Below are 134,241 nucleotides of genomic sequence, written 5' to 3'. Positions count from 1 at the left end.
TAATTCGCGCGATGTGGTTATCGTATCGCGAGAGCTGATATGGATATGACGAATCGGAAAGCAACACCAGAATTAAGCTAAAATTGAATCAGTCAGACAGACGATAGAGGTAAGTAATTTTATCTGACATATCATATGCTCACGACTATATCTCAATTGGGGTAGCCAGAGGAACAACCATCGCAAAATGAAGTACTGACACCTCACCGAGCTTTCTCCTAGACAAAGTGAAAGATCGTGAGCCGTATCGTCAATTGAAACTAATTGTATTCGTATTGTAATTTTATTTGAGCTTATGATAAACAATTCCAGGGAGTTTCCTGGCGGAACACAGCTAGAATAACCACTAATTACTAATCTGTACTGTACTTATGCTCCACAATAAAAGGTAGGTATATTTAATTTAAATTCCAGGGTCCTCTTCAATCTTTAAAAGCCACGTACGGCCATTGTCACATTTAACAGGTTATATTCTTACAAAATATTTATTTTTATTCGTGCTACGTTAAATAAGTTTATGTGCGTCAAATCAACTAAATAAATATTTTCACCATTCAAATTCATACCTACGTAATATCAAAAACTCCGTATCTCACAAAGGAAATGTGAATATTTTGCCACCAGCGGGTTTTTGCAATTGGAAATAGATGTTTCGCTGTGACGTCATATTATCAGTTCTGTTGAGCCCCGATATTCGCAGTCGTCGGTCCCCAAATCTCTCAGTAAGTGAGATCGTGTTCCCCACATGACCGGATTAGACTAAGCTCTGAGAACTGTTTTTTCCCCGCGATTCATTCGAGAAGTGCTCACGAAATAAATAAAGTGAACTGGCAATTTGGGACAGGATAAAGCTGTAGTAAAAAAAATGATTTGTTGAAGATAATGTCGGCCCGGATAATAATAACGTAGGTGAGCCGCAAGAGGAAGGATTTTCGCCGGATTTTGAATATTAAGCGCCGGCAAGTACGAAACGATATTAGATATTATTATACCTATAGATGATAAGAATGATGTATTGCCGACGTATTATTTAATTGAAGGGGATAATCACATCATTTACAATATACTACATTCTTTATTTTCCTGTAACCTTCTCTTAAAGAAATAATGTTTGCAATTACATACAACAGCAGTAAAAGTAAAGTGGGTGGTACTTACACAATGGAATTTGACGAGAAATTACTTAGAGAAAGAAAAGAAATTTGTTTTCTTTTTATCCTTTGAGTATTTCGCCCTTAAAGCTGAGATAAGTCATCAAATTATGCGAACGCTATGTTGTTTACAAATTGTTTTTGAAGCGAGTCACGTTCATTCAGAGGTAGGCGCAAAAATTGGACCAATTTAAATAATGCTCAGTGCTTTGTTATGCTCTGCCTTGTTACTAGAGTCGCCGTGACAGAACCATATTTTACCGACAGATGTGCCCGTACCTGCTACCGGGTTAATAATTCAAACGAGATTTAATTTGTCTCCTGCATCATCTGCAGTACGGAGTATTATCTGCAGAAGCTATATTGGATTATTAAATCTCACTCCCACCTGTCAAGCTCATTGCACTGTAGTTTAAGATCTAACTAGTTCACGAAATAAATATAATTTGTAAACTTCTATCTATAATATACGTCCCACTACTGGGCACTGGCCTCCCCTCAATCAACTGGAGAGGGCATGGAGCATACTCCACCATGCTGCAAAAAAGCGTTGCGCAGCTGCGCTATCAAAATATTCGTAATTCGATCAAAATATCGAATTGATTACTGGAAAAAATGAATTCAACATGCCAAAGTTTAATTTACACAGCGGGTTCACAGATAAATATATATTTTTTAATTTATTTAACAGTTTATTGTACACAGCACAGGATATTAAAATATTTCAATAACTTTAGTAGGTACGATAAAATGTTTTTCAGCACTACACCGAATAACTTATAATATTCCCTGTGCTCTGGCCCGAGGTCCACCTCTATACTTGTTTTGTATGTATTAGGTGAGACGGTGAGTGAAATGGAGAAACTTTTTGATTGAATGTTTCTTAAGACTTCGTAGCTTTTTTACAGGTAGGCATGAAAGTATAATTTTATTGACCCTTGCGTAAATGAATTTGTTGCCAAGAATTTAGCGAAGATTTTGTAAACGGTATTTTAATTAAAGATTTGAATAACGGTTTTCTTTTTTATATTACATGACAAAGTTTATAAAGCTTTCCGATTTCGTCTGCTTGGACTTCGGTTATCAAATATAGCCTAGCATACACGAAACAATGAAGGTTTCAACTGGTGAAAATAATTATGGTAATTTTCAAAATCGGTTCAGTACACACAAACAAACTCACAAATTTTGCATAGTGAAGATACGCATAAGACCACACACACACACACTCACACACACATATCATACTTCACATCCCACACACATCACATCACACACACACATCACATCACACACACACACACACACATCACATCATGTTTGAGGTGGAGGTATTAGGTATAGGTTCATCATGTTTATCTTAAAACTCGTTTTTTGTTACTATTTGTGGGTCTGCCTACACCAGCAGTGAATACAGGCGTGAGTTTATATATATGTTAAAAATATATACTTACCACACAACCTATTGAGTTTGTCAATCGAATTTGTGAATTGTTATCAAATTCCGGTTTCGTCGCTAAATGCAAGGCTCGTTTAAAGATAAATTGAATTTTGGGTTTGATTGTACAAACAATCGTTTCATGTCCAACATTGTTTTACGAGTATTTTGAAGGCTAAAGGTATAAGAGCGGTACAATCGTTTTGGTTCTTAGAAATGACGGGTTATTGGTTTAAATAATTAAGTAACGGAACAACCAGCGAAAAGGTTTGTACTCACGCTTTGCTCTTGTTTTTTTTTTAATTCCCTGAGATAGGTATTACTTAGTTCTAATTTTGTCGTTATGTTTATCGTACTCAAAGCAGAAAATAGAAGTACCTATTTAAATACATACATACATTCACACCAGTAATTCTCGGAATCCGCCATGACCACAAAACATAACATAAAACTCCTTTCCAAGACTATAAAAAAAGTTTAGTTGACATACCGCCATGCGCCATCGCGCGCGTATTTTCGCAGGAACTTTAAAATTATGTTATACTTACTTAAAAAGTATCATTGAATAGTATCAGCAGCTTCCTAGAGTAGTATTTTATTATTGCGATTCGAGTATGGAGTAAAAACGATACGCAATTTGAGCACATTGTTTCTTGGCTAGGAGAAAAATGAATAAACATGAATCTCAGAAACTGAAAATTCGGGACTCCATTCAATTAGTGACTCAACAAAACATGTTGTGTTGTAAGAGGTTACAATTACAAGGTTCGTATAGTGTAGAGCGACCTCGGTGAGGGAACACGCCTCACTAAATCCCTTTGATGGAAAATGTATGTTGTGGGTGGACGGCCGTTACTCTACAATTAATTTCAGCTAAATCTCGCGCGTTGAATTATTCATAGCTCAACGGTCGCCCAAAGAAATAAGAAACATCACGAATCATGTTTCCGGAAAGTGATTTTCTTTGCGATACACAGACTGTTTCGACATTTTGTTAACCGGGTTTCGTTAAATAAAAGAGTTTTAGAGACAATATTTTTGCTGAAGGTACCATTTTTATTCCTTTATCTACACTACACTTATATCATATTCCTTTCCAAGAATATGGAAAAGTAAGTATAGTAACATTGTGTAACGGAATTTTCGACTTTTTCTTTTCCCAGATTATAAAGAGAAAAGCCGCTTTAAGATGTGACTTTATCTTTTCACGTAAAAAAGTTTACACCTTATCAGCGGTGTATATTTTATGGCTATTGGAAATGGTAAATGAATTTTTGTTTTTCGAAGAAATTGTATAGTGAAAGGTCTCCAATATGTCTGGGATGTTAAGCAGTATGGAATATTCTCAGTTTTGCCCTTAGTGGGTTGGTAACCTAGTTCGTAATATTTAAGTCGTATCCTGTCTAACGTGAAGGCCAAGGGGATAATGGACTAACACCCAAACAGGGATTACGGGCGTTATTTGTTTTTAACTTTGTCCAATCTCGTACGAGCTTTATTAGGTTTATGAAAGATTTTAATTTGAGATATATCTGTGTACCTACCTTTTATTAACGCGTGCGAAGATAAATTTACTTTGGGCACAGGTTTGGGTCTCTAATAAATAGGGGTAGATATTTCAAAGGCATTCTTGTATCACAATAACATACCACGCTACACTTGGTTCTTTGGTGTTTGTTGAACGATAATTTTACGGCGCCTATTGTTGAATATGTGTTTGTAGTACGTGGACAATTTAAGCTTTATGAACATATATGTTATACCGGGAGCGGGAGGCGGGAATTTTTATCTTGCTCGAGTTTGTATATACCTCTTTACATAGAAATCACGGCGCGATGAGATTGCTAGCCGCCTAAGCGAAGGTTTGGTATATCACTTCTATATCTACTTTAGTTGATCGCTTTCAATAGATATACAAACTTAAACTACGTTTCCCAAGTTACATTAATATATAATGCGACCGAACTTGAACACGACACCACAGAAACTCGTATTAGCACAATGCAAGTACAAATTTAATTGTTCGCATAGGAATTAGGTGATCAAGCGTCGCTGTGGAATTAGAATCCGGATCACGAGTTAGCGAATATTACCATTCCATTATGCGGATGTTCTAGGACCGTTGGAGGTAATTAACGGGTTGCAAGTGTACCAGAGGACCTTTGATATCCGAAGGCTCTGCACGGGTTGAGCTGTCGCGCGCGGTGCGATATATATGACGAGTTTCTACAAATAGACGCTGTAAATACTGTCTACTTTACTACGGTCTAAACCTGCGCTGATTGGGGATACGAGCTGATACAATACAATACAAATATACTTTATTGTACCAACTAAAAAGAAATAATTACAAAAGACTCTTAACTAGGTACACAAATATATGTAATATATACGTATAGGTTAAAATAGGCAAATGGCGGCCTTATCGCTTAAAGCGATTTCTTCCAGGAAACCATAAGGCGAGGAAAAATGTAAAAATTGCAATTGTAAGATTAGCCATCTCTATGATTAAAGTACTCTTAAAGGCTGTTACTCGGAGAGGCAAATAGGTACCTACAATGCCACGTCGTAGGTAAAATTATAATCCGGTGCGCGGAAGTATTATCTTTCCATTATTCGGGGACCCGACGTGGACGTTCGATGTGGGTAATTAGTGAATGTCAAATATAGATACTTAAACTTCGTTGAGCCCCACAAACGGCATTTTGATTAGTTTTTGAATAACGTACCAACACGAAGGTTGTTAAGCCAACCCGGTTTTTGTGATGGTTACCAAACTTTAACAACATATTTCGCCACTGATATAGGAACTTCGAAATATATTCGTATTAGAACCGTGATGGTCTTTCTTTCATGTGAGCTGTCCAGAGGATGTAATATACGACCCTGACGACCCGATTACTCTGGCCATAGAAGCGGCTTCTATACCGCCCCGCCTCGCCAACGTGGTCGACGTTTTCGCCCTATCATGATACTCTTCTCTTAGATGACGCCCTGAACCGAGGTTTGCGTCGACCTACGCACCCCAGACTAGCCAGTCTTAAATTTCGTCTTCGTGAGAGACCTTAGCGCCAAGTAGCTAGTGCCATCAGAGCAAATCTACAATAGGTAAAAAAAATATTATATCGCATGGACAGTAGGAGGATCCGGTGGTGTAATGGTTAACAAGCTCGTCCAGGTTCAAGACCCGACCGAGTTAGAATTATTTTCGATTTAAATTTACTGTTTGTATAAAAACAAAAATCATTCACTAACTACGTTAGACAATCAGGCATCAATTCAATTTTGAGCCGCCAATGACTTCTAACTTGGCTCATGTAATGTCTTCATATCTAGGAACTTTTTGCATTAAATAAAGGAAAAAAGAAAGGAAAACATGAAACAGTTGGACTAGGGCCGTGTGCTGGGAGGTTTTCTGGCCACGTCTTTCCCTCAGCGTTACAGATTCCGATGTGATAGTAGTTTTACAGCTAGTTACAAAATATGTAATTTAATTTTTGACGTTCAAAAAGCGCTGATTATGTAATCCAATTTTGACAATAAATATTTTTGAATTAAGTAATTACTATTTACCAAAGATATTTTGGAGGTATTATTCGATATTACATTAGTCAGATCACGGAATGAGGCAAGTATTATCATTCCATACGTACGTTCGAGGTAATTAGCGAATAGCACGTGTTCGACATACTCCTCTCAAATGACACTTTGATTAGTATCAAGATTATGCATGTAGTTTCAGTTGTTGGTGGTGATATTGTACGTGCGAGAATTGCTTGTTTAATATCCTTGTATGGTTAGCTCTCTATATTGAACTACCGAACCGACCCGGCTACACCAAGGTACAACAATAAAGCCTTCTAGGCAAAATGCACGTCATAATAGTGCAAACCTCAAGCTAATTCATTCAGTGGGTCTCAAGATCCAATATAAAATGGGCAAACTTTAAACTAAGTAACTCGTATGTAAATAAAATATTAAGTATTAACTATTCAATTAAAAAGTTTCAACAGAAAGAGATTTATTTTATTATTTTTTTAAAGAGTTGGAGTTGTCTTCGATCATTATATTAGGCTGTTGTGCACGTGTGAATAAAAGAAGAAAACGTCTTTAATGATACATCTGCTTTCACACAATGAAAAAATATAAGTTAAAAAAAATAAAACTATGGAAAAAATACGCTCTAAAAAGCATGACCGCGGCTATTTCCTAAACATCACGATTCGGAAGAATTTTTGAAAAACATACCTGTTTTCTTGTTTCATACTTTTTAGAGCGTAATTTTTCCGTAATCGGGTTTTATTTTTGAAACTTATATTTCTATTTATATTATTTTGGGGTCTTATTTATTAACATAACGTGCTTCCGATACATGTTTTATGAAAGAGTTGGATAAAATCCAACCGGAACATGTCTGCGCGGTCATGTTATCAATTCCACATTTGTACTTAATTATCAAGTGAATACTAGGAAACCTGCAAATAAAACCTGGTAATATGTATATATTTGAAATGTGAAAATTCAGCGCTTTCATTGGATATCCAACACGCTACCATACGAAAAATATATTTTTTTCATCCTCACTTTATGTTCTCTAGAGGACGCCACATTGAATTTAGCGTAACGCACAGCCTATAACCACCACCGGACATTCAAGACGCTTCTAGTGACATCTCATTCTCAATTCAGACAGGCGGTTTAGAAGTTAGGTTGGAATAGACGTGCATACATACATATTATAAACATACATAGCGGTCAAACACATAACACTTTTGTTTCGCCGCTGTCGGGTAAAATACGATTATTTTTATCACGAGTTTGATTGAGACAGTATGTGGTAAGTCTTTTTAGAAATCGCGTATCATTCTTTGTATCTTACCCAAATATATGAACCGCGGCGGCTCCTATGAGATTGAAAAAAAAAATACTTTTATTTTTTTATCAGAATAAAGATTATATATTGTGTGCAAAGAGAAATTGAGTAATATGAGATTCGAACTACCGATGGAAGCTTATATCGGATTTACCCGATGGAATGAACGTTAGCCAAATAGTATTATCTAGGCCTGAAATACGTGCCAATACAGTTACGAGGCATTGTTGTTTTTATTAAAAATGATGAATAGTCTAAAACAATAGCTTGAAGCACAGTTCTGGTTGCGAACAGTCACGTGAATATAAACCCTACCCCAATAAATATAAAATTTACGACGATCCTTTCAATAATACCCGGGAATTGCGACCGTTATATCTACTGCTTATTATGTAACTGTTGTGGTACTGGGACCTTAATGGTTGATACTTCAGTAGTTATTTTACAGCCACGAAGATAATGTGTGGTTGGAGACTACTAAATAAATGTTATGCTCAAATTAAGGTACCTGAATAATAGTAAAAACATATGGTAGGTAGCTGCGCAGTACATAAACTTACTGTGGAGACTTTAAAATAGTGTCTATATTTCCACTAGCTTCATTTCTTATTATTTGTTCTAAAGTAGATAAGCGCCTGAATGTATTTTTTTCGTCTTTGCTCGTGATCTCCGGCAGGCGTTTGTGTTCAGCTCTTGGTGTCGAGTTTACTTACAGAGATTTTTTTTTAACTTTAAACAAAGATGTCGCGCTATGGACAAAGACGTTATTCAACTTTGCTTTATTCGTTAAAAACTCTTTTACTTATTATACCTGGTTTTTCCAATTTTACTTTATAAAAAGTCTCATAAACAACTTAACATCAAAACTCTTTTTACTTTAATTTGTTAAATGAGAATGCGACATGGTTGTAAAGTATGTACCATATCCATTTGTGTGATAAACGCTTCTTATTTTCGGCCAAATACAGGTAGTGCCTGGTGAGTGCTTTAGGAGGGACGTGTGCCATACGTCATATCACACAAAAATAAACCCTCGCTCCGATTCTGATAATACTTATCTTATAATTTTAGCATGGCACTGTCGACCCCGTACCTCGGCTATTGACGCATGTCAAAGTCAACAGTCAAAGGTCTCTACGCAGCTTGACAACTCTAATATCACAGTAGGCTTTAAATCCAGATGTCAACTGTAGTAAAATATGTGATGGCCATTGACCTTTCTGCCGGAAACATTATTTATGAGCTTTTGGTTACAAAAATAGGTATTATTGTTTTTTAAATACAGACTATTTTTGGATACGTTGTATAAACTTGAGGAACAAATATTAGGAATTGTCAAGCACCAACAAATAAAAAAAACATTTGTATACGTTGAAATGAATGATTCGCTATTAAGGCGCCAAAATAAATAAATGTAACGATAGGACTTATAAGAAAAATACATGTTGTCTCGTTTAATTTTAAAACATAATGTGATCGGTAGCAGCCTCCGTGGTCTTGTGGTTAGAGCGTTAGGCTCACGATCTGGAGGTCCGGGTTCGATTTCCGATGGGGACATTGTCGAAATCACTTTGTGAGACTGTCCTTTGTTTGGTAAGGACTTTTTAGGCTTGAATCCTACGAAGTAGCTTGAATCACCTGATTGTCCGAAAAAGTGAAATGATTACGTGCTTCGGAGGGCACGTTAAGCCGTTGGTCTCGGCTATTAGCAGTAGAAAAACACCTTCACCAACCCGCATTGGAACAGCGTGGTGGAGTATGTTCCATACCCCCTCCGGTTGATTGAGGGGAGGCCTGTGCCCAGCAGTGGAACGTATATAGGCTATGTATGTATGTATGTTTGTGATCTGTAAAGAATAACAGCTTTATGATAATAATATATAATTTTGCTCAACCATGAATATACCCATTTCTTACCAGAATTTTCGTAATATATGATTTACTTAAGGGATTTTTACGACTTCCTTACAATGTACAATTAATTCTACTGGCGGACAACAAAACAGCAATTTATATTCGATTATGAGGAAACTAGAGAGCATTAGCTTTCCTTTATTTTCCCATGAGATAATTGTAGTCAAAGATTTTCTTCTTTAATACCTCTCTATTTATTCACAACAACTACAACACAACACCACAACAACAACAACAACACAACCACACACTCAACAACAACTCGGGGTGGGGGGGGATTGTTTGACGATTAGACACGTAAGGTCTGGAATTGTTAATTTGTAATTATGCTGTCAATATGTATGCATATTGTTGTCAAAATATTCACGCGCCCTTAAAATATTCAGTTCTCTATTTATTTGTATTTGGGTATAAATCATATTACCATAATCTCCAAAGAACACATAACAACAAAAAAAGGAAAAGATGTAACAAAAAGTGGGCTTATCTCTAACCAAGATCTCTTCCAGCCAACCCTTTAATAGGCGATTTTATACGGGAAAACACAGAGTGTAAAAAAAAATTAACTTATTTTCACATACCTACATATTAAGACCAGATAACATTTAAAACTGAAAATATACGTATAAAAATGTATAAATATACTATTAAATAAATATATATATATATAATATCAGGTTTGGATAGATAAATAATGACGGCCGCTCTCGAGTATCAAACTTAATTTCCAGTATCCTTGATGTCACTTCGTCCCGCGAACACATACATAAATATATTCGTTCAAATGCATACAAAGTTTATACAATATATTCTATGTACTTAATATAAGGTTTATACTACAAACCAACCCGGTCAACCTATCAGGACAAGCAGAAACAAATCATCGAAGTCATGCATATAATTTTAGTTTAGAACAGACGATAGCTTCATAGTAGCTACATTAGTCTCAGTGTTTGCAGCCCTGAAAGCCCTTATATTTTATGGTTCCCGTAACTAACGATCCGTTCTCTACCTTTTACTGCACTTCACAAACTAATAATGGTTCTTGATGAAGTTTCGCTTGTAAAAATAACGTTGGCCTTGTCAGAGACGCATTACCCAGGATTAATGGACTATTATGAGTGTTTGCTTCACTTTGTCACAAAATGTGGCTATTATAGTGCGGCAGGGCCGGCGGTTAGCCCTTAATGTAAAGAGCGCTTAATAGTAGTGCCTTGGGTCGTCCTGATTGCCAAAGTAATATAACTCAATACGCTTCTATGCTGGAGTGGGAGCGAATAAGGAACAGAACGCGTTAGGCTGTTCATTTTTTCAGACACGTGTTAAAAAATGAGAGTTTGTGATGAATCGTAAACAATGGGCTGATCGATCGTATATCTACAAACGATACTAGGTACATCTTCGGAGTAGTAGCAAAGCAGGTGCAAGTTATTTTTACTCTACTCATCCTATTACAGATTACAGACGTGAATTTATGTATGCATGTATGTAAAGCTAACACTCAAAAACTCATCTATTTCATACCCATTTTTGTTTGAAAGTTTACAGTTTTATTTCATTAGGCACCAATATTCAGACCATGTATTTAATTGTTCCATACGTATTAAATTGTCCCCGCTCTGTGAATCATCCGAATCGAATATGCGACCTGAATACGCGTGTACCAACCATAACGTACGTATGCAAGTGTATGAACGATGTCATATGAAAACCGCGACCGCCGGCCGGAGGGTCGGAAATGTGCCTATACTTTTGTATTCAAAATACATTTTAATTTATATGAAAAAAGTTACACGTGTAACGTAATGGGACTTTGTGACCGTCAGCAGCATTTTGATATTCATACAATATTTATTTATTTGTACACAATAATGACAGACAAAAGGAATATACAAATAAAACAAACACAGTACAGGTAAGCTTATCTCTAACAAAGAGATACCAATTATAACAATATTCTTATTTTTATTGATAATATTCTTGGTATCGGTAAACCTTTCTATGTGCATAAGTTTGTAACGGTTTACTATTTCTGTGGCTGTGTGTTTATTTTTGTGGGCAGGACACATAGCGAGGAGAACCGATGGCCGCTGGGGCGGAAAGGTTCTAGAATGGCGACCACGTGTCGCATGACGATCTGGTGAAGGTCGCGGGAAGCCGCTGGATGCGGGCAGCGCAGGACCAAACGTCGTGGAGATCCTTGGGGGAGGCCTATGCCCAGCAGTGGGCGTCGTACGGCTGATGACGATGATGATGACTATTTCTGGTACAGATATGTTTGACGCATGATTGCATTAATATAGATAATATTGTCACATAGAGATTTAAGGACATCTTTCAAAGAATGTATGACTACATTTGTCATTTCTATTTTAAGGATATCTTCTTTCATTATGTAATAGTATTAATCTTATGCCAAAAGACCCGTGATGACAAATTTTGAATTAAATACATTTGAAACGCGGCGCGGCGTAATCGATAATGATGACTAGAGAATACCCTGTCACCTAGTTATGCGGGACTAATTCCTTAGTTATTAATTGTAACTATGCTGGTACATTTGCATTGCTAATGTTTACTCCTCACTATTGAATCGACCTCAGTCCTAAATACGCTTGTTCCAATCATTACTGTCTCAAACACGCCCAAGTTTATTGTTGAGCCAACAATGTAGATATTTAGAACGCTTTGAATAAATCCGTCAATTATATAGTTAAGACGTTACATATATAAACATAAGTATAAGCGGTAGGTAAGGTGTAACTTTGTGGGCGTGAAATGTTTGGGAATTACGACGAATGTTATGGTTATGAACAATATAAGAATACAGCCAGCTGTGTTTTATAGTATAGTACTGATAGTTAAAGTTTGTTTATGTTATTTAACATTATTATTATAATATATTTAGACGTTTCCACCGCGTCTTTGTAAAGTAGCATAATCCATTTGGTCTTTTATGCTGAACATAGCTTCATCTAGTTGGGTGCTCTACGCTACATAAATACACTATATTATTTTCGTATCCTTTCCTTATTCTAAACATCTACATCAACACATTTTCCACGTCATTAGCTATTTATTATATTGATGGTTTTCTTCTTTATTTCTCTTTGCGCCTTTTCTATCTTGCTTTTTATGTTAGGTACCTAATTTACTTCGACCAATATATCAAACTGTAATGTGGTTACTATCTCCAATCTACCATCACATTTTTTTCGTACTATCTATTCTATGTTATTACTGAAACTACCTGTGTCATACCGCATACATAATGCATGGAAGGAAACACCAAGACATTATGCGTTATGTGAACCGCACTCTGTACCAATCACAGATAGCGGGCTGCGAGAAAACATTTTTCCTTTTCCCCCCAAGGACCATAATCCCAATATATTATATTAACAGTTACATATACGACCCCGCCGTAAGGGCAACAATCCTTTTCCTATCTGTATACTTTATCGTAACGACATTGGTTGCTGAGCGGGGACCAATGACAATGTGACCACTAGATGGTGCAAACATACAAATTACTTGATCAAGCATCCTTTTACGAGTGTGTTTACGTTGCATAATTATGTTGAAAGAGAATGGAAAATATTAGATTTGAATGTCTCTTTCCGTTGGCGTTCGCCAGCAATTTTTATTGCAGCGTGCGATATTCCATTGGGAGGCGCCTGTCCAGGGCTATAAGTCTACCGCTCGGGTTCCATATATCGGAGAGAAATTTATATTAATGCGGGCCCAGTGCGGAATAAATCGGCCGGCTTTATATACGAGTGAGCACAGCGGTCTAGCTAGGTAGGTAGGATATATGTATGTACGTTTTACATCGTCTCGTTTTTATTAAAGATTACATTGAAATGCCTAGAAATAATAGGTATTTCAGAAATTTTTAGCTGCCAAACTATATTCGAGTAACGTTTTGGGTTTCCGGAATAGCATATTTCACATACTTTTTTGTTTTGTGTCCACATCGTGCAGGTTTTCGATATATATCTAGATTTTTGCCCTTTTAAGAGTGCGGGCTAGTATTCGATATCACGCAAACATCGATTTCAGTGTAACTCAATAGCTTATAGACTTTGGCGGCTCATTAGTAGCCCTGACATCAGGGTCAGTCGGTCATCCACCTTACAACTCACACGATAGAAGATTGAACATTACTCTACTAATTATCCCAGTTAGCTCAGCATCTCAAGAAAAATCAGCACGAGTTGACGACAGATTTTGTACCCATGTGGTCCAGTGGTTGAGCGTTGGGCTCAGGATTCGGAGGTCCCGGGTTCAAATCCCGGTGGGGACATATCACAAAAATCACCTTGTGATCCCTAGTTTAGTTAGGACATTACAGGCTGATCACTTGATTGTTCAAAAAATAAGATGTTCCGTGCTTCGGAAGGCACGTTAAGCCCAACGGCTTAACCGGGACCAACGTCCCGGTTACTACTTACTGATGTAAGTAAGTAGTCGTTACACGAGGCATGTCAGGGGCCTTTGGCGGCTCAATAATAACCCTGACACCAGGGTTGATGAAGTTGGTTATTCACCTCACAACCCACACGATATAAGAGAAGATTATATTATAAAGTGTAGTTTGCACAATAAAATGTTTAGGCAAGTATTGAATTGTAGGTGATCATTGCTGTACTACTCTCACTTTGATGCATTATTTTCCAGGGCTAAAATAAAACACATTGTTACGTTATAATATATCTATATTCAGGATCTTAACAGTTTAATTTGTAACTAATATATAATAATAATTAAATTAAAAATCTACATGTACAAAATTTTATTATATACACGAATTTCCATGCATATACACTAAACTAGTTGGTAAGTAGGTACAATATCTCGTTATTTGAGAAATTTACATTAAACATTATAATGAATTGAACATTCGAGACTAAATGAGGAAACATTTAGAGTTTTATAAATTCATCTTCGTAGATATTACAAATTGTTGAAGGGCGTTCAAAAAACTCGAATTGGAAGTACTCATTACTTGGTTGAATATTCTGATGATAAAATTGACTATATTACTATAACGAATGAACGTTTGAGGATTACGTATTCCTACCGCGGACAATCGTACGGGCTCTGAGGGTTAGCGGAAGCCCGGACTCCCAAAGCGATGTCCTCTAAATCTTGGACTCTTCCCGGCTGCAATCTCATTGTCCTCGGGGGCGCACAATACAATCGAGGTGGCTTGCTATTGGCAATTCGCCACCTAAACTATATTTAACGCTACTACAAAAAAGTTTATTTACACACACATCGACACAAACATTTGGCACAAAGAGGCGTTTCACGCACACACACGGCCCTCTGACTCCACTACAGGTTCTGAGCAAATATAGGTATGCAGAGTTATCTACAGAAATATTATTTCATATTCTCCACTACTAATCCCCATTTACAATATTGGTAAGTTCTTATCCTACTTATTTACATCTCACAATCAGTCGTAATAATTAATATTTTGGCAGACCATACGATACATTAGTTACATATTTTAAAAGCCTGATGAAAAATTGTGTGAATCAGATTCACTTCACTGACATCACGTTTGTGTGTATATGTTTCTTTCAATAATAAATACGAGTACACATAACTGTTCGATTGCAAACAAAGAACAGATACTTTCTCCTCAGGCTTTCAAAGAACTACGTTTCTTACAAATCTTATTAGACAATGAACAAACTGTCGGTTGGCACTGCACTGTATACGTCCTAAATAGGCCGGACTAAAAAGCTGCTAAAATATCATGCAATATGTAAAACTCTTACAAATTCTGAAACACGAATTTAAACTCACTTTTACATTCTCCGATAAAGTAATTTTAGCTATGATAAATCATATTTCACAACCTGTTACTGATGTCTGGTAAAATGATATTCTACACGATGTGGATGAAACAATGGGACGAACTGTTTGTATTCAGGGTTTTTGAGGTTATTAATTTAGAGAAGATATATTGTCAAGAAAGTCTGTAGGTTTCTAGAAGAGTTTAGAAGTTGCTGTCGTAGTCGGAGCGCCGGCGCGAGTAGTGGGAGCGAGGGACGGGGTACTCTCCCGTATACCCATACACTTGGGAGCCGCCACCCGTCTGCCCGTACAACTGCGACCCGCCGCCGCCGCCGTACCTGCCGATAGAACCATGTGTCAACAACAACGTAACACTATGCTAACAAATCATTAGCGTCATATCAGCCACATTCACTTCGGTCAACCTTAGTCGTGTGCAAGCAGCAATTTCCTAAGGTATTTTCGTTGTCCTCCTTTGTGTGATGATATTTTGTCCCAATCTATATGACAACTTATTGTCGTGTCGTTTAAACAGAAAATAAAAGCACAGTGTATCGGAACTTGTAACGATCTAATGTTATGTAAACATTGATTAAATTATGTGGAATATAAACATTACATAAAATTTTATTCTGTTTGTGGCTTTTTCACTTCAATATTCCTAGCTATGAAAATAACGATTGGTCACATGCATATATTTAATTTTACGAATCTTTCGGTCGAATTGAATTACAAATTCAATATTCGAATATAAACACATTTATTGTGTTTAGTTTCGATTTTACGTATTTTCGCAGTTCCTTCCAGTCTCGCACTGAGTTTGGGAATAAGGAAATGAACATCATTTTTCTTTTAATCCACCATACTCCTTTTTTCAAACTTACCCGTAAGCATTGCCAGATGTGCCGTAAATCTGTGAGCCTCGGCCAGAGTCGGGCGTGTAGTGCTGCATATACTTCTGCATCTGCGGGGTCCACTCCGACCGCCACGAGTCACCCGGGTTCGGGTACGCCAGTTGCTCGATGAACGCAGTTGACATACGCTGTCAGAGAAACATAACCTTATTATTATCTATTACTTCCATGATTATTAGCAACCCGACTAAGTTAGAGACATAAGTAACATATTTTAAACTAGCGACTCGATCTCTCATCACCTGGGTAATTTTTTTCCCTATCTTATCAGTGTTCTAAGAGAAATGTAGATCATGACAATATATCCATTCCGGGGTTTTCGATTTTAGCTCGAACATAGGACGATTGGACATGCATCTTTGCCTTATTGTTCATAAGTACCAAAGATTTTGCTTCTAATTTACGTTGATAAATATAATTCAGACTATTCTCTACAGACTAGTTTTTCAACGTACCTTTCCAGAGGGAAGATAGGGTAGGTCCCTTTCCTTCATCTGATGCATATCTTCAAAGCCCCCCATGTGGCTCTTGTCCAACTCACGAAGCATATCCTCACTAAGCGGTATCGGCTGTTTGGCTTTGGCACTTTTTTGACGATTCACCAGCTGAAGAAATTGCAACATTAGTATTTGCTGATCACCCGTTATAATTATAATTATTAAAAGCTAAAGGTTACATACCACAGTGACGCCGAAAATGACGACGAACAAAAGTGACGCCATAGCTATGACAATTACTGCGATACCCCATTGAGGCAAGAAGGACTCTTCTTCCGGTTCAACTGCCGTTGGTTGCTCACGCTTGGGTAATACTGTAATAATACAATACAATATAATACAAATCATATTATTATAATCCTTAATATACTTCACCGAGGTTTTGTTAGAACAACGTGATAGATGGTTTATTTCAATTTAAGTAAACATTTTAAGTGATTTTATAAACAACATACCTATAAATTCAGTATACGCAGGATCCATAACAAACTTCCCGATCTCCAGTTTCCCAGCAGACTTGTCAATAGTCTTTGTCATTTTCTCATTACTTTTCTTCATCCTTTCTTCGTCAGGCTGATCACCCAACATTACATCAGGATCAAAATCTTCATTAGGAGCCTCTGTTATTGTCTCAACTACAGAGCCGGGTCTTGCTTCATGCAGAGATTTGTGGAATATTTTCTTTAATTCCAGTGTGTCGACTTTTTCTTCGATATCATTCAACTCGATGAAGTAGTCGACAAGCACAGATCCCTGACTAAACCCGTCAATTCGGATGCCTTTATACCATTTCTTTAAAAGATCCGATTTTGAATATACGGAATTGAGCTGAAAAATAAATATGCATTTGGTTTTAAACTTGATTACAAGTAAGCAAATTAAAATAGAAATTAAACTTATTATAAGCGCTTTTAAAAGTAAACGTGACAATAATGTCTTTACCTCCTCTTTCACATCGGCAGCGAGCCTCTGCCATTCCTCTGTGTGATGATCCAGCAGTTCTGGTACCCAATGGACTCCTACAACCAAATAATGATCATGATTAATGAGAGTACGCAATTTATTAGGTAGGTAACCAAAGAATTGCATATTTAAATTTATTACATATTCAGTAGTCAACATTTATACACAATAGTTTCATTTGCTTTGCTTATTTAACTACTTGCCTGCAACGATCTTGATAGTAGCAGCGATGTCACACTCCCGTTTGCATATGCCAGGAGTGGTCGGCGGTGGTGGAATAGTCGTTGTAGTCGTCGTGGTCGTCGTGCGGCGTGTTGTGGCCTCTGTGCTCACTTCAGTTTCGACACTAGGTATTGTCACACTCTTGTTTAGATACTTCTCTATCGAGAAAGGCGTGGTTGAAGATGATGGCCAACCAGTGAATTCTGTCGATGCTCTGAAAATGTTATTTACTGGTAAGAATGTGTTATTTATTTAAAATATAAAACAGAAAAATATCGTAGAAGTAACATCACATTATTTACCTCGTAGGCCAACCTTTCTGTATTTTTGGTGTGACGGGAGGAGGGCCGTTACCCGTACTTGGTTTAGGTGTCGTTTTCCTTGCACCTTTGTTTCCAGGTCTCGACGGGAAAACTAGTTTGATTCCACCAGGAGCTTTTGTAGTAGAACTAGGAGGAGCCGGCTCGTCTTCGGTGTCATTTAATTTAAATCCTGGTGGTAAAAGGCTTGAGATGTCAGCTACTTTGAATTTGTTAACTAATTCAGCACTGTTTTCATTGCTATCCTTTCCCGTATCATTAAGTTTGAACCCAGGTGGTAAGAATGCCGTTATATCTACTGGTGCAGCATTTAATGGTAACTTCGGTACTAGTTTAGGTTTTTCTGTAGTAGATGTGTTCAGTTTGAAACCCTTGGGTAAAAATGCAGATATATCAACTTTTTCTACCTTGTCTAAAATACTTGGTTTTGTGCTCGACTTTGTCTCACGGTCCTCTGTTTCTGTTGGTTTGAAGCCAGGAGGCAAGAATTTGCTGAGGTCGTCTTTTTGGAACTTCTTGAACAAATCTTCTGGTGCCCTCTCTTTAGGTTTATATTCTTTTGGTAGCAGAGATTTATCGTCTAAGAGTATGACTCTATTTTTGGAAGTAATTCCTGAAGATCGTCCTTGTGTTCCGTTTATAACAGATTCCTCGGTAGACGAAGTCGGAGCGGGTGTTGTTGTTGTAGTGGTGGTAGTAGTTGTTGTTGTGGTTGTGCTGGTACGTTTATCTTTGAATGAGAGCCTAGATTTGTATCCTGGAGGCAGGAATCCCACCGGCAACTCATCCATGACAGTAACCAGAGATGGCTTCTTTCTCGGTTTTGGAGTAGTTGATGTCGTCACACGGGGAGTAAACTTCTTTATAAGAACTGGAAGAGGATCTGGTGCTGATTTTTCTGTTACTGATGGAGTTTGGGTACTTTTTAACGTAAATACATTTAACGAACCCTGTGTAGTAGTTGTCGGTGTTGTACTAGATGTTGTAGTACTTTGCTCTGTGGTGGTTTCAGTGATTAGTTCAATATTCTTGTTCTCATTGTTCAAAGATCCTGATAACACATCACTAGATAATTCAGACTGAATACTATCTAATTTATCATTAATATTTTCTGTAGATGAAGAACTGTTGATAATTTCACTAGTTTCATGCATGGGGTCTCGGGTTACAGTTTCTTCGTCTTCTTCTGTTTCGTCGTCTGCTAAAACTTGTTTCTTTTCATCCTGTTCTACAGTTGGAAAAGGTAAAAATCGGGCGCCAGAAACACTGCGGCTTGTTTGTACTGACGCAACGACGCGCCAGTTTTCAGTCGTGACAGGAAGAGAAGTGTCATTATCTTGATTTTGTTCTGATGAAGATTCTGGCGTAGCACCTAATTTTGTCGTACTAGGGGCAAATGTAACATCCGGTATAGATATAGTTCCATTAACAACACTCTTGGTAGTGACAACAGATACAACTTCTTGGCCAAGAATAGAAGGAGTTTCTATTGAAGTCACGTCTTCGTCAGAAATAGAGATATCAGCACTATCGGATGTACTAGTTGTAGGTTCATTGCCACTTACTTGTTCTGTTTGATCGATGACAGTGCTATCTACAAAATCTTTGAAGTTATCATCTTTCACTTGGCTGGCATTGGCAGTTTTCATTGTTAACACATCGAATGATTTAGTGATATTACGTTTTGGTTCTTCCGTAGGTTTTTCTAGTTCATCTGTAGCATCGTATTCATCATAAATATCCGGTGCATGCTCCGTTGAGTCCGGTGCACGGGTAGTATGTTGAACTTCCGAACTTTCTGTCTCATCATAATATTCGTACTCTTCAACTTCTTCTACTTCCTCACTGTGGTTGTTTTCTTGTGAGTTATTGGTTTCATACTGAGGTGCGGCTGTTGAAGTTGTGCTCGTTGTTGTAGTTGACTTCTTTGTTGTAGTTTGAACTACAACTGTCTTTGGTAAATTATCGGTGTTCATAGAACTTGCGTCAGGCTTACTATCATCACTGGATTCTGCCTTATTACTGGCATTAGATTTCACAACTTCTACGTCGAATGATCCTTCTGTATTCTTCATAAGTTCTCTGAAGGAGCTTATATCGCTTATATCATCTTCCAGTAGCGGTTCCAAATCAAGTAAAGCTTTATTTTCGGTAGAAGTTGGATTAGTTTTTTGTGGTTTAATGTTGTTGTTGCCTTCAGATAATCTATTTGGCGTATTTTGGAAGTAAGTCTTTTCATCAGTGGCCGGAGGATCATGATGATTTAATCGCGAGCTACCCGGTCTAATATTCAGTCTTTGTTTATTTACAAGTTTATTAGGATTGTAGGTGGTAACTCTGTGATGATCGAAAATATCTTGATTGTCATCATCAATATCCTCATCATGTGCAATGTGACCACTTTGCCCGTTGCTTTTTAAGCTATTACTATCGAATGGTATATTTTTAAATCTATTGTTTTGTAAATAATCAATATCGGGGTTATTAATAGTAATTTGGCCTAAGAAAGTTTCTGGCTTTGATGGATCATTCTGATAAGCAACGGAATGAATTTGCGACGTATCAGGCCTCTTTGTCGATGCTGGATGTACCATCTGGAAGTTATAGGGTAAAGCTGGCCTAAATCTTTGTCTTTGTGGGCCATTGAATTCTGGCTGATTTATGTAGTACGGTGTTCCAGCTTGACTCCTGCCTGTTGGCAGCTGGAACGGTGAAGGGTTTTGATTGTAGTTGGGGCTCGGGAACCTCACGTGGCCCTCATTGTAGAGAGGTTGTTGAGAGGGTGCCGGCACTCTGAAGTTGTCGCCGTGCTCGAAGTATGTCGATGGGCGACTGTTTGGAAATAGGGGTGGTTGAACTTGAGCAAAACTTCTTTCCACCGGTGTGTAGTAAAAGTCGTTTTCATCTGAAAAGATACAAAAATAAAAAACTCAAACAAAGGAATTTATACGGCTCATTCTAAAACAAAGTAAGTATTCAAATGAATTTAAAATTGCAATAGAATAAAACATTTTGCATTGCCGCTGGGTAATCGTCAGGAAATGTAAAGAATGCAGTGAATGTTACCGTTGAATGCAGAATTGGTGAAGGACCGCGTTGTGAATATTTTATTTCGGTCTTACAAAGTGAGGTGCAAATATTTTCCGCGATTTCTGTTTCTCGCAAGAGGAAACAAGAATCCATTGATACATACGAGCAAAAAGAGAGACATTCCTCGCATAGACTATTACAGCTCGTTGCATAAAATTAAATCGCGGCCATTTAGAGCGTGAAGTGTTTCTAGTGTAAAATTATATGCACATGTTTTCGTGTTACGTCAATTTTGCATTACACACAGCTTTTTATGTGTTGAAAACTAAGTTACTTATATTTGCTGCAATTATCGATTATTGTCGTTTTATAAAGATGCTGTTACTACACAAAAATATCCTATTTTGGCCCTAGCTTTGTGCACTTTATAAAGACATCAAAGGTAAGAAATGACTTACGATTTAATCTAATAAGTAAGTAATCCAAAGGATGGGTAGGTTTAGTATAGTAATCCAATTAATCAAACTAAAAAAGAGTTACCTAGACGTTATAAAAGTATGTTAGTATCTTTTGGCCGAAAGATATTACTTATAGTGTGCCTATGTTTCCTACGGTAGCCCAGTTGGAGGAACGCTCGACGCTGAGAGGTCGCCGGTTCGAAGTCCAGCACAGACCTAAACCAATGATTTTGCCAATGCTAGGAAGATGATGATGTTACCTACGTTAGGAAACATAAAAAGATAAAGATTTTTATTGAGATATTTTTAGCTACGATTTTGTTAGCGAAATATTAATTACAACTTTAGGAAATAGGTATAAGTTCTCGTGGAATACATCATTTTGGAAATGAAACGCATTTTATTTTGTTTGTATGTAAATTCTCCTGTGAAACATAATGTCTATTTCTAACTATCAACCCTGATGAACTTCGTAGAAATACGGTTTGCGTTCGGAGAATAATTTACTTACCGCGAATTTAATATTATCTCCAACATTTGAATATTAAAAAAGTTATAAATCATTTGTATACAAAGAAAGTGTTTTCTATATTAAAAATCTCCTGAAATTTCACGTTTATTACATATTAATACATGTTGTTTATGTATTAAGTTTCGAAAGGTCGTTGAATACACATCATAATCGATTTATGGCATTTAGTATACCTAACGGAAGCTTTAATTTCGCTATGTATATGATAATTGTTCAGTAGGTATATGATAATTAATGAAATTTGTCATCAAAAACACGAAAGATTGCCTGATTGTCTGATACTTCACAAGAACCCTTTTTGCGATTTTTATTTCGATATGAGTAATATCGAAATAAGAAATAATCTTCTTTTGAGGTTGCGTATCATCAGACGAGATAATCTCAAAGAAATTACTTTCTTGCTGATCATGTCCCTAATTAAAAATGGCGGCAGACTCGTCAGAGCTCGAGTGTGGGTATCACAAGTATCATTGGAAATCAATACACATACATGTTAGAAATTTCTAAAGTACCTATTCGAAGACTGTCACAATATTACGCCGAATTTTGATTGAAAAATAATTGAGTTTTGGGCTAACTTTACATATACCAGACAGATTGGCATTCGACCACGGCTATCTCCCAAACATGACTATTCAGAAGAATTTTATTCCTATTTTCTTGTTTCATACTGTGTTTAGAGCGTGATTTTACCGAAAACGGGTTTATTTTTTTAACTTATATTTTAGGGCATATTTATTATGATAACGTACGTTTGGAGACAAAACCTATCTGGAACATGTCTGACCAGTTATAATTATTATCCATTAAAAAGGTAATAATATGTACGTATTCGAAATGTGAAAATTAATCACTTTCATTTGATACCCAACACACCATAACAATTTTATTTCGTCCTCAGTTTATGTCCTCTAGAGGGCGCCACATTGAGCTTAGCGTGACGTCAACTGACGTCACATAGCCTATGACCACCGGATAACCAAAACGCTTTAGAGACACCTCATTTGTTAAGTTCTGACAGGTGGTTTAGAAGTTAGGTTGGAACAGACGCATATACGAACACACACATATACATACATTCATAGCGGTCAAACACATAACTCTCCTTTTTGTTCACCCGCAGTCTGATAAAAAAAGAATGGATTGTTTTCATTCTTTGAATGAGATTGCCAATATAAAAACAAGTGAGTTCGCTACATACATTGCATACTTTACGTTTTTGCGTTGTTTGTCTTCAAACCCCATTCGATATTTCACTGGATTTGAATCTCAATCAGACTGGCTACGGAAAAATCTGATGCAAATGAAAACGAACGCTCCCCTTGAAACATACACGTTTAATTTTCTTTCTAACGGGTTTGTCACGGAAAATGGAGAAAAAGACGCGCACAGACTACGTGAGCAATATTTTGTGGACAAAATTGTTTATTCGATTCCCCCCGACCTGTCACACCGTTGGTAAATGGCTAAACGAAATCTGTAGGGGATTATTCTGAATGAATGATGATTGATTGTCAGCTTTTTGGGATAAGAAAATAAGTTAATTTAAATTGTTTAGATGTAAAAACCGTGGCGAAATTGCCCTACACAGTATCGATCCACTCTACGAAAACGCAGCTTGGGATAAGTAATACAGACCGCTCATTGTTCAATCCTTTTACGGTTGCCATGCGCATTCTTAGGTGTTCTATTTCCCCTCTTCCGCTCTGACGAATGAAGCTGGATACTTTATTTCCTTGGCCGAGTATATTTTTTCTGATTAAGTGGGTTGGCTTCAAGACCGCGTTAGATTTCCCCCGGGCTCTGGCTTCATCGCACAGTGTCAATGTGACGCGGTTGATCCCGGGAATAAATAAACCTAGCTAGTTTTCCTTGCCTTCTTCACGGTTAATTTCAGTTATTGATATTTTATACGAACGAAAAAATCTGACGAATACAATGCCTGAGTGTTTGGCGATAACTGACAATACAATATGGTTTTTAGTATGTTTAGTCAAGCAAGCAAATGTATATTATTGAATTCGCAAGTCGCAAATCCATAATCCTAAGAGTAAATATTTATAAACCAATAGAAATAATAAAACGTACGTACAAAGTTGAGGAGCTCGGTGGCGCAGCGGTAAACGCGCTCGGTCTGCGATTGTTGAAGTTAAGCAACTTTCGCAGAGGCCGGTCATAGGAAGGGTGACCACAAAAAAAAAAGTTTTCATCTCGAGCTTTTCCGTGCTTCGGAAGGCACGTTAAGTCGTTGGTCCCGGCTGCATTAGCAGTCGTTAATAACCACCAATCCGCACCCGATCTCTCTATCCATTCATAGGGAAGGCCCGTGCCCCAGCAGTGGGGACGTTAATGGGCTGGTGATGATAACGTACAAAGTAATACAATGAAGTTAGGCACAATGGTAGCAGAGCACCTAAATCACGTGCAACAAGCTGGTCGTGAGCTTAGTTCCAAACATGTGTTGAAAAAACCGGGACCAGCAATAAGTTGTAATTAATATTAGGGGTTGAGAACAGATGCCGTAAATCGCAGGTAATTAGCCGGGCGCGGGCGGAGGGCGGCCTTGCGCCTGATGTGTGAGTGCGGCTTAAAAGCTCTTTGTAATACCACCCGGTTGTTTTGAAGCGTCGTTAAGCGAAAAACATTTCCACCGAAAAACATCGGCCAAATACGTGAGTGAGAGCATTTTTGCCGAATCATTTTTCACGTAATCCTGCACTGTGCTGAAATACGGCCTTGATTTTGCCCCGCGTAGATTAGGCGAACTTGTTGTGTATTTGGAAATAAGCAGCTTTTCTTCTCATCTCATTTAATGTAACGCCCTTGTAATGTGTTTGGCTGACACTGGATTTAAAAGGAAAAACAAGAATGGAAATCGCAAACAAATTCCGACTTTTTGTTAGAATAAATCTCGTCGTATCATTGTAATACGTAGGTCGCTTATGTATGTAGGTCGGTCATGTAGAAGAGACACCCTTGACAAAGAGATGTGAGGAAAAATATTACGAGTTTATTTATCCTGGACTATGCTGCTGTGGTAAACTTTAGCGTGAACAACTTTTAAGTACAATGCGTCAAAGACATTTCTATTCTAACAAATTCTGTTCATTTCCACAAGTCCGATTTTTATTGTTATTCCTTCACCATTTAATTTATGTAGTAAGATTGTGGAATGCACTCCCTCTTACAGTAAGCCACAGCCCGGCCATTGACATTTTCAAACGAAGAGTTATTGATATCTTATTTATTTATTATTTTATCTATATTTGTATACCTACGTACCTACACAAATATACGTTCACGTAAGTATGTATTGCTTGTATCTATAAGTATTTTCTATTTCTGTCTTTTTTAATTATCTTGCTACCTGTCCACCCTCTAGTTTAAGTTTATCTCTTTCCCGGTCTTCTGGAAGGAATTTCTACTAGAAGTAAGCAGAACAATCAGTTTTGTGTTAGTCTAATTGTCTTCATATCCTACAAAAATCTGTTAAATATAAAATCTTGTTATTTTCACTTCTCTTCAATAGATTTATATCACGTACACACCTTCGAGTCGAGTGGATCACTCTTTACCTTTTACCGTTCAATCTCGAGGGTACTAACCTTCCAGTGGTTATCCATCACACCGACCGCTACCACTTTTTGCTTGAGATGAGATTTTTGCAAAAAGACTATTTGATTTCGTGACTCTAGTGAATTGTACAGGGACCATGGCTTTATTCAAAAGGTTTGACATTCATTTTACTGCGGTGCATGAATGTTCGAAGATTGTACAGTATTTTGAACATAATAAGACACTATCCACGATTTCTCGTGTTTACAATCAACCAGAATCAATTAAAATCGTATTTAGCATTAACTTTGATGTTTTTTGTAATACATTTGCACGTATCTAATTTAAGTAAAAAATATAAATTAAACATGAGAGCGACTCTGTTGAAGGAGTGGTGTTGTAAACATTGCATGCCAAACAATATTTACATAAACATTATATTGTACAAGACTGTGTTGATCGAAGTTACATTATCAATTAATTCATTATTGTCGTTTGAGACTCATATTAACACTATTTACACTAAAAAACGTGTGTGCGTGGTGTGTTTATTTTAAAAAACGTGGTACTCGATCGGAATGGAATATAATTTCGGAAATAAACTAATACCAAGTGGTATTAGTATTTGGTATTAGAACGGAATAATTCGTTAGTACTCTAGATATAAGTCACAATACTGACAAGATGCTTTATAATAGTTACTTAGCTAGCTTAGAATCTATACCACTTGAGACATATTCATATTCTTTAGACTAATTCAAACAATAAGGATTGTATTTTTGAAGGAATATCTCAAAGGCATGGATAAGGACACTGCGGGCGAAGGATAACTTAATAAAGTTTACAACTATACCCAAATTGAGGTAGTCAGAGTTAAATCCATCGTAAGATGAACTAAGTACCCACACCTAAACGAACTTTCTGTTATCGTATCGGCGGAGGATCATTTACATAATTGGACTTTTAATAGTATTACATTTTCTTACCGATAGCTAGCACTCGCTAATAAAAATCCTACCTACAGTTTCAGAAAATTTTCGTACCAATTTATGTACTTACCTAAAAAGTGCTCTATAAGCGAAAGCCATCAGTTTTGCTTCTAACCGTCCCGGCGTGGCTGTCCGATCCTCTTTCATCCGTAATTACGGTGGGCCCTCACGTACGCTCTCCAAACGTTTGAATAAGACATACCCGCCGCGATATCACAGCCCACCTCACCTAATTCACAGTATATTGCCGAAGCCCAAAGTAAACCTATAATATTACATCGCCTAATGAACATTGGGAAGTTATAGGTCTGCCTTCTGTATTATATTATAACTTTAGCTAATTAAATAGTCTTCAAAATCTTTATGTGTTTATTAAACTTGACTCATCATCTCCCTAGCATTATCCTGTTTTTCACAGGGTCCGCTTACCTATCCGGAAGATTTGACAGGTTCGGATTTTTACAGAAGCGACTGCCTGTCTTCCAACCAGTGAAAATGCATTTCTCGCGAATGTGAGTTTCCTCACAATGTTTTTCCTTCACAGCTGAGCACGTGATTATCATTTGTGACCCAAACATGAATTTGAAAAGAAATACGACAATCATTGGTTTAGGCCTGTCCTGGATTCGAACCTGTGACCTCAAAGTTAGAGGCAAGCGTTCTACCAACTGGGCTACCACAGCTCTAACGCGGCTCGGCTAATTTGTTAAACTTGACTAAACCGTGAAATGTGACCTTGTAGTAGATTTGTCGAAGATGGCATTTACGGTACCTCGATGTTAGCTTTAAAGGCTTGGTAAGAAAAGGGTAGGGAAGGGGAGGGTGTTTTAAGGGTAGCCCTGGTGCGCTTATTTGATTACGCCGGAGACAAGCGACCTGATGCAAGTATCGGTGTAGTATTATAACATAAGCTCACGACTATATCCCAATTGGGGTAGTCAGATGTACATCCATCGCAGGTTGAACTAGGTATCCACATCTCACCGAGCTTTGTGTTATGCCAGCGTGATAGGTGGGGAGCCGTATCGCCGTCTATAACGGTCGAGCCAAATGTAGTAATATTGTTTGTTATGTATATAACTATCTAACGCATACTTGTATCCGTGACAGCCTTGTTCGGTTATAGTCACGGGAATCTAGCCTTGGGCTCAAAATCACTGCATTCGACTTTATGAGATTGAATCATAGATGATAATTGATGTCACGTGGTTTCCAGAATTGGTGCCCGTTTATTGGCAATAGGCATGCCCTCTGTTGCATGGGACTTAAACATGACGAGAAGTGGGTGTACATACTATAAATCTCTGCTACCTCTTCAGGGATATAGGCGTGAAGCAGTGTTCTATTATAATTGTCTAGTCTAAAGTGTTTAACTAAAATTGTGAGCGTAATTTCCTCATCAGAGCCAAATGTGATCAAAGTTTTGGCTTCCATTCTGGCGGAGCTAACTTTCCTAAAGATACAACTGTCTTGTCCTCTAGGACACACAAACATGAACATACACGTTTGCGTGTTTCTTAATCCTTGTAGACCCGAGAGCATTAAGTAAATTGGTATGGCTTAACTTGATGTTTTGTTAAATGCGTCACCTCATTCACAATAAGTAGCGTTCTTTCTCGAAGTTAATTGAAAAGTTTTTGTAAGCTTTCTTCGTGGTATTACTTAAAAGCTACGTTATAAATATTTTGCTATTAATTTGTACTCCCTCCATATTTCTGAAGCCCTAGATTAAAAGTATTCTGTTACGTCAACTAATTAAGAGAGGTAAGAGAACGAATGAACCTAAATTGTCTACGGCAGCAGCTCAGAGAAAATTAATGTAAAATAACATTCTCTAGTGTTTTATTTGTTTTATTGCATATACTACAAAAATAAAAATAAATATTACTAAGAACAATTCCTCTGTCGTTTCTTACGACATCCCGGGCAGACCGCGTTCTGTTTTTGATTCGCCATCCAGCACAGAAAAACTAATACTGAATAGTAATTATCCTTTGAATAAACCCTTTTAGTCGTTTGACTGCAATACGACAACTAGGAGTCAACAGACGACAATCCGAAGGCTTGCCGCAAGCTGGGCTATTCGCGACTAAGCCTGTGAATAATAAACAAGGCGCCAAGTCGCCACACGTGGGTGGCAGGCACCAGAGACGTACTAGGGAATTGAGGCCCCCCGGACGGTGAGCATAGCATAGAATAAGGAATAATACTACGTATACAACGGCAACTTTCCGCTTCTCACCAGAGGCCTGTTTAATCAAACTTACAATTGTAAATTACAACGACAATTTGATGTTCATTACGTAGCTAATATGAAATTGCAAAATATTCGTGATCACACACTCCGCAATGTACATCAAATTGTCATTGTAATTTACAATTGTACGTTTTATTAAATAGGCCCCAGGCGTCTGAGCTAGGTTTGTCTCACGCCCCTTGGTCTTTACTTTAGTCTTCAATGGTATGGGCGTCAGACGTCACACACACGCGTATACGATAACGTCACTATGTAGTGTCTGTGTAAAACGAGATTTTTTGTATGAAGTGTCTGGGGCGACCTAATAGGTCCCGACATATACTAAGTACGTTAACTCACGCCCAAGGCATCTTGCAACCATTTTAAAGTCGTAAGGCTGAATGTCCTTTTAAAGTCCAAACCCCATTGGTTAATTATTGTGTCTGGAAATCTCGGCCTTACGAGTTTAAATACCAAGTCCTAAGATGGAATGTCATCAAAAGTATTGTGACAGCTGATCAGCCAATATACATTTTCATCATGTTGGACATAATTCCTCAGTCGGTTGTACGTGATACCACGTCGCTGAACACGTTCCTTTTTTTTTTATTCACTCCCGATCTAGCATTGAAGGAAGAAGGAACCAACCTATCCAATGCTCTATACCTACAATACAAGAGAACATAAGGTTAGAAATTAGTACTTAGGACATATCATTTACAGTTGGCTAAGGAGTCCCCTGACCTTGGATTTGACCTCAATACGCCACTGGCTTGCACCCTCCCACCTCTAAGTCCTGTCGTCTTTTGTTTGTCTAACTCGATATGAGCTTGCCTGCATAATAGATTAGGAAAGTTCTCTCTAATTATTATTGTTACGGAGACTATTATATTCTAGATTTGTATGCACAAAATACATGCAACCTAAATACATTAATATATTATGCATTCTAAATGTCTCTCCATTATTACCAGTTCTTTTTATTTTGCAGGTATATAAGTTACATTTATAAGAGATCAATAATATTCTTCTAAAGAAAACTCGAGAGAAATCTTGTAAGTTTAGGTAAATAAGGAAATAAGTCAATGATGAAGGTGAAGTTTTAGTTCGGTGTTGGGTTACCAAAGTAACTCGCCATCAGAAAGTTGAGTGGCTAAAGGTTCGAGTCTTGCATATTTACTAGCGGGAAGAAAGTAACGTATGGCTGAAAAATAATAATAAGCGATCTACGCTTACACTACACTACCCATCTAACAACATACAAGATAGATGGGTTTAATATGTAGTCTTATACAGTGGACTTATATTGTTTGATGGTAGATTAATAAGTAAGTAATCTCATTATTTCTGACGATGCCTTAACCTTTGTTTGGCTAACCCAATATGAGTCGCCCTGCATAATAGATAAGGAAACTTTCCCTAATTATTATTATTGAGCCGACTACTATTAATCATATTAAGGGATACTAGGAACTGGAGAAATAATCAAGAATTTTATAGGTTTGTGTTATAACTTCCTTTGCTGTGTTATTTTGAAACTAAAAAATACGTAAGTATCTACATATGCTTTAGATTTTTTTTTTTAAAATGCAACAAAGCAAATGCATCAGTGTTCTAATTACATATTTTTAGACCAATAAACTATGTATTTAAGTAAAACTTCATGCTAATATTTTACGATTAGTACAAGTTTATGATAGCTGAAAAAAAACGCTTTAAGCGTTAATATTAGGTGCCACTATTGTAACTCTTTAAAATTACTTGATTGCCGAGTTTATTTCTACAATAAAATTAAAATTCTGTAGGAATATTGGAAATAATTAATGTTGCTTAATGTCAGCAAGTAAGTAAGTAATACAATAACCGTTTAGTTGGCAAAGCGTTTATGACGTAGTTATTAAACAGAATAATTATTATAACTATATTATAGAGTAATAATAATTTTAGGGAATACGTCCTATTTCGAGACGCTTTATTGTCACCAAAAATCGTTTTACAAATGTGGATACAATTGTACTTATTATCATTCTATTAACTGAATGTTACATATTTTATGTGTTTTAAAAGTATTGCTTACAGTATTCTCAGAATTTCCAATAAAATCCAGGGGTAAAAATAAATAAACTGTTCTAGCCCGCGACGCAGACACAAAAGGACTAAAGCAATGCGTTGGCTCCATCCACCGGAATCCAGATTTCGAATCACAAACTGGTATATCCATTAGTACAATCACACAAGAATCCTAACTTCATTGAAGTGTACTGAAAGCGTTTTGTATATGTGTGCGTCTTGTATACACGTACATAAAGGAAATACTTCAGTCAACTAGGGCTGCTGCCTGGATAAACTATTTTTTTTTCTTAATTTTTTTTTAATTATATTTTCTCTCCAACTACCGTCGGTGTAGAGTAAGGAGGCTTTATTCTAGTTTGTCACTCCATTGGACTGAACGTTGTATTTATTTATTTATTTGCGTACATAAAAAGACATCATAATACATGAATAACACATAATTTCACGGGCAGAGACCATGGGACATTGATGGTTCATAATAGATAGTATGACACCTTGGAATCGGAACGTCATTAGATGTTCTGTCGTTGTAAGTGTTAATTTATCTTTTAAGTGCAGTTTTCACTAACATAGTTGGCTCGATCATTATAGACGGCGATGCGGTTCTAACAGAGTACTGAAAGGCGTGGGTTCTTAGTTCGTTTTGTGATGGATGCACCCTGATTATCCCAATTGCGATATTCAGAGTAGTAGTGTTCTTTAACGGAAGACGAGTGGGGCAACCACCGTTCTACACGCCCTATCTATGGAGTAATGAAGGCGATTACTCCACCGACAAGTGCGTAGCTCTTAAATGAAGAGGGGGGGAGTGTTTTTTTGTTTAAGGCGTATGATATAAAAGCGAGGCTCTTGACCATTCTATAAAGATAGTTTACTTGTCCGATTGTACAAGTATTGTTCAGTTTCCCGGACTTCGGACCGCAACCGGTGTAACCGCATAGCAATCGATAACACTTGCATGCCCCGCAGCCGCGTGCCTATTGCCTGTTGTCTTACTGTTTAGATAACTCACGCAATGCTACTAGTAGCACAACTACTATACAACTAACTAGTTGTATAACAAAAATATTATTAGAACGTTCTTTTTTTGACGTGACTTATTGTAGATTAGCCGCAGATGGCATTAACTACTTGGTCGGAATAATTAGAACGATAAATATTTTATGTTACTGTAGTCTACTATATTAAGTAAGGTGGAGGTGCATGTTCCGTAAAAATGAAGTCTTATAGTTCGTTTTTCAGCGATGGGGCCATGTCAAGGGCCTTTAGCGGCTCAATCATAGCCCTGACGCCAGGGTTGATGAGGCTGGTGTTCCACCTCACAACCCATACGATAAGAAGAAGAAGAAGAAGCGATGGAGATGATTGTTTTTGTACATTTTAAAGTCTAGTTTTTTTCTAGTTTTTAATGCTTTAAGTGTGTGAAAGATTCTTTCATATTATTTTGAAATGACGTTTGAGAAGACAAGAAAAGTTGAGCTAGCAGTGTATCATTAAAATAATAATGAAATAAGTAAGTCCTCAGATTGGCAAAACCTTAGGTACTTCTAGAGTTATGTCAGAAAATAAAACATTGTTAAACACCATAATAAAATTCCTGACATCATTATCGAGAAATACGATAGACGCTTTCCATAAATATATTATTATAATAAAGTGGAACTGATTGAAATAATGACGAGAATTAATCAAACTGGAACCCTCCAGCGGGGTTTCTACTACAAGTACCTTGGTTACTTAAAAGAAACCCCAACACTGGAAATTGTAATCTAAAAATAAAGGTTGGTTTTTTTAAAGGTTTGTTTTTTTCAGCGTTCTATTCCATTGAGATAATAGTAAAGTGTTGCACAGGAGCAAGCGAATAAAGCTCTTACCTTGACATTGCGTGTCCTTTATCATGAACAGCAAAAACGCAGCGATCGTCACGAATCTCCAACGTCGCCGCCCCATTTTTTTATTTCATTAATTTTCACCGAACCATTGATACGTCTATAACGTTACTGAGCGAAATTTATAAAAGTTCTTGGAAAGTCCCGCGAACAGTCGAGAAGGCCATATTTGGCTGAGGAGAAATTGGCACAGTCATCGATTAAGTCTACACCATCTTGGCAGCACAGTCACATCTGAAACAAAATTAAATTCGTGTTAATTAAGACAGAATCGGTGCGTATAACAACCCGCAATGGTAATCTCGTTAGGACTGATTAAGTGGAAATATTCCCCACTAATACCCACAATCCTTAGTTAACGGGATAATTATAATTAACGAATGCTTGTATAAATTAATTAATACTTAGTCTCCTAACATAAGCCTATACAATAACCGACTATAAAATTAACTGGATGTAAAATAAAAAAAACAAAATAGCTTCGTTTTTTTCTAAACACACCTATGTAGATAATAATATAGGATAAGTAATATTCAAAACTTTTCATTAATAGCTCTTTTAAATTATAGCGGGAAAAAGAAACATAGTGCTTTTTGATTTTGCCCGCTATAATCTTCACGGTCTATTTTTATTTAGAATCTTTACTTCTTATTACTGTTATACATACAATAGCTGGAAGCTGTATCTACTACTGTACTATTAATTAGGAATTATTGTTTGTAGTCAGATATTTATTAAAGCGGTCTCAAAGGCACACATGTCGGCGACCACGTGTTATTTAGGTAATGCGAGTCAACCACAATATGGTGGTGAGGGGGTCACAGCCACGTATTTGGGGAGATGACTCTGTCTGACATATCCAAGGTAGACAATATTGGGGCTAGTTTGCTATGCACATATTCGGGATCGGAATTAATCAACGCAGCCTGTACGAAACGAATGTAGATTAATATTGGTTTGTTGTTTGACGGATGTTTTTAAACCGAATGTGTACGATGATTCGAACAAGTTTAAAGCAGCTGTATATTATCTTTTATATTTCAGTATTTATGTGTTAGATGATAACATAATACTAATAAGAGTACTTAATAGGTATGTACTTATAAGATTACGTGCCTCAACATTAAAAGCTTAAGTCTATTTAACTTTTGAGCTTGAATTTTGCTTATTGTATTGTTATTTCAGCAACAACAAAACAATCAATCAACAGTGTTTCAAACATGGTTTTGTTTTAATGACCTTGTTATCTGGTTGAACAAGTACAAACAAACAGTATCGATAACACTGGACAACAAAATTGCAATCTTTGCCTGATGATTGACTTTTGATGCATGATGTTTGTTAATTTGATGTCGCTGATTCTAAATATACCCTTATTTTTTTTGTAACAGCTCTTGTTTACGATTTATAGCATTCACTCAAAATTCGCTAAGTTTCAGTCTTAATTTGCACACAATAAAAAAAATATTAATATTTTAATACAATTTGAAATGGCATCATCAAGTCGAGTGTGTATAAATGATCCAAATCATTTTTGCATTATTTGCGGAGAGTATATGTTTAAAGAATACCGTTTAAATGTGACAGCGTTCGTTAATGAGGCTTAGAAAAATTACTTTGGACACCCTATAAATTAAAAAAAAATGCTTTGGATTCCGCAAAAGGTATGTAAAACGTGCGTTGAGTTTATACGTTTGTGGACAAATAAGAAAAGAAACAGATTTAGGTACGAAAGTGCTATGATCTGGGACAAACCCGTAAACCACTTAGACGACTGCTATTTTTGTTTGGTGAACATAACTGGCATTAACCGAAAAAAACATAAAAAATGGGAATATCCATGTATTCGGCCGGCGTGTAGACGTATCTTGAGCCCTAAGATGCCACCTGAACCTCAAGCTGATGCTTCACCACAAGAGCCAATGGATTTTGAGGCGAAATCGAGTGCAGAAAAGATAAAACCAGGCAATTTTGATGGGTCTGAGATAAGATCATTAATAAATGACTCAAATTTTACGGATATTATGACAGACAATGAGAAAAACGCATGGAATGAGTTTGTTTGGGTTGTCCAAAATTTTTAAGGAAACAAGAAAAGTTCAGATTACTCTCAACACATTGAACAATTCATGACTAACTTTCAAAGGCTTGGATGTAACATGAGCATCACGTTACACTTTCTTCACAACCACCTGGACTATTTTCCTGCCATCTTGGGGATCTAAGTGAAGAACAAGGCAAACGATTCCACCAGGACCTTCGTACGATGGAGGAACGCTATCAAGGATACTGAAACGCGCACATGATAGCCGACTATTGTTGGAGCATCCAGAACGCCTCTCTGGCTTCACCTTCAGCAAGGAAGTCCAAAAAATTAAAGTTTTTTCAAATTAATTACGAAATAAATTAGGATCATCTTTAAAATATTGTGTTTTATTGCTAAAAGGACCCATATGCCATATTTTTTTAACTAGAGCTGATAGAGAAATTTTAGTCACAGATTTTAAATTGTCTTTAAAAATTGACTTTATATCATGTATCGGAACCCAATCATCAGAAATGCTGTTGTGCAGTGTAATCAATAAATATGAAATCCGCTCTACCCCTGTCAACCGTCTTTAAACGTAGTCCGAGCACCATTTGACAGTTGAAATTCAGAAATTAGTTTCAGAGATCATTATTGTTCGAACAGTGAGTCCGGTCGTTACAGAATATTATGCGGACCATTGTCCTTAGGCAACTTGTGATGCGTTCAATACAAACTTCACGTGACAGCCTTCTAAACTTGGCTTGGAAATGGTTGCGAAGAGGCCGTAAGAAGCCGCCGTCAACTGTCATTATCAAGGCTCCAAGTTTGACCGGTTTATTTAATAATAATAATATAATATTTATCAACATAGACTTACAATTTTACAAATACAGACAACTATACAGTCTGTATTTTTATTAATGTAAAATTGTAATTATGACCAATTACTCTAGATATGCGGCGGTTCCTGCACTATGCTCAGCTTCTATCGCAGGGGCCAGAGTACGATTTCCTATGTTAGGATTAACAAAATGGACATACGGACACAATACAGAGCACTATTAAAAATTATAACTGCTTATAACAAAAGATATTGAGTAATATTATGTGTGTGTGTGTGTGTGTGTGTGTGTGTGTGGGTGCATGCGTGCGTGCGTGCGTGCGTGTGTGTGCGAGTGTGTGCGCGCGCGCGCGCGCGCGCGCGTGTGTGTGTGTGTGTGTTTGTGTGTGTGTGTGTGTGTGTGTGTGTGTGTGTGTGAGAGGTTCAGAGCTTAAACTGAAAATTACTTATTTGACCCAAACTTATCATTATATTTTCTACATCATATCAATAAAAGTGTTTGGTTGAAAAGATGAATTCAAACAAACTTATTAAGTAGTGTGCAAATACACGATTAGTTTAAAGATGTATTCATATTTTTTCTTGGCGTTTTCGTCTTTACCACAGGACCATGCCTACAGATTGGACCACAGTTATTAGAACTGAGGTTGGAATAAACCTACTAATTAGCAATAACAGTTTAGTAGGCATGATCTACTTTAAGAGTTTTGTTACAACATGTTAGAATATTAAAATAGTAAAATGCAGTTGTTTTGTACAAAAATACTTCAAAAGTTGCTCGGTAGAGTTAAGCGTGTCGAATACGTGATAAGATTTGCAAAATAGAGTTAAAAAATGGGGAAATCCTAAGTATCTGACTACAATACCTGACAGTATTTACATAGGTAAGTAAGTGTAGACATATAATGTAAGGTGGCTTTAATTTTTCTGTTAAAAAATTCGATTAGTTTTGAAAAGGTTTTTATATAAGATACTTTTAAGAGCAAAATGTATAAGTACTCGTATATCATATTTCATACGCGATATAACCCTCGCGTCGACGAATATAATGATACGGGAAAATACTTCAATATCTGGATACGAGTGAATAAAAGATATAGAATGCATTCAACTGCTTATCTTCCAGTATGTAACTGACTGAAAGATTACGTTCTGACTTATTATTATTATTATGGGCGGCGCCGGCGCATTGATCACCTGTCGATATATTATGATTTATCATGTTCTTATCCGTCTTCGGATTATGTATGAAAAGTGGCTGCCAGTTTTTTCTGTCCATTCCATTAGGGAACTCATGCGGAAATTGATGTGAATACATATCTATAGCTGTTAATTTGTTATGCCTAAACAATATAATAATAGGATATACAACTCCAAGTACAAAAGTTAGCAGTAGCGCACCAATTATAAGGGTGTAACGAGCGATACAGGAAGTAGATAGTTTCCTCGCTGAGTTTGTCGATAAGGGTGATACCTCAACAGGTTGAACTTTCAGGGAAATTAGTAATGATAGAGCCTCCCCTATTGTTCCCCCGCCCAACTTTGAAGAGTTTACCAAACGTTTTATCTTACAACACCCAGTTCGGAATAGTGGACTCGCTATAACTTTGTTGTGGTTGTTTGTTATCTAGTTAGTGGAAGTATTTGCCAGAGTTATTTTTACTGAAGCGTAGGAAGATTTGTTCTTGTTAATTTGTGTATAAATTTGCGTCGATACTATGCGTCGCGGCGTTTACTTTTTATGTTTGAAAGAAGCAAGTGTCGTTTCTTTCTAAGATTCACAGCGGCATGTGCAGGTTCTTTGTCAAAACAGTTGACAGTCGTTCCCGGTGAGTCACACAGGCTCTCGCAGGCACACGCACGAGCGCTCCAGTGTTCGTGTTTGCCTGCGCCTCAGGCCTGCCAACGGCATGCGTTTTCCACATGCCGTACGCGAGCAGTGAAACGAGTCGTGACGTCACTTGGCGTCACGTTCGCACCGCGCGTCTGTCGTGAAAGCGTTGCGTTCCGCTTCGGCAAACAGTTTCTCATGTCTCCGGAACGATTTATGCAGAACCTTCTAGTCTGTACTTAGGCACTCGAAGGAACACCTAATTAACTATGAATATGGTTTCAAGCTGAGTAGCACTTCTATCTGGTCGTTAAGTAGGGTGGAATATTTAGCGGTTGTTCACCTCATCTTTATTAAAATATTCTCAATGATAAATAGAAAAAAGAAACTAAATAAAATGAAAATTAACCTGTTATCACGGTAAAGGATCTATATAAAGTGGCACTACGTATTCAAGCATAGATAGATAGATGATCATAACTACAATTTGACGATTGTGTCGTCAAATCTATTCCAAACACCGCAATGAATGAGGCAAACAAAACACCACACGTATGCCATACGTTTTAAAACAGGTGAGAATTAAAACCAAGGAAACTAAACAAAATGTTGTAAAGAACAAGAAAAGGAGAAAACATGAATACTTACTCACTGAAAGAAATCTACATCTTAAATGCAAATGTTATGTTCTTGGATAACAAAACGCTCATTATGAAACGATAGTTTATGATCTTGTTTACCTGTCGGTTCTAATATAGGTCAGTGGTCGAGTAGATTGATCGGGCGTATTACATACACTGTTATCTGCTAATTGCCTCGCATTGAGCATTATACAACAAGGGAGGAGGGGGAAATAACGTAAGTCCAGCTTGTCTGGGCCTAAATTGGCCGCATTGTACTCCGTGACGAAACACTCTCACGGTCGACGCATTGTCATGTGTACAGCCCAACCCATACCTATTTGGGACACGCTAATAGATACCTCGCTGTTTTTAATATAAACCACTCTTAAATACCCGAAATATTTATGTTTCCTTACGCAAATATACCGCACACATTATTCGTTATGAGTGAAATAAATGTGAAAAAATATTACGAAAGAATGTGCACTGTAAGTAAATCGCTTCAGGATATAATAGTTCCGACTAAAGTACAGTTAAATAAACTTTACAAATAAATCTCCTTAATGAACTTCTAGACAAGAAACATTAATCCTCCTTTAGAATATACTTTAAGTACTTTTTCTTAAAAGCAACAAAGTCTACTATTAAAATGTCTGATTTGTTTTTGACGTCAAATTTTTGATTTTTATTTTATTAATTATGAAATCTCTGAGTGCTATAGTCCGCACCTTTCTGGAAAGATGTATGACTCGCATCGAATACATGCAAGCTAACATAACAATTTTTATACTGGTGCCGTTTTACTATATCTTCCTGATGACCGTGTTCAGGGAAGACCTGGCGCGTGTGTTGGGGCTCGACGTGTGGTGGCAACTAGTATACGTGGCCTTCACCACGTTCCTTTACCTGAACAGCATCGGCAATCTGGTCCAGAACATCAACGCGTATATCCTGCTTAGTGAACACGAGGCGAAAATACGCGACCGCATAAGTACCTTCCAAATCCGCTACTTGTCTAGAGAATGCTTCAACTACATAGTTTTAAAATGCATAGGCATGCACAACAAGCGGTACTATTTGCTGTATCTCTTTTACTTGACGACTTTCGTAGGATTCATCAGCTGTTGTACTTACTGTTACCTTATAGCTAAGCACGGTGAGCTTAACGTTTGCGACGAGGCTGTGCGGATTGCCGCATCACTGAAGCCTTGCTTCCTAATCCTCTTGAAGGATCCCGCGAGACCACCTGAATATTACGTAGCATTTCTGATTTTCAACGTAACCATCTTAGTGTTGGCGGTCGGTTTGTTGTACTACCGCTGTGCGAGCCTCGCAAAAACTGTGCTAAGTGGATCTGGTTTCAAAGAAAGTGTTGTTAAAGTGTTCGGTACTAAGTGGTACTTCGCAGTATTTTGGCCGTACATCCGTAGCCCAGAAGCAGAATGTGGATCAATAGTAAAGATGTTGAAGAATGTTAATTTAAAAGTTGAATGACCTCCGGTATCGTAATGTAATTTGTGTTTCTATTTCATTTAGTCAAAGGTAAAAAAAATATAATAACAACTTGCAACTTTTGTAGAAAATCAAAAAATATAATTAAACAGTTATTTGAAAAACGTGTTTCGGTTTTTTATTTAGTAGTTGCAGCAATATTTGTCACAATTCAAAAGCAATTTGACGGCTGCTTCCAAGGTTCTATTATTTTAGTGTTAACAGGTATATGAAGGTTGCATTATCGAGTTCATTCTCGACAAACATAATACATACTTACTAAGACTACTAAGAAGTAATCTTAGTATTCTCTCCTTATCTTAGGGTGGTATTAATAAACGAATCTCAGCTGAGACTGCCCTCAAGATCATGCTCAAGTCTCTGTTTTTATATGAGAAAATATTTATATGATAAAAAGACTTATTTTTCACAATATGTCGATGTTCCCCGGACCTTACATTGAACAATCCGAGATGGCGCTGTATCTAATACTACACAAAAAAAAATCTATAAAACGGGTCCCCGTAACTAATCCGTAGGCTGAAAGAAATACGGCATTACACTCTTCAATCAGCCCTCACCATTCCAACCACTGGAGTACGTTACAATACCCTCTAACCTTCTGTTATTTATAAGTAGGTATTTGCATTCAATTTAAAAAGGGATAGTTCCGTCCCAACGAAATTCAGTACAAGAAAATGCTTTCTAATTAGTAACGATAGATAGTAAGTATGTCAAGATACAATACAGTTCGAACGAGAATAAAGGGTACAGGGTTCATTGACTACAAACGACAAAAAAGGAAGACGCACATAATAGATAAGATTGGTGCCTTGATGTGGACCATTCACATTAATTAGCTCTCTGACTTAATGATGGCTATGTAAGTAAGTAATCTCAGTACTATTGTATAAATAATGTGTCGTTTATTTTTTGTTATCATGTCAAATGGGACACGAGTTACGAAGGATTGTCGTTATCTGAAAAATTTGCTATTGTAGTAAACAGAGATTGAGCTACTTTGATTCAGTTTTCAACAAAGATACAAATATAATCCTTGTGATAATTATAAACTTGGGTTACACTATTTTAAAGAGATCACTTTGCGGTTTTTTAAACTCTATTTTCAGATTGCCTATAACGTATACACATGTAGATACCAGAGAATACTTCCTACAAATAAACCTGGCTTATAATGTTAGTGTAACGCTGCGTTTCCATTGACGCGGAGCTGGGCGGAGAGGAGCGGAGATGTGCGGATCGAAGACATTCTGTCACTCTCTCCCTCACGGTGATTGGTCGATTCCTGCACATTTCCGCTCCTCTTCGCCCAGCTCCGCCTTAATGGAAATTATTTATTTAGGTTTTTTATTTAGATCGCCAAATATCATGTACCTGTGGATAAGTTTTATCGTAATTGTTTCCTTGTTTTGGTGCCGTAATTCGCCTTGAGTACTTAGCCGTGTAGACGCTATGAATATTTAACACGCTTCTCAATGTTATATCGATTACCAAACAACAGCATGGACGCAATTAATGGGCAGAAATGGTAAAGTATTATATACATAATAGATTTGAAACTAACCGGGTTGCAGGCCAAGAGCTAAGCTTAGTTAGTAGTTTCGTTAGTTTAGCTCGCAATTTTCCATATTGTTTGTATAGTTTGCAGTCTACGGTGCAGTTATGAAAAACCGCTTCAGCTTAACTTGTGATCTGTAACCCGCTTTATACATTTAAACACGCATATTATACTTATAAGATAAAGATAATATTACAAACTTTGACTAACATAACAAACCATACAATATAACCTTACGCATGTAACCCCATAAGGGTAGGCAGCACCCTCTCCTCGCAAGTTATGTGTCCAGTGTTTTGACCGTTCGGCTCACGATACGGAGGTCCCGGGTTCAAATCCAGGTGGGGACATATAACCAAAATCACTTTGTGATCCCTAGTTTGGTTAGGACATTACAGGCCGATCACCTGATTATCCGAAAATAAGATGACCCGTGCTTCGGAAGGCACGTTAAGCCGTTGCTCCCGGTTATTACTAACTGATGCAAGTTAGTAGTCGTTACATGAGCCATGTCAGGGGCCTTTGGCGGTTCAATAGTAACCCTGACACCAGGGATGATGGGTTGGTAATCCACCTCACAACCCACACAATAGAAGAAGAAGATACGGAACAAGCCAATTGCCATTAACTGGGCACAAATTCTAGAAACCCCAACAAGTAAAAAATAAGTACAAATAAACATCATCATCATCACCAGCCCACTAACGTCCCCACTGCTTGGTCACGGGCCTTCTCTATGGATGGATAGGGAGATCGGGCCTTAAACCACCACGCGGGCCCAGTGCGGATTGGTGGTTATTAACGACTGCTAATGCAGCCGGGACCAACGGCTTAACGTGCCTTCCGAAGCACGGAGGAGCTCGAGATGAAAACTTTTTTTTTGTGGTCACCCATCCTATGACCGGCCTTTGCGAAAGTTGCTTAACTTCAACAATCGCAGACCGAGCGCGGTTACCGCTGCGCCACCGAGCTCCTCACACATAAACATACATATTAATATTATACGTAAATATTAATAGATATTATTGTTGGATGAGCGATGTTGCCTGGTTTAAATAAATAAATAAATTATACATGTGATACTTACCTATATCATGGTAGACACAAAGAGACGTGTTACCTTTAAAATGTAATAAAGGTTTTAGTCCCTCGTAGGGTTCTAAGGGGTTGGGGTGTACGGGCTTTGGGGTGAAAATGCGGAGAAAACTCGCAAAACCAACAGTTATTATATGACGAATAAGTAGGTACTTCAATAGAAGGAAATAAATCAGCAATTACAGTAATTATAAAAAGCAAAGTGATTTTAAATTAATAAATAATGCATACTAGGAAAAGATTACTGAGGTATGCAAAAATGTTCTGAGCATTTGTTTGGTATTACGAACTGCTCTGATTTCCCTAATGGACCATTCATTTACTAGTGGCCTTGTTTAAGTTGAATGTTCTTAAACGATTTTGTACGTTTTAGTTTTGCTGATTAAGGAAGTAATTTCGATCTGTATATTATTAAACCTACATATTTAAGGTACTTATTTGAGATTGAATTCTGGAATTGATACTTGCATACTTTAGCTACGGAACTACTACCATATAAGGAACAATACTACGTATAGAACGGCAACTCTCCGCTCCCCATTAGCGTCTGAGATAGGTTTATCTCACTCCCCCTCGAACATAGTTTAAACTTGAATCGCATGGCGTCAGACGTCACACACACACACAGATGCGTGTGTACGATAACGTCAATGTGTTGTGTATGTGGAAAACGAGGTTGTTTGTATGAAGTGTCTGGGGTGTGCCACTACACTACGCGGTAGTTAAAGTTTACAGTATTCACTATGTTGAAGTAAGTCTTCACTTCATGGGTCTTCTTCCATAATCTTACTTACTTGTATTTTTCATTTACTGCGGTTTTGCCGTATGTCTAATGAGGTGAATAACACAGTTATAAGTAGCCTATCTTACCTTCAAGGAAAGTTACGTAACTCGATCATACCGCATAGAAATACATTTCATGTTTTTTTTAAAGAACGTCTAGGGCCCTGTGCGGAGGTTTTATTACAGCTTCTTTTTTCCCGGCTATACAGGTTGTGAGAAGCTGCAGTAGTTTTAGACGTTTGTTATGTAAAATTGACGATTGAAAGTGTGTTACTAACTGAATAAAGATATTTTTCAGTTTGAATTTGAAAATGAATGTCACGATATATTTCTAGACCGTACCATTAACTTAGAAGTTTCGTATCAGAGGAAATTGTTTCTTGTCAGCTTTCCAGTTTATACCAAACTAAACTTGAGCACTTCATTTTGACTGGACCGCGAAAGTTGGCATGATCTAGAGCCTTTACTGTTGCTGCATGGGTTACAATATCTACGTAGACGCGAAAAACAACTCAACTCTATATACAATCCACGACCCACGCTGTTTAGACAGCGATAGCATAAACATAAATTGATAAACTTCGTACGGTTGCGAGCATTAATATGTATGTACTTTGGTAGCATGCCACATTAACTTTTTTGACAAATTGAACTGTAAGTCTCACTAAATGTCAAATATGTTAGTGCGACAGAGTCCTAAAGTGGCTACATTATATTGCTCATGACTGTACGTCCTGTGATACCCGCATTATTTATCGCATTTACGTAGATAGTGCGGTGCAGAGTGGCGACAATGGTGAAATAAATTTGTCCCCAGGATCCCATGTACCTGTAGGTGTAGGACTAATAATTCTATTAACAACTATATACATGTGTTGGCAATTTCAAAAAAGGAACGTCACGTCACTTTTTAAGAGAAAAACGTTTTGGCGGGTGTTCCGTCTGCGACTTCGAGGAAAGAAAAACAAGTGAGGACGATTATTGTCGAGAAAAGCGAAAACTGAAAGACTATTTGTTGTATTCTTTTGTATTAATATTTCTTATTATAATTTGTAGTAATAATATTTGGTTTCCGTAATAAGAGTGATATTTGAGCTACTTACTTAACATTTACTGATTAAAACTGGGTATGTTACTAATATTTACGTTTTATTGTAGAGTTTGCTAACACATGGTAGGTATATGTTCAAACCTCAGCAACTTTTGGTATTTGTATTTTACATAATATATTATAAGTACTTAGTCGAAATTGGCTATTTGACAAACATTTTGACTTTTAACGAAACGTCAAAACGAAAGTTTTGTTTGGAGTTTGTATGGAAAAACTGTCCTGTGACGTCATCAATAAAAGCTGTCAAACGTCGTACACATTGTTACTTAATTCATGAATAAAGTTCGAAAATAACTGGTAAAAAGTAAAATTAGATTAGTTTTTGATCATATCAGACTGGCTTCTGAATGTAGATTAACATTTTATAATTTATCTTTGGCTCAGTCAAATACCGTAACTACATTATCAAACCATTTACACAAGTCCGGAATTATAAAATTACACGATCCATTCTATTTTTCTTTTTCATCCCTGTTCATGTAGGTAAATAAAAAGAAAATAGCTCGAACGTAGATGTCCCTGCAACATCTATCTCTCCATTCCGCTGCACAGAAATGCACATAACTGGAGCATGACGCGTAATAAATTTTCAAATCTGTTTAGTAATAGCATTGATATTATTTCACAGTTCACAAGCGACACTACTAGATAATCCGTTCATTGGTCAATGGGATCACTTTGAACGATAATTTGATAACATTTCTGTGTTTTCCTTTTTTATTATTGTTTGAAAAAAAAAAGCCGTAAGTATTGAGAAATGTATTGTGGCGATACTAGCGAACTAGTTTCGTTTATTGTATAAGTTGGAAGTGTTAGTAATGGTGACTGTTATTATGTAATAGCAATAACTTATGATCAGCAAATGATATTGTAGTATTATTAAGATAATTTGAACAAGTTGTAGTGTTCTAATTATGATTGTAATATGTAATTTTGAAAGCGTCACACAGCTTAGTATTATAGAAGAGTGTAATTGTGATTATGAAGGTACATATTTTATAAATTGCGTTTGGTCGGTTGTACCGGGAACTCAAGCGTTTGAAGTAGTTAAGTAATTTTAGTTACCAACGCTGTTGTAGGGGTCGTGATCTGAAGAGATGCCTTTGTAACTTACAACTAAGCTACACTCCTTAGCACATCGGCGAAAAGTCGCCAGTATGTCGGTATTCTACAGACTGCACTGCGGGGAGTGTGTCTGCGATCTACACGAGCTCATTCCACCATCCCCCTTTTATCTTCTGACTTCCAGACGTACGGCCGGGTTCCATCCCTATTTGGTGGATATCCCAACTACTCGTATTCGCACAAAGCGCTTCGCATCGTCCTTCATTATGCGCACTGCTAAGGAGTGGAATTCTCTGCCGTCTTCTGTATTTCCGAATGCATATAACCCTGGTGCTTTCAAAGTCAATGTGAACAGACACCTTCTGGGCGAGCTCGCTCCATCTTAGGCCTCGTCAATGCCTTCGGGCAAGTCTGGGGCAAGAGCAAACCCATCAAAGGTAAAAAAACGAGAACGATCTCAGGAGTCTATTTCATATAACTAACATGCATATTATCTATCTTAAAATACGCCTGCGTATAGCACTACCGATTGCGAGAATGTGTTTTTCAAAAATCAGCGATTCAATATGAGGGTCTGATGTTTTTCTTTCTGGAGCGATGTACCTATTTGACATTTCTTGATAGATAAATTACTCAAAGAAATGTAAGGCGACTGTGCAGAATGTTTTGTCGCTATATCGCCACCAGTTAGCAAGTCTTTAAGGCGTTGTGGCAAGTAACGCAATCTTATTGCTGGTTACTCAACCAGTTTGTTTGGCACGTCAAGCCAGTTCGCAACCTTGCCCCCCCCCCCCCCCGGCCGCCTCCTCTCCTCACCTCGATTCACTTTCACTCGACTCGGCCTTCTTCGGCTTTTTTCGGCCGCAGGTGGAACTTGACTTATAGCACATGCCGATTATGTGATATCGATTATATTTATACCACAGTACTTAAGTTTAATATATGATTATGGGAATGCTATAGATACTCAAAGTTCAATTTTATTTGTAGTAAGTAAAGAAAAGATATCGAAAAAAAACAGTACAAAATATCTCTTGCGAAGCTGTTCATGTTCGAAATATGCTTTGAAGTTTTGAATGGCAAGGAAATACAAGGAGATGTTGCTATAGAAACATGTTATATTAAAAAAATTCTTACTTTAGATGAAATGAAATTTATCGTAGTAAATATTATACATAGTGAAGGAAGTAAAGTATTATGGTTCAGTACATTCAGTCATATTCTGACATACAATAGGTAATTATTATATTGTAATAATTTTAGGTAAGTAATAAAACTGACTTATCTTTACCAAATTTACATGATATTATTAGGATGCAATAATAACTCGTTCAAAGAATAAAAAACCTTCTCTCTAAATTTTTGTTGATGTTTCAAAAGTCTAACGTCATAGGTTAGTATTATCCTTTAAATGAAAACATTTAAAAGGTCATCTAGACGAGTCACTGATGATCTATTTTTGCATCTGTACAACGTGACATAATATGATCTCATTTCTATTAAGTTCTAACACGTTTTCATATTAATTATTTTTATGTTTTAACAAATTAATAAAAAAATACATTTATTCATTTTTAGTGGTGACGCGTTGAACTCTTTTACATGAGAAGTAGTTTTTGCGGTCTGTGAATAGGTAGCACGTAATATTATGAGTGTTACATGTACAGGCATGAGCAATATCATGTATCCATTGTAAAACCCTGTCGCACTATCTTATTTGACATTTAACGAGACTTATGGTTTTATTTGTCAAAAAAGTTAATGTGACATGGTTTCAAAGTGTATAGGTACATATTAGTACTCGCGACCGTACAGTACGTTAATGGTGAGAATAAATGTGTCTAGGAATAACTTTACACAGTAAAGGGGAATGAGGGACTCTTCAGGTCACCTTCTCCAAGAAATATAGATGGCGTTGTACATATTTAACGTGATACATAAACATAAACTGCCTATATACGTCCCACTGCTGGGCACAGGCCTCCCCTCAATCAACCGGAGGGGGTACGGAGCATACTCCACCACGCTGCTCCAATGCGGGTTGGTGGAGGTGTTTTTACGGCTAATAGCCGGGACCAACGGCTTAACGTGCCCTCCGAAGCACGGAATCTTCTTACTTTTTCGGACAATCAGGTGATTCAAGCCTGAAAAGTCCTTACCAAACAAAGGACAGTCTCACAAAGTGATTTCGACAATGTCCCCATCGGGAATCGAACCCGGACCTCCAGATCGTGAGCCTAACGCTCTAACCACTAGACCACGGAGGCTGTTTAACGTGATAATTACTCATTTTCTCATTGCTTGGGTACATATATACATAAACTTACATAAACACACACAATTATTCAAAAATATAATGTAAGAGGCATATATCAAAATACTTATTGCTTGATATATGGATTAGATAAGGTATAGAATTATGTTGCTATCTTTATTACTTCTCTTTATTTTGATAACAATAATAATAAATAATAGGTGGAAGATATGTTGTGCATAGGTATAATAACAAGAGTCATAATTTATACCCAAAAACAAAGATAAAAGATGCATTATGTCTTTTATCCATGAAATTAGAAGGTTGGCAAAGGCAACTCTATATAGCGCCATCTACATTTTTCTGGGGAACGTAGCCTGGAAAATCCCTCATTAGCATAGACCACGAAAAAAATTGTTAAAAACCTTTTGATATTTATTTTTATGTGTCGATATACACATTCGCGCGCGTGTATGCATGCGTGGTGCGTGTATGAAACTATTGATGAATGTGGTGGAAGCAAGAGAAATGTGTCAGGATCGAAGCAAATGGAAGTCCATAGTCTCTGCTTACCCCGGTAGGAAATGGGCGTGAGTTTATGTATGTATATGTGTATGTGTAGATATAAGTTGCCTTGTAGTGAAAACCACATTTAAACGCCGATTTGAAAAACCACATTCGGAAGTGATGTTTGTACACAAAACTTCTCAATAGACACAGTGGTTTCAATGTAAGTAAAAAATTGTAATCTCAATTTATACCTGGATTTAAATTGAAGAAACTCACATCAGGGGGTTAAAAAGGAGACCAAAGCGATTCACCTAAGAAAGTAATATTACAATTTGACATTTGCGCATATAAAAGTAAGTGCGCTATGTAAACTACTTTTTAGGTCAATTACTTTGATTTGGCTTTTCCCCAATACCACACTGATATTAATATTTCTCTCAGAATTTTATGAGCAATAACCATTATACCCGGGACTCAATAAACCAGTCGATATAACTTGGAAATTCAATAATTCCAGAATATTATCATGGAAGTTAATATCATGGTAGATGTTCCATATAATCGGGTTTTTGGGTATGTGACCGCGGGTTCGGGGAAAAAATACCAACGCCGGGACCGGTTTATGCAAATTACACCAGCACTAAATGTCTGCGGAAGACCCGCCTTAAATGTCACTTGCTCACCTCCACACTGCTCAAATATTATCATGTTTTAAATATACTACTTATTTAAAACATACTCGTGTTTGTATTTAAAATGTTATGTTTATTTATCAAACACTTATCTGTTAAGAAAAACAATTAAATATGACAACATGATTGTAGAAAAGAAATTTAATAAACCCTCTAATGGTTTTTTAATCGTTTCCTTCAAAAACTTTAATTATAAAGGTTTATTTTGTGAAATCAAGATGATGTTCAGTCTCACAGAAAATTACGAAACGAAATATTTTGGCAGCATGAAAAATATGAATACCTTATTTCGTGATTCGCTATGAAATTCCGCTCTAATTTTAACGGGTAACGTGCGGGGTACCAAAAAACATTTTATCTTGAAAATTATTCGACCTAAATAAATAATAATTAATTGAAGGTAAATTAATTAAACCATATCTGAAGTGGGGGAGGACGCGGTGTTATACATCATTTTAATGAGGCGAACTTAGTGTGAAGTCCCAAGACCATTCATATTCGAAACTTAGTGTCATAATTCCTAATGAAATTATAAGTTGGCGAACTTTCGTCTGTAATAAATTGCGATTTAAAAATTAAGTAACTTTGCCAGTAGCGGGACGGTGAAACTTCTAGATACGCTCCGATAACTTGCTGTCGCCTGCTAAAATCTTAATAACTCCTTTCCCATTTCTCTAAAAGGCTTGAAATCGACGATTTTTCTCGACATTCCTGTTAAACGAGCACTTTTTGACATTTGTGTCAAAAAAACTTAGTAATACCCTACTCTTGTAGACGTGTAGAGCCGAGTGTTGGATTTCCAGTATTTTCATATGTCAAGAAACGGTGCTACCAACATTAGGAATTTATTTTCAGAAATTTAATCTAGTCGCTTGTTTGTTGTGACGTCATAGTCCCGGAGGTACCTTTGTTTGGCTTTTGACGTCAATACATCACCAGCACGCCTGCCACCTGCTCCTGCAGCCATTATTTTATGAATTTACACATTTTTGAGCTCCGTTTCGCGTTAAGACTGCGCGATATACTTTATAGTGCTTTATCTACATATACATCTGTACCACCCATAATTATGGTCACATAATGTACAAAATGATACAAATGAACTTTGTAGAATGTACTTAATTAAAATATTTTGTGAGATTTCTTCTCTTCTATTTATATACGTAAGTGCAAAGAAAAGTACACACACAAAAAAGCAATATTGCAATTTGACATTCGCACATATAAAATTAAGTGCGCAATGTAAACAAATGTCAAATAGCAATTTTGCTTTTTAGATAAATTGCTTCGATATGGCCTTTTTAACCCCGTTCAAAGAGTTGTGTAGGTACGATATTAGTTCTCGAATGACGAAAGGAAAGTATTTGGTCAGAAAATTTACATTATTACAATTCTTTATTCAACTCTAAAAATGTAACGGAAGAAGTCAACTTGTAAAAGGTTTTGCTTGCCTTGCGGCCGTTACGTGCAGTCCCTAAACCGTCCAAAATAAGGTCACATCTATATTTTAACACGACCCTGTTACACCGCTCCTCATTATACTGAAATTCCTTCTTCGTTGACAAAGAACTGAAGCATGCTGCTTTACAAACACCCCGTACTTTTTGCTTACTGCACTTTGACAACTATTGTTAGGCTCAGAATAGTTTCATAGAGATAAAAAAATAATCTAACAACGTTTTTGTTTTACATGGATTCTTGTTAATCCCACTAGAAATCTAACTTAACGAGGTACGGCAAAGAGGATAAAAAAAGCTAAAAGTTATATAATGTACCTACTAGTAAGTAATCATAAGAAATAAAAAAAAAATTTCGTTTGATTGAATGAACTATGAACCAATCTTTTAAAATCATCAAGTCTCTAACAGCTATTACGCACGTTATTTACTACCTAATAACAATCGTCTTATCCAAGTTTAATCGCCGTGCAAAAACTGACCTGAATTTCAACAAACAGTACAAGAACAATTATTTGTCATTTAATACAGAAGAAAATACTAGAAATCGTTGTTAAAATCGACAGCGACCGGTTTTACTTTATTGTCAAGGTGCGGGCGACTTGGCTTTTGTTCGTGTGAGCCTCGCTTCGCCGCCTCGGATTATTATAAGGTCTAGCTCTTGCCTTTTCCAATGTAAGTACCACCCAGCAAGCAACTCTATTTGCCATTTTCATAACATAGGAAATAGGATTTCGCGGAAACAGGCCCATCTTCCCCTTTCTCGCTCTTTGTCCTCAATAGCTTGGGTTAGTAGCTATAAATAATATACTGAGTATTGTACTTATACTATTTTCGATACGAGTAAATATAAGCAGTTTCTTCGTATCGTTCATTTCTAGTGTGAACATTGTAAGAAAGGCTAAAATACTTACATAAAATAGTATCCAGGCATCGCACGCCCTTATTTGAATCCAGTCCGTACCTAAAATAACAATATTCAAATGGTTTGGTTAGCCGCAATATCATTGAGCACTAGTTTATTGCACACTAATCTATAACAAATGATTTTACTTAATAACCGTAAGCTATTAAAATAGCGCCATTTTAATGAAAAAAATGTCTTTCATTGTTGTTTCAACGTCATTTAATGTCAATTGGAATTATTTCCGATGAGGAAGAAACTCACGGCAAAAGCGTGATTAGATTTTAAATCTAACGCTGTTTCTATTTATTTATCGTAAGAAAGTTAGCTGTCTTTGTGCGTAGTAGAATGAAAAATAGACTAGAGGTTTATGGCAACTGGTTAGCCTCAAGTGGACACCGGCCAGTGGACTTTCGATTTCTCGACACAAGGCGACCTCGCAATACCGCGCCTAGCCACTCACATACCTCGAACGAACGTGATTTAACTAGTTTACCCACTCTCTAGGCTCGTGAACTATCCTGTACATTAAATAATAGGAAATGTGATTACATGTGCGTACTTAATTACTCGAAAACTAAAGTACTTAACCAACGTGTCTTATTTACTACACCAAGACAAGTTTATGACGTTTTAATTCGAAAGTTGATGCTCATTAACCGTGGTTGTTAAAAAAATATTACACACAAGTATTTCTTTGTAAAACTCGCCAGTAACAATAAAGTAAAAATTGTGAACAAAATAACAAATACTTACGGTAATAACTACGTTAACAATATGCAGAAAATAATACTCGAAAACGTTTTTCGAATAGGTAATTATTTCCAAAGTAAATAAGTCCCACGGTTGAGTAGGCCCAAGTGGCGTTTGATTGCGAAAAAATAGCGCAGTCACTCGTTCCATTTGGTTGTCATTAACAGAAGAGTCGGGTCTAGCCGTGCGGACATCGCCGGCCCACTGGGCAGGTTCTTTGTGAATTTCTCGATTCGTCATGGGAAGGCGCCCGCTTAATGGGAAACGTTGACAATGACGAGGAAATTCCGTACGCCAGCTGCGTATCCAATTATTTTCGCGAAACGGCGATCCGCTGCCCACAGATGCGCTATAAGCCGAATTTTGGACAGTCATTATCATAAATTTTGAAGTACGCATAGGTAAGGTACCTGCAATTAGTTTAGGTAATGTTATTGTAAGTGCTTCGGTACGCTTATTTTAAACATACTCTTAAATAATTACAGAAATAAAGAGTCTGTTAACCTTTACCTTTTTGATACTTACAAACTCTTGCGTTGACCGAGATCGTTCTTATAAATACAACAAAAATAGGACCGCTATTAATTTGCTACATTTGCGAACCTTTGAACTCGGGTAAAGGAAACAAGGGCTCTTGTTCCTTGATTCCCGTGCCCCAGATGCTCTCAGTTTTGTATACTTACAATATAAAGAGCATTTACGGTGGAATCATACAAAGCGAATGACACAAAAAGGCCTAATCCAGCCTCTTCAACTGTTATAAGCTGTAAGTAGTTGAAATCAACGGTGCTTTTAAAACCCTTGCACAATGAATCCGCGGCTCACGCCCGGTCTGCTTACCGACTTAGAAAAAAGATTATTGTTACCAGTCGAAATCTTAAAGATACTCACACAAATATTTATATTTTTGTTAGGTATAGTGGTGGAAATAAGTTATGGAACTCCACAGCGAGGTTAAAAACTTGTTTACGTCACCATTGGTCGGCAAGGTAGTTTTTGTTCCAATTTACGGACAACGTTGTCACGTAAACAATTTGCTACCCAGCTTTTCCTCACCGCTGCGTATCGCACCTTATTTTAATGCGAACTAGCATAATTTCAGTTTTAAGAAGTAATTTAAAAATATTTAAAATAGGTAACAAAATTGGTCTTCAAATAAGCGTTGGAATTTTAATATCACTCTGGTTCGCTGGCACATGGCAGCATTAAAAGGAAAAGTAAGATATTTCATATAGGCCTGGAGTGACGCCGTCGCGCCGGGGAAAATACTTGAAACAAATTCGGCCGTACCCTTTCAGATGCATTTGCCTCCTTTGCATACGAATATTTATTCAAAGAAGGGTGATGTTTTTATGAGATGTACTTACTTATTAACGTTTCAAATGTATTTTTTGCCCTATAAGAGTATCCTCGTTATTTTTCCATGATAACAGAAGGTATTCCATTTTATAAAATGAGGAATAAATATTATCACCTAGTGGTAAACTGAATACGTAATTAAAGGTAACTAATTTTGAATCAGTATTATTATAATAATACTACATTACATTACATACATAACATACATTACATTACATTACATTATAATTATAATGTATCTTGACAATTCTTATTAAGGTTTTATTTAAAACAGACTTTTAAGGTCTCATTAAAAGATACTTTACGCTGAAAAGTTTAAAATTGGCACAGTTAGTGTGAAACGTGAAAACTTTCAAAGCAAAGATATTTTTAATTTCGCCATAATCGTAGATAATTAGTTTTAAAAATGTTTTTGAATTGACTCATTTGACGACATTCATTTTTGTATATGTTATAATATGTTATAAATGTTAAAGTAGTGGGTAAGAAAACGTGGCAGAAAAAGTTTTAGTTGATGTTCATAATAAGTAATAATAGGCATACTTACATAATGTATTAATAATATTCTTCAAAGGTAAAAGAAAACATGGAGCGCAAATTCCAAACCCCAAAATTCCCTATTTAACATTATTTTTTCGTTCCTCATATGGTTTTCTCTTCAATCAAAGAACGGTCCTTCTAAAGGACCCCTTTTTGAATTTTTTGAATAATTCTTTGGCGAGAATGGAGTCTGCCCTTATTTGACTTATTTGATCAAATGTGAAAATTTAGAAATTATTTTTGGTACATGTATCAAACATAATAAACCCACGAATATGCAATCGCTGTTTCTTTGCAAGTATATAAATTAAGTCATTTCAAATTCCTCATTCACGGAAAGGCTGTAAGTACATGATATTAAGCAAATTGTGTACTAAACAAAGTCGTTGCGATGCGAGCATTACATGTAAGCTGCCTAAAAACTGATTTCGTGACTGCAGGAATTATGTTGAAACCACAGTTGGCATCGTGCAAACATGCGCACTACCGAGTTTTATTACATTCTGCCTGGCAAGTCCACGACTTAACGATGAATGGATTTAAACGATGTAGACCATTTCTGTTGGTTCACTAACAAAGCTTTGAGATACCTTCATAACTAAAAGACATTAGTAAATGAAATGAGATATTAGCAATATTTTTAGATGTGCGTCATATTAGCTATTTGACCGTTCAATATATAAATGCTTTGCTGGTCACAAGCCGGGCGCAGGACTTTGTATGAAAGCGAAAAAAATCAATAACTAAATTATCTGTTTCAACATCAAGAAGAGAGATTTTAATAAAAATGGCAGGAAAATTCGTGTATTAATCTTTTGGAAACCGCACGCACATTTGTAAACCGCTACCCATTTATGAAAATAGAACAGTAGCCACTGTTCTTTGTTTATTATCGTCCGAGTATCCACAGGCGAAAATCAACATCGTATTAAACATCCCCACACCAGAAAAGTAAGTTAATGTGTTTGTTAAGTCCCTCTTCCACCCAACGGAGCGTGATGGGTTAGACTGTATGCTGCCTTTGGTTATCCATTTACAGATATTTACAAAGAAAACAAACAAACTTACTTATCCAGATAATGTAATAATAAAATTGCAATTTCAACATTGGAACAAAATGGAATCAATACGTATACATCATTTAAGTATTATAGTAATTGTGTTATATATAACTAACTAGCAACAACTGACTAACAATACTGACTAGCAGCGCAAACTGGACGATGACTTTTCATCATTAGAAAAGCACTTTTGATCTATCTATACCATCACCGACATAAATCCTTTCTCATACTATAGGTAAGTATATCTGAAATGATAAGCACGGAACGTTCTAAAAGCTCTTGTTTTCATCCCAATCTTGCATTGAACAAAAATATTCAAGTTAAATAAAATAAAACACTTTTAATAGTCGGTACCGATTTTAGTAAACATAAACTAAATTTATTTTAGTTTGACAAATCTAAAGCTAGAATATTTCTCTACGACAATTATCACGAGTAAGGGACGATACTATTTTTAGAGTTGTCCAACTAAAATAAGAGAAGATTCTTCAGAATCGGCAATTCGAGATCAATATCTTAGTAATAAAAGTTTCGGCCGAACGACGGTGATATGACGTCACTAAGAAACGCGGAACGAACACTATGACGTATTTAAAGGCCGAAAGTTGAAATGCTATAGAAAAGTCAAAATTACTTTAGCAACTGCAGTCGTTAAGCTAGGTCAGACGCTTTCGTGTGGCTGGAAAACTTGTGATAAGCAAGTTGGCCGGCGGTCCGAAATTTTTCACAATTACTGTGGTAACGACGGAAAAATATAGAGCCTTGGAGAGTACAAGGGCATGAAATAACAATACTAACTAAGTGCGTGGTGTTAATATTGCACTCTTTGGGATTCTATACTCTGTGAGGGTGCAGACGCGCAACGACAAATAGGCAGAAAATGACGACAGAATATTCCGCGTATGCCCAATAGTTTGCCAAGCATTGTATCGTAGTTAAGTTCAATTGATAATTCAATGACCCCGGTAGATAAGTAGTAGGTAAAACCTAGCAACATAGGAAGTAGGAAATTATCACCTAAGCTATTATGAAATTGAAACAATAGGTAATGTTGTAGACTAACGTCGTGGATGGAATGCCGCAGCCTGTAATATTGCACCACCGCTGACTCAGATGAAACGCAATGCAAGAATCACTGGTAAATAACTCTCGCAGATTATTAAAACATTGTCTAAAAGTTTGAAAGTAAACGTAAGTAGAATACTCTACAAAACCCGAAGGATTTCAATTGAAATTAATGTTACAAGCAAATATAACAAGTAGTTCGTATATACATTTGGAAACACTGCTGTATGACAAATTTTGTATATGTCAACTTTCTCATAGCGAATCGCCAATATATAATCAAATATTTTATAGGTAAGTATACCTATTTGATTACATATTGGCGATTCGCTTTGAGAAAGCTCAAACAGAAGGAAATATTACGTCAGTTATAAGAAAAAGTAAAACTACTAAGTACCTAAACTAACGTAACTAGAATATTTTTATCACGCTTTATGCACTTTGTGTATACAACTTAAAAGTTTAAGAACGATATATGAGCTAAAGTAACAATGTTGTACCACGGTAATTTCAAGTTAGTACGGCACTTTATGTAGATTTTAAGTGGCATAGTTTAACTATGAAATACGTAATGATCCAAGCATTGTGAGTTTATGTATGTGTATGAAACACAACTAATTGAATTTAATCTTAAGACGAAGAATATGCTAATCCACTATTGTAATTCAGATACACTTGAAGTAAATGTGAGAGACACGCACTTATAAAGATATTTATTAGTTGTGGTTGAATAGATATTAAAACCTTACACAGAAGACAGCAGCTAAACAAGGTTCACGCCTTAAATTATTATGCAACTACGTAGATTTCTACCCGTGGCGTTGCGTTGTCCGTGGACTTCGGTTATCTCGCGCAGCACGTTTTTTCCAACTCTTTTGATCCTCTTAGGGGACGATTTTCGAGATAAAAATGATCTCAAGCCCCCCTTGGTCTGAAACTATCTCCATACTGAGTTTTAACTAAATCGGTTCAATGTTGAAAAGGTAACAGTCGCATTGTCGGAAAAACCACGTTGTCTCTTATGTTTCATAAAGAGGAGGATGCGCAGAATGGCCGTGTGCACGGCCAAGGAAGTGTTTAATACTCGACTTAATTTCACATTAGCCAACTGCATTCAGGTTCACAGAACGTATTCGTAAGCGAGTGCGCTCAGTTGCCGGCATTCCGCCGCGGTCACATTCCACGTCGCAACGTCGCCCTGCGTACCTCGACATTATTGTATTAAATCCACACTGTTCAATTGTGAAAATTCCTCGAATTCTTTACATATCGGGTTTTATATTTCGGAAGAATTGATCGGCAAGCGTGACCGTAAAAGTCATTCACCATATCAAATGACGCGCATCAAAATGTACTGCGTACTGAAGATTTAATATATCTTTCGACTTTACCGTTATCGAAACAGTACGGGAGAAGTGGAATTTCCGACTTTAAAAAATGAACGAGCCACACGATTCGCATATTATAAAAGTAAGGACCATATGGCGACAGCAAGTGTAATAGAAACACATCACATCTATTTGTTATTTAAATGTTTCTCTCCAAAACTATACCTACTTACACTTACACTACTTACACTAAAAGTATAAAAAGTTAATAAAACCATAGGTATAAGCTCACGATTATTCCCAATGGGGTAGCCAGAGGTACATCTATCGCAAGATAAACTAAGTACCCATATCTCACCGAGCTTTGTGTAAGACCAACATGGCAGGTGGTGAGGCGAAGAATAAACAACTTAATACTTACGTAAATAAATAATAAACATTATTTTATAAACACACAAGACCGTTCCTTAGAATATATAAGTATTGCCTCAAAGCAAATAGGACGACTTTCTAAGAGCATCTCGCGATTAATGACGCACGATTTTAGCAGCATGACATCTTACTTAAGATGTTCTCGACACGAAAAAACCATACTCAACATACATCGTTGAGTACGGTTTCATCCATTAGGTTAAAGAAAATACGATATCACTTACATACATGCCTACATAAACAAATGTGCTCAATATCTGCAGGTAGATTTAAGTCTCTTCGCAATTCTGCCTTTAAATCAAATTAAACAAACCTACGCAAAATAAACCTGAACTGAGAAATCAAAATAAGTAAGACAAAGTCCTAACATCCATCATTTAAAACAAGGCGTTATAATCACACAATATAGTACATACTCGTACCTATTTAATTAGTCTTGTGTGTCTCTTGAACGATAAAGCTTGATATATATACATAAGCGACACAGCGCGTTTCGGGTTGGGTATAGTTTGTCATGTTCGAGGCCATTCTCATACAAAATCCCGCTCCTTGGCCCGCAACACTTGCGGTACCGCCTCAGTATGACAAGAGCTTCAATATGGTCCTTCATTTATTTTTTAACATCCACGAGTATGTTTAATACCTGTAGGCTCTGCACGGTAAGCGCGCCGCGCGCGGCGCGAATTATATACAGGCATTCGACCAATAGCCGTTTGACGTCCATCTACGTAGATAGTATTCGTATCGTTTATTGGTCGAAGCGCTAAATATAATTCTCGCCGCGCGGCGCGGTTGTCATGCAGACTCGGCTGAACACAATATAGCCTGTATAATTGACACCTTGTTATTCATTGCGTTACAATGACAGCGAGTTGCGTTTCGATACATCTGACCTTTTGCATGTAACACTCGATACCTCCGCAATGACGAAACGATCACAATTTTGACTGTCAGCTACGTGTTTATTGAGTAGTCTCACTGTGACTAAGGTCAAATATACGACCTTGTGAAAAGGGTAAGCTTCTTGCCTCCTAATGCGATGCCGTGAATTTAATATTGACTATGAGTCAGCTTATAAAAGCCATTTGTCTAAATTGCTTGAAATGCGCATGACTAGGATCCCTAAAGCATACATTCCTAATCTCTAATCAATTAGCAATCACTTATCGGGCTAATGGGGTGGGCAGAGCGAGAATTATTCAGAAGATGACTTGGAGCCACTTTTGATACGAAGTCTTGTGTTGAATATGATGAACTATGGTGTTCACTAAAAATAAAATGAAACTAATTAAGGTACTTATTGTAATTCGAATAATTATCTAAGTATTGAAGTTTATTTCTTTCGGTATCACCTTTTTGTGTTTAGTAACAATCTTCTCAATGTAGTCGTAACAACAGTACATTACACTAGTTCGCAATATATTACCTAATTGTAAACTCTTTTTGAAGACATAATTTTGTTACTAGTCTATTTAAAAATAAACCAAGTTCTAAGAAGGAGAAAGGCTCATAAGGCATGTGGAGTTAGTGATAACCAACAGAACAGACCCTCTTTGATTGATAAGAGAATAACAAACGTGAACAGCTTAAGGAAAATTTCTTCCGGAAGTCAAGGCACTCATAAACACTCACATATGATACAGTATGTTGTATTCGTACGGTATGGCTGGAAGAACGGATAGCAACCGTACCTTATACATGTCGAGCTGTGATTTATCCAAACAAGTAAATAGAGTTTAAGCAACTCTACACCTTCCTTATATGTATTTTCTGTGCTGAACTGGGAGTGAAAACATAAGGTTATCTTCCCCGGCATGTCGTAAATACTGGCAGACGGATTGCGGTCTATTATATCATATCCATCTTAGGACTGCGTCATAGAATAAGGAATAATACTACGTATAGACCACGGAGGCTGTTTATTTATTAGGTTCACGATCTGGACGCCCGGGTTCGATTCCCGATGGGGACATTGTCGAAATCACTTTGTGAGACTGTCCTTTGTTTGGTAAGGATTTTTCAGGCTTGAATCACCTGATTGTCCGAAAAAGTAAGATGATTCCGTGCTTCGGAGGGCACGTTAAGCCGTTGGTCCCGGCTATTAGTCGTAAAAACACCTCTACCAACCTGCAGTGGAGCAGCGTGGTGGAGTATGCTCCATACCCCTTCCGGTTGATTGAGGGGAGGCCTGTGCCCAGCAGTGGGACGTATATAGGCAGTATATATACAGGGTGGCCCAGAAGTTCAGGTTCAAAATGAAAAATTAGAAAGAGGGGCTCATTAGCTACCAGAAACACCCCCATGTATGTTCAGCAATTATTTACGGTTTAGGAGATATGACCCATTTTGTACCTTTTTCTAGATTTTCTACCTTACTTCAGAAATAATCATTTTGTCGCTATCCCTTTCTTAATACTTATTTTATTTTACTTCACAACTATGCCTAAGTTTGTGTACCGCTCAATCAAAGATAAATCAAAGTGAAATCAAAGATAAAAAAAAAATTATCGCAAGTCAAAGTGAGAATTCGACTAAATTGTTACAGTTGTTAAAACTTCGCCGAAGAATAATAAACACATGAGATTGTCATGGACACTGAAAGTATTTCTAAAAACTGCTCCATTTAATAGGCTTTTAGAAACATTAATAAAAAGTACCCTTAATATGGGCAAAAAACTAAGTAATTAGCCCTCAAACATTGCAAGACAGACAGATTTGAAGGAAAATTTGACATTCTCATACAATGTAGCTGCTACTTTCTAACGTTGTTAAAGATGCTCAAAGACACATTTTCAGTTAAAAGTAAATAAAAATCACGCTTATAATCGCTAACAGGGTAGACATAGCAACAATCCGAAGACAAAACTTGCAGTCACTTTTGGTATTCGTATTTTAATGAAGGTACATAGATTTCAAGGAAAAAGTTATCCCCAAACAATGTTGGTGATTCATACTATTGGATACTAAAATAAAATCTGTCTTTTAGCACCTTTAAAAACGTTAGAAAGAAGCAGCTACATTGTATGAGAATGTCAAATTTTCCTTCAAATATGTCTGTCTTGCAATCTTTGAGGGCTAATTACTTAGTTTTTTGCCCATATTAAGGGTACTTTTTATTAATGTTTCTAAACGCCTATTAAATGGAGCAGTTTTTAGAAATACTTTCAGTGTCCATGACAATCTCATGTGTTTATTATTCTTCGGCGAAGTTTTAACAACTGTAACAATTTTGGTCGAATTCTCACTTTGACTTCCGATAACTTTTTTTTTATCTTTGATTGAGCGGTACACAAACTTAGGCATAGTTGTGAAGTAAAATAAAATAAGTATTAAGAAAGGAATAGCGACAAAATGATTATTTCTGAAGTAAGGTAGAAAATCTAGAAAAAGGTACAAAATGGGTCATATCTCCTAAGCCGTAAATAATTGCTGAACATACATGGGGGTGTTTCTGGTAGCTAATGAGCCCCTCCTTCTAATTTTTCATTTTGAACCTGAACTTCTGGGCCACCCTGTATATTTATATACAGGGTGTCCCGTAAAGAGCACGACAGACTGAAATGTAAGGAAGATTGAGGTGTGCCCTACTCGATAAAAAAAAATGACCTCAGTAAAAGTGTCACTGTTTTCGAGATATTCCCGACTTTTTATTTTTTTCGACAAATTCCGCTTTTGGTCAGTTTTTTTGTTGCTGTGTGTACAAAAAAGCAGATAACTCTGTAATTTATTTTTGTAAATATTCTAGAATAGTAGATCTACCATATTTAAATACTATTTTGCTAAATATCATTAAGTATCTTTGAAAAAAAAAATTATTCTTATTATTTTTTTGTACAAAAATTATTTACCTCAACTTTGGCATTCGGTGGTGAAAAAAAATGTACTGGACTGTCACTGCACATTTTACAGATAAATTACTTATTTAATAAGGATTTCAGAAAGGTATAATATCGGCCATATTTTTGAAGAAAAAGAAAAGAAATTGCCAGTATTGTGCAAAAGGGGCTAATTCATATTAAATTTGAATAATAAATAAAATACACATGTTTGAGTAAAAAAATCATTTTTTAATATTTAGTCAATGAATACATCTAGTATGTGCTCGAATTGCCGGCCTTCTTGTGCGATACACGCGCGGCACCTCTTAATGAAAGCCCTTTTTAACCGTCTTAAGCTTAATTCTGATATTTCTTGGGCTGCTGTATTAATTTGTTGTCGCAGGTGTTCTTCACTCTGAATAGCTTCTTTATACACCTTGTCCTTCATGCAGCCCCAATAAAAGAAATCCAATGGATTTAGATCGGGGGATCGAGCAGGCCAATTGATTGTGCCTCCTCGTCCGATCCATCGACGAGGGAATGTAGAGTTTAAATGGTCCCTTACTTGACGGCCGTAGTGCGCGGGGCACCCGTCGTGTTGCAGCCACATTGCACGCCGCTCCGCCAGTGGAATATCCTCAAGTAAAATCGGCATCTGATTTTGAAGAAACTCCAAGTAGTTATTGGCATTGAGAGTGGGTGGCAGTTCGACCGGTCCTAGTATTTGGCAAAATAGTATTTAAATATGGTAGATCTACTATTCTAGAATATTTACAAAAATAAATTACAGAGTTATCTGCTTTCTTGTACACACAGCAACAAAAAAACTGACCAAAAGCGGAATTTGTCGAAAAAAATAAAAAGTCGGGAATATCTCGAAAACGGTGACACTTTTACTGAGGTCATTTTTTTTTATCGAGTAGGGCACACCTCAATCTTCCTTACATTTCAGTCTGTCGTGCTCTTTACGGGACACCCTGTATATACTGCCAGCGGCTGAGCTAGTGGGGTCTTACTTTAATCTTCAATCGTAGGAGCGTCAGGCGTTACACACACAGATGCGCGTGTTCGATAACGTCAATGTGTAGTGTCTGTGTAAAACGAGGTGTTTTGTATGAAGTGTCCGGGGTGTGAATGCGAATCAAAAATGGCTGCAAGTCTTCTGATTACTTATGGTTGTTTGTTTGTTGTATAGTGAGTTTTAATATGTTCAAGAGTACAAAACAAAATTTGACTCTACGTCTGTGTGATAGAGATTCAAAATAAATAACGAACCACGTATTGTCGTGTTCCGCTTATCTACCACTTGCGCGTGGGATGATGGTACTTCAGTTAAACAGGGAAACTTTCAGCTCGATATACCTAAAATCGGAAGGAAAAGTGAGCTTTATTTGACGTACGAGTAAACTCAAATAAACCTTCCGTACCGTGGGTATTTATTATGTTCAAGATGTAAGTTGCGGAATAACAAGAAATACACTTCTCATCAAAAAAATCGAAACACCTTGCAAGTTTACGTTTTGTCAGGATTATCAGAAAAATGTGTACATTTAGGAATAAATGTTAAATGTCGTTTAATAGTGAGTAATATGAGCTTATCAAATCTTAATGTTAATGTTCTAAATTTAAATGAATTTTTCATAGGTTTCGTATTTTGTTAAATGAGTCATTTTTATTCCGTATGGAGTATAAAGGAAATGGATAAAACAACACACGTAAATGAAAAAAAAAGCTAAAAAACGTTTATTTAATAACTTGTATTCCCTCCCCGAGCTCTAATTACTGCTTCCATACGGTTCTTCATCGATCGGATGAGAGTCACGATCACATGCTGTGGTATATTGTCCCATTCCTCTTGGATTGCATCTTGCAGCTGGCTAAGTGTTTCTGGGGCAGGATCTCTTGCTCGAATTCGTCTCTTTAATTCATCCCACAGATGTTCAATGGGATTCATGTCCGGGCTTCTTGCTGGCCATTCCATAATAGAGATATCGACTTCGTTAAGATAATCTCGTACGACGCCCGCGGTGTGAGCCCTAGCATTGTCGTGCATGAATATGAAGCCGTTGCCAATAAAATGTGCATAGGGCATCACATGAGGCTCGAGACACTCTTCGACGTACCGATGACAGTTTAGTGCAGGCAGACGTGGCCCAGACACGAAAGCAAGCTCTGTCTTACCGTCGGCGCTGATTCCTCCCCAAACCGTCCACGAACCGCCACCATAGCTGACCTTTTCTTCAATGCAGCATTGTGCATAGCTTTCTCCGTCTCTTCTGTAGACCTTGTTCCTTCCGTCGTTACCATACAGCATAATTTTACACTCATCAGAAAAGAGAACTTTGCTCCACTGTAGGTATGACCAATTTAGGTGCTCACGTGCAAAGTTAAGGCGCGCTCTTCGATGGTCTGCAGTTAATTTCGGCCCATTTGCTGGCTTATGCGGTACCAGTCCACGATCCTTCAACCTTCTTCTAATTGTAGAGTCACTTACAGCCACCCTTCGTACAACACGAAGCCGCTGCTGCAGTTGAAAAGCGTTAAGGCGTCGATTTCTTAAAGAAGTTGTTACAATAAATCGATCATCTCGCTCAGAAGTGACCCGATTCCTGCCAGATCCTGAACGGCGCGTGAACAAACCAGTCTCCCGATAACGTTTATAGACTCTATGAACAGATGACAGGCTTAGATGCAGTCTTGCAGCCACAACACGCTGACTAAGGCCAGAATCCAGCAATGCCACAACTTGGGCGGCTTCTGTGGGCGAAGTATCCATACGTTTTAGAAAAAAAACCTTTTTTCAGACGTCCCAAAGTCACAGTATTGAAATAAAAAACAAAAAGTTTAAGGATAGGCGCCAATTTTTAGTTTTTAAACGCTAAATGTACTCCAACCCTAAACACACATTTGTCTCAAAACAGTGATTCATTTCGTTTATAAGATAAACAAATGAAATTCTAATTTTGAATTTAGAATTTTCGCTTATTACTGTAATGGCCAAACTGCCAGCTATACATTTATGTATTTTTTTTCATCGTATGAATTCTTTTTTGTGTTAAATTCGGACAGAAACAATGAAAACGGAAGTGTTTCGATTTTTTTGATGAGAAGTGTATTTCCAACATTTTTACTTTTGCTGTACTTACAAGTATGACGCATTGAGCCAGAGAACGGGAAATAATGTTTTTGTTGCAAACCTAATTAGGAAGGTTGGGCTCTTAATGCCTGGTTTAGATCTGGTTCTATTGACAAATCTATGCGATATCAGAAACCAACTAAAGAAAAAATTAATAAAATTATAAATAAATTAAATGAGCACAAATCGCCGGGAGAGGACGGTATACGTCCTATAGATATCAAAAATATAGGAGAAAAAATAAGTGTAGCAATATCTAATCTTATAAATAAGAGTATCTACGCAGGAAAGTATCCTGATGGTCTGAAAAAAGGAATTGTGAGACCGATTTACAAAAAAGGCGCTCACGACATTTACGCAAATTACAGACCCATAACAATACTACCGATATTGGATAAAATCTTCGAAAAGTACGTAGCTGAAATCATTCATGATTACTATGAAAAGAATAGCGTACTTACGGAGAAACAGTTTGGCTTCCGAGCAAAGAAGAGTACAACCTTGCTGCTGTCTCAATTTACAGATGAGATAAATAATTATCTTGATCAGAGATTGCATGTGGTATTAGTATTCATTGACTACAGCAAGGCTTTTGATACCTTAAGACATGACTACCTCTTGCAACAAATCCGAAATACAGGAATAAATGGCTCACTGTTAGAATGGTCCAAAGATTACCTAAAAAATCGTAGTTATCGTGTCAAAATAGGGCAATCATACAGTGGAACTGTGTCCGTTTCAATAGGTACGGCTCAAGGATCTGTGCTGGGTCCTTTACATTACTTGACTTATGTTAATGACGTCGTGAATGTGATAAAATATTGCTCTCTTTATCAATATGCAGATGACACTTGCCTTCTTGCAGCTGACAAAAATCCAAACGACGCCTTAAATAGGTTACAGTATGATTTCAACTCTCTGTGTAAGTGGTCACATGATGCAGGGCTAGTTATAAATGCACAAAAAACGCAAATGATGCACGTGAAATCATGCCATAATAAACACAACATATCGAACCGCCTCGTAGCTTTATGCCACGATTGTCTACACGCAAGGAATGGAAACTGTGTCAACTGTACTAAAATTGAGCAGGTGAGCCAAGCTAAGTATTTAGGCTTGATTATAGATGACAAGTTTAACTGGAAGCCTCATATAAATAACATTTGCGATAAAATGAGAGCAATGCTTGCGAAATTCAGCATAATAAGATATAATATCCCATTCAACGTACTACGTAACTTATATGTAGCACTAGTCGAATCAGTAACTTCGTATGGTATCACGAGCTACGGGAGAACATTTAAAACATATTTAGACAAAATATACAACTTACAAATTAAAATTATAAAAAAGATAGTGAGCCACAACACAAAGGAACGTTTTAGGGATAAATATCATGAATTACTTAATGAATGTAACATTACACCTATTCATCAAAAGTCAAAGTGTGCATTGTTAGCCGAAAATTATTTTCGTACAGACATTCTAAAGCCAATACAACATATTAAACAAACGAGGCTAGTGACAAATAAACAAATGATAACAGGCCGCTCCCATAATACATATGGGAAGAGAACATTAACATATATGGTTCCCCGAATATATAATAGTTTACCAATTGAATTAATAAATAAAATACATTCCAAAAACATAAAAAATATATTAAAACATTATTTCTTAAATATAAGCAAAATGCCTAACGTATAGTATACTTATATAATAATATAATATGTATAAATTTATGATACAGTAATGTATTATAACATTACTGTATCATAAATTAAAATATGTAGGGTAGTATAACTATTTATGTGCTTCTTTTATAATAATATATATTTAGGTACGTATGTATGTGTATATAAGACAAATAACATAGTCACTACTGCCTACCCCGCTAGATAAAGTGGGCGTGATGCGACGTTACAATAGGCAATCAATTAATAGAACATGATGTATATGAAGCATCGAGGAAGCGACAAACTGGTTTTAGAGGGAATCTCGTATACGAGGTACGCCGCATTGATTGGCATTTATGCCTACTCGGTACGACAGTGCACTGTGTGTGTTTTTGAGTTCATTTCTTTCAATGTTTTCTGTATTTTTATATTATTATTTTTATTTTATTTTTTATTTTTCTGTTTTAATGCGACGAATGGGTGCCGAGACAAACCTCTGTGGTTTAACGGCATCATTCAAACCATGTATTTAGATTAAGGATATAATGATAATAAATAAAAAAAAAAAAAAAGATCGTTAACATGTTAATGCGAGTAGATTATGTTCACTGGTTGTTGAACCATCAAACATTCTTATTACCGTAACTTTGTGGTGACTGAATAGATAAATAAATTAAAGTCACTAAGTAGATGAAATAAACAGTAACTATTCAAAGACAGTTCTTTATTTTTTAACTCGTACTGTTAAAAAAGGTAAAAATAAAAAAAAAGAAAGAGTAAGTAAACCGTTATTAAGCGAAAAGTTATTTTTATCCGTGTCTGTCCATTTACATGCATATCACGAAAGAACTTTAACAGATTTTGTGCTGTTTTTCTCTACGCAACACAAACCATGTTTTCTAGATAAGATCAAATATAATTGAGCCGTTGTTGTCAACAACTATTTTATGTACTTAGGTACCTATTGATAGATTTTAATTTGAATAAGTAAATAAAGTTAATTCCAGTAACGACTTTATAGTTTCACTTTCGGCAACACCTGTTCGCCGATATAATATTTAGTCATCAATCAGTAAAGTATGCGTATCGAAAAAATTTTGGACCTTTCAACTCAAACGAAGGTGAAAGTAAAAACTAAACTGGTTAGAAAGTATTTGTTCATCTATTGATAAGTATTATTTGCATTAGAAACCTGCGAAAGAGGTGATACTTTCTCACATGCGGATTCTTCGCGTTACTTAGCAGAAAAATGATTTTGCTCTATCGTACTTATCGTAGTTGTTATACTACTGTACACATAACCTAATTGAATGTATATGTGTATTCGCAACAGTTGCGGATCCAGTTTGGTCTTAAGGAAAATAAGCGAGGGAATGTTACGTAAATGTACAGTCGGCTAATTTCGAAAAGAATAAGTATGACATTTTCTTTATTCAGTACATGTATTAGATTCAGTTTTAAAAGTGAAGCAATATACTTCAAAAATTGTGGTTTGTCAACTGATTTTATTATTATTAAAAATGCATTTATTTACGACGTCGGTACCAACGTTCGAAAAATAAAGTGCGAAGATAAATCCTACAAATGACTGCGATTTTTTCTCTGTCATAAACTTCAGGTGACAAAATGAGCGAACAGTCAACTCTAGCTAAAGGTTAAAGTGCGACTACTTTTCTTATTTTATCTGGCGATAAAAAGTGACTTTTTTATAGTCTAAGAAATACTCGAGAAGTTTTTTGGCCAGGGCGGAACCAAGATGGATCCTCTCCAAGGAGGTTTGTTGACAAAACAGAAATAATCAGCCTTCTTAGAAGGAAACACGGATAACAAGACCGCAAATACATTTGCCATTTGTTGTAAGGAGCTCACGAGACGACAGGCACGAAATTTAAAAAGCTACAGTATTTAAGCAATTCTTTTTCTATTTACTTTTAGTCAATTTCACAAGTTATTTTCTTCTTCCAACAAAACCCCAAATCCATTATTATTAAATTCCCGTCCATTTATAAAGACGAACTCAAGATATAATGAGATGCGAGAAAGCCTCTCGAGAGGAAATTAAAAAGCAGTCCACTGCAGTGTTTCCCTAAATAAATGGACTTTGCTTCCAAGTGGCGTTCATTGGCTTATCTCGAGGAGAATGATAGCATTATACCAGGACAAAAAACTTGTACCAAGCCTTTGAACCTTGGCAAGAAATCTTGGACTAACGCCAATGTAGTTGCTGGAGACCTCGTAAAAGGCAAAAACGTAAAATGAATTTTAAAATTTCTTAATAAAATTAGTAATTGGATTTCGAGGGATTTCGTCTAAGTCTTAGAAATTTCAGTTTTTTTATATTTATCCAAGTAATCTCCGAGCTTGTTTAAATATAAGTAATCACGAAACTGTCCAGACAAGCGCAAGTCTGATGAAAATGTTACACAACGAGAATTTACATAACATTGCATATTACGCAGCCTGTAGAACTGATTACAATATATAAATACCTAATGAGCATATAACTGGATCATACATCAAGACAATCGTAAAATTATTGTAATAGTTTGCTCATAAAGTTCATAACCCAGTTGGTATCGAGGTGATACTTATCACTGCATTTACATCCATTTAATCTTTAATGTTACAAGTGTGTGTTAAATCCTTTAAGAAAATCAATCCGTAGACGGTACAAAAGTTTCTATAGAGCAACATTCACGAAAACGTTATGTAGAGCTTATTTCATGCTTGTATTATAACACCCGGACAGAGTGTTATTTGTTTATTCAAGACGATCGATGTCGTTGCCATTTTAGCACACAATCTACACGTCACTCATAAATAAATAGGCCAAACGACTCGAGTTTCTAAAACGGGAATGCAATCAAAATAGTTCACAACGGACTCAAATATTTAGGCGTAAGAAATAATTAATAATATTCTGTTCACATCTAAGTCCTTCGGCACTATTCACTCACAGAAAGTAGCTCACGTAACAAAGGAACGGTAACCTGATACGTGACAAGAAATATGATGTATTAGAAGCGTCATATTATTCTATTGTGGTGGTCCCATTTACCGACTAATTGGTTCCGACGGAACCCTAGTTATTCGTGACTTTCCTGGCATGGCGGGAGGTGAAATCGCCGATCCGCTCGGTTACTATTCAAGAATGAGATGTACACACATTACTGCGCAATGAATAAGACTTATCCACGTTTCAAGATATCAACGAACATTGATCTATCTATCTATCTAAAATAATGTTATACTCAATGATCCAAAAAAACTGGTACAGAAACAAACTTCCGTAAACTTACTCAATAGGAAACCTACGAAAATACTCCAAAAAGTTGTTCATTTTTATAAGTTCTGCCACGCAATCCAATGCTATGTAACTTGTCGATAACCGAGTTGGAGCTTTGGAGGACTTCTCGCGTTCTTCAAACCTTTGAATTCGTAATCTTGTTACAATTCATAAGTTTAATACACGCCGTACGAATTCCAGTAGAAGTTATCCAACTAGAACTCGTTCCAACTTCGATATTAGCTTGCAACTAACTACTTTAACCTGCTCAAATAGTGGAAAATTTGATGTTAGTTCAAATTTTGCAATTAAACCCATAATATTGGAACGGAGTCGTGGGTTCAAAGTTAATTCGACAACAATTAACTACAACCGGGTTGAGAGTATCGTTACCCGAACTGCTTTTAGTTAACCTATATAAATTATTGGGTGGCATTAAAAAGGGACTGACTATATTGTCGTTATTATTAAATATATACAATATACTGATAGATACTTGAAATCCGTGCATATTTTGATGATAATAATAAAGAATATTACAGATGATAATACAATAATGAGAAGTTTCGATTCTTACTAAATAATGCACAGAGAAGGGCTTTATATACCCACAGGAATGAAACAAAGAGACAAGTGCCTACACGTACACCCAAACATACGTATATTTGTTATTATAAATATGTATACCTTTAGCTAATAATGTATGATCAGTTGCGTAAGCGCCCAAACCCGTCTGGATGAGCACCGAAGGCGGATGCCGTCAGTCGGCCTCGAATCGGTTTCTATCGTGACTCATTCTCACTGAGAATAAATTCTCCAAACAACACAACCTACGTACGTCACCACCCAGTGCCAAATATAACACAAAAGTTTATGCCTACTTAGTTCTGTGTCTTTTCTCTTTTCTCTCTCTCTCTCCCTCTGTTAATCATGCCACATTAATATTTGAATACTCTACATTCTGTTCATCGTCCACTATTTTCCAAAATTGTCTGCGATAATCCGTCCAGGCAACGCCTTTACCGTGATTTCAGGCTTTTTATAACTGTATGAAAGCCCTCAGATGGACAAATAGTGAAATGCCTCCGAGACTTACAAAAAATAAGCCCTGGAAAAATCTATATAGCGCTCATTCTGTTGACTGAAGACAAAATTAAACATTCTGGAGTGAAACCCTACAATTTAAGCGTAGCCGACCACCTGAGCTAATCAGTCTTTGCATTTCAAACAAGTCTAATTCTCCTTACGAGAATACTTAATTACCAGGTGTTAATACAATTTTGTGAAGTCTCTCGGCTTTTCATTTACCTTGTCTTAAGTACCTTTGAACTCTTCCAAACTTTATAAAACGTTTGCAAGACAAAGTCTTGGGAATTTACATAATGTGACGAGAAACAAGACCGTTTTTAGGTAGCAGGGTTAGGTTACGCTAGGGCTGCTTACCAACGGGACGTGGCTGAGTCTCGATCAGTGATCATCGTTGTTCCGATTTTATGATTGGACTATTACGGCTACAGAAAAAGCAGAAAATATATATGCATTTTAGTCTTATAACTTTTAATATTGCAATGAACCCTGCGCATAACAAAATTTTCATTTACATTCGCCTTCAAAGAAGCTTCATTCATAGGTGTTTATAGTTTTTATCAATTGTTCTCCTAATCCTATCTAAAGGACCTGGACAGCGTCTCATATGTTTAAGCAGCCCTAGCTTACGTAGCTATCTCAGATTTTTATACGTTCCTCAAAAACCTTATATAAAAAGTCTGTCTCAATGAATTGCAAATTTAAGCGATCGATCGAGCCGGAACTTAAGTCAGAAGGACGTTATTAAAACTAGTTTTATATCTCGAGATTTATATCTTATGAATGCTACAGAAAAAGATTTGTCTTTATTACTTATATATGGATCGCGGGGGAAATAGAATGATCTTTCATGATATTTATCGATTCGGGGATACCTATCCTAGATATTGCGTTGTCATTTTACGTCTATCAGTTAACTTGACGAAACTACTTCTCAGTAAGAAGAGTTGCTTGTATATGTCACAAAATATTGAAATAATTACAACATATAAACGATTTTCATCAAGGAATAATATAAACTAATGATGAAATATTTTCCACACGCCATTTTTTCAATGCCATCTTAAATTGGTATGCGATTGAGTAACCACAGTTTAAACTTTCAAATAACTATATTTGATTTGATAAAGCGTTATATAGCATTGATATAATAATAAAACAAGTATAACCATTCAAACAATTTAATGTTCAAATTGCTACAAAGTGTTCGAGGTTGTACCGCATGTCAGAGGAATCGTGAGGTATGTTACGAAACACTGATGGTGTCGTAATGATTTATAAAAAAAAACTCTAAAGACGACAAAAAAGAAGAACGATAGGAATTTTAAACGGCCATTTATATAATGGACCTTAGGCCTATTGGATTGCCAAATAGAAGAGTAAAAGCTAAGACAACACCTGTACATTTTATGATTGTTTATTTCCATATCATACTTATACATTTAGGGTGGACAAAGTAACAAGATTTACTGCCACCTTTGTTATTGAATTCTTAATATGAATGATTTTGATATTATATCTCTTATTCCGTGTTCACAGGTTCCAACCTATGGCGTATAATAAATGGTCCGTTATGTTAAAGACGAATCCCTTGACTTTTGCTACATATCCTCGACGATGATAAGAAGTTTGAATGCATTCATTAGTCCTTATAATAAGCACGTATCTGACTAAGCTTTATTTAGTCCTAAGCCAACGGAGAAGTAACTTCCACTCCGGTTGCAAAGTATGGATATGTACCCTATACAAATATATGGGGCTAATTATCAAGTTAAGTGTCGAATTTGGGTTCTCTTACACCACTAAGACCTGATGGGCGCATTATGTGGGTGTTTACGGCAATGATGAGGTATAAAGGGGTAGCTAAACCCGAAATGAAATTTTCCATACAGCCCTAAAGTATGGTATTTAATAATAACCTGGTTGCAGTTTAACGTGCCCTCAGAAACATGAACTTAATGCACTGATGTACTGATATTTAGCATTGTTTATCGTACTCCATTCTCAATAGCAACTAGGCCACGAGCTCATCCAGTAATAGCATAACCATCTTCAGCCATTGAAACGCAAAAATCTTAACTATGAACCAAATTCCCACATTCAGACCACAGAATAAGCCGACTCTATCTAGTAGAGTCATTACCATATTATAATGTTATGACTTAATCTTATTATAATTATGCGTATATAATTTAACTTACTTAATTATTACTATAAAAAGGCAGTTACTTAAAATTAATAATTATGTAAATAAACTAAAAACATAAATTAAACTACTGTAATTATAACCAAAATTGAGTAACTCAAGTTACTGTTGATTTAAAATTACAATGGTTACATAAATAAATAATTTATACCAACTTAAGCAACTTAAATTTAAGAACACTTACCAGTTAAGGTCTGTGACAATCCAATCAGGTAAAAATAAATCACAACAAAAACACAGAGATGGATTCAGCAAACACCACAGGCGGGGGATACAAAACAGTATAATAAAATAAAATCACCAGGGTCAAACAGAATGGCACAATTTAAACAAAACGCGGCGACACTTGCTCGTAGGACGCGTGGAGTCAGGTCGGGAGCGCTGCTGCCCACGGCTACAGACGTTTCATAATCAATGCGTGACTCTCGTACTCTTGTAATATTTACGTAATTTTTTTCAGGCTGTCAGTGAGACAGCGCGATGTAGTACTGCCGAGGCCGAGTGAACCGATCCCGGTGAACGCACGGCCCGCACTGCTTGCCCATAACGGCAAAAGGTCGTTCGTTACCCACATTCTCTTTCCGCGCAAGCCTTCCCAAGTCAGAGCAAGACGCAGCATCAACAGACCTGACAATTCATGCGAAAGAAAGAGACCACTAATCGCAGCTTCATAGGAAACCCGAATTCGAGTCTTGATAGTTCCAAGTTAAGACCGTGCCTTGCCTTTGTGAATTATTTGAAAGGTATCTTTCGCTGTTGCACAAGCATGTGTGTAAACGGAAATTGTAAAAACTGTTTAATTGTTATTTGAATAATAACTTGGGAAACAAAAAGCAATTGCAGGTGCTTTAAAATTCTATTCTTTGTCCGAGGCAAGTAGCGAGATGTGATATAGTCAGAACATTATGTTTATTTCTACTTATATGTATTGTCTAATACACATAAGTACTTAGCTGAAGGTACAACAAAGACATTCATGTTCTTTTCAACTTTATACCTACCAGGCACTTCGTGACTTTCGTGGAACTTTAAATTAAAACTAGAATATGCAAAGACTCTTAAATTAGAAACCTTTGAGTAGGTTGGTACCTACCTACTCAAAATTCGATTTCTCCAACGTCTTGAATTGACCATTGGAATTTAAAAATTGTTGATATTGCAGGTATAACTAAGAAAATATATCATAGTCATAAGTTAGTCAGAAATATTTTAGATTAATATTTAAATTATGATTAATTGGCACACTTGGTATCAATGAAATCGCTCTGGCATAAGATTGAAGTGTTTAATTAATTCCGAAGTAGTGAACTTCTTGAGATGAACCATGATGAAACTTTAGATTATACCTCTAATATAACGTATCTACTCTTAAGAATCAAGTAATACGATGCTTGAGAAGCATTTTAGAGTTTTTCTTCATAGTGTTTACATAGTAATTGCTGGTAGTAAACCTTTTAATGAAGGTACCAAATACAAGATACTCCATCTTATCAAGACGTAGGTAATCATTGTTACCTACTGCACTATAATTTGCATTTTTATTACATAAACTATTCTATGGATAAGTTTTTGTTTACACCAACCATTTACACGTACCTGTTTCCATGGAAAAAAATCACATAGCAGCAGAAAAGATAAATCTTTTAATCTTCGTTTAAATAAAAAGCTCATTGATTTACATCAGCAAACCAACTTTAGTATTTTTGGTTGTTTTAATAGAGATTTTCTTATTTAAGAAGATTTCAATTCTGCCTGTCTTTAATCTTTGCAATTTAAATTGAGCTGTCCTTTTTAAACTTAGCTTGGATTCGGATTCATTCATCATCACGGATCAGAAAATATTAAGTTACAAAGGACTACTACACAGCATCGTATTCCAATCGTTATATATATTTGAGCATGTGCAAAAATATGTACATTTATTAAAATGAAGTTAATTAATACATATTTTGAAGGATAAACAAAAGTAAAACAACCATTTTCTTACTTTACAGATCGTATAAATTTTCACTAGAATGTACGGCCACGAGCATTAATATGTATACACTTTGGTACCATGTCACATTAACTTTTTTGACATATTGAACTGTGAGTCTCAATAAATGTCAAATATGTTAGTGCGACAGAGTCCTAAAGTTGGTACATTATATTGCTCATGACTGTACTCATTACCTAAGAAGACTCTTGTCCGTAGAACTCAGACACTCAATAGGAAAATTGATAGTAACTTTAATCATTGCTATTCTACTCTTTAAGCCTGTTCAAAGTGCACAATGCACTCCTTACCGAGTATTACCGGCTAAGTCAGTTGCAAAGTGCAATTCTAAGAAAGGCTTACTGTCGGAAAGGTCGACGATCTCACGCAGTATGACTGTCCAGTATGGATTCCAACTAAGATCGCATATGGGTGTTGCTTTGCCGCAGCGCAGTGCTTTCATAAATAGGTACTTACTTAAGTACTTACACAAAAATACGATTAGAGAATGGTGTAGAAAATATATCTATGTCTGGTCTAAGTAGACGCAGGTTACAAAAAGTCAGACAAAAGATACGTTATACCGTTTAAACCTAGATAAAGAAAAACATATCAAAAACTTGGATATATTATTTTTTATTTTCACTAACTAGGTATAACGTGAGACGATCAAAGAGTTCGCAATCTAGAATTTATTTCCGCAAACACCTCTAGCACGCTACGTAGATTAAATAGATTTCACGGCTATGTGATCCCTATTTTAAAATAATTTTCCTTTAGCAAAATTAGAAATAATAATAATCCAAAGCTTAAAGTTATATTCTGTCTCTTAGGATCCTATCTCACTCTCTTTCACATGGTTGCGCCACAAGCGAAATTATATTTGGGAATCGGTTGCCGTCAACAAATTGATTGCGTAACCAATTGAAGTACCTTTTATACAACTGCATACTCGTACATTTTGTTGGTGGCGCAACCGTGGTGGTGCCACAATGGTGTCGTAGTGAGATAGGGCTCTAGCGAAAAGCGAAAACATGAATACGGCTCCTCTTCGATAATTATTCGTATTCAAAGATTTTCTAGACAAAAATATTGCTTATTTGTGAGCGTTTATAAGAAAATGCATGGCGGGGAAAGAATTAAATGTAGGATGTATATGGGACTTTTATCTTGAAGGTGATGCGGAGAATGCTTCATTAATCCAGGGTTTCATGGACCCATCTCTCGCTTGAGTGAATATCTTACTAAAGTATTATCTGAAGATAACAGGAGCGTCTCAAACCTTCCGGTTGTAAAACCAAACTCCACCCGATTGGAAAGGATTTTTATTGAAACTCTAGCTATAATAGTATATTATGAAGTTACCCGAAGTTATGTTATGGTCAACCCTTGTGCCCGACATAAATAAGAAAAAAACCTTCAAGAAACCCTTACTCCTTCTACATAAACCTATGTAAGTATGTTGTTCAATTTGACGGAATGACTTTTCCCATCGAATATTCTTTTAAAAAGAATTAAGTATTGACTAACGATAAACGACAGAAATAGCCTTTGTGGTTTAGTGGTTAGAGCATCGAGCTCACGAGCTGGAGGTCTGGCTTCCATTCCCATTTTCGTCCTTCATGGTCGAAATCATGGACATACAGACTTCAATCACCTGATTGACCTATAAATAATGATGATTCCGTGCTTCTGATGGCCCAAACACCTCCATCAACTCGCAGTAGACCAGTGTGGTGGACTGTGCTCCATAAGTAAACATCCGATCAAAAATAAAAATAATTGTCCGCGCGCAGCCTTCACGATTCAAGTCTAAACTATGTCGGAGGGGGTGAGGTAAACCTAGCTCAGGCGCTGGTGGGGAGCGGAGACTTGCCGTTCTATACGTATTTATTCCTTATTCTATGACCGTGATCTATTTTTATAAGTTCTTATAAATCAATCTTAAATGTCAATCTACCCACCACTAATAATCAAACAAGTCTCTAAGTACTCAGCAACGTGGGTTTAATGTATTTATAATTCAGTCCTCGTTACTGGTGGGCCTTTTGTTACAAAATAGTTAATATCGCTAATGACACCGGTCACCCCACCGGTTAGCAAACCGCAGACGAATTTACTGCGCTCCTCAACCGTGTTCCGTAAATGTTTTTCCTTTAAATTAAAATCGAATTTTCAGGACTGAATCATCGGCTAATTGCGTTATTATAATTATTGTTTTAATATAAGTATTTATTCGGGCGATTGGGGCAACCACCGTTCTACACGCCCTATCTATGGAGTAATCAAGGCGATTACTCCAGCGACATGCGCGCAGCTCTTAAAGACAGATCTAAAAGTGACAAAAACCGTTAACTTTTTCATTTGTGTATTTAATTTATTTATAAATTTAAATACTTAAAGAAAAATGTAATAATAATTGCGATATTTTGTCACGACTTTCTATGACGTCACAGATTGCTTTTTCATGCAAATTCCATAGTCATTTCGCATGTTGACGTTTAGGAAAAGTAACTGATTTGACTAGTTGGAAACAACCCTATTGAGTAGGCTTAGAGACACGACACCCCGATGTCAACATGCTGCGATTCTGGCACATTACTTTAGAAGAAGAAATTGAAATTGCATAAGCAATAAGGCCGCCTGTTGTACTTTTCTGTAAGTATATGTTGTTCTTATCTCTGTGCATTGTGCTCAACACTAGGGTTGATGGGGTTAGTAATCCACCTCACAACCCACACGATAGAAGATTGTGCTCAATAAAGTATTTTATCTATCTATCTTTAGCTCCATTGCCATAGAAATCTCAATTTTATGCATGCTGGTCCAGACTAATCTTGTTTTTAGTAACGAGTTTTTTCGTCTGTAATGAAATGAGTAGAGCACGTTTATCTAAAATGTCAGCTGTTGTCAGATATAAATCTTTTGCGCAAAAAAGGAACCAAAAACTGGACACTTGTTTCACCAACCTGCAATGCAGTGGAATATGCTCCATGTCATTTTGAGGATATGTTTAGACGTACTTATGAGCACATTAAGTGCTCGAAGAAATTATGACTTCCCCTTAATACTCGTAGAACTAGTAAGAAAAATGTTAGTGCATACACTCTACTCTTCTTAGCAATTTAAGATAAAATTAAGTTACTCATCAGTCACAAGATCTTCTGTAATTTTAAGTAAAGAATAAATATGTACTTCGTAGTATTAATAAAAACTCTAGTGTGGTAAGGCCCGAATTCTTTGATAAACGGACTTATCACATTCTTGTATTGCTATTATCAGCGATGGTTATAGGTAACGATAAAAGCAGTTTGAGAGAAATTTCAATACAATATACACAACACATAGACGCTTATGGACACGCCTATTGCCCTTTGGATGGATAGAGATTCTTAGGTAACTACAATCACACTTACACGTATTGCACGTCATGTGTATCCCAGAAATTATAGTGTTTATAGACATTAGTATATTATTTATACTACGTAATACAGTTCAATATAGACAGTCCAAGTGGTGAGTCCTTCATACAAGGTGTATCAAACAATGTGCGAGCTGCCTTGTAATAACCTGGTCGGTTCCGCATCCACTATTTCGACATTGTCCGGTGTACTGTACAACTCAACTCAAGAATGTACATTCATTGCCACCTCGGTTTCACCTCTATATCGACTTAATTCCGCAGTAAATATGTGGATATAATGCTGTAGACATAATGTATGTTTACGTCACTGTGTTGACGTCAGTATAGTCAGCATGGAATTGAGAATATTTTTGCTTGATTCTGGCATGTAAGAAGAAATAAATATTAAAATGAATATTTTAATGTTAGTCATATTATCTCTATTCATTAAAAAATAGAAATTATTTTAGTCAAATACTTAAATCGACTAAAATAACAAAGCACGCAAATTATTCCTAGCTCTCCGAGAAACAATGTTAAAAATTGCCACCGCCTGTCGCGAAGTAATTATAAAGGTTGTTTTTTATTCGTTAAAAGGAATTCATTTTTGGGAAATAAAATCACGATGTATATTTTTAGAAACTCCTCCTCTCTGTAAAGAAAAATACATTTTCTGTAAAAAATAACAGGCTAAAAGGAAACGGCTAAAGAAACACGAGTAAAGAGACGTACAAGCAACAGTGACGCAATTAAAACTGATTCATGTTCATGGCATATTTTACTTCTACCTTGTGACTCTTGATTTTATAATAAAAACATTAATAGTACACTTACACGGAAAGTGACATTTTTTCCTCCTGCTCATTTATATGGTGCTAATGTCGTATTTTCTACCCTATAAAAAGGAAGAAGGAACTTTCCGTGTAGGTGTAGAGTCTAATACACAACTTATATACCTACATCACCTGGCACCTTGCAGAATGGAATATGGAGTGTAACTACATGCAACTACAGCTCTCCTAGTTCAGGGCTCTACAAAGACGCACAAAGGACAAAAATTCTCCGTTAAAGGATATAAGATTTCAAAAATTGTCATTCGTCATTAAAACACTAGCAGCCAAATGGAAGAAGAAGGAGAAGACAAATGGGTGCGCCGCGGGATAAGGTACGAGTATTATATCTACTTATGTGTAAAATGCTGAAACTTTCGAATAGTAAGTACAAGTTATAACTGTAGACCTCTTAATGTAAAGCTATGTTTTCTTCCATAAATAAATAATCTTGTAAGATATCTTCTATTACTTTTTTATAGTTAACTATTCGACAAAACAGTTAAGAATAAACAAACATTTAAAATAAATACCGAAATGGAACACATACATACATAAACTGACGCCTATTTCCCACCAGCAGAGACTATAGAATTCCATTTACTTCCTCCACATTCATCAATCGCTTCTTACACGCACGCCAGTTCATACTAGATCGTACCTAAATGGAACTGCTTATAAATCGTTTTTACTAAATAGTTATTTACGAATTTTTGAAATCCTATCTTCTCTGCGCCGTCTCAGAGTGTATAAAAATGACCGGGGGCGCCGCCATAACACAAAGTCGCAGCTATACTTGTTGTTAGTATTGTTAGTTGTACTTGTTGGTAGATCTTCTTCTTCTATCGTGTGGATTGTGAAGTGGATTACCAACCCCAGCAACCCTGGTGTCAGGGTTACTATTGAGCCGCCAAAGGCCCCTGACATGACGCACGTAACAACTACATACTTGCATCGGTAAGTAACCGGTACCAACGGCTTAACGTGCCTTCCGAAGCACGGATTATCTTACTTTCGGACAAGCAGGTGATCAGCCTGTAATATCCTAACCAAACTAGAGATCAGGAAGTGATTTTTCTTATATGTCCCAACCGGGATTCGAAGCCGGGGCCTCCGGATCGAGAGCCACCACGTGAGAACCACAGAGGCCGTTGGTAGATGTAATCTTGATAGATATTATGATAAATCTGTAAAGCTTAACAAACCGTGTAATAGTACACCCATCTAGTTAAACAATACGATCAGTCAGCCTTTAAAACATCCTGAGTTGCTTTTTGACTCTTTGCCCCTGACCATGTATCAATATCTTCTACCTTGTAATTCTCGTGAACGAGAAATATAAGCGCTTAGGTACATTCATAGAGTCTGATAGGCATGCGTTAATAATTTCATTCACTCAGTCGACTAGCGGCCTTACTCAGAGGCGAAAGTGAATCGAGGGCACTGACAAGGTCTCTGCGTAATTTTTTTCCGATGATCCAATGGCAAAGGAGTTTAATATTTAGTATGCTATGAAGGAATGAATGGCTCACCGTTGAACTTTAGACTTTACGGTTTTTGGGGATTATCCCATTTTATCACGAATCATGTGACTAATATTTTGTACGCGGTTTTCAAGAGTTATGTAAGGAACACAGTTTTAAAATGAACGACGCAGTTTTTTTATGTGGTTTCCTAAAGTAGATCACAGTGTTATATTGAATTCTTATGCACGAATCTGAAGCCTATAAATATTTATTACTCATTTCAAATCATAATTGAGTTTTAGATAGAATGACGATGAAACCCCTTAATCAAAATTTTTGTTGAAGATTGAATCTGATTGATTATTCGTATTATGCATACTTTCGCATACATACCTATTATTTTCAATGTTACGCTTATTATGTGAGTTCGTATATAGGTATGTGAAATGGTACATAGGTATGTGAGTTAATTATGTGTACATATATGTATATAAACTCACACGCCTATGTATTGTGTGGTTTTATAGGTGGTAACTAAGGGCTATGTAACCCTTCATAAGTACTCCACCGATCCTAACATAATATTGTGTTACTCTTTGTACATCACATTCATAGCCCTTTCGTACGCATATATAACGGCCAACATCATCCTTAAATACTTAAAGTCCTAAGTAATATTTAAACTAAGAAAGAACAGTAGGTGGTGCTAAAAGCGTAAACGGAATACGGAAGTGAGAGACGGGCCCCGTCAGGCCGTCACCTAGCGGAAAATCGTCCGGAGACGAGACCGTAAAGTTTTTATTGTTTCCGGGTCACAGCTCTCCAACAATTCGGTTTTCCAATCAACATCTTTATAGTGCCCGAGACCATGATACCGTCTACAATAAAGCGTTTAGGATTCGGACGGGCCGTGCTTTTATGGCCGCCAAGGATGCCACACTTCTTCTGGAATATAAATAGTTTCCTAGGGCAGATTTAAATTATGAAATTCTGATAACTAAATAAAGACCATTAATACTATCTCCGTACTTCATACTGACATCGATCTATTTACATGTTCGTTAACGAAATTCACAGACTTAGTTGTAAAACTCTTGAGTTTATAATATTTAAGTAAAATTGCATTACATAGTTGAATTGGGATTGCCTGTAATCACTATGTAAATTGTGAATATATAAATAATAAATAAATACAAATCTCAAAAGAATTTATTTATTCTATTAACTTATTTATGAATTTTAATAAAAAAAAATGGACTTAATAGATAAAAAGCTTTTCTATGACGGTAAATTTTGTTGTTTTTATACAAATTCTATAATTTTGTGTTTTAACGTTTAGTAAAAAGTAACTGATTTGACTAGTTGGAAACCCTATTGAGTAGGCTTAGAGACACGACCCCCGATGTCTACATGCTGCGATCCTGTCACAATACATTAGCTAGATTCCCATAGAAATCTCCATTATATGCATGTTGGGTCAGACTACTCGTACGGATACGTAGTAAGTAGTTAGTGGTAGTAGCGCCGAGATACATACTTGTGAAAGTGTTATTCAAATAAAAGACTAAAGGGCCTATCTCAACAGGATACCATAGTTGCGCCACCAGAGGGAATTTATTCGGGATTCAGTGCCGGCAACAAATTGAGGTACCATTTAAACAACTGCATAGGTGGCCTAATGAGATAGGGAAAGACGCCTGTGATAAAACTCTGCCCTGTGTGCGTGTGTGTGTGGCCAATGTGATGTGAGTAATATAGTAATCCTCGGTAATCCTTACCATTAAGTATGTCAATACGCGTGAATAGCGTATGCTGAAATAAATGTATATTTATAACAATCGCTTGAATTTTCTGAGTACCCACCTATCTTTTATTCGTTGAGCAAGTGTAATTAGCGTTGTTTCGTTTTACTAAACAAAGTGCGTGTGAATAAATTCTCTTCGCCCACATGCTGACCCCAGGTTATATTTTAAATACTTACCAACCTTAATATTTTTTGCGAAACCTCGCGTGTTTGCAAAACATACTGGTTTTACTTTTGACACAGACGCATAGTAAAAAGGTCCGGACCCCAATTATAGCCTTTCATAAGACACGAGAATGTGTTTTAAGCAATTATTTTTATTGCGGTGCGTAAAAAATCATATTCAGGAATAAACAAATTAATTGCGCTTACGTTTGATTTCGTATACGAAATGCGGTCCGGTCAGGGTAACGACTGGAAAAATTCACGCAACGTTACCCAGATGATTTAATATTCCTTTGAACTTACCTCCGTCTCTACGAATATAGTTTTTAATATGCGTTGTTCAAAAACAATATCAGAATTTTCTATAATATTACCCTTTGTACGAACCCACGTTTGACCTTTAAGCACACCCCGCACACTTCATAGAAAACACCTCGTTTTCGTTTTTCACAGACACTACACATTGACGTTATCGTATACGCGCATTTGTGTGTGTGACGTCTAACACCATACGATTGAAGACTAAAGTAAGACCGAGGGGGTGAGGTAAACCTAGCTCAGTCGCTGGTGGAGAGCGGAGAATTACCGTTCTATACTATACGTAGTATTGTTCCTCATTCTATGCTTTAGGTATAAATTCGTTTCCTACAGAGAAGGTTTAATAAAATAATTTTAGTGAAATAAAAATATGTTGCCTGAGGATAGGCTTTCTTCCCTTCGCTAATGAGGAATTTAGGAGGAAGATATCAATTTGACCAATAGTGTTCACTTGCAATTAAATTCTGAACGCCTGCGTCTACCGTTAGCAACTAATTCTTATGGCCGCTCTCTATCTAGAATGTCTATGATAGCCCCGTAGCATTATCCCGTTTTTTCACAGGGTCCACTTACCTAACCTGAAGAATTGACAGGTCCGGTTTTTTACAGAAGCGACTGCCTGTCTGACCTTCCAAGCCGCGAAGGGAAAACCAGCCCAATACGGGACCGGTCACATACCTCCGAAAATGCATTTTTCGGGAATGTGGGTTTCCCCACGATGTTTGAACGTGATAATTATTTATAATCCAAATATGAATTCGAAAACAAATTCGACAATAATTGGTTTCGGCCCGTGCTGGATTCGATCCTGCGACCTCGAAGTGAGACGCAAGCGTTCTACCAACTGGGCTCCTCACACATTTGGCGTCAGCTGTTAATATACGAGTAATATAATACAAAGTATAATAAAATATATTCCTTGTGTTTTCGCAAAACAATTTTGCCAAAGATTTACAAACACATTAACTCCACATATTAGTCCCGTCACTCAACATAATATATATCCCGTAATCTTCCTGTAATAGGAGGGTGAAAATGTTTTTTTTTACTTCGTACCTCGGACATTACAAACATCATATGATGTATACATAGCTGTATTATACACCAGAGTCCGACTTAGAGTTGAAAAGAAAAACTTTGTCTTGCCAAAGAAGGGAAAAATGGACCTTATCTGTATGGAATATTTATATTCTGTTTTTTGTGAGTCAATTGACATTGCTGTAGGTTTTCTTAACTCCTGATTCTGCCAACGTGTTTTTAAAGAATTTGTTGAAATTAAAATAAAATTGATTCTGTTGTAAGAGTACAATAGTATTCTTTTCAATTTAAAATATTATACACGACCGTTCACTATTCAATCTTTTATTTGAATTTTATGTCTACCATAAAAGCTAACCTTACATTTTAACTTGGTCGCAATATGCAATTATCGAGGAAATCGAGGCAAGTAGACGGCCATGATTTAAATCCCACTCGGTGGTTATAGTCGAATGACCTCAGTTTAAGAACTAAAAGAGAATACCTACTATACATGACGAATATGAAATCATATACATACCTACGTGCAACGAACGATATGACCAGTGATGTACCGTTTGTAAAAAGGCGAAAAAGTTATACTTAATAATCATCATTATCAGCCGTACGACGCCCACTGCTGGGCATAGGCCTCCCCCAAGGATTCTCCACGACGATCGGTTCTGCGCTGCCCGCATCCAGCGGCTTCCCGCGACCTTCACCAGATCGTCGGTCCACCGTGTATCGGGCCTACCCGTCGTCCGACACGTGGTCGTCATTCGAGAACCTTTCCGCCCCAGCGGCCATCAGTTCTCCTCGCTATGTGTCCTGCCCACTGCTACTACAGCTTGGCAATTCTCCGAGCTATGTCGGTGACTTTAGTTCTCCTGCGGACTACATAATAATACATAACATATTTAATCATCATCATCAATTTAAGAGCCACGCTCTTGTCGTTGCAGCATTTTCCATGCTACTTTTTTAGGGAAAAATAGAGGCAGTGGTTTCCCTCTTGCCTTCCGCCCTAACTTACAAACAAATAAAGTTTAAAATACAATACTTAATAAACAATACAAACATAAAAATAAATATACGGTCGAATTGAGAACCTCCTCCTTTTTTGAAGTCGGTAAAAACAGAATGGCTTAATATTTTTAAAATAAAAGCAGTCGGTGTCCCAACTATAAAAGAGTTAATACAACCGGAATATTCCCATTTTGGAAACATTCCCGGGAAGGGCACACGTGACTGGCGGATGTGACCTCTTCAAGGCACATCGTTCTGGCCGCGTCGCTTGTAAGTCAATTTTGAATAAAATCTTGTAAATATTGTCAGATGTTTTTGAGTAGAAAGTAAGGAATAAACTACCTAAGTACTTATTCTCTACACCTAGCACATTATGTATATTTAATTCAATTTTTACGTTTCTCCTCTCCTCAACCATGAGTAATTCCCAGAAAAATGTGATGAATTATAATAAATTAGGAATTTAACAACAGAAACATAAGGTGTCGTATTAAAAATGGAATTTCAATGAACTTGCCTTCGTAAATAACTTTAGATGGAATGGCAGAGTAATCAATCAAGCACAAACTCCATTCAAAGTTTGATGCGATTTGCGAATCGGGCGTTTATCTTAAAAAGAAAGACAAAGAAAAACATTTTTTTTAGAAGCTTTTATTGGAATTCCCTTTCAACGCAGGATCCTTCAGATTTAAGGATTGTTTACCACCCAACATAATTTACTTATTCTGGAATATTGCATTTTCTTCTACCTACAGCTTGAGAAGTTTGACAACGAGTTTTTCTTAGCAGACTAGGTCACAAGAATTAGTGATAAGTAGTGATTACATACATACACACATAAACTCACGCCTATTTCCCACCGGGGTAAGCAGAGACTATAGAATTCCATTTGCTTCGATCCTGACACACTTCTCTTGCTTCCTCCACAATCGCTTCGTACACGCACGCCGCGCCGGTTCAGAGTAGATTGTATTAAACCTTTTGTAGTGATTACATTTTTTGTAACTCTACCCACCCAACTACGGATAACACGGATGTATAAATAAACTTACGCCCGTAGTCCCTAACAGATACACAATAAGTAATCAAAGATATTTTTTTTCTTCTCTTATTTTGTTGTTACGTAGTAATTAACCACTTTATAGCATTTAACTGCAACTAACCTCACGTCACAAAATTTACTAACCATGCCGTGTATACACGTTTTGGGTTTCAATCTAGTTATTACTCAAATCTGTAACCTTTTATTTTCTCATGCCATGATTGTTACCTGTTGTGTGTACCTTTTAAATAAATAAAATAAATCTTGCAACCATTGTTGAGGCGAAGTCCTAAGATGGATATGATGAACCTTATGGTGACAAGCCTATCGCTCATAACAATTGTTCGTCACGTCGGAAAGGGATTTTACAACATTCTCGGGAAGACAAGTAGATAAACATGTTCTATGATTTTTATTTGCTCCCAGTCCAGCGTAGAAGCTATTCGGAACTACTTGGCCGGACAAATGGTGAGCGCTTAGGGTGTATGTATGTACGTAAAGTACAGAAACACGAATGAGATGAGAAATCTTTTTATCGTGATGCTAGCTCTGTTGATCGCAGGGTTTAAAGACTTGAAGGCGCCAATAAATCACCTTAGGAAGCCCAATTACACAGGTGCTAGGTGAAAAAGCTTACTGTATCTTACAGAACATCTGGGAAGAAGGTTCTCGTTTGAGATCTAATCCCTACATGTCCCTCTGAGAGATTGTACTTAGTAGGTAATGCACTGTGCAAGATTCTTCTACACTATAATAGTAAATAGCCTCTTATCGTATTGTACAGTCATGAGCAATATAATGTACTCACATTAGGACTCTGTCGCACTATAATATTTGACATTTAGTGAGACTTACAGTTCAATTTGTCAAAAAAGTTAATGTGACATGGTACCAAAGTGTATACATATTAATGCTCGTGACCGTACGCACTGTCGTAATTTTCAGTTGTAAGTAGGTATATAGAATTATAATCACTATCGCAGACAGATATGGTAGTTTGGTTGGTTACTGGAAAAGTTCTGGTGACGTCGTCAAAAGAAATCGGCACGTAATGTCACTGGATAGCATTCGAATATTTCAAATTATCAAAACAAAAATCGACCTTCTCTGTTCAGTGGTAGTAATTTGAAATAGTCAGTTAATTGCAAATGAGATTTGTAATTTGAATCTACCTAATTAGGCGCATTACTCGCAGTGTGGCCGCTGCGACAGTATTGCTATTATATATAGCTGAAGGCCCATTGACTGACTGACTCACTGACATACTTGTTCTCCTAGAAGCAGCGTCGGGGGGTAAAATTGATGTATGGGGGTGTGATCGGGACGTCACGGTGTGTTTGGGAAAACTTTGAGATCTTCGAAAACTGGTGCCCCTATCAGGATTCAGCCACCAGCGTATACGACCAGTCACTTGGCTTAGCGCTTTATCGAAGCGCTTGTCTAATGGAGCTTACCATAGCGTAATAATTCGTAAAAAAAATATACTTTATTAATGACCCTGACGTGGCACACGGCGTGTATCAGCATGGAACTCGATAACACTCGAGGTAGAGGGCAGATTGATCGATCGCTTCATACATGCTCGTCATGCCCTTTGTTTTACAATTTCAGTTAATATTCAATAACGCTTCAAAGGTTTCGCGGCGACATCATTGTGTTACACAAATAGCGAACTAATCTAGCGCTGAATTACTTGTGATTGAGTAAACCTCATTCATAAATAACGATGTCATGCATGCATTAACGTGTATGTTATGGAGATAATAGGATATAAGTTTGATGTACACAGACCGGGATACCGGGTACAGGATTTTGTGTAGTCTCACATAAAATCCAGCGTCTATAGATGCTACGCCTATCGTGATTGTAGGACATGCAAAAGATCATCATCATCAATTTAAGAGCCACGCTCTTGTCGGTGCAGCATTTTTCATGCTACTTTTTTTAGGGAAAAATAGGGCAGTGGTTTCCCTCTTGCCTTCCGCCCCGCAGTACTCTGTCTGACTCAAATGAGATGGCGCCCAGAGTAGTCTCCTGTCCTCCGCCTCTAAATAGTACTGACAGTTACTGCTGCCCTCTGTCAGGTTCCAGGTTACAGTCCCTGTGACTTGCCCCTTACGTCCTGCAAAAGATATAAAATGTAAATTAAGTACTCTTTTGATTAAAAACAAGACAATTCTACAATGACGTATACTCGTTTGTGTCGTTGACATTTGATGAGAAGTTTATCGCTGATAATTACGTTGTTCAGTACGAACAAGGGAAGTAAGTATTGAAATTGTCTTCTTACAAATGTGGTTTAATTTGCAATTATTCCTACTTTTTATAATTTTTAGATGGATGTCGGTTGAGCGCGGTGAGTTAAATGTGTGGAGAGTGAATCGTATGTGAATGCGATTGGTTCGCGTGTATGACATGGTATATGACGTGTATGATGCAAGTGTATGACTCGATAAACAGCAAGTAGGTATTTATTGCCTACTAAATAGGGTCGCGCCGTCAACATTGAATAAATGATTCACCAATACTTCAACTCACGAGTGAACTAGGGGAAATGATATTTCCAGCGGTGCCCATAATACACCTCAAAGGTGAACAAGGTCAGTACAAGTTTCCGTGGTCCACCCAGGTGGACTTGTCAGGTGGACCCTGGATCGGAAGGGTTTATTTCGTAGTTAAATATGAACAAAAAGTAACGGCTGTCATCGTGGACTACGCATAAATGACAAAATCAAAACTAGCTTGATAAACTTAGCTTAGTAATAAACCTTTTTTTACATACTGCCATACTTACTAACTTATTAAGAACACCCCTGTAGAGTACACCTTTTGTATACTACCATACTACCGGCTCGCCAACACACCATCACTCTGTACAGGCAGACCGTCCTGCATTGACTAACTAACTGTTTGTCTTGCTCTGTATTCAGATGACATATGCGCCCGAGACAAGGATAGCAATATCAATACAACTACATCCCCCATACAAAGCACATCTTAAACCTATAACTTAGTATTATTTATTATTGCAATACTTAAATATACTACAACGTTCTACTTCCTTATTTAAGTAGTAATTAGTGGATACCTATTTACCAATCGTCGGCCAGACACATCATCTGACCTCTCCTTCAGTCGTATCGGTTTTCCGTTCCACTGAAGCAAGGAGGGGTAAGACGAGTGTGTGCGCCTGCGTTTTGCCCGAACGTCTGCGCACCTTAATATATCCTGCGTACCTGACCGCTTCAGATCAGTGGATACCTGTTATTGGCTTTAGATAAGTAAGTAACATTGTAAAACAATTAGATTAAGCTGTTTTTATCCCAAATAAAAATAAATGAAAGGTGATTCCAATTCGTATTCTGATTACTTGCAGCTCTGACCACCCAATTAGGGATTACGAGTCGTTAGTTTATGTATGTAGTAGGGCTTTATGTATGTTTACTAGAAAACGAGAACACCTAAATTGTCTCCAAGTTGTGCTTTGACAGTGTTTGACTAGAACATCAGAGATTTCAGGCGTAGGTTTATATGTGTACTAGATTGGACTTGCTGACCCGCACTCGGAAAATAGCTCTTGGAAATGCACAGGCACGACAAGGCCTGTAGACTGCAGAGTGCATCGCTAGCCATTTGTTTAGCCGCCCCGGGATACATACAAATTGAATAACGAACTGTGACAGATGCCATTTGTCTGTTTCACGGAGGTTTCACGTCGACCACAATGCATAGAGTGCAAAATCGTGCAGTGGTTATCAAAACGTATATATGTCGTGGCCAGATCTTAGAATCGATCATTTCATGGATGGTCATATTTCATGAAATATAATATCATTCGTTGTAGCTCGTTGGCTACATCACGATATAGTTTGGCCAGATCAATGAACACAAAAAAAAATATATGAACTAAATACATACTAACTTACCACATTTAAGTAAAAAGCTATATTCAACCTGCGGCCCTAGGCCTCTGAGATTGGCCCACCTAGATTTATAAATCTGTGTAATTTGTGTAAAAATCACGTCTAAATCTACTATTATTGTGACTATCTTATCTAATTATTTGTTTACTCCTAAATATTAGTATAGGTTGAGTACTGCTGCGTTTATAGCTACGGATAAGTTTACATTAGTAATACCTTGAGTAGGTAACTACTAATTTACCCCATCGTTATTACTTAATGTGTTTTTATTTTATTTTTTATATTAAATTACGTCTAATACATCTGGTTAAGTTCATTAGGGTAAATTTCTAAATCATTCATTTATATAAATAAGGATAGAAGCAAGCGAGTCATTCCCGACACAAGTCTTTTTAGTACTTAATGGGAAGACTTATTCACAATTTGTTATGTTGATTTGGAAAATAAACTATTTTTTTTTTATTTTATACATGATTACTCCATGATATGGCCAAACGTTGGCAATCATATCCTAAAATTAGTACCATTATTCACCGGTAGTGGTGCTGGTATCGATTATATTAAAACTTGATTGATATTATAATCGATGAATCAATGTAATTGTACAATTTTCTACATCGATAGTATCGATTAGGTAAATAATGTTGATCGTAAGAAATTAATCGACTATTCGCATTTTTATTATACCAAATAGCATATGGACACCCCTACATTAACGATATGACCAAATGTTGATTGAAATATCATTAAACGTTGACGTTTCAACGATATGGTCAACTTAAGTAGACTATGGTCGAACACATCATGAAATGATCAATTCTAAGATCTGACCACGACATATACATCTTCATGGACCTTCCTGGATTGAGCAGCAATATCTACGATGGTGACAGTTTTCATAACTTCCCGCTGATAATGAGATAGAGCCCTACAAGAAGTTAGTTTAATGCAGCTGGAAATGAAATCAGCCACTATTGGTCAACAAATTAAACTTTGAACCGAACTAAGTACTCAATTAGTGAATAAAAGACCAGACTAGCTGAATTAGAAACTTTGAATGTCCTACTTTCCTCTCTTGTGTGTTATTTATTACGAAAAATGTAACTTTCACCATGACAGATACTGAAAAGACAATTACGAGATGCGGCATTTATAGTTGCGTCTATCTTATTGATATAATTTATTAAAATAGGAATTACAATTTGGAGGAAGAATGGACTCTATATAACTAAGATCATATTACTTTTAAACAGTGACATCTTCCTGTTGCAATGGCTGCGGTGGTACATTAGTTGAGTGTTGGGCTCAGGATCCGAAGAGGTCCCGCGTTTGACTCCTGGTAGAAACATCACAAAAATCACAAAATGGACTGTGCTTCGCAGGGCACGTTATGGGTACCAGCTACATAAACTGCCTATATACGTCCCACTGCTGGGCACAGACATCCCCTCAAACAACCGGAGGGGTTATGGAGCATACTCCACTACGCTGCTCCACTGTGGGTTGGTGGAGGTGTTTTTACGGCTAATAGCCGGGACCAACGGCTTAACGTGCCCTCCGAAGCACGGAATCATCTTACTTTTTCGGACAATCAGGTGATTCAAGCCTGAAAAGTCCTTACCAAACAAAGGACAGTCTCACAAAGTGATTTCGACAATGTCCCCATCGGGAATCGAAACCGGACCTGCAGATCGTGAGCCTAACGCTCTAACCACTAGACCACGGAGGCTGTTAACCAGCTACAATTTACATAATTAAGTATTTAGTCGGTACATGAACCATATCAGACACCTTTGCAGGCTCAATAGTAACACTGACACCAGGTCGTTGACCTCACAATCCACACGAAAGAAGAAGAACAGTGGCAGCGCCTTGTCACGATTGTTTTATATACAGGGTGTTAGGGACATCGTAACGAAAAAAAAAATGGAACGCCTATTTGATTGTACTAAAAACGATGGTGGGTGTTTTTCTTGTCGCAAATGTTTAATTAAGATTTTGAATTTTTACTGTGCCGCAATGTAAGTCGAACAACGCGGCACACAGACGTTAAACCTACGCACGGCTACGTTACGCGTGCGTGCGTGATACGATGTTGTATCTAGGTAGGAGTTTTCATTCTCTTGTATTTAGATGCTTAGTGGTGCAACGTTTAAAAATGTTGAGTTTGTTGAAGTAGAACACCTACTGCCACGATTTTTCACGCACGGTACCTACCTACCAGTTATTAAAACGTTCCTAACTTATTAACAATAAAAACCCTACTCTTGCCTTACCTTAATTGTTATTCCTTCGGATGAAGTACCTAGGTAGGTACCCTAGAACATGTCACGTCACGTAGGTATGCAACATCGCGTTTCCTCCGCGGTAGGTAGGTATCACACGCACTCACAAACACAACACCTTGCTCTTTAATAAACATCAACAATCTTCCATACTTTTGTGCAGTAAATGGTCTATGATCTATCATCATAGTCGACACTACTCATTTACAGAATAAAACAAACACAAAACACTCACAAACACGAAAAAAATATCCTCGAAAAACATCACGCGATTCGGGTCAAGCTTAGTATTCGACTGAGCGGAAGCGCGCGGCGGCGTTAGCGCAAAGCATCAAAGGCGCGCCGACGACGCGCCGGCCGCGGCCGAGTCGAGCCGACGACTAGACAGAGAGAGAGAAGTATGTTTATGGTGCAAGTGACAGAGAAAGAAATAGTATCTGTTCGTATGCCTACTTTATTGGCGAGCGTTGCCCTTGACCCGTGCGCCGGCTATTCACCTGCGCATAGCTGAAGTTGTAGATACGTTATTATTATTATTGATGACATTGATAAAATTTAATAATTAGTAATTTTTATTTGTTTATTTTAAATGTGCGTTCTATGCAGCTTAAAACACAATATGGGACTGAAAAAAAATCTAATTTTTTATGAATTTTGCGACAGGAAACTTCACTTGATACCTATCAACTCAAAGAAATACCTAGTATCTGTTCGTAATGCCTACTTTGTTGGCTGATGGGATGCGGAGGGTCCGGGTTCGTATTCCGGTGGGGACATATCACAAAAATCTGTTTATAAGGCCTTTGGTTGGGACGTTACAGGCTGATCACCTGATTGTCCGAAAGTAAAATGATCCGTGCTTCGGAAGGTACGTTAAGTCGTTGCTCCCGTCTACTAGGTACTTACGTAAGCACGTAGCCGTTACATGAATATTGTACACAGAACAGGATAGGTTTAATTAGTTCTTTACTGATGATTTAACAATGAGATTTAAAACACGAATAACTTAGTATGTACTTAGTACCTCGGTACCAACATGTAACAAGAAAAATAAGATCATTCCTCTCGGACAATTTTTTTCTTTGAACATGCCGACATTGCCTACGCGGCGGAGTTGTCGAACTATCGATAGGTAGATTATCAATTGTTGAACTTGAAAATTGTCTAAACTATCGAAAGTAGTGATAGTACATTTAGATCGCTACTAGCGATAGTACCGATAGGTCTTGCTTTGTAACAATAATGGGTATTGATCTAAAAGATCTATCGATAGGTACCTACTATTGGTTTTTTTTTAACTAGGTATCGATAAAATATCGATAGGCAACACTCTGGCGGAGTGTCCGCCCAATTCTAGACGCGATCTCGCTCGATTTTTGTGTAGCGAGGTTTTGCGTAGGTACTTACATACTAAGTTGGTGGATGGTTGACATAGTAGGTAACTAATTATCTAATCTGTGGTGGTTGTGTTAGTTGGTTGTTAGTTATTCTAATGACAACAAAGAATACAATTATTTACTGTTTCAACTGTTTTAGGTAGATAATGGCCCCGATTCCTATGAGTAAATGAATGAATAACCCGGTCGAATCAAAAGGTATCTCGCTGGTATGCAAACCGTTTGACGTGTGCTGTCAACTTAATTCTCGGTCGGTTGTTTTAGATTTCTGCTTAAAATTGACGTGTATTCCATAAATTTTATGCCTGTTGATTATCCGTCCATTTAAGAATAAGAATAAAATAAATTTATAATTTACGATAGACAGAGAAAGAAATAGGATCGGTTCGTAGTGCCTACTTTGTAGGCCGCGCCGCCGCCGGCGTGCGGCGCGGGGCTTGCGGAGCGGGGCGTGCGGAGCGGGGCGCGCGGCGCGCGGTGCGTGTGGCCGTTGACCCGTTCGAGCAGCTGTTGTCTCCATTACATCGAAAATTTTCGATAATTTGTCATTATTGTTTTTTTTATTGAAATTTGGGTTCTATGCAGCTAAAAGCACAATATGGAATTGAAAATAATTAAAAACAAAACTCAAAATTTCATGAATTTTGCGACGGAAAATTCCACTAGATATTAACTCAGAATCATGGTCTGAATCATCCCTCTCAGTATTCGTTACGATGTCACTAACACCCAGTATTATATCCTACCGAATTTAAAAGTTGTTAGCAAATTATATTACTTACTACGATTGCAATATCCATGTGAAAGTTGAATACCTACATATAAATTAAATTAAATCGTATTATTGTTACAAAAATACAAATTCTATATTTATTCTTCATTTTATGATAGTACTGCAAACACATGCATATGAATTCATCAAAAGTGGGTATTACTTCTATTAGTATGACTTATTAATTTCGGAAATGACTGAAACAAGCCTAACATTAACTGAAATCATGACTCATAAGATGTCAACAATTTAATTATTTCCACAAACTGAAATGATTATCAATGTATTATTAATGTAGCTTAAAATTATTATCATTGCTCAGCCTTAGTTCAATCATATTAACTCACATAATAATTTACTATCCATGATATTGTGGGAAAGCTTTTAATGTGTAAGAGGGAATTCTCTATTTTAGCGGTTACTAATCAATGGCTCTTCCCATATACACTTTGGACTATTTATCAGATTAGTTACTTTGTTAGTAGATATATAAAAAGATAGATAGATAGCGATAGATAAATATGGTGAAGCGATTGATCTTCACCTTTTCTGTCCAAATTATTTTTTCCATCCTCTCTCACAAAAGGTTAATAATAAGGAAGTGCTAGGAAGAATAAGGGAAAAGAGACAAATATTGAGAGTTATTGAGGACAGAAGAGGCAAGATGATTGAATGAATTTACTAAAAACGTTTGAGAAGAGAAGATAGAAGAAGAGAGACGAAGGGGAAGACCAAGAATAACAGCAAGAAGAGTTTAAATGGAACAAATTAAAGAGAAGGCGAACGTCGTGGCTTATAAGGATGTGAAGGAATTGGCCTCTGATAGACAAGAATGGAGAATGTTACACCCACAAGAGCGTGGCTCTTACATTAATGATGATGATCTTCACCCGTTCATAGACCAACAACCAACACACACTGCTTGAAAGTTTAGATAAAATTTTTTGATTGTAAAAAAGAGCAAAAGACCACACCCATAGACCTCAATAACGGGAGGCATCCCAAACGGCGGTGAGATAGCAATCCATTTCGCTCCGAGTACAAAACCAATAACAGTTTATCTGTGGAAACGAAACACTGCACAATCAAGCCAGAGTGCTCAATAGGAGCGCAACGGCACGTAAATTCCTTATCGCTTCCCGCCCACCTCACTATTGCAGAAAGATTAAGACACCAAGCACGATTGCTCTTTTGATTCTGGAAATTAGTTATAAACACATTAAAAATAAATTGAAGCAATATTAACCATAGGAAAATATTAAGAATTTCTCAATACGAGAGACTTGTACAAGCAGGGGTACGAACCTAAGTTGTTTATGATTTTGAAAGTAATAGGTATACTGGCATATAAGACTTATAAATAATATTATAATGAAATATTCATAAGGAATTTAAGTAAACTGTACCTACTTTTTTCAAAGAACACGTCTAAAGGGAAATTCCCCGCTTATTTTCCTGTCCATTCTTTTCAGTTCGTTGTAATTTAATGGAAAGATCATAATGTTTCAGACGCTAAAAATGTATACAAAAAAATATGAATTCTTAATTTATAAAATTGTAGGAGTACCATGTCTACAATATGCGCGTATTAATGAGGGACTTCCTAGAATATATTCCTCAAAAACAATATAGATGGCGCTGTAAAGATTTTTCTCTCTAACCTTCTAATTTCATGGATAACAGACCTAACCTAACCTAGACCTAGGGTTGATGGGGTTGATAATTCACTTCACAATCCACATGATAGAAGAAGAAGACAGACCTAACGCATCTTTTATCTTTGTTTTTGGGTATTTATGATGACCCTTTCTAATACACTCGGGCACAATTACATCTTCCATCCATTATTATACTGATCAGAATAAAGAGAAGCAATATAAGTAGCAACATAATTCTATATACATAATGTGATCCAAGTATCAAGTAAGTAACAATTATTTATATATATACTTCTGCCATTACATTGTACTTTCGAATAATTATATAATTAATCAATAAATTAGGTAATTATCACAGGGAACGTAACCTGGAAAGTCGTCATTACAAACCTGTAAAAAACTTCTTAAATGAAGATTTCGGCTACGGAAATGGACCATTGAATTTCTTTTCTCTAAAATATATTTTGTGAATATTCGAGAGATAGCACGGTTCGTTTCGGGACCACTAGCAGTTTATCAGAGAAATCCAGTCTCATAAATTATAAGATCAAAAAGTTGTTGTCCTCTTCTTACTATAACCTACTACTATTGCATATTGTTTGTTGTTGTGCAGTACTGTTTACTGTTTATATATAAGATTTTTTTGTAAATGTATGTGAAAATTGTATTTTTTTTTACTTTTTACTAAGAGGAACAAAACAGAGACCAGTAAAATCAAAGAACATTGTGAAATTTTCAATAGGAAAACATCTTAGGGTCTTTATAAGTTGCGAAACCAATTCATCTTATCTAGCCAGCCAGACGCTACCTTTTTAAACGTACGACATTAAGCCACCATTTTCCGAAATTTGAATCATTATTGTAAAGTCCGACAACTCAGCGACGACAATGCAGTGCATACTTTCTATCTATTCGCAATATAACTACGTACAGAAGAACAACCGCTAATAAGTAAGTAGCTCATCAAATAACTTAGTACTTGTATCTCAAACACTAGGCCTAGATAAGCCGTAATTTAATAAGTACGTAATGAAAATAGAAAAATGAGATAACAATAAAAACAACACCAGCTTATTATAAATAGAATACTTTCAGCGCACACTGATGCAGAGCGCCCAAAAACTCTGGCAGCATTTCCCCTCTGAACTGCCAGGCCTATTCTCTGCGGAAAAAAGCTGCCAGCTCTTGAATCGAAAGTTGCCGACGCGCCGAAATGTCATTCAAAAATAACTTTGTCTCAGGGCCCCGCGGGCCCATCGTCTCCACTGTGAATGGCAAAAAGATATACGACCCACATATTTCCTTTTCTTCCCCTCCTCCGCAGCATGGGCCGCAACACCTGCCCTAACAGAAGTCGAAGATAAATAAGATAAGCCGAAAAATAATTAGAACTCCCTACTAATAATTGAACCAAAATGACACGCCCTGCGTTTCTTTGCTTACCTGTAATTTAATGTCTTCACAACACGGATATTGAGGATATTGCGTAAATAAGTAAGACGTCAAGCTCATGTATTGTAACAGCCTTATACAAATCCCTTGAGTATTAGCGAAGTTCGCTCTCAAAAAGTTCCGGGAATAAAGAACAGAATCTTCGAAAATATAATTCGTAAATTCTGTTAAACTATAAAAGTAGCAAAATGAATGAATATTTAATATATTTATTGCCATTGGAATTATGAAACGGTAAATAGTGGAAAAAAATTATTTCAACTATATCCCCATCCTAACGGCCTCTGTGGTCCAGTGGTTGAGCGTTGTGTTCACAATTCCCAGGTCCCGGGTTCGAATCTGAAACTGCCCTGATTGCCCACGGAAATTTATATAGATATGCATGTACTTATGTGGTAAAAAAAGTTTTTTTTTTAACGTAACATGATAGCACTTAACTACCTGGCCGGAAAAATATCTAAAAGAGAATCTCTGATAAAGTAAATCTGATAAAAATACAAAAACAGGAGCGGCCCAGTGCATGTGTAGTAAAATCAAGTGCTCAATGGGAAGAGAAGTTCTTTATTGCTTCCTGTCGTCGAGGTTCCTAGGGTGCTCAGAATACGAGCGATGAGGCGATAAACACGATATTACGGCTTTGTAAACCAGCATTGTGAAGGAATAAAAATAAAATAAAAGTTAGTAGTGGAATATAAGTACTTGCCTTTTTAATCAACTGTTAGTAGTATAAAATCGGCTCAGCTTCATCATCAACAGCTTGGATGCAAAAAATAATTAATGTAAACATTACACATTGCATTACATTACATACAAGAACAGATAAACGTTTCAAGTTATTTCTAGCAGTCTTCTAGCAGATCGTTTTTCGGTATGTCAAGACTAATACTTACTTATTTGATTTGATATAAAAGTACTAGGTTACAACTTTAAATACAAACTAAATAGCATCTGTTATTATCAAGAGAAACTTCAGAGTTCCTCATTGCGTCCCAGTCACTTCTCTCATCTACTGTACCGTAGCTAGTACGGGTAGCTAACATTTTCAATACAAGAACCAATATTTATTGGCCGATAAAACGACATTACGAGCCAGTGGCTTTAAGTGCCAGAATGCAAATTGCTGTAAGTCGTAATATCTTACGCATCTCAAAGATATTACGCGTGTATGTATCTAATCCTATCGTAGTGTCTAGTGAATTCGACTTTATAAGTTTGCGTTCATGTTTGGATCATAAATAATTGATTGTGCTTCGTGTCCAAGAATTCTGCATAGTTGATGGCAATAGGCGCGCCCCCTTTTACATGGAACTTAAACATAACGGAGGAGGAGTGAATGTGTATACCATTTATGTTATATATCTGGAAATTGGTAATTTATTTTAATGTGGTGTATCCAGCTATCGACGCGTGTTTCACCAGATTCACCCCTCCATGTGGAGTATGTTGAAGATTTCCGCTGCACTCAGCGCTAGACTCACTACTAGACACTTTTGTAGATATACTTAGCTATACTATGTTAATAAACTTTAGCTATCTACTGAAATTCTTTTTCACAGATTGCTCGCGCAAATATTCAGATTCTCAAACAGTTTCTCCGGTTATTTCCTAGATGCACGGAATGTAGCAGATATTATATAGATTATATTAGCTATTATATTATATTAATAGATTATATTATATAGATTATATTAGATATTATTAGCTTGTGGAAATTGACAAGAATTCAAGAATAATTCGTACCCAAAATACAGTTTTGGTTAAGGTGAGGTTTTCAAGCAAGGCCGCGTTTTTGAGTTATTCAAAACCATCTCAGACATAATATATAAGCTAGTAAACGTTTATCTAATCTATTATATTTGTTTTATTTCATAAGTAAGTACTTACCCTTTATTCTTCTTATTATGCCAAACAGTCTTTGAAATAAAAATAGCAATGAAAACATTATCAGAACCTATCAAACATAGCTTTACTTCTACTCTAGATTTTATTAATATGTAAAACACTCCAATTTTGACACTGACTGACTAACTCCTTAACGCTCGTCATAATTATAAGGCACTTTCAAATATCTTAGAAGGCTGAAATTTGGAATGGAAGCTAGTAATAATAATACACAAACAGCAAGAAAATTCTTGAAAATTTCACCGCCCTAACAAACTTAATAATGCGATCGAGTTTCAAACATATTGCATTGAACGAAGTGAAAAGATAACTTTCTCGCGCCGTAGCTTGGTTGTCAGCGCTTAGCTACTAGATTACGCTGTGCAAAACTGTGCACTTTCTACATCACGCATAACATGACCTCTCAAGCATATTTTAATTGGAATTACAAGAACTTTTTTCTCATATTTACATATATTCTTTACAAGAGCCATGCCCAGAGCCTCTGGCGACTGATGTCATTGATCTCACAACTCACACGGGAGAAGCAGAATCTTGTTGATAGTGGCTCTCCGAACTCCATAGGAGTAGGTATAAAGCTAACCCACCCTCGAGTAAAATCATTTCATATAAACATTTCCCCTAATATTGAATATACCTAGGTGCAGTTAGATGCTAGTATATGCACCACGTAGGCCAAATTGCAGAGGCGTCGATCTGTGCTTCTCACATACTCGGGACGCCAACGTTTGCCCCGGCTGGCTTTGTCGGTAAAGCGTTAGTAAGCACCTAAGCTGCTTTTCATAACTCCGTTTCTATATTATCCTACATACAAGCAAAATTCAGCACAATAAAGGGTTACATTGTACTGCAGATCAACTCTTACAACTAGTTTAATACTACGCGTGTAACATTTAGCGTGGTTTGGTAGTTTTTCTAGTTGATAGACTTCGCTTCGTATTACTTATAGCATAGAATAATGAATAATACTACGCTTATAGTATATTTATTTATTATTTATTTTTACAGTTTTACATTCAGCCATTACAGTAAAAACCAATTCAACTGAAACAAACGCATATAAGAGATAACAATTATTATTATTTTAACTAGAACAATAGCGAAATGCCACATCTGTGAATTTGGTCACCGAACAGCTGTACAGGTCAACGTCCGGGTTGTCCTGGACCAGGGCGTTAAGCATCCGCATCGTGCGAGTAACCGGCGAGTACCAACCAAGATATTATATCCGATGATAAAGATTAATTACTTTGCTGTTGATTTAGGTTTTTTGGATCGTATCGTTTACCGTAAATTGCCGAATGTCACATTCATTCAGATATATTCAATCCAGCTGACTATTGACACGCCACATTGCAAAACGGCCCTGTTTTTGAAAACGGCTAGTCATACGTACTGTAATACGCCGGATTGTACACCCTAGCTGCGATATCGACATGGGTACTGAACATTACTCTTCGTTTTTTTCTTCTTCTTCTATCGTGTGGGTTGTGAGGTGGATTACCAACCTCATTAACCCTGGTGTCAGGGTTATTTGGAGCCGCCAAAGGCCCCTGACATTACTCATCCTTCCATCGGTAGGTAACCGGGACCAATGGCTTAACGTGCCTTCCAAAGCACGGATCATCTTACGGACAATCAAATGATCAGTCTTTAATGTCCTAACCAAACTAGGGATCACACTATAGTTTATGTTGTATGACCACAACGGGCTTCGAACCCGGGACCTCCGGATCGTGAGCCCAACGCTCAATCAACGACCACAGAGTTCGTTACTTGTTGTTTTTTTATTCTATACAATACCATACTAATTACTTAAATCACGGCATAAAGAAACGAATCCATCAAAATCTAGAACACAGTATTTTTTTTACAAGACACCCACATTTTAAATAACTTAAACAGTTAAAATTATCGAAGAGAATATAACCAACCATTATTACATCATGCTCTATAAAGTTCCAGCCATAAGCTATGTTACAAAGTTGTCGATGAATACTTCTCACAAAGTCAGAGAGTTACACCGACTTGCCGCACCTAGTTCAACTCCAGTATAAGCGGATTGAACTATCTTCCTGTTCGAGCGTACTCTTTTTTCTACTCGAGTAGTTTCTCAATGAAATAACAACATAGCATCACGCCTGTTCCCCCAGGGGGTGGGCAGATGTGTATAGTACTTACACCAACTCCTCAACTATGTCCAGTCCGATGGGCGAGCCCATTGTCTTTAATCGGGCACAAATCTTGGAAACCACGTGAGTCGTTTCTCGTTAGACCAGAGTTTAGCGTCATGTAATGATGGCAAAGCACGCTTACCTGGTAAATGTCCAAGTTACTACCTATATTTTTCTAGAGTTTTAGTCAGGTACTAATATTATTTTCTTTTTACAGTGGGGTCTTCTTCTATCGTGTGGGTTGTGAGGTGGATTATCAACCTCATCAACCCTGGTGTCAAGGTTACTATTGAACCGCCAAAGGCCCCTGACATGGCTCATGTAACGACTACTTACTTACATCAGTAAGTAGTAACCGGGACTAACGGCTTGATGTGCCTTCCGAAGCACGGATCGTCTTACTTTCGGACAACCAGGTGATCAAAATGTGGAATACGCGTTATATAATATGCACTTCGGGGTAGCCTATATGCAATATTCCTAGTCCGTATCAATACGAAGCTGAAGTTTTGGTATTTTGATTTCATACTGAACTGCATAGGGTAGTTCAAAATTACGTTCTATTTTGTAAACTTCCGCTACGAAAGCCAAATTATACCTATAGAGGCGTCGGCACGCTTCTCAATAAACCACGTTAAGCCGACATTTGCCACAGCTTGCTCTTCGTCGGCGAAATAGTATTAACCGGTTAGAAGCCCTACTAGTTCACTGTTCGGTTTTGTTAAAAGGAATATATTAAGTTACACACGTATTATAAACGCGCACTCATAATCCTTATTTGTCAGTAAAGAGCCACGAGATTTAAAAAATTGGTGCTGATTCCGTCAGACACCTCTAAATTCCGAAATTTTGCCAAAATGGAAAAGGATTGACATCTGAAGGACTGACATCTGTTAATTGAAAACGAATCAATAACCGGACGAATCAAATAGGTACCTCGCTGGTATGCAACTCGTTTGACATGTGCTATCGTCCTAAGAGAGTTATGGTGAACGACTAGTGTCAAGTTACCAGCTCATCGCCTATTATCTTAGCTCATTGTGACTACATAATGAAACATCCACGAAATGGAAGACAAATAAAAATTGTACGTTTTTTCTTGTCGTCATTTTGTGATACCATTTTGAAAAAAATAATTTCAACTCATTTCTTTCTACGACATTCCATTGTGACTGTAAAAGTCGTCACGACATTTTCGATTTCAACTAAGTACAGCAATACCGAGGCTTTAGTCTTACACTCGTAAATATCTTGGGGCTTGCCTTTGAAGCCGTCTAGGAGAATGGAACGTTCGTTCCTTGGAGTACGCTTTCCGTACTTTACAACGCACTAAGTCATATCACCAACGTGACGTTAGAGCTTTGTTCCATGACAACAAAGCGTTCGTTCACGTATTACTTTAGCTTAAGATAACTCTCGACATTAAACCCCCATTCATAAACGACCTACTTTATCATATTTTCCGCAAGACCGACGTATTGAATCGGACAAAGTTTTTATTATGTTACCTTCATTTGTACTTTTCTTTTGATTACGATAAATTTTATACGCTTCACAATATCCTGCTGACGTTTGTTTCAGTTCATCAGAGGCCCGACTACTGCAAAGCTCAATATTGAAGAATTATAATTTTAAGCACTTTATGGTATGTTTTTTGATTTTGTGGCAGTTTTGAACTTCTTGTAATCATATTTCATTTTCTCTAAGAGCAAATTTTTTATACATTTATTTCCGATGAAGTGGACAGGTGAATGTTTCAAAATATGATACAGGGAGAGCGAAAAAGGTGAACTTCTTCTCTAGTGCCCTCTGGTGTCAAGTTAGAGAAGAGTGTCCACTCTATACGTAGTATCAGTATTTATTCTCTGCTATAGTGGGACTCATCGGCCCTTGAAAATGTGGACGGAATGTGTATGTGTGTGTGAAAGGTGTGAGTACCAAGATGATGACTGACAGAAATAAATAGAAGAGGAATAGAGGAAAATATACATCTTGTGTCGACCCCACCTGCAGTGGGATAAGGGCTGGAGGATGATGTGAGGATACGTCGAGGTGAAGTGTCATCACGACAAACACTTATACTTTAGAATTTTCTTTATTCCATCGCTGGAAAATACCTCAGCCTTCCCCAGTAAAGATCAGGGGTGCGGGATTACAATGTATTGTATATTGTCGAAATAATTAATGAACCTCTACATTGGCTATTGATGAAAGCTTTCCCTTAATACACTCCAATCTTTCTTGTAATGTATAACCCTTGTTCACAATATTTCTTCCGTCCGGGAACGATGTATTCAGATATATCAGATATTCCAATGCTAAGCCAACGCCTGCCCTGGCTTTGTTTCATCAAGGCTATAGAATACTGAACGTTCTCGAATTGCCTGAGGTTGAGATATCGCGTTGTACATTTAGCACGTCATTTACAAACGATATACCATCTATTTTGCCTCAGGTATACAGATCAATTGTGCTTATCGATTTTAGTTTTGGTTCTATTGATCTACATGTTTGATACATTCTTAGTTTTCCTTTATCGCTGGGCACGTGATAATCATTTACGATCCAAACATGAATTCAACACTACACCAACCCAACCCCAACTCCAACTCCAACCACCAACACAATATATCGCTAACTACTCTATAGTATAGATAAGCAAGAAAAACAAAATGTCACCAATTTATCAAAACAAAAGATTTAAGCTTATGATTGACTAGAACTTATCCCTCAAAAGCCTAAATTTAATGAAACGTCACTAACAAAAGATTACTTCTTTAATTAATTTGTTTTATCGCTAAGAGGAGTCTGAGTGGGTATTAACAATCAAAATCTGTTTATAAAATACCCTTTATAAGTCCGTCTTAATAAGCCTAATGGTAGCTCAGTTGGTAGAACGCATGCCTCCCACTTTGAGGTCGCAGGTTCGAGTCCAGCCAAAACCAATGATTGTCGAATTTGTTTTCGTATTCATGTTTGAATCATAAATGATTATCACGTGCTCAACGGTGAAGGAAAACATCGTGAGGAAACCCACATTCCCGAGAAATGCATTTTCGGAGGTATGTGACCTAACCTGTATTGGGCTGGTTTACCCTTCGCGGGCTGGAAAGTCAGACAGGCAGTCGCTTCTGTAAAAAACCGGATCTGTCAAAACTTCAAGTTAGGTAAGCAGACCATGTGAAAAACTGGATAATGCTAGGGAGATGACGATAAGTCCGTCTAAAGTACTCCTATAGGCTTCTACTGATCAGCCGAGATAGGACATGTACATACTTATACCACCAGGTACAAATTAGACGGACACTTGATAATTGGCTACATTTAGCTGCATTCAAAAAGTTTCATAAAGATAAAGAAAAATGCTACGTACTGCAGCATTAACAAGAAAAAGTAACTAATCTATTTGTGTTGTCTATTTACCACTTACCTATCTAGGTACGGTCACGAGCATTAATATGTATACACTTTGGTACCATGTCACATTAACTTTTTTGACAAATTGAACTGAAGTCTCACTAAATGTCAAATATGTTAGTGCGACAGAGTCCTAAAGTGGGTCATTATATTGCTCATGACGTACGTATCCCTAATAGTGCCTATCCTTAGTGTGGGTGAGTTTACCAGTAACAGTTTATCAGTAATTTTTTTCGAAGTGGTGGGTAATGTGTGCTAAATTATGAACTTCTCTATTTGTATTACATCCATGTACTCTGTAGTTTATAAGAGTCCTTCATATTGTGTTGATGTGCAATAAAGATGTTTTGTAATGTTTTGTTCATGTCCGGGATAAATGCATTAAAATATAAAAGTTAAATGTACTTAAGTAAGTTCTACAGAATATAATACCAGAAATAGAATTCCTTAGAAGCGATGTGAGGAAATTTCGTACAAAAGAAGTGAAATTCAATGTTCATTCTGGGAAGGAACTCGTTATACTTTTATTTTTCCTGAATTGCGTTTGTTTAAGCTTTCTTGAAGAATTCTCTAAAGACATCAGCTAGGAACTCCTCATATTTGGCCATTTGCTGTTTCTTTTTAAAATGTTGCAAAATAAAGGGAACAAAGAAACTCATTAGGACGTAAACGCGGACAGAGATCACATATATGTTTCTAAATACATATTTTAACGGGAAATAAAATTCTAAAACTACTTTAAAATAAGTTCATACCTAAGTATTATAAGTTCATATTTTCTTATGGGGTGTTATTTGAAATCCTTTTGGTTAAATTAGGAGTTTTCATTTATTCATTTCCCTGGAGTGGTACGCACCTTAATAAGTACAAGAATGAAGATTAATTTTCAGAACACATACCTGTTTTTGAAGGTTGGGTCTGGTTACGGAACATCGACACGGTTTACCCACTTTGTTGCGTGGTTCTCTTGTCAGCCCCGTTACAAGCGCGTACATACAAAAAAGCAGTCTATAACGCCCCCTCAGTGTCGCCCTCTAGCAATGGACAAAGCTGATTGTGGCGGGTATTTACTACAATAAAACGAATAGTTTAAGATTAAATTTTAGATTAGTTGATAAAGAGAGAGGAGGAGCTCGGTGGCGCAGCGGTAAACGCGCTCGGTCTGCGATTGTTGAAGTTAAGCAACTTTCGCAAAGGCCGGTCATAGGATGGGTGACCACAAAAAAAAAGTTTTCATCTCGAGCTCCTCCGTGCCTCGGAAGGCACGTTAAGCCGTTGGTCCCGGCTGCATTAGCAGTCGTTAATAACCACCAATCCATCCATAGGGAAGGCCCGTGCCCCAGCAGTGGGGACGTTAATGGGCTGGTGATGATGGATGATGATGATAAAGAGAGGCCTTTTTCACTAGGTAGTATATTCAAAAGTTATCTAGCTTAATAGAAACATGAATCCTTACAGCTACTAACGATAATAAAAAGTATCCTTCTCTATAACATAAAGAGTGACATATCTTTAATAACTTAAAAGAAACTTCAACCGCTATGTGTTAATTACTTTGGTAAATAAAGCATTTTTCTTTTCTTTTCATTTTTCAGTTTCACTTCCATTCAAATTAATATTTAATTAAAATTACGACCACATATTACGTGTTAAACTTACACGGTATAAACAAGTAAGTCAAATACTTCTCGGATATATTCTCATATCCGATATAAAGACATCGCGGTTAGAAAATTGAGTTAATTAATGTAAATCTCGACAAACTCGAGATGCGTGGATGGCAGCGGTGCGTGAAACCTCCGCCTTAATTGAATACCATGTTTATTTATACATATTTAATTTGTGTAAGTAGGCAAAGATCAGTGTACAAATACCTTTAAAAGAGGTGTAAAGACGTAGCTAATCGCGGTACTTTTTGAATACATATACTTAAATCTTCGAAATCGTACCTATCACATTTTAAATCCCTCTTTTGCATCATACGGAGTTAGATACTTATCTAACAAAGCGATGTAGCCAAACATATGGTGTCATTTAATGTAAATAAAAGCAGTCACAATCGGAAAAACTTCGGCAAAGGGTCGTCGGTCCCAAGTTTAACTTCACCCCGTATTATTTATAGCCACCGTTTGTGTTTCGGTCAACAGCCGGTGTTGATGAAAAGTATCTTTCTTTTATGTACACAACCGGGAACAACAAACAAACTGAACAACTCGGCTGTCAAGCGCACCCTGAAAAATTCGGCAACGAGGTCGTAAAGTTAAAAGTTCCACAACTCGGTTGTTCACTTCCCCTCATAACTTAAAGATTCCCGCACACACCAAAAGGTTCGAAGCATATTTCATGAGCAAGTTACACAGGTGTTGTTGCTCGGCTCCTACGCTGAAAGTTTAACGGGCAAAGTGCACACAACTCGTAAAATCTTTTAATATAGCAAAGTGCTTCGGCTGGACTACTTGCCGAAGCCGCGCCCACAGCGGACTTGTTTAAACTTTACGTAGTTACCTATAAAACAGGTTTATGTACTTGTCAAGTTTGCGCTAGGAATATTCCAGGACCGTAAATACTTAGCAGCACTGACATAAGGTCGTCGTTACCGCCGATGCAAGTTGCAAAATTCAGTAGCCCCGAATACTAAGTGCTGCTCAATACTGAGCAGGCCATCCTGAAAGTCTAGTATATATACTTGTAGCTATGTCAATATGTTATCGTTTCAATCAAAACAAGGGTAGAGAGTAGTTTGCAGAGTTCTACACAGTGAATTAACAAACGTAAATCGAGCAAACAATTGGGGAGCCACTGAAACTAGCTTTAGATTTGTTTAACTGGTTACAAAGGAGGACAAAGAGCCCGAAGTACAATGGCAGGGCCTGATTAGTTGTGCCGCTGTTATCGTGTACATACACCAATTTGCACCACCCTAGTTACTATTTGGTGAAATTAGTGTTCCAAGATTTTAATTCATAAAATATGTTTTTGGGTCGAATATTTGTCTCTTTGCCCTAACACAGCAAACGGGCGAGAAAATTCAATTCTTAACAGTTGAGCTGAGCTGGTAAATAGGTTGGGACCTAAGTTGATTCGTGGTAAATTTACAGATTTATTTTATTTATTCAGACTAAGCACGTGCCTAACAGAAGTATTCCCAGGGGAGTGTCGCCATTGTCTTTTAGGTGGAGAGAAGATTTGTCACAGAGTGGGTGTCCCAGCGCCGGCGCGGGCGTCCCGGAGCTGCGATCCATCAATTACTTGTATTTTTCCACGACAACATGTTTCCACAATTCAGGCTGCGGCGGGCGCCCAGCGTGCGGCCGCCTGTAATTGGAGCATGCCATCAATATTCGCCGCCCGTTTTGCATTTTTTATAACCTGAATGTTGTACGTGAATGAGTGTGTTGAAACACACGCCTATTTTGAATATAGCCCCGATTGCTAATGCTATAATTTTGGTGTAACTCCGCTTTAATTGCTGCTTCTGGGTGATAGCAAGGCCGCACTATTTGTGCGCTGCAAAAGTTGTGATTTGTGAGGCTTTAAATGAAGGTTTTAGTGTAAATATTTGGCCTTTAAACAAAAATGCATTAAAAATATAAAAATGGATTCGAAATTAATTACCTACACAAAAAACTAAACAACTACTAAAAAACTATGGACAAATATCTGAAAATAAAATAAATAATAATAATAAAAAGGATAAAATAAATATATTGTTAATTCTAAAAATTCTACTTGGAAGTCACTCTCTCTTTAATATCATCATTATTTATTCATACATGGCTATGTCCCATGCCATGCAATAGCCATGGTCTTCCATGGCTATTTCCCGTTGGAATAGGCAGGGGCAAAGGAATTCAATTTACTACGATTTTGACACACAACTTTCGCTTCTTCCATTCCACTCATCAAAGACTTCATGCATGGTTTAGAGTACTTTTGACCTGGGCTTTCTTTATTAAGGGGCTTAATTAACTAAAACAAAGATGTAAGTACTTCATATAATATATTCCATACATACCTACCACATTTACCTACATAATACAAGGACTTCGATACACAAATACATTTACGTAACACAAACATAATTTCCGTCAACAAAACTGAACCAATCACCAATTTTCAATTTCCTATATCGTGCGAAAATCGTTTTATAAGTACAACGATTAAGCATTTGTTGTACAAACAAGTTATTAAAAAAGTTGCTGTTAAGCTGCAAGTTGTAGGTACGACTGGGGAGTTTGCAGAGCTTTTGAACTCGACAGATTTTACCTGCAGCCAGTGCAAAGTGCTAGCTGGGTTTGACATGCGACAGCTGGGAGCTAACTTTCTAGCTAACACGTCGAGAGAGCACAAATAAATATTATAACAATTGTAGAAACTGTGACAACGTACTTACATAGTAGCCCTAGAGAGATGTTTTTTGACGTCAAAGAATTTTTGAATGAAAACTAATAGTTAATTCATAGACCTACTTATCCATTGTATATATTACTCTTTCTCTCTTATGTTATTTCATTGCCTGTGTGAAAAGTGTATGTATCTGCCTGCTAAGCCAAAATTTAGTGAGACGTAATTTGCAACTATAACTTCAACTATTATTTATGACTGTACCCAAATTTATACACAATAAAAATCTTTATCTTTGTCTATACAGACTATGGTGTGTGGAATTACTGCATAATAATATTCTTCTTCGTCTATCGTGGGGGTTGTGAGACTGTTGATCAATCTCAGCAACCCCGGTGTCCGGAGTATTATTGAACCATCATAGGCCCCTGACATGATCAATGTAATGACTGCGTACTTACTACAGCAAGAAGTATTAGCTGAGACCGAGCGCTTTACGCGCATTTTTTCGGACAATCAGGTGATTTCAGCCTACAATGTCCGGACAAAACAAGGGACACACAAAGTGATTTTTTGATAGACGAAGTCTAATATTGACATCTGGGGGGTTAAGGCTACATCGAAAGAATTAATCTAACAAAGCAACATTGCTATTTGACATTTTCTTTGCATTACGCACTTACTTTTATATATGCGCAGATGTCAAATTTCAATATTGCTTTTTTAGATAAATTGCTTTCATGTGACCTTTTTAAACTCCTACTGTTATTCCTGTTTATCTATTTGCTTCTGCGTCTATCGGGACAAGGAGCTAATGAAAAACTTAGAATGCGTTCCGCTTCTTTTTGCCCGGACATTTCCTTTATATGGGTCATGGGTAAAACAGCTGTCACCACACAGTTCATCATGTTACATTCAATGAAGGATTTAGAATTATACGTGGCTGCAAGCTCAAGCCGGTAACCCAAAAGCATATATATACTCCTCGCGTGCTATGTTAAAGTACTGTGTAGTAGGGGCGAGTCTATTGCCGTGTCATGAGCAATATCATACACAGTTACAGTCATATACAGTTTAGAACCCTGTCGCACTATCATATTTGACATTTAATGAGACTTACGGTTTAATTTATCAAAAAGTTAATGTGACATGGTATCAAAGTGTATACATATTAGTAATCGTGACTGCACATTATCTGATGCAAATCTAACTGGATCCAACTACGCCGAATAGTGCTGAAAAGTATCTAAACAGAACAATAATGACAAGATAAATTACTCCTTAGTCACGACACTTCTCTGTTGTAGTGGGAGTAGAGGAATAAAATAGTGAGAATGTGTATGTGTGTGCGACCTCTTCTCTATCTACCTAAGTAGGTGCTAACTTTACTTTTTATTATCAGGGGGCTTAAAATGGCCACATCGAAGCAATACATCTAAGAGAGCAATATTGCTATTTTACAGTTGTTTGCATTGCGCACTTAGTTTTATATGCGCAAATGTCAAGTGGCTTTCTTAGATGAATTACTTCGATGTGGCCATTTTAACCCCTTGGTAAATCTGCCGAAACCCATGGTAGTTCAGTTTGGAGAACGCGGGACTACATCCTAGTGTCACGGGCTCGGGTTTCAAACCAACTCGCACTCGACTTTATGAGTTTGAATTCATATTTGGATCATAGATACGTCATCACGTGGATTCCGGTTTTCATGGGATAATGGCAATAGGCTCGCCTTCTACAGAATATATACGGGCAATGATGGACTGCTGTGCTGGTAACCTGTCGCCGTACGTGATACGGTTCATTTTATCCATCTCATTAATTACGTATTGTGTGAGTCTGGGTTTAGTAAAATCACGTTTAATTTGTTTTGTACTTCAGCCCAGAAACCCGTTGATCTGGAAATCACCTTTCATCAAAACGTTAAAGGTCTATGTACGGTAAATCTAGGTTCCAATGTACCAGGACATTGACGTCCAATAGATAAAAAAAAACATACTTTAGTTGAGCACAATGGACACAAGAAACAGAAATAAGGACAACAGATACAAAAGGCACAACAGGCCAATAAGGCTTATGCGGCAATATCTTCCAGGCAACTTTTGGGTAGTTACTTACATACATACATAAACTCACGCCTATTTCCCACCGGGGTAAGCAGAGACTATAGAACTCCATTTGCTTCGATTCTGACACACTTCTCTTGGTAGGTATTTACAGGAAAATTGTGTACAAATTATTGAAAAAATAAAGTTAAGAGCTTAAAAAAAGTGTGCGGGTAGATTAGTACAGTTATTTTAGTTACAGAGCTTAGTTATTTGTTAATCAAAACTATTTAAAGGGAGTATAACTAGTACCAAAAACAAAAAGAAGCATTTTTTTATACTATACCTACTCCACTTTCTTTCACTTAAAACTCTTGATTCTTGATAAAGGAAATAAAGCCGAAAACTTTACATAATCCTTTCTTGTATCCAAACGCCGAATAATAAAATAAAAATTCTTCTGCACAGATACCTACCAATATTGAAATCGTTTTCTTGACTTTTTTTTAATTTTTCAGCTCCGGATTGAAAAACGCTTAGTCTGAAAGGATTTACGCTGCTGTCGGGCTTAATGATTCTATTAAGGGCAAGAATTCGATTTAGCCGGGAACATTGGGTAGTCAATACTGGCAGAAAATTGTTTCGCGATCGCCGACCGATAATTTAATTATTCGGGGGTTCAATTTAAGCGGACCCTTGTTTTCGGCCGCCTACATTGGCTACCACAGATGTGATTACCTACTCGTATTTTGGACCGAGGGTCTTCTGTGATACACAAAATTTTGAGAATTTCCCTTCCCCGTTTCGAAGCTTCTTCGTTGCCTAATGATGAGTTACAACTTACTGTGATATAATTAGAACTCGGCTAATCATATGTATAGAAACCAACATGACTCACATGATAATTAAAGAATTAATTATGTTACGACGCGTCACTTTACGTATATACTACGTTTACTTACATCAATTGTCTTCTATGAGGCTAATGCTTCATTGCTTTATCATCAACATTCTTCTTCTTCTTATTGTGTGGGTGAAATACCAGCTTCATCAACCTTGGTGTCAGGGTTATTATTAAGCACCAAAGGCCCCTGACATGGGTCATGTAACGACTACACACATCAGTAAGTAGTAACCGGGACCAACGGCTTAACATGCGAAGCACGTAACATCAACATTAATAAACAAAAGTTTTAGAAAACGTGTAATATTCTCTTAATCAAGGCCTGAAAACGATATTTAGCTACGTTGCGCATAATGTTTTGTAACTACTCTACAGTCTACATATAATCCCATTCACCTACAAAAGTTGGCGGCAATAGGTAGACCCACCACGTCACGTGACGCGGGTTCACAGTGAGAATTTTGTATTGCATTTGTTAAAGGTAAACAAGTGTCTCGCGAGCTGTGGTGTGGCGTCAGTAATGTGATCCCGTCGTGTTTATTGCAAAGTCTGCTCATTTATTCCCCTTCCCCGTATTGCTCACAGAATTCCAACTCAACTTTTTAATTAACTTCGATTTCCGCTCGAACTTTTCGGAATGCCTTCGCTGTGGCATTAATTTTACCGTTACGTTTTTCACTGATTGATTTTGTTTTATTTGAGTTCACAGGCTCAAATTAATTGTACTATTATTGGCAGAAGAAATAAGAATTATTGCTTTTATCGAGTACTTAGGACTTTAATTTCTTTAATTTTTTTACTTACAGGAAAATTATTTTCTGTTTTCACACACGAAATACAGTAATAATGGTAAGATGTGGAAAAAAAAAATAGTTTTTTTTAAGGTTAATTGCGTAGTTAATAAGCGACGATTTAGAAAATAATGTAATTCAAATTACACAATAAAAACGTATAAATCAAAAATAACTTACTATACAAAACAAATCTTATGTAAAAAGCCATAACTACCAAAGTTCCACAAGGTTTCTATTTTAATCCTAGTAAAGTAACTCTACTTAGTAATACGATTATTAATTAACAGTTACACAATATCTAACTATTAGGCATTGTAGGCTTTGATGTTAGCAAGTACCTAATATCGCTTTGATCAGGGTTGTGGCTGCGGGCGTCTTCGGCCTATCACTTACATTCGAGACATCTAGTCACTTGTTCGAGATCAACAGTCAAAGGCTTGTATCTAAAGCTTCAATAGTAATCAAACGAAAACTTTTCAAAAACAAATCTAGAGGATCGTTTTCTTGTTATCAGAAACTAAGGTTTTATTTTATGAAAATTGTCTCAAAATCCTTGCTGAGAGCTATAAATCGTAAAGAAAACATTATTCGTCGTCTTTTGATATTTGTGTGTTTAGTGATAGGATGCCAAGCCGTCATCTATAATACCTCCATCATTTTAGACACGAGACGTGATCCCTTTGTAGACGTTTACGACATGACGGAGTGATAGGCGGCATGTCTAAGCGTTTCTATTTGAATCCGTTCTTGCGTGTAAATGTTCCTTTACTTACTTTTAGAAATATCAAAAGGTGACATGAAAGCTTTGTACTTTAATCATTTTTTCCACCGAAGGCGTCAGATGAAACGTCCACAAGGCCTAGGTAGTTTAGTGTGACCTTTGCAAGAATGTCCACTGGTTAAATCTGAAAGTTATTATAAATTGAATGATAGTTTTCTGTGAGATTCGCACAAATTTTACATAAGAAATGCCTTCATATTTTTCTAGATTATTCACTAAAATATGTTAATAAGTATTTTTCTCGTGTGGCTTGTGAAATCAATCACCGACCTCATCGATCCTGGACTGGTGTCAGGGTTCCTATCAATAGTAAGAACTACCACTACTACTATCTATGGCTCAAGCCCCCAAAGGCCCCTGACGACTACATACTTAGTTAAACAAATAGTATCCGCGCCCAACTGCTTAATGTGCGTTTTGAAGCACAGACCATCTTACTGTGATCATCCTGCAATGTTCTGACCTCCGGATCGTGAGTCGATCGCTCAACCTCTGGGTCACGGAGGCAAGTATGGATTTTCTTTAATGAAATTGATTTTGTCGAATGGATGTCGACGGCGTTATGAATAATGCAGAGTTCCACTAAATCCACTTTTATTTCGATTCAATTTATAAGTAGTAGGGTGGCTAATAGGGTGCTTATTCAAGAGATCTAGTTCTCGATAAGTACATGAATAATCCACCGGAGTACCCTGAGCGGCGAATGTCAAGAGCTCTTTAAATAAACTACTGAATCGTTAATTTAATTAACGTTTGCTTTCACGAGTCAAAATAGTTTGCACAATTTTTTTTACGACAGGTTCTTTGCGTTTGGCGAAGTATAAAACATGTTTTTAAAGACCCATAAAACGGTACTCTTTTACATTATGACAGTATTTATTAATGCGCGTATTTTTTAAACTATTTTTTACTCATAAATTCAATGGGTACAAAATAAATTGTACATGTAATTCACAAAGGTCGGGGCGAGGCAACAACCGGTTTTCAGTGAGCGTACAAAAAGCGTGTTTCCGCACCACGTGGCGGCAGAGGGGTGAAATTGTGAGTTAAACTAGTAGGTGTGTTATGCGGCTATAAACGACACGTTTGGGAGTTCTGGACTGCCGTGTACCTCTGCAGCAATTCAACTTTCATTTGGCAGATGTTCGCACATTAGGGCGGGCCGCGTTTATTTTATTGCGGCGACCGCGGCCCGGCAGTTAACTCTCGCCGGACGCCGGACACTTACTCCGCTACCCATTATAGTTGTAATAGAATTTACCCCAATTTATCTCCGAGGTGGCGAAGTATAAACACAAACAAACCGGGCCAATTTACACCATTACAGAACGCAGCGCAAAACTTTTTGCAGCACATATTCAAAATAAGCCTCTTTCAGTGTAAACTATAGATAGAGCATTTAGTACTTGGCCACGTGGCCGCATCAAGCACTAGTTTGCGGTCGTACTGAATTTATCGAAAGCTCATTGAAAGAGGGCTAAAAGAGGATGATGGCTCTGAGTCCGCCGCTAAGAGTCATATAAGATGCACATAGTTTTCCTAACATAGCAAAGTGTAATAAACTTAAGTATCAAAGTATACTACATACTCTTGTCGACTGATAGAAAGAAGCCTTTTGATAAGTAATAATAGGTAGCTACCTAAAACGAGCTCCTTGTGTCACATCAAAAACATACTTCTAGCTAAACATTTTCACTAGCAATATTCCATCAAAAAGGTGAATAAGCAGGTATATTTTATATTACCCCCATTTATAGCGTTATGAGATTATCCTGGCTAATAAAAGTACGAAATTGAATCTGACCGGTAATTGGCTCCGGACAAATGGGTCCACGTCGCAGCCGAATGAAAGCTAACTCGAATTATCCACCTTGCTAAACTAAATTATGCCATTCGCTTTATAAATCAGACGTACTTTTGGTACACAATTTTTATAAGCTTGTGAACTAGAGTCTATCCGAGCCATATTGCAAATTCAAATTTAAAAATATCTTTATTCAGTAGGTAACATAGTTACACTTTGAATAAAACTACTTGAATAACGCCTAAAACTACTGCAGCTTACTCACAACCTGTATAGCCGGGGAAAACAAGCTGCAAGAAAAACCTCGACAAAGGGCCCTAGACGTTCAATTGAGTAATTTAGCTAATCCCATGCATTCGTATCTTCTATCTTCTAAACGAACTTGCATAACTAACAAAAAGTTTTCGTGAAGAACGTGAGCGTTGTATATATATGGGCAATATTCTGCGTGGACGTATTTTCTTGTTTAGCTTTTCGATATACCTACCAGCTATTATAAATATAATATTATTATTATAATATTATTATTGTAGTTAAGCAACTTTCGCAAAGGCCGGTCATAGGATGGGTGACCACAAAAAAAAGTTTTCATCTCGAGCTCCTCCGTGCTTCGGAAGGCACGTTAAGCCGTTGATCCCGGCTGCATTAGCAGTCGTTAATAACCACCAATCCGCACTGGGCCCGCGTGGTGGTTTAAGGCCCGATCTCCCTATCCATCCATAGGGAAAGCCCGTGCCCCAGCAGTGGGGACGTTAATGGGCTGGTGATGATGATGATTATAGTGACAGTGGAGCAAAAGTATGACGTAGATCGCTCAAATACTACATTTAATAACACAGATGGACGATTACTAGTCAAAGATAATTACGAATTCTGGACGAGTAGATAAGGCGGAAGACAAGAGGGAAACCACTGTTCTATTTTTCCCTAGAAAAGTAGCATGGAGAATACTACACCGACAAGAACGTGGCTCTTAAATTAGTAATGATGATACTAGTAGATTATTTTCCTCTTGAGACTTTACACGTCAGTCTGGCTGGAGTTTGGATTTACCCAAGTAAATAATTACCATAACCAACAGCTGAACGTAACTACCAGCCACGTAATTATCTTACTTTCGAATAGTAAGGTAATTCAATTTGCAATGTTGAAACTAGGGATGGTCTTAACACGGCACCGCTGAAAATGGGAATCCAAGACAAAACCAACCAGAAAGAACCACAAAGGCTTATTCATATCAATTGTTTCATACCACCTTAATGATATTTTTTCATGTGATGCAAAGAATGTTAGGTTTCTTAAACAAAGATGGCTACATAGCAATTATATAATCATCAACGTTGTACATGACTTATATCTGCGTAGCCCTTATTGGCGACATTACATAACAAATACTTTATTGCACAAACAGGAAAAAAAAAACAAAATACAAAACAAAAGAGAAATAAAATTAGTACAATAGGCGGTCTTATTACTAAGTAGCAACCTCTTCCAGGCAACCTTTAGGTATAGGACACACAACACGACTTGAGTTTACTACACGTAATTTTGTATTTATTATTATTTTTTATCACTTTCAATCACTATTGTTGTAATGTAATAACGTAATTGAATGTTTCTATGGGTATATGCCTGCTAATAAATTAAGTTAATTTAATACTTTCTCACTATCAACTTTAGAACCAGTAAGAGAGGTTTGAGCATTTACTCATCTTAAAATGCGTCGTCTCTTGTGCCATCAAGTGAAAACACGAACGCTATGCGAATATTTACCAAAATAAGTGAATTTTAAATTCGAGGGTTGCGATCGTTAGCACGCTTTGCACCAAATAGCACTCAGTGTACAGGAGAGACTATTCAATTTCATGACACAGTAATTGGGTCATTTTCTGAACATTCCCTGTTTCCCCGTCATTCCTGTCCCTTAGCATTTAACAGGTTAATCACCAAGGGAATTATCACCCCTGCCAGGTACACGTATGTATTCGCCACATGACCCAAATCACAAACGTGCGTTATTAAATTGTCTCACGTGAGAAAACAGAGTTACTATTAATTAAGGTCACATGAATAGAATAGTTAGCGTTTATGAATTGATTAATAGTGATTGATCTGTATTTAGGTACTATACGATTACGTGCGTACGTATCTATGTTGTTATTTCTTCGTTTTTTATTTTATATATGAATATAATAAACATTGTACCCAAGCGGTCGCAAGTCTATATATTTATGAAAACATTATGTAAGTATGTACGTAAAAATGTATCTCTCCTTCCGAGAAACTGTGAAAGGCATACTTACAATACAAGAAATAAAAATAAAATTGCTATTCAAAATTCTAGATTAAGTAAATTAAATTCATCTTTTTGGGGTTATATATACGTTTTTCAATAAAATATTATCTGAAGCTGTAAAAAAGCTTATTATAAGATTAATGACTACCTAAATGTTAAAAATGTCTGGTATTGAATGTGTTCCTCTAATTATTAATAACTTGTTATGTACCCTCATTGATTTAAAAGATATGTGCTGTTGCAGTTTCTTGTAATTTCTTCTCCTCAGCCATAACGCCTTTCGAAATGGCGTAAATTCAAAAAAGTTACACTGACGAAGTTTTCCATGATAATTACGTTGAATAAATGATTCTGATTTCAAAACTCCACTTTGTAGAGGCTGTCTGGAGGCAGAAGAAACTGCCTCTCACGTCATCCTGGAATGCGTGGGAATTGCAGCACAAAGGTCACAAATCCTACAGCAAACAAGGTCGCTCTATGAAGCCTGTGAACGGCCCAGGAGGCTTCTGAGCTTTTGGAAGGAGCTAGGTTAGCTAGTATAGCCAGGACTTATTACACGCATAATGGGCCATCTATGTGTCTAAATGCCGAAATCTGAGCCCACTACCACCCAAGCAAAGTTAGGTTGAGTCGCTAGTATATTATAATCAATTAAATTTTATATAATGCAGACGATTACTTAAATTATCAGAGGGTGATACTTAATAATGAGAATCTGTGAAGAACTTCACTTAATAAGGACATGTTCCTAAATTGTTCTCGTAATTATACGCCACTTCACAAGGCTTTAAGAGCACCTACTTAAGTAAGACTGAAGATTTGTAAACAGTCTCCGTCGAGTAAGTGCCGACGGCTAAATGTAAAAAGCTAGCAGACAAGCCTGAAATGTCGTATTATACGCGACTCGTTCGTAATATCGTACCTATTATGTAAGTACTTTGGATGAGTGTCTGTCTACCTTCACGAGCATGTCATGACAACCGGCAAAGCGGTGGTCACCTTTCCAACTTGACAGGCTTATTATCAAAGCTTATTACGGGAGATCAGTTGATTACCTGTGACCATACGGTCCGTCGTACCTACCCTTCGTGTCAAAAGTAGCTGCAAGGTGTCTTCTGGTTCATTGTGGCTCTGCTCTCCAATCTATGAGGCGCCAATGTCCAGTAGTTCGTCGTTTATATCTGTTGGTGTTATAGATAGATAAATAAAATACTTTATTGAGCACAATGGACACAAAATACAGAGATAAGGACAACATATACAAAAAAGCACAACAGTATTATTTATGTAACATAAAGCTAATTACAGTCACAAGTTTTTACAGTAGCGCCGGTCATAAGTAAAACATTCCTTTAAGGTATCAATCAGGGTTTTAGTTTAGGTGCATGGAATTATAATCACTATCACAGAACAAAGTCGATTTTTGTTAAATTTGAATGCCATTCAATGACACTATGTAAATACATAATAAAATATATATAGTCGTAAGACTGAATGTGTTTGAAAAATCTGGAAATATCGGCTGCAATACCATGAATAAACTTTTATACTTAATTAATTTATAAAAGCTAAAAAGTATCAATCTTAATATACCTTCAGGCGCACATTTTAGTCGCCCATTTACATTGACTATACAGTATCCGTCTACACAGCAAAATTGCTATCAATGTCGTATGATTTAACATAATTTGTGAAGCGAAAATTTCTAAAATGGTTCTTAAGAAGTTCTCTAGAGAGTTCAAGAGACGCACCCTGAGGCTTGGTCTTTCAAGCTTGAGCGGTACACGTGGGTCGGGTGACGTAACACCTTAAACAAACCAAACTGTAAATGACGTGCAAACGTCGCTTTAAATTCTGGTCAAATAGGAAAATCTTACATACATACATAAACATAAGCCTATTTTCCACCGCGGTAAGGAGAGACCAATGAATTACATTTAAAAACATACATACAGACACACATACATTCATACATTTCCATTTTTAATAGGAAAAAAACTTTTTTCTTATTAAACTTACTTATAGACAAATTCGAGTTCATAATCTGTAACTAGATAGAGCCACAAGCAAGAATACAACTTGCAGATACTTTTGATTTTGAATCAAAATAATCTGCCACCACACAATCATGATGGCCTATCATGTTAGAAAGGGAAGATAAACATTTGAACGCGTTCTATTTTTTTTATTTACTCCCAGTTGAGCATATCAGTTCAATAATGATAGTAGTCATAAATTGAGCAGAAGGAACCGTTTTATACCGTGATAAATAAATGCAGGTTGTTGATGATAAGATGATGGCATTAATCCGTCCAATTGATGACAAAGCCTACATACTTTTGGAACGTCGCTCCAATGAGTACTGAAAGAAGACTTAACGTAATCCTACTGATTTATCCCCTCTACTTATTTTAAGCTTTCCTTGTTCTAAGCTTGTTGTACTTATTTGTAAATTTTGCGTTTCAGTGTGCCTGGGCCACGCCGCGATATAATCCTTACTTATTGTTTTAACGTAAGTAAGTAGTAGGTATATTGTTTAAGGTGAAGATGTATAAACGTCAAATCAAGATTACCTACAGACACAATACACAGACGAGCAATTTTGAAGACTTTAAGAATGGCGAAATCGAAAGTGGTGTGTCATCTTATGTACTTATCAACGTACCTATATCGGCCATACTTACTATCATTTAGTTATAGTATTTAATTAAGTAAATACTAGTTACTATTGATAACAGACCCACCGTACAGACAATAGTCGTAACATGTAGCGCACGTTCATCTACCTCGTATTTTCGTCGTTCCATTATCTTTATTATATCCTTGGGATATTTTAGTTATAGATCGTATTACAAAATATTAAGGAATGTGCTATAAAAAATAATTAAGTAAATTAAATACATATTTTTTGGGGTTATATATACGTTTTTACAATAAAATACCAGATAATATTTTAAAGGAGATCATCGGCTCTCCATACTTTGGCCGGCCCAAATATGAAAGTGCCGGCCAGAGAAAAAAAATGTATCGAACCTTTCAAGTAGATTGCTCTGAACATTTTTTACTATGACACCAAACGTGTATGAACATTAGTTTGACTTTAATTGGATTTTAAAAATCTCGATTTTTCATACATTTTGTAAAAAAAAATATTATGTCCGTTGGGAAAAAGAATTATACAGGTGTATTACAAAGAACCGTTAGAACATTTATTAGTATGGCGCCAAACTTCTATGACCATTATTTTGACATTTATTGGACTTTCCGTTTTGGTTAATATGTTAAAATGCCGGCCATCGAAAAAAATACGTCAAATCTGTCTAATAGTTGCTTCTCAATATTTTTTAATATGACACCAAACATCTATGACCATTAGTTTGACTTTTATTGGAATTTAAGTTTTAGTTCAAATGTGAAAAGTGCCGACCAGCAAAAATACCATGTTGAGAGTATCGAGTAGATGCCTGTTAACATTTTTTTATATAGCGCCAAACGTGCATGACCATTAGTTTGCCTTTTATTGTATTTTAAAAATCTTGATTTCTTATTTATTTTGTTTAAAAATAAAGTGCTTTGGGCAAAAATTGCGGTACGGCGGATTACAAAGGACCTTAAGAACATTTAATAATCTGCCGCGAAACATATTTGACCATTATTATGACTTTTATTCGTCTCTCTTTCCGTTTTCGTTCAAGTGGGAAAATGTCAGCCAGCGAAACAAAATAAGTCAAATCTTTTGGTAAACGACTTGAAACGTATTTTTTTACTATATTACCAAATATCGACTTTGGCGTTTATTGGACTTTTAAAAAAATCTTTTTTTATATACATTTTAACAATGACAACAAGCAGAGCTTTCCCAATGACTAGTTTACAGTCAGATAAATACTTTGTGTTTTTGTTTTGTGTTTTGTTAGGTGAACTTCTATATTAATACTATCTGATTTTAGATAAGACGTTGGCTGTAGTTTTTGCATTCGACTCAACGTTACGGCCTAAGTTTAGGTTGAATTATGGTATTGATTCATCTTGACTGTAGATGGTTACCACCCTCCAAAGATAAGCTTGCCATCTAGTGACGAAAATCGTATTTTGGCATGACGTCTGAAGTAGCTGTTAGGGAAGACAGGAGTCGGGCAGTTGTACTTTGCATGTATGCCGATCACAATGTTCTGGTGCTACTCGGCCGATATAGCATAGTACCTCACTTTTCTTAAAAAAAATAAGCTTCTAAAGCGTGTATCACCATCAGGTGAGATAGTGGTCAAACCTATTTTTGATTTATAAAAATGTGTCCAAAGACGACCACGATATTACGCCTTTACCTGCATTATCGCCAGACAAAACTTTTTTCGCCAAAGTGTAGGTATGTATGAAAACTCCAGATTTTTGAGACATCTAATTGAGTTCAAAATAGTGGTCATAGACGTTTAATGTCATAATAATAAACATTCTGACGATCCTTTAAATAACGCGCCTGTCATATTTTATTTTAAAACAAAATAAATCAAAAATCGAGATTTTAAAAATCCAACAACAGCCAAACTAATGGTCATACACGATTATTGTCATAGTGAATAATGTTTACAGGTATCTTTTCGATAGTTTTGACATGTGTTTTTTGCTGACCGGCACTTTTCACATAGAAACTAAAACGTAAAGTCCAATAAAAGCCAAAATAATGGTCATAGACGTTTGGTGCCATAATAATAAATGGTTAAACGGATAAGTTTTAACGGGATATACCAATATTGTTTCTTGGCCGGCACTTCACATTTTCACCAAAATGTATGAAAAATATCAGTTTTTTTTTTAATTCGAATAAAACCGAAAATATTGACGCTACAGCTTTGGTGCCATAGTAATAAATGCTCAGACGGATAAGTTCTAAGGATATATACCATTTTTGTTACTTGGCCGGCACTTTACATTTTCACCAAAAATGTATGAAAAATACATACATACATACATAAACTCACGCCCGTAATCCCTAATGGGGTGGGCAGAGCCACAAGTAATCAAAGACAACTTGCAGCCACTGTTGATACGAAGTCCAAAGATGGATATGATGAATCTTATGGTGATAAGGGATCAGCCTATCGCCCATAACATTAGTCCATCATGTTAGAGGACACAAACCCTCTGTCGGTTTTTACGACATGCATGCATGAAAAATACAGTTCTTTTAATTCGAATAAAACCGAAGATATTGACCCTACAGCTTTGGTGCCATAGTAATAAATACTCAGACGGATAAGATCTAACGGAATATAGCAAAATTATTTTTTGGCCGGCACTTTGACTTCTGGGCCGAAATCCGATGATCTCCTTTGTCAGAAAATAAATTTAAAGCTCATGTGAAGCTTACTTTATGTAAAAAAGCTTAGTATAAGATTAATGACTACCTAAATGATAAAAATGTCTGGTATTGAATGTGTTCCTCTAGTTATTAAATAACTTGTAATGTATATCCTCATTGGTTTTTAAAAGATGTGTTGCTGTTGCAGTTTCTTGTCATTTCTTCTCCTCAGCCATAACACCTTGCGAAATGACGTAAATTCAAAAATGTTACATTGACCTTCAACAAATTTATCCATGATAATTACGTTGAGTAAATGATTCTGATTCTGATTAATAATTATTGTATGTACAGGTTCAATTTAAAATTATGCTGTATATCGGGGATTTCAGAAATAGTTATGTAAGTATATTACCTACTAACACCCGAATTATCGCAAAATAATGTCTCTCCAATTTACTAATAGCAATGTAAAAACATGTGAAGTTAATTTGAAGTAGAAATCAGGAACCGATACAGCTTCAGGCAAAAGCTAAACATGTTTAGAAGACTGTTAGAAATTTCCAGGAAACAGCGCACTAAATGAATGTGCGCAGGAATGAAGAATTTTCCGGCTGTCACCAGACTGGCAGTGTTGTTGTATTTTGGAAAAGTTCCAGCGGCTCCCATCCACAGCGGAACATAGCCCTCCAGCGGTAATTACGAACTTTGTCATAACAACTACTACGTTTGAAACAGGAAAATATTCCCGAGCGAATTCATAAAGTGAACCTGTGAACCCACGGCCAATTCCCGACAGGAAGAGTGTCTTTTAACTTTTTGTTTCACTGTTTTGTTGTCCTAAATTAATTTACTTAAGTCAATCATTACGGTGGCACTCCCAGTGTACTCTGCCTTTTGTGACACGTAATCAGTCTTAATTTATTTGCTCAAAATAATATAATTGAATAATTTTTCTTCCCCCTTTTTGTCATACGAAATCATGACCGACTTAACAAGAGTTCAGTGTAGTAATTTAAAACAAAATTCTCTGACTTGCTTAAAACATGAAACGTATTTCTTTTTTAAATAATGGAACGGGCTTCATCTGCTTGTCGTACACAAATTAGTGAGTACGAAATACGTAAGAGGATTTTTCCTAAAGTCTCTCAACAGGCTTATACCCACATATTTTTGTAGGTATTACAGTTAATAAATTTCTTTATCAAAATAATTTTAAAAGGCAATAGTAGTTGAAGTATCAATCACGAACATTCTCGAAATAACTATAGCTTTTAGTTAAGAAATACGATATTAAAATCTATAAAAATGTATCAATACTTTTGTCATTATTTTAGGATAAGTCTGAAAAGTAATCAAAAAGCAATTTGTTGAGGTATTCGTTTATACTTAAGTAAACAAATACGAAGTCAATATATTTTTTTGATTGACACGTTTATCTTTTGGCTGTGTGAGAGACGAACCTGTAATTGAAATTCGCCTCGGTAATATTATATCTTCAAGCCAACATAAATATTTACTTACTTAATATGAATATTTTTCTGAAAGCTATCAAATATATTTATAAAATATATGTACTTAAATGTATGTGTATGTGTGTGTATTCATAAGAAAATGTCACAACCATAAAATGTAGAAAGCCGTGTCGCATACCTACAAGGGCGACATGAGTATAATTATAAACATTTTAATAGCTTCCATTAATAAGATATCACGTGTCGTGACTCAATAGAAAACATGTATATTGCTCATTCACCCAGTGAATTGTTTACCCAATCACTTAAAATTATGAACATGATGACAAAAGGACAGAGATATGGTATGTATTGATTTGCTTGTCACATGGTAATCAATTAATTTAACACAATCCAGCATGTTCTTCCTACCTATATGTACTGTTTATGATTTGTATATAAACGAAGGCGTAAAAGGCGTGAAGGTTAGGAAGAATAGGTATAAGCAATGAAGCACTAGACTATGTCATTAGATATTTAGATTTATATGAAATGTGCTTGTATTGTTGATGTGCCTTAAAATAAAATAAGGCGTGCTATTTGCGTACAATTTATTATTACAGTGGCACTAATTCCCGTAAACACCATCTAATTTTAATTTAAGTATACTTAAAATTTTCTTATCCGCCGAAAAGGAAAGGGACGGGTAATCGACAAGCATAAAATTTAAATACACGTCTATTTTAAGCACAAATCTAAAACAACAAAATCCTTTTCGGCGGATAAGAAAATGACAGGTAAAATTTAAAGTAAAATTAGGAGGTGTCTGCAGGAATCGGGGCCAATTAATGACTTATTTTGTGTTTTATTCAATTAACATACATACATACATAAACTCACGCCCGTAATCCCTAATGGGGTGGGCAGAGCCACAAGTAATCAAAGACAACTTGCAGCCACTGTTGATACGAAGTCCAAAGATGGATATGATGAACCTTATGGTGATAAGGGATCAGCCTATCGCCCATAACATTAGTCCATCATGTTAGATGACACAATCCCTCTGTCGATTTTTACGACATGCCCGGGAAGAGAAGCAGCTGAACGTGTTCTATGTTTTTTATATGCTCCCAGAACAGCATAGAAGCATTCAATTAAATAATATTTTTATACGAAATAACAGGCGCACTAACAGGAAATTACGAAATAGACGTAAGATAGGCTGCGATTCCCGTTAAGGAGACATAAAAAGCATGTGTAACAGTACCAATCAAAACAAGGGAAAATGATGATGATGAAATAATAAGTCCCCTTTATTATAATGCAAAATGTCCCACTAGGGTCGATTAATTCTTTTAAATATTTTTCCTCTCAGACGACGCCCTGAGCCGAGTTTCGCGCCCAACTGGGCACCCTCAGGCCTGTTGTCTTAAACGTCGTACCGGATCTTCAGCGCTCCCCATTCGTCCGGCCAAGTAATTAATGCCATTTGCGGCAAATCTACAATAAGTTACGTCAAAAAAAAAACACAGGCCTCCCCTCAATCAACCGGAGAGGGTATGAACCAACAGATTAACGTGCCGTGATTCAAGCCTGCAAAGTCCTTACCAAACAAAGGACAGTCTCACTAAGTGATTTCGACAAAGCCCCCATCGGGAATCGAGCCCGGATCTCCAGATCGTAAGTGTAACGCTCTAACCATTAAAACCACGAAGGCTGTTTGGCCCAAATGCGGAAATAATATCCCATCTGTTGTAAAAGAAAATAGCAGCAGCAGAGCATAGCTATAGAAAAAAAGAGATCATTCGATCCGTTTCGTTTTATTATTAGAAATAAACAACACCTGCGGATGATAGAGTAGTCCTTTGACCGATCGTGATTACATTTCACACGCGGCAGGGGCATTTCGCTGAAAATATGAATCAGTAGAGCTGAAAGGATGTAGGTACCAATGGAACGAACAAATGGAACTATCTGTCAACGGCGCGTTTTGGCTCTCACCGGGCCGTGTCGATGAATCGTGTTCTGTAATTGCATAACTGTGATATCTGTGTGACATAGGCTACAATTGTGACGTAGATCAAAAGTCGTCTCTAGACTGCCGGGTCCGTACCACGTAAGTCGGTAAGTATAACACAATGTAAAATAGAATGAAAATTCTAAAGTGAAAAAACCTAAGTACTTCAATGTATCAGTATATTTCTGTACAATTCTTGCGTCTCTCGACTTCGTTTGATCTATTCAAATCATAAATAATTTATCTATATAAATCTAATATAACACACTCAGGCATTTTACGCTCAGATCTGTTGAAACCATTCAGTTTCTAAGTACCTATTCATGCGTTGTAAATATAAAACGAACATATAACGAAAATGGACTTATTTTTATGGCTTATTTATAGACCCGTTCCAATATATTATATCCTTTGAAATTATTTCAGTTTTCTGTCTGTTATATATTCACTATAAAGCTTATCGGGTTTCGGAATACAGACATTTATTAAGTAACATATTTTATTATATCTTTTTTCATCCTTTACACAAAGAAGGCAACTTTATTGTTCGTTTCTATTGTCCCTTTTATTTATGTTCCGACGCTTACCTACACCAACTAAACAGAAAAGTGCTGGCATATGTACTATGGCAGCCATAGAAACGAAAACAAGGTCATAGTTTTTCAATAATCTAAAGGAGACACATGGTTAGCTGTGGACTGAATAGACCGATACAAATGGCTCATAAACGCGTCGCCCCCACCACCGCCGTTGACCGCCTAGTTGAGTCGCCCCCGGGGACGCTAACGGAGTCCTTGGTGACCACCGCCTCACGACAACTGCCTCGTTTTTCATTTACAGCCCATTAAATGTACAGTTCCGGGTACGCGATGGTTGTTACTTCAGTCATAAACATACCGCAGTCCATAAAACTCTACTGAAAGCACGACCTACACTATAAATTACAATCACGTTTACTAACGTCCCGTACATGTGACAGAGCCGACATAAGGGGCTAGATATCTGTTTCGGCTCAGAGCACCAGACGAAAGGCGATAAAGAATATAAAAATAGACTAGGGTACCAACCAAATTGCTTATAAAATGAAACCTGTCTGATATATATTCGTCCTTTTTTGCGTCGTCAAATATATTATTATTTTAGGTTACTTCTGTTCTAGATTGGGAGGACGTAAAAACCGACAGCATTCTCTTATTCTCATAATTAATTATTAAATTAGAGCTGTGTATCAAAAGTGGCTGCAAGTTGTCTTCTGTAGCTCTACCTACCCAGTTAGAGTCTACTGGTGTAAGTTTATGTAAGTTTGTAAGATCTGAAGTGGTACCTATATTAATAGCTATTATTGAAATGAATTGCTTTTTAGCACGGTTTCCTTCTATACTTCTTTTATCATAGTTTTTGTACGAGTATTGTATTGTGTATCAAAAATGAATTTAGACAGATTTACGCGGCTTAAATTTCTTGTAGACATGTCTGAAAAATTAACTACTTACTTATATATGTATACCTAATAATGACCTCATGTCTAGTAACTTTAGAAATGTGAAATTTAAAGGACGGTAACCTCACTGTATTTCAAGATAATAAAAATTGAAAGATTAAACCTTTATGTTAATATTCTCATATAAGATTAAATAACAAAAATATTGCGTAAAATATTAGTGCGAATCGTTTGTTTGAATAGCGCTTGGTACCTATATTTTATCTTCCAGTCTCGTTACATACAGTGTTTTAATTAAAATAACATAAACCACATATTGGTTTTAAGCTCTTATTAACATTGTTAAAAAGTAACAAATTGGGTTATCTTACCATAAGGAAAACTGAGCAACCCATTAAATTGTATAAGCTTAAAAATATGAAAAATGCTGCTGATTTTAATTCTGAAATCTTTAATTAAATAAGCAGACCACGTGCAATCATCGTTCATACCTTGCCCTCTAAGCAATTCATTATTATATTTTTAGATTGTAATTACATTTACGAGGTAGGTAAGGACTTCGTTTTTTTATAATACAACCAAATAATTATCGTCTACAATTTTCTCGTTACAATTTCCGTTATTCAATTCTCTCGTATAATTTTCGATATTCGAGGAAATATTCCGAAGCAAATTGAACTGAAAAATATATTTATTTACAACTCATACGTAATGAAACATATCAAAATATATATGTGTTATTACATCCCAATCGTGCGTTTTAAAACTCATATGGTCTAAACGGGAAAAACTTCAAATGCGTAGGAGCTGATATCAAACGACGATGCGGCCAGACGCAACACGCTTACCAAGCAAATGCCTATTCACGTCAGGTTATCCATTTCATAATGTATTAACGATCAATGCAGTATGTTTTTCATACTGCAAATGAAATTTGTTTGCTGTAGACCTTCCGGCCAAGTAAAAGCCGTCAGATCAAATAAAATACAAACAAAAGTCATAAAATAAAAATACAGCCTGCCGCCGAACCGACACCCTCATGGCTCCTGACATGGATTGGTTCTCGCACTATTAATCGCCCACCAGAGAGGTTCATTTCTGAGGATAAAAAGTATATTTATCAAATTACTTATCCTTACAAAAAAGTAACTCCATCACATTAGGATGGAGGCGATCTCTAAATCGCGGGATGATTGTACATAAGCAGTCTTCTTTTAATATGTAACCATACTTACATGGACCTTATTGCATTTAGACCATTCCAATAACCTACTCGTAGTTATAACTCAAACTACATCTTGCTGTCGTACGTAATATCGAAAACAATATCGGTCTATATCGAACAAGAGCAATTTAAACTTTGTTGTTTGTCACATACATCACAAATTCAATAGTTTCACGGGACACAAGTTCTACTTGTGTATTGTTAACAAAACGTGCACAGTGAAAACTAAGTTCGTGTAAAAAATATGGAATGAACTGGTTCCTGCGCTTGTGTTCTGAGCAAACTCTCCACTCGAAACAACTTTTAAGCTTTTTTACTGCTTTGAAACTTGTCACAGGCACCGGCTGATTGTTCTGTTACAACTGAGCAGTTCGGTTTATTGTATCTTTAGTGTCGTTTTATCGAAACCACTGAATTTAGTAAGTAATCATTTGTTAAGCTTGTTGAATATGACGAATTCATTTATGACGCAATCATATTCCTATTGTTATGACTTAAAAACTAATAATACGTGCCTGTCCCAACACTGATGATACGTGACAAGATAAGACATAAATTTTAACACTTAATAAAACCTAATTAGGTGTATCAAATATATGACCTTATACCAGTTATTCCACCAAACTTAAGTTGAGGCATGTTAGTTTTTGTTGCTTATTAAGACGCTGCTAATACCTTTAAAAGTTATTTGAATAATGATGAAATTTCTGCGACCGTTTTATTAATCGTAACTAAATTTATACCCAGACAGATCTGAGTTTAATTAAAGAGGGTTTAAGAGACTTGTGTAGCTACAAACAGTGTCTAATTTTAATAAACCCAGCAATAATCTACAGGATCCAACCTCGTAAAAAAAACCTACTTTATATTTAATTAAAGTCAACCGGATACTAATGACAGTAAATTGAATTTATTTCATGTTCTTGGAAAGTGGATATTTAAATATTGAATCTGTATCAATATTTAAATATCCGGTTCTTTGGCCTTTGTGTTTATTGAGGGATTGAAGGTATGCATAGTTACGTACCTAATCTAAAGATCCAAAAAAATATTGTTATAAATGCAAAAGTGTGTTTGTTTGATTATTACGCTTCCAACCTTTTACATACTGTTAATGTTGACACATGTGTCAATGTCTACTTATAAGTAAATGTGGTTACGAGGAATTTATAAGTGTAAATTCCTCGTAAGGACGTGCTACAACCTTTCAAGAGTCTTCCATCGCGAAATTACTTAAATATTTCAACCCAACTTTTTATAAAATAAAATAAAGACGCTCTTAGTTTTCACCTCGTCGCGTTGGTGGCGCTAAGTAATTATTTTGTCACCATTCCGTAGTTTCAGTCGAAAAATTTGAGTTAATTAGTTTGAAGCTAAAATCAAACTCAAAATGCTTTTTACCTACGTACGTCTCGAAAATATAATTTCTGATAGCTCACTATAGATAAACGAATAAATACAGTGCATAAAATAAGGCACACATAGCGCCCAGCTTAAAAAAAACACGATAATTAAAGCTTATACACACAAAAATGTTTTATCAAGGTTTTGATCCGTATTTCTGTGTGCATTAAGTTTAAAGCCCTCGTCTTCTCGACTTCTTATGTTCTTATGTAGTTTACATAAGGTATAACAAAACATGATACGTATATAAGCGTCCTTTGGGAGTGCCAGCCGTACAGAGAGACTATAACACGATACTTTATGAAAACATATTGCAACGGTGCTCCAGGGAGAACCTGAGCCTAATTTCAAAGTAGAAGTGGTTTGTCCTCCATAAAACTGAAGTAATACTAGAGGCAAAAAATATTCCGAATATTGTAGGGACCTTTCACGGCGCAATTCGATAGAGAATTTCATCAATTGTCGATATTGATCAGATATTGCACGAATCACACCCACTGTGACGAAAAATTTAGCGCCTATACGTAGCACCGGTTACTGAGTTAGAAGATCCTTGCCCTAACGCCACAACTTGCCAATAAAGACTTTAACTCACATCCGTAATTCCTAATAGGGTGGGCAGAGCTACAAGTAAGCAAAGACAACTTGCAACCACTGTTGTTACAGTGTAAGCTGGATGTGATGAACCTTATGGTGCTAAGGGATCAGCCTATTGCCCATAACATTTGTCCATCATGTGCCTCCGTGGTCCATTGGTTTGAGCGTTCGGCTCACAATCCGGAGGTCCCGGGTTTAAATCCCAGTGGAGAAATATCACGAAAATCACTTAGTGATTCCTAGTTCGGTTAGAACATTACAGGAAGACAACCTGATTGATCTAAGATTTTGTTACAAAAATAATTATATAAAAATAATAAAATTAAGAATTATATAATTATATTAGGTAAGAGGAGCCTGCGAAAAACGGGATAATGCTAGGGTATGATGATGATTTGACTTAAGTATTATTTTATCTACAATTAGGTTTTTGTTTCCAGTATCCTGACTTCTAACAACATGTTCACCGCAGCTGTCGCGTCAGTCTAAGTAAAAGTCATGCTCCATTATTACAGGCGCTATATTAATTGTGTGAGAGCTCATATCGCCTTTCCCGCCATGACAAACACATGAGACCAGACAACAAGTTGTATTAACTGACGATGACAACGCAATATTTGATAAGCACTTTTATTATGAATTACCGTGATAGGAGCTGTCATATGGCAGCCTTTTAAGAGTTTTTGCAGATAATCTGCTTGAATGTATAGAGATACATTAAGCTAGTAAATATTTACGGTGACTTGTCAAAAACTGCCTTTACTTATCTACTATCTTATGCTGTAATCTGGAACGTCAAGCGCTTAGGGTATATCTCATCGGGAAGCCAAATAATTTATATTTAAATACGAAGTTACCAAAGCATCACCAAGCTTACAGCCATACTTACATTTCAAATTTTCAATATTGATTGTTCGGCGACGTCGATGGTGACGTAGCTTTGGCGTCACAGGGAGATATGGCCGATTATTTCACATTAAAATTGTAAGCAATAAAAAATCCGTTCTGCACTGATGTCGCTTCCACGACATTGCAGTTCAATACTTTATTGTGTCTCTCTCCAAGCTCTCGTCGCAAAACTGATAAATGTGAGACAACAAAATCATTCTTTCCTATTTAAAAATCCAATGAATACCGGAGTACATTAGGTTTAAAGAAATCTTTATTCTCAATAAGAATACAAATTCACTTACTTGAGAACTTAAAAACTAAGTATACGTACAAACGCATTTTGAGGGTATATGTATAATAAATAAGAGCTACAATAACACATTTTTTATTCGAATATGACATAGCTTGCATCACCAGTGTATTCTGAGTTGAGACATTGCGTTCGCAGCATATTAAATCACGCGGACACATTCCAATATAAACTGGTTGCCCGGATTCAATAATATAAGTAAGTACCGAGAAATATTTAACCTTGTCATATACAAGGTATAATTCCATGGATTGTCGTACAAACCCCTGTAAGAAGTGGAAGATTCTTTCAACGGGAAGTAAATATGTTTCTTTACAGACAAGGAGGAAAATAAAATAGCGGTACATTATTTCTCATAAGTAAAACATATTACGCGTATGTGTTTGTTGAAGCAAACAGGTTTGAGTTTCATTTTCATTCGTAGTACTTACTTGCTTTATGTGCTTAAACCAAAAAGCAACAAGACTTTACTTAAGCTAAGCAAGCACTCATGCACAGTCTACGCTTCAGGGAGTCTTTACTACCTTCAAATTTATATTATTGTTTTATATTTTCAGAAAAATAAATATATATTTTTACTTTAGATGGAAAATTGTCTTGATAACAAAGAATAGACAAACTTTAAGAGAATCTAGTAAGTCTTATACTTATCTTAAATCGCTCGTCAAACGTGATACAGTTTGCATGGTAACTTGTTACCAAAAGTAAAGCAAGTAAGTAAATGATAATTGTAATAACAGATTTTTGATGGCAGTCAACCTAAAGTAGGTACATTTTACATGAACTAACTCACTTAACTACCTACCTCAATAAAGAAATATTGGGTGTAAAAAAAACTTTCGTAATATGCTTCACCTACATAGATACGAGTACGGGAATAACCGGCCTACGCCTACTTTTTTTTCCGAAATACGGCGACCTTGTCACCAAATGTACAACTTTATTATTCATGCGTCTATTTACCCATCTGATCTGTGTTCACATCTCATATAAAATTTTGTAGCTCATCACATTAGCGAGGTACCTACTCGGAGCACGGAGAAGAGTAACCAGGTTGCCATAGCAACGCTTCCGTAAAGGAAATTGCTACTCCCTTGCGTTCCATAAATCAAGTCCCAGGTAAAATTTAATATCATTGGTGGAATCGGGGCCGCATAGTTGACGACATATTTTTTTAAATAACAAGATATTTTCGGAGGATTATTTTATCTACCGTTTACCAGCTGTTTACGGTGTCATGATTCGGCTATAGTTTTTCGTTTACAATGTAATAGTGTCTTGTATGACGTGACTACCGATAATTATGTACTATCGCGGACTAACTAATATTAAGTACTTCGTATAGTACTTTAACGTAGTATATTAGTTACTCCATGGTACTATCTTTTTACTTTCTAACTAAAATCAAAAATATTTTTAACAGCCTCGGTCGACGAAGGGCTGCGGGTCAATTATTATTAAAAAACGAACTATTCTTATTCGGTAGGAAAATTTACTACAGTATTTATACCTATATTTACTCAGGTTAGTAAGTTATTTCTTAATTTTTTAGTTTACGCAGTTATTATTATAATTAAAACACATAATAACGCGTTCTTACCGCGTTTAAATCAGAATCCGCGTTTAAACGCGGTAAGAACCCGTTATTATGTGTTTTAAATCTAATTTAATTGAATTCTTAATTTTATTTGGCTTGTATGCATAAAATGCTACTATGTTAACGATTCATA

General features: G+C 36.7%; 1 protein-coding gene across 2 annotated transcripts; it reads right to left on the bottom strand.

Annotated features, from left to right (window-relative positions):
• Positions 1–14,105: 14,105 nt before the first annotated feature.
• On the bottom strand, positions 14,106–73,398 carry LOC126382021 (uncharacterized). 2 transcript variants are annotated; one of them, XM_050031707.1, is made up of 11 exons: positions 73,064–73,398; positions 51,141–51,190; positions 32,851–33,099; positions 18,086–21,008; positions 17,765–17,997; positions 17,541–17,617; positions 17,054–17,426; positions 16,782–16,912; positions 16,557–16,706; positions 16,072–16,229; positions 14,106–15,525 (listed from the first exon to the last, which is right to left on the bottom strand). In XM_050031707.1, exons 3-11 carry the CDS (start codon positions 32,924–32,926, stop codon positions 15,390–15,392), a joined length of 4,257 nt encoding a protein of 1,418 aa, XP_049887664.1. In that variant the 5' UTR covers positions 32,927–33,099; positions 51,141–51,190; positions 73,064–73,398; the 3' UTR covers positions 14,106–15,389. The 2 variants fall into 2 exon arrangements, with proteins under 2 accessions (XP_049887664.1, XP_049887663.1); XM_050031706.1 differs by lacking the exon at positions 51,141–51,190.
• Between the last annotated feature and the right edge of the window lie 60,843 nt (positions 73,399–134,241).

Source organism: Pectinophora gossypiella, chromosome 3 (genome assembly GCF_024362695.1).
Source record: "Pectinophora gossypiella chromosome 3, ilPecGoss1.1, whole genome shotgun sequence".
Taxonomy (NCBI): domain Eukaryota; kingdom Metazoa; phylum Arthropoda; class Insecta; order Lepidoptera; family Gelechiidae; genus Pectinophora; species Pectinophora gossypiella.
This window is presented reverse-complemented; position numbering and strand designations above follow the sequence as displayed.

Excerpts from the sequence above, each read along its gene's own strand:
- LOC126382021 (XM_050031707.1), bottom strand. The coding sequence starts at position 32,926 with ATGGGGCGGCGACGTTGGAGATTCGTGACGATCGCTGCGTTTTTGCTG. Across the intron at positions 17,427-17,540 it reads CTGCCGATGTGAAAGAGGAG|CTCAATTCCGTATATTCAAA; the intron begins GTAAAGACATTA and ends TTTATTTTTCAG. Across the intron at positions 15,526-16,071 it reads ACATCTGGCAATGCTTACGG|GTACGGCGGCGGCGGCGGGT; the intron begins GTAAGTTTGAAA and ends TTCTATCGGCAG.